This window comes from Phalacrocorax aristotelis, chromosome 24 (assembly GCF_949628215.1).
Source record: "Phalacrocorax aristotelis chromosome 24, bGulAri2.1, whole genome shotgun sequence".
NCBI classification, from domain to species: Eukaryota; Metazoa; Chordata; class Aves; order Suliformes; family Phalacrocoracidae; genus Phalacrocorax; species Phalacrocorax aristotelis.
Genome location: NC_134299.1, coordinates 6,377,359 through 6,486,437, shown reverse-complemented (window position 1 = coordinate 6,486,437; position 109,079 = coordinate 6,377,359). Strand labels below are relative to the sequence as shown.

General features: G+C 44.4%; 1 protein-coding gene across 1 annotated transcript; it reads left to right on the top strand.

The window, feature by feature from the left end:
* The first annotated feature begins 1,595 nt into the window (after window positions 1-1,595).
* On the top strand, window positions 1,596-108,867 carry ANTXR1 (ANTXR cell adhesion molecule 1). The gene is made up of 18 exons (XM_075117554.1): window positions 1,596-2,113; window positions 11,196-11,267; window positions 11,961-12,032; window positions 14,581-14,662; window positions 15,880-15,913; window positions 17,783-17,862; window positions 19,610-19,678; window positions 21,775-21,855; window positions 28,881-28,941; window positions 32,454-32,552; window positions 43,150-43,219; window positions 43,507-43,585; window positions 60,165-60,260; window positions 71,056-71,097; window positions 79,173-79,268; window positions 79,756-79,923; window positions 88,154-88,234; window positions 108,242-108,867. Exons 1-18 carry the CDS (start codon window positions 1,962-1,964, stop codon window positions 108,512-108,514), a joined length of 1,707 nt encoding a protein of 568 aa, XP_074973655.1. The 5' UTR covers window positions 1,596-1,961; the 3' UTR covers window positions 108,515-108,867.
* Window positions 108,868-109,079: the final 212 nt, after the last annotated feature.

Genomic DNA, 109,079 nt, shown 5'->3' with positions numbered 1-109,079 from the left:
GCTCAGCACTGAGAGCTCCCAGCAGCCTCCTCTCACAGGATTTAAGCGCTCAGATATACAGACTAGCAGGTGGCAGCTCTGCCTCTTTTTCACAACTACCAGAATGAAGCAGCTGCTCTCACATTTTGCCTGTCCAGGGCTGGTGCAGGTGCTCACCCGCAGCTTGGGCAGTATCACAGCTGCCTCAGCAAAAGGCTCTCATACACATTCCTCACGCTGTGCCTTGTTTCTGTTTGTTGTAAAAGGCCTGGTACCCTGACACAGGTCTCTTGCCTATGAGTAATGGGCTGTGTTACTAGTTTCCTTGCAGACTAAGAGATAAAAATAAGAGATAACATGAAAGACACACCCACTCTCTCATCTCCCCTTGAGTTTAGGTATGGAAGCTCCAAATATCCATCTACAAAACACCTGGTTCTGCTCCTGTCTAGCTCTAGAGAAGCTTTTGCTTCCAAGGGATCTCCACTTCTTCAGGTCTGGTCAGGATTTGGCAGCAGGACTGAGGAGGCACCATTTGCCCATGTATTATTCACATTGGAGGTGATGGAGCTGGTGTGTTTGCCAGGCATAGCCAGGTGTGGGAGGGAGAATATTCCCAAGGTTTTAATCATCAATGCAGCAAGGTGCCTGGCTAATTTGTAATCCAGATGTTTCCACTTCTGTCAAAATCTGTTATCATGTTGTTGGGTGTTTTCCCTTGGAACCTATCCTGCTGCATTTCCCAGTGTTCCCTCAGATTGTTTGCTTTTGCTAAGAAGTTTTTAAAGATAAATTTAACTCTTTAAGCAACAAAGAATAGCTTGAAAGCCTGACTCAGGTACACTTGCATCCCCTGTCAGAAACCTGACCTGGTTCTCCCATGCTTGATGCGAGGCCTGAAGCTGCCCAGCTAACCAGCAGTTAGTACTCTGAGAGCAGGTGTGTTGCTACAGCCTGAGAGGTTGGAGAGGGAAGGCTATGAGCCCCTGCTCTGGGAGCTCTAGTTTAGCTTTTGGTGCCACAGGGGGCTGTTCTGACTGGGGAATGCTCTTGCTTTTAAGCTGTCCTGCTTAGGTTTTAGAACTTCTGGTGTTCTTGGTGGAAGGAGGCAGAAAGCACAAGTGTAGCTGAAGTTATGTTTTCCAGCAAGTTTTCTTGGAAAAGGGAGGGTTTAGGCTTTAGTGGCTGAAATGAGTTTGCTATGGATGGTAAGAGGAGAGAGCCTGTTTCATAGGCACCGATGTTGCTTGATATTTCTCTGAGGAAATACAAGGGATGAAACAGAGTGTGGCTTGTCACTTTAAGTTTTGTGAAGCTGCTCCAGGTTTTTAAAGGTCTTTAAACTTAGATGTTGCCTACGTGGGGAAATAAAGGTGTTTCTGCACAGTGCTGCCTGACTGCTGTAGGCAAACTGCTTCTGTGCTCATATCTAAAGCTGCTGTGGTACAGGTTTAGTATGTTCAGTGCACAAACGACAGGCTTAAAATCAGAGGCTCCAGTCAGCTTGAGGTTTCACCACAAGGTGGCATTCTCTGAGCTTTTTTTGCCAAGGAAAAATAAAACCATCCTTAATAGTAAGAATAATAATTAAGGGGGGGGGGGGGGGGCTCAAACCCGCCCTGTATTTTCTGAAGTCTGTGACAAAGCAAGATTTGTTAGGAGGCTGCTCCTTCTCTTGTAAAACAATGGTGCTGCTTTCAGAGAGCTGCAAGTGAGACTGAGGGTCAAGTCCCTTTAAAAAAAAAAAGTGAAATACAGTATTGTGCATCTTGAAATCTGAAACCAAGAAACAGAAGTGCAAGGGAAACAAGGGGGAAAGTCTTGCAATTCTCGAGGACAGCTGTTTCAAGTGGAGTTTTAAGGAATAAAAAAAATTATATATATACATATTTAAAGGTCATTGAATGGCTTTTGTGGAGAAACCTGTGAAATAAAGGAGCCTTGGAAGAAGAGATTTCTTTTTCTCCTCCGCTCTGGATATAATGGCCATTGCAAAGGAAAGCATCTTAAGATTTGGCTTCAAATGGCTCTTCCTAGCAACTTTCATGCTAGCCTGTGATGGACAAGGTGGAAAGAGAGAGAACGGTGGTCCTGCCTGTTACGGAGGATTTGATTTGTATTTCATTCTAGACAAGTAAGTCAGTTCTACTCTGTTCTTTTTCAAATAAATCTTTAGGCATGAACTGGAATGGCATATGCTGATACCGAGGAGGTTTTCTTTGGAATTTAGTTTTGTAGAAGTCACTGTGTCCCCAAGGGACCTGCAAAACTCCTTACTACTCTGGCTTTATTTATTTATTGTAACTTCTTTGATAGGTCTAGTATATAATCCCATTGTGCTCTAGAAATCAAATAGTTATAAATTTTGCTGTGGCTGATATAGAAAGTTTATTGTGTACTTGACCCTGTAGTTTCTTAAAACAGTGGCTGGGAGAAGGGCAGCACCCTGGTCACCTCTGATTTCCCTATGAGCCGTGAAGGTTGAGGCACTCATGAAAACAGGGGCTGGAGAGTTATTATTGCAGGCATTAATTCTGTAGCTGAAACGTGGAGGAAAACTCGCCTGCCTGGAGGTCTGCTTCTGCACCGCTTGCTCCTTAGCTCTGAAGATTCTGGAGCAGCAACTTGCAGGTAAAGACCGGGCTCTGAGAGGTGGCTACTCGCTTTGAAAGGGTCTGATTTTGGCCATTGTGATGGAAAACAGCTAGAGTGCCTTATTTAAAGAGAGCTTTATTTTCTCTATGCTGAGTCACATTTTCTTTGTTTCCTGTTAATCAAATGCATATTTTGACTGCTTAACTGTTTATACTGAAGATAACCTTCTACCTCAGTTTTTCACCACCAGTTGTGATAGTGTCACCTTCTTGGCACCGGTAAGTTTGCCTCTTTACAGGCCTTCAGGTTGTAGATGGAGCAATGTGGAGTAGATGTGTGCTGAGCTTTGGAAAGCTTCATGATGAAACAATATAACGATTTACAAAAAAAGCATAAAAAAAAGTACTAGCTAAAGTGATTCTCCTAATTTCCTTGATTAAGAATAGTTATTTTGAACCAAAGGTTTGGAAATACTGGAGAATATGCATGCCAGAGCCATGGTGCTGACATTATTAACCATAAATTTCAGAGACAGGAAAGTATTTGTAAGTTGCCAAAAGTGCTCGCAGATGAAGCTTTCTGACTGACCCTCCTGAGTGTTTTGCAGTAGCTCCCACATTCCAGTAGTATAAATGACTTGGAATTACATAACACCTTATTACAAAACACTGGGTAAAATGTAAGCCTGAGACACTGGGTATTTTAATATGCCAGTTGTCCTAATGCTCCAGGGGAAAGATTTTTATTGTTTTTATTTTATTCAGTGGAAAGATCAACCTGTCTAATACATTTTATTGCTTAGGCTGTTTAGTCATTAGGTGGGATGCTTTTATTGCTACATACAAAAAAAAAAAACCCAAACCCAGAGCGTGATTTGTACTGCAGACAGCTTTTGCGAACTGCATTTCCCTGAAAGTTGAAGCAGAATTCAAGGTTTTCTCAAATGTGATGGATGCGCGGTGTTATACCTTGGAGCTAATGTAATTTTAACAACCACTTATTTCAAGTTCTGTGCTGTCCTCTTACTAAAAGGCACGGCTTTCTAGGCTTGCTCAAGGGATTATGAATTTGGGTGGAAATATGAAGCTCGGCACAAACTTTAAAGTAGGCGGGCTTGCCTCAGTGTATCCAGGTATCCAACAAACAATCCTGCTTTGACAGTTGCAGGATCCCTATTTCTGGGATTTTTCTGGTGTGGAAACGATCAGGGTCTGATGTAAAAATGTCCTTGGTCTCCTGTAGAATTTGGAGGAGAGTTATGGTATTTAAGCTACTAGTGTGTACAACATGCTGCGGGCCCAATTGTTTAGCCTTTGAGGAGGCTGATGGGAGACTTACTGTGGTGGAGTAGGTTCTCTTTAAAACTTTCCTTCATTCCTCAGATGCTAAGCTGAAGTTCTAAAAAACATGAGTCTTATTTAGCCTGGGTTTTCTGCCTTCTAATTCTTTAGAAAATGTTTTCAAAAATGCTGCTGAAGTCCTGAATACGGAGAGAGGTGACTCCTATAGAGGTCTTCAGGCAAACTATGAAATGATAATAATAGACTCATTGTTTTCTTTGAAATAGCTCTAGAAATGTTTAAAAGTTATTGAAATTGAAGACGGACACTGAAACACCAGAGATTTTGAATTCTGAAAGATGAAATGTTAATTTCAGTGGTGGAAGGAAGCCATTAAAATATTAAGCAACCTACTTTCTGGGATCAAAGGAGTAACGTAAAAACAACAAACATAGCCCTGGAAGTCACCAGTGCTAGAGCCCTCTACTGACCCTTTTGCCTCAGTGCCTGGTTGGATTTAGTGACTGCTTAAGTCCGTTTAGCACCCTGTGTGTGTGCTGCCCGTTGGATGTGTTCCAGCTGCTGTGCTGTACGTAGTCCCTGTCACAGCTCTGGCTCTTGAAGCAGGTTTCTAGCCACAAGAAGCCTTTCAAAATGAACACATAAACCCCCTGGGAAAGAGCATGTGTTACAGGCAGTTCTCATGAAGCGACGCTCTAGGTCCCTGCAACGTTCTTCTTAGGAGGCTCCTGCAAACTTGCTGTGTCAGCACTTCAAGGGAAACCAGGTTTCCTCTGGCTGTCTGCAGACAGCCAGAGACATGACTCCCTGAAGATGTCACGCTCAGAGGACCTGAAGCAAACCTCCCATTTCTCATTGTCATGAAGGACAGGAAAATCCCGTATTCAGCCATTCGGAAACAATCATGTCATGCTATGGCTTGATGCGTCTGTCACAAACAGAACAAAAGCTTGAGTGACACCAGGTATTCTTGCTGGGTTACAATAGTATCCTTAATCTTTGTGCGTGCACTTGCATGTGTTTTATCACTTCCCAGAGTTCTCACACAGCTTAGGTAGCAATGGAGAAGGCCTCTCATGCCGTGACCGTTGGACCTCAGGCAGCAGAGTTATATTCCCAAAGTGATGCAAAGACACCCCAGAGGTCTGCAGTTTGAGCTGGGCAAATTCTTTGCCAAGTAAAACTGAAGTTGTCGCACTGTTGGTGCAGTGGTCCAACTTTGGAGGAAACCAGGGTTTGCCAGATCTCTTGAGAATCCTTGCTTGACATGCAGCAAACCTAAAGGGAGAAAAATAGCTTTACACATGCAAACACCTAACTTGGAATTCTGAGCTGCTGAAGGAATTGTAAGGTAGTTGAAAGGTGGAAAGGGCTACAACTCAAGCTGTGTGCTAGTTAGAGTACAGTTGTATGCTATTTGCTATTTAGGTTATGTGCAGGATCTAGTCATGCAGGGTGCTGAGCAACTCAAAGTGGAGGTTATACCAAGGGAAGACCTCCTTATTTTGGCAGAATTGTTGAGAGAGCTGGTCTTAGATAGCATGTCCTTTTGTGTTACCATGGTGCTGAGGGGTTTCGTGGATTGAGGCTCCCACAGACTGAATGGTAGCAAAACATATGGCAGAAGATGGTGCCAAAGAATTTATTGCCTGAATATGAGATAAGATATAGGGCCTTCATTAAGAAGGAAGAATGAGGAAGCAGTGAGATGTTGATAAACATAAAGCAAACATTTGTTTTTGCTGATGTTGTCCAGTTATTCTAAAAATATCATCCCTGTGACTAATTAATGAAGACTGTGACCCACACTGACTGACACGGTATCTAGTGCTGTAATGTGTAAACACCCACACAGGCACAGTCGGAACGTTAGGTAGAGGAGGCTCCCAAGATTAATTTATTTGCAGGTAGGGAGGAAGGAATAACAATGAGCAGGTCTTCTCAGTACTCTTTTGCTGTATCCTCTGTATGTCAACAGTCTTATTTCCTATGCCCTTGCCTGTTGTGTGCAAACAGTAGGCATTTTATACCCATGTGCAGAAAACATGCAAGGAACTGTACATGTCTGAAAGAAAACTTGGCTCTAAAATGTCCTTGGGAAAATGAAACAAGTAATCCAAGCTGTTTCCTGTGACCCCTTCGCTATTCAGCCAGACAGCTGATCTATTTTTAACCAGTTGCATTGAAGTGAAACTCCTGCTCCAAAGAAGCTAGTAGTTGTTTCTTTGAATCTAGCTTTAGCTGCTGTAGTTACCGTGACTTAAGTGGGACTACGTCCAGATTTACACTCAGGGTGTGGAAGAATGTAGGGGCAGGCAGATACCTGCACCGCCAGGCAGTGAGACTGACCTGTGTGAACTGCTTCCAGTAGTGGTGTCTCTTCCCCTGAGAAACATGAGCCCTTCAACAGAGCAAACCACAGGACCCTTACAGGGCTGAATAATATTCTAGCTGCTCGAATCTGAAGAAATAGAAGCCTTTAGTAGGTCATGGTAAAATTGAAATCTGCAGAAATTGGTCTGCAGAAATTGGTCTGCAGAAATAGGTTCAAAAGAACCTCTGATCTTCATTGACCTGGTCAGTGATTCCTTGATTGTTTTTCTGGAATTACAGGCCTGAATCCAGAGCAGCGTGTGCATTTGGTTTGGGTGGCAGGGGGCTGCAAGTATACAGAGGCATAGTTTTATTTTGGTTGAGCATGAGGGTTGGGGGATGCTAGCATGCAGTGTGGAGGAATTGGCGCATTCTTGTGTCTTTTTCTTGTTGCCCGAAGGAATGCAATTCACTTCTAAGCCTGCTGTAGGCAAGCAATTGCAATGAGCTAAGTTAATATGTGAAATCCTTGCCCATCAAGACCTGTGTACATGTTTGGAGATAGTGGTGATCTAAGGTTAACTGTTCCTTGTTAAAAGGTGGGTGGGAGCTGCCTTACATCCAGGATTAAGTGTGTTCCTGCAGCACTCTGCACTTTATCTACTGCTTGATGTAAATTCAGTCCATGATTTCTTCCTTGTTAGGTGGTTTTTTACATACCCCCTGCCAATCAGGAAGAGAAGAATGTTCTTTTGGGGCTTAGAGGCTTATCCTGGTCTGAACTGGACCTCTATAGACAATCTCAAATGTTTTGACAGTATCTCTGGTGAGCTGTGGAAGTCTCATGGGAAGTGTAGCACAAGATATTAGCGTTTCCTCGAAGAACTGCATCACCTCTCTAACATGTTTGTGTTATGTAGTGTTTTCAGAATTGCTCCTGGAAAGACAAAGGACACTTTTTTACTCATTTGTATTATTTTTAAAGAGCTCAGTAAAAAGATGCTGCAAAACTTCTTGGGTCAATGCCACCTCTGAGAGCTACAAGACTTCTTGAAGTTGTTCCAAAACTGTGGAAGTTTAAGGAGAATTTGGATCAACATCAGTCTCTGCATCAGGTGTCTTTAAGTTCTTCTGTCAGCTGCAGTGCACATGTGAAGTCTGTGTATAAGAATTTGTGGGCTGTAATCTGTTTTCTCATAGTTTGTGAATTAAATAAAGCTATGGCTATTCTGAGAAGGTGCAATGACAGAAATGGAAATAAGGAGTCTGAACAGTACAAGGAAGTCAAATTGTAAGGAGGTTTGACTTGCTGCTGCTTTGGGTTACAGTGCATCTTGCCCCAGTGAGTAGGAGAAAAGCAACTGCTGGAGGGCAGGGTTTCGCCAGAGCGTGGCTCTCTGTGCCTGGAACCACTGGACAACTGATCCTCTCTCACCCTCGGATTTAGTTTAGATGTACAAAATTCCGGCGCAGCTGACCACAGAATGTATCATTCTGTTGTTAAAGGCATAATGGTTTACTTAGTCTTAATTTCCATTTATTGGGCTTTTCTCCAGCAAGAGAATTTGGCATCCTCAGGATGAGCTTTTTCTTAAATTGCAGGTTTATAGCATCAACCATTCAGCTGCAGAGTGTTGGCTCACTGATCATCTTGTTTCTCTTCAGGAATATGAAGAGGTTACGATTTTAAATTTGGCTTTTATTGTCTTACAGTTAGGCTTTAGAAATAGTCATCCTACTAAGAGTTCCTGCCCTGCCTCAGCTTACAAGTGACAAGTGTCTTTTACTGTGGAGCTTCTGACTAACACAGTTGAAAGCTGTAAGCTAATGCTGATTTTATAAACCTTCTGTTGACCTCAAAAGAGTTAGTTTTATTGGTTTTGTCCATTTTATGCCAAGTGAAGACTGTAACAAGTCTGAAGTGTGTTTCAGAAGTATTTATGTATATTTTATGTATTACAGGCGTGCTTTTTTCTAAATGCAGATCTGGGCACTGATAGCCACTGAAACCTGGGCTTGACTAGATGGAGGAATTAACTGCAAGTAGGCTGCAAGCTGTCTAGCTACAGATGGAAAACTTTCTGTGCTAGAGGGACCAACATATGGTCAGCAAAAGTGTGAGCCTTTATTTTGGGACCCTTTTATAGCTTGCTCTGGTAGAGACAAAGAATGAATGGCTTGTAGACTGTTCCAGTTGTCCCACTTCAGTGCCTTTGGAACTGAAAGCAGAAACTGTCTGTCTTTTGTAGGATGAAGTGGGTTTGTTTTTGTGATTGTAGCAATGGTAAGAAGTTTCCTTAAAATAGACATTTAACATTCTGCTGCTCTTGAACTTCAGGTTGTTCCTCTTGTGTGTTAATAGATATGTGGGAAGGTTTCACGGAAAAAGAGCTGTAACTTCAGATGCTTGGAGTTTTGTTCCAGAGGGCATAAAGATGGGACTGTTAGTGGGAGAACAGAGTGAGGATGATGAAGGGGGGGCAGTGCAGCAGATGTGTGTGAAGAAGCACTGCTTACCTGAAAAAAAATCTCAAACAATTTAAAACCAGTGAAACAACAGTTGAAAGGCAAACACTTAAACAGGATGTGCTATTGACCTGCACATCACTGAACTGAGCTATTGGTTTTTAACCTTTATTCTGGTAAATGCTTTCTTCAAAAAATGCATGACTTCTCAGAGCCATGGAAAATGACAGGAGTTTTAGATGACGACCTACATACCTTTTGTGCTCTGTGGCCGGATCTCATTCCCAGCTGCCTGGCTGCAGTAGTCATTTTAAGTGATGATCAGCTTTTGTTCAGAGGCTTATAATGAAGGAGAGGAAGAAACTATACTTTTAAAGGCTAACGCAGCTTCTAGGGCAGTGTCCTGTTGTAAGTGGGGACTAGCTAGAGCTTCTGTGTTGGCGGAGGCTGAGGGCTGTTTTCCCTTAACATGAAGTGTAGTATAGTTGTCTTACCTGATGGCTTGGAGAAGGTTAGTTAGGCTGTACTTGTGAAAGGGTCTTAACTCCACGTGTCTGCTACCAGATGGTTCAGGAGATGGGAAACTTAAACAAGGTGCACTTTTATTGAGAGGTGGATATTTGGTCTAAAGCAGCATACGTTTCACTGAAGGACATAGTATTTGTTTGATGGTTAACAAAGCCTTGGCTTCATCTGTCTTCTGGAGACTGATGTAACCATTGCTATAAAGTCAAGTGTTTCTTTTATGCCTCACCATAAAAAGACAATAAATATTTATTTTCCAGGCCAGTTCTCAGAAATGATTTGGACTATTTGGCATTGACAGGACTGGAGTGCGTCTCACATTCCAGGTCTCAGAGTTATTCCATCCATCTGAGAGGAATTTGCACCTGGGGTTGAGCTTTGTGTGTCTCTGTTCTATCAGTTTGCACTTTGGATGCAGTGTGGGTTAAGTTTCTCATTTGAGATCAAGTCCTGATGTGCCTTGCCCTTCATCTGTTTTAAGACACCAAATTTCCCACTGTCTGTGTGGCTTAATTAGCTTATCAAGACCCTTGTTATTGGTGTTTCTTTGGTCCTCTCTGATACACAGTTGCGTGGAGGACAAGCAATGATTTCAAGTCCTGGTCTGGTGAAAGGGAAGAGAGCCAAGAAGTAGTCTAGCACTGTTAGCATTTGCTTACGATCAAGTCTCCTCTGCAATCTGTCCCTTACAACCATGGACAAACCAGGGGTGCCTGTTAGGTTATCTTTAAAGAGGCACATTTGGCATCAGGTCATTTGTGCAAAGAGAGCCAGAGCATTTGCTGTTTTTCCAGATGGCTCATATGCTCTTGTACCTGTGCAAGGGTCCTCACTGCATGGCATCTGCTGTCGCCTTTGGGCATATTAGGGTCATATAGAGAAAGAATGTCTTAAGGTATCATGGAGCAAGTGGGTAAGGCCAAGGATTTTACTGAATGGCTGTAAATGAAAACCAGGTGCGGGAAGAATAGGGAAGGAAATTTGTATGACCTGCACAATGTGGTTTGAATGCTCGTCATGCTGCTAGGAAGTGAAGTAATGCTATTTGCAGCCAGGCTGGGGCTGGCTGCTCCAGGTGTGCAGTACTTGAGTGGATCTATTCAGAGCTATTCACTTGCGTTCTCGGATCTAAGGTAGAACAGAGTCAGGTCAGACGCCCTTTCTTTCTGTGAAGAGAAAAAACATCTTTTCTTCCTCAGCCTGCAGATCAATGAAGTTTCTATTAAAGCTGGAATGGTTATTTCCCCTATAAATATTTTTAATTGTAGTCAACAAATTAAATAAGGATGACACATCACATTTATTTTCCAACTCTAGGAAGGACTTTTTTTCCCAATATTAGTATTCCACTATTCATAGAATATTCATGCCAGAAGGGGCATTTAGTGCTGAAAGATTCTGATTAGCCTATTTTTTTTGCCTGATCCTTACAACATAAATAAGAATAGCCTGATCCTGTTATAGTCTATGGTTTATTTTCCTGAGGAGCAAAATTAGTTCGTTTTGCTTTTAACTGAGGTGTGAAAGAATTAGCCAGAACAGTTGAGCTGTTGGACCTAGAGTGTTTTACATTTCATAGTCTCTAGCACAGTGGAGATGCTAGAGAAGTTTAATAATCCGCATTTTATTCTCAAAGTACACTTGAGCTAAAAGCTCTGCATAATGGTATGGCAAGTGAGTTGGTGGAATTAATCTAAAATACTTTGCAGACAGGTCTTCACTCACGCAAGGTTTATTTGTTTAAGGCTGTGCTAAAGGTCTAGCGTAACTGCCATATGTTATTGCCAAGCGTAGCCTCAAACACTTGCATGGAGCGTAAATTATTCTTGCTTTTCAAAGTTAAGTAGGAAATGTCACTTATGGTTTAATATCTCTTTAAAGGAAGAATATGAACAGTGAGCGTTAAACAAAATAAAACCAAATGACTAGCTGAGCAATGAGTAACGAAACGTTAGGCTGGGGAAACTACAACAGCAGCAATTAAACTCATATCTCCTGTAATAATTGTTTCCCTAGATCAGGAAGTGTCCTGCACCATTGGAATGAAATATATCATTTTGTGGAACACTTGGCCCGCAAGTTCATAAGGTAAGAAGCGCTGCTTTGCAGGTGGCTGAATGAGGAGGTGGGTGTGTGCTGGCGGCTAGGAGATGTGCTCCCAGCCGCAGTCAAGTAACACCTGATGCTTTCTACCAGGGGACTACTTAATGCTTTTCTCAGATCATCCCATTGACTGCTTTTCCCCAGGCTTCTGTCATGCAGGAAATAGGAGTAGATAAGTTAACCGTTCCCTTTTTCCCTGCCTGACTTCCATGGATCAAATCGTATTTTTGTGGGTATGAAATCCTCTGTTTCTGAGATGGCTGGCTGCTGCCTGCGGTACAGATGTTTGGGTCTGCAGGGAGAGGCCTGAGGCTGTAGCTTTCAGGCACTGAATGCCTTGAGACTGGATGAAAATCCCCCCGGGCCAGTGGGTGGGATGTGGTATGATAAACACAACTAACCTTCCTTCATCTCCATGGTGATACCAGGATGCACTTAAGCCTTTCTTGCTTTAGCAATGTTAAGGTCATGATGCAAGCACTACTTACATCTTTTAGAGGGATTCCTCGTGGTTTGCCTTCACTAGGGAGGCCCAGGGCAAAACACCTTTTGCTGCTTACTCCTGTCTTTCATCCTGTTGAGTTATAATCCAGACAGCAGTCAGTGCATTTGGTGTTACACACACAGTAAGCTCTGGTCTGGACCGCCAGAATAACTTTTTTTTCTCTCCTTCTCCAGCCCTCAGCTGAGGATGTCCTTCATTGTTTTTTCAACTAGAGGGACAATTCTAATGAGGTTAACAGAAGACAGGTAAGAAGAGATTTAAAGGTGCACAGCAGCTTTTGTGTCCTTGTCATAGCTTCCTTCACCTTCCTTGCTCAGTGATTTCCAATCCACTGTGAGCAGTGTTGTGACACCTTTGTGCTTCTCAGTTTAATTGTTTGAATCACCCGCCCATTTTCACATATGACGCTCATTCTGCTAGAATGCATTAAGGCCTCTAAGGCAGAGGTTGCTTTTTCACTTTTAACTTCTAAATGTCTTTTTGTCAACAATTAGGGTTTTAACTCAAACTGCTTTTATCGAAGGAGTCTGCCTTCCACAGATTTTCAGGATTTTGTCAGAGAACAAGAGCCTTATTGCCTTTAAAACATCCGTAGGGAGTTTCTTCTGTGAACAAAGAGTTGAAACTCCATTCCCATAAAAACAAACTTGAAAGCCATAGCTGATACTCATCGTCTTGAGGTAGAGGTGAACATGATTTCTTCAGAGGGCTGAAGGTATGTTATAGGCAAACCGTGTTTAGGATGGATTGCAAGGGTGTATTTTTGGGGGCAATGAAGGTTTGACTGCCATGTTTCTGAAGCATATTATTGTCATCCCCTTGTAGATCCCCAAGTTAGTCCCAGTAAAATCTATGGGACAGACTTTTTTTATTTTAAACTCTCTTCAAGGAGAGCTGGATCTCTTAATCACTCTTGCTTCCTCTGTTAACTTCATTGCCACGTGGAGCAAAAATATATGTAACGCATGTGAAGACTGTATAAGTCAGCATGTGTTTTACATATTGGATGTCTATGAAATTGCATACCAGAGCAGCTGCTATAGAGGAGCGGATAGGAAACTGGCCACTTTCCTAAAGAGCAGTCCACATACATACCAACCTTGAAAAATGTCATTAAACCCGGCCAGCCTAAGCACCTCCTGCCACTTTCTGCAACAATATGTATAAAGAGAATGAACCACATCTAATGTGGCGCCAGAGGACAACCTGTTCCCTGCCCCTTTCTGTCTCCCACCCTGTGAGCACACCCTGTTGCAAAGATCTTTAGTCAGTTAAGGCTCTAAACTATGAGACTTAAGTGTTTCCCATGTGGAAATGTATTTCATATTTATCCAGCTGTCCTAGAAATGTTGACTGGGAACAGGATATTGATTTGGTATTCGACTAAAAGCCAGGTGGCTGGAGAGCTGCTGGTTTTTATTGGAGGAATGGCAAACAAGGTGTGGGCTTCATGCTGGTCCCTTTGTTAACACTGGCCTTTCTTAACAGGGAAGCTGGAGTAGTGGCAAAACCTCTTCTACTGTGCCCATGCTTCCATGTGGGGTATCAGTATCTGAACGTGAAGATTGAGGGTGCTTAGCATCCCTTTTGGAAAAACTGTGTGCATCTGATGGGACTGGATTCACATATTTTAAAGACCTTTGCTGTGTATTTTAAAATTCCAGTGTTCGCTTTTGAAAAATAGTTCTGATCACAAGATTTTGATATTCAGCTTTGGCTTGGTATGCGCATGGGTAGCTGAATGGAGGAAGTATCTGCCCCTAGCCCGCCTGTGATATACAGCTCAGCGTCTAACTAGTCCGGGATATCGCAGGCACAGAATGGGTTCTTGAATGTTTGATAATTCAACCTATTGCGAAAACAGATACTCTTCTCTTCCTGTGGGAGCTACAGCTCTGTAGACTGGCTAATGTTAATGCACTGCTGCAGTCAGCCTCATGAATGTGAGACAGAGTATGCGATGATCACACAAACTGGATTTTCTGAAGTGGTTAAAATGTGCAGGGACACAACTGACTTCTGGCATTCGGTCTTGCAATGTCAGTGTGGTCCCGCATGCAGTGACTGAATCGGTTTCCCATGGAGATCGTATAGTTCGCCACTATAGATACACCACACACATTGTAGGGTTTTATCTTGATATTTAAGACGTCTGGCCTGTACTCGGCTTCCAGAATTTGGTGTCTGCAGCTCAGGGGAACAACAAATGGGTGCCCACCCCATTTAGCTGGCAGCTGATCTGTCACTGTGCCTGGGATTTCTAAAAAAATAGCAGATACCCTGAATCATGAGCTATTGGGAAAGGCTTTAATCTTCAAGTCAGTTTGAACAGGAACTGAAGGCATAATGTCCATATAAAGTGGAGTTGCCAGGATGGTTTGAAATTGTGTCATTTTTTTGTGGATGTTTGATTACAGTGGTATAGTCAAGTCAGCAAGCATAAGTTAGGAAAGTGAGCCAGGTGCAAGTCAGCTGCTCTGCTTCTGCATCAGAAGTTTCACCAGGGTTGCACAGGGAATATTTGTTTAGAAAGAAATGTATGGATAGCGACTTAGGAAATGCTGCTTTTGTGGTGCTTTCCCCAGGCTGTGGGAACACTGGGAACACATCTGCTCTATTTTCCACATCCTTAGAAAGCTATCTCCCCAGACGCTACCTTAGCCTATATAAACATTGCATAATCTCTTTTTTCCCCCCACTCTGTGTCTGGTTCTGCCGTGCATGTCTTCACCTGGATATGAACTCCTGAGAAATCTGATCGTGGATCTAACAATCCATCTGCATTCATTTCAGGGAGCAGATACGCCAGGGACTGGAAGAGCTGCAGAAAGTCCTTCCTGGAGGTGACACATACATGCATGAAGGATTTGAAAGGGTAACTAGATGCATGTTATCGTGCCTCTAAACTGTGTCTGGGTGCTCTTTGGGAAATGTTAAACAAAGGAATCTGGTTAATAATTCTCTGGTAGGGAAGTGGGGCAGTTTCCCTTTTATGCAATAGGTACACTGAAGCACACATGTTTGCTGTTGGAGCTGGTACAAGGGGGCTGCAAACCCTGCTACTTGTCTGTCTTTTTGCCTTCAGCTTTTATGGGGGGAGCTGCCTTTTCAGTTTAGGATTTCAGCTTAGACAGAAGGCTTTAGCATTGCAATCCCACATGAAACCATGTTCACTAAGAGTGGAAAGCTGTCTGGAGTCCTGCATGGGTGCTAGAGTAGGCTTGTTAGAGTTGAGCGGGGGCTGAGGCCATGGCTTTAACTTGTACTCATTGGTAGACAAATAATGCCATGCAGAAGTTATTGCCTTCTCTGATCTTCTTCTGTATATTTTACTCAGGAGTTTCTCTAAACCTGAACTCCTGAGCCCCCTCCAACTTTTCTACTACACATACATTTTGGAGGATTGTGGAACTGCCTGCCTCTTGAAAATGTGTGCGAACACACAACAAAAATTCAGGCGACCTGACAGAGATGCTGGCTCTTAACTAGGAGTCCAAACCCAAATCCCAGCGTTTGGTGACTTCTGAAGCTTTGCAGAAGTCCAAAAAACTGAATTTAAAATCAGAACAGAAATTAAATTCATAAACCAAATATGTTCGGGGCGGCCTGCTTTTTAATTTGGAAGTGATGGGCACTGAAGTGTTTGCCCTTCTACCTCGCTGAGTATGCTTGTTCATAGATGAAGTGGGAGACAGGAGCATAAGAATATCTCTCTGAAGTTGGTTTATTTGCAGAGTAGTTGATCTAGAGGCACTGGGGAATATTTATCAATGGACCTAGGGTGTTTCTCAGGGAGGAAGGTGAATGTGATTTTCAGATAACAGAATAGTGGGAGACTACATTGTTGTTGGCCAATGGCTTTAGGGTTGGTTTGACTGAGTTATGCTTTTGATAAGACCTTGAAGTAGCACAATCGAAACCTTAGGCAAGAAGCTTGTTCCATGAAGCAAGTATCTCTGAAAGCAGAGGTTATGAGCAGACTACACACACATCATCCTCACTGCCATCTTATCTTTCTTTCTGGTGCATGTGTAGATGCCCACAAAGTATTATTATTCATTTATTGCTAATAATCTTCTGATTTAATTTCAGGCAAGTGAACAGATTTACTATGAAAATGTTCATGGTGAGAGACTTTCTTGATCCATTCAATGTTTTTTTTTTTCTCTTTCTTTTTGACTGATAACTTTAATAGATTTGCGATGCAGCTTCACTGTGGGAAAGGTGGGGGGTGGCTCCTAGCCTTACACGAATGCAGTGCTATTCAGGGTGGTTGTTCCTGCAAAGGAAAAAGAAGAGGTGGAGCTTTAAGGGTCCAGAGCTGGAATGAACGTGTTTCAGGCCAAAAGTGAGGAGCCAGGCTGACTGAAGGTGCCTACTCTTAGCAAGACTGTCTGGTACCTTATCTCATTCTTTTTGCTTGAGGACTCGGGTAACCATTTCTTCTTTCTTCTGAAACATGTGGAGATGCTGTTAGGTAAAAGTTTTTTCAATAAGCAGTTATTAAATCCAGTAGTAAGTGCAGACAATTCTAAAAATATTTGTCTTTTCCTGCCTTGTAATTAATGTAACAACTTTCTGCACTGCAAAGCCTGAAGTAGAAATACAGACATTGCTTCTTGGAAACCAACAGATAGGTGAGCAGATGTTTGAGTATAAAGCCAGTCCTAATGGTTTTGCAGGGCCACTCATGAATAAAATGAAGTAGTGACTATGTACGCACAGCTTTGGGACTCATCTGTTAAATATGACTGCAGCAGAATGGAATAGCTAGAACAATTCAATTTGGGATTGATAATGCTTTTATGTGCTGGTGTGTACATGTTACATGTAAACAGGTTGCCACCGTATGCAAGAAGCAGTGGAAAACCAGGTCCTCAAGTCTGAGTGTTGGCCTGTGTTTTTTGTCTTTATTAGTTCTGCGTGTTTGTCCTTGCTCCACTAAAGAAGTGTTTATATCACCTGCAGTAGGTCCTAAGGCTCCTGCACTAGTCAATGGAGGGAGAAATGACCTCTGGAGGTCATTTGGGCTCCTAAGTTTGTACAAGAAGTGCTTGCTTTTCTCCATTTCCTACAGAAAAAGCCTAGGCATTTGGGCGTAGGCACGTCTGCCACATGAATGGCCCTGCCTGTTGCTTATTGTTTGTCAACTACTCAACTTTCTTGTTGCGTCATTACGACATTATTTAATTGAAGATTTCTCAATGGCATCAAGAAATTTAGATAGCGGATGTCTGTTCTGCAGTAATTGAAGTAGATGTTTGTTTGGGTTTTTGCCTCTTCAGCCACAGCTTGTTAAAGGCACAGCTACCAGTAATGGCAGGAAAATACCCAAAACAGTTGAAGACACTTAAAGGTTGATAATTTACACATCTGGGCATATTTAGCCTTTATTTTTCTGTAACAGTGTTTGTACAAGATGTACCTAGAGAGCTCCTTCGCACCTGTTTGTCAGAAATATGAATTAATTCAATTTGGCCACTCCTGAAAACTAGCACAAACTTATAAAACCCAAGCTATAATCAATACACAGGGAAGACTGCAAGGTTTATCTATATTGCTGAAATACATTGTATAGGAAGGTTGAAGATTTTCGGCCATTTTCCTATCATGTCTGTTTAAACCCCAGCTGAACTTTTTATCATAAGCTGAAAAAATCTCTGGATTGCTTGAATTGACAGCATTAATAAAATCAGGAAATACCAGGAACATTTTGGTTTTTTGATGGCTGCAGTCTAATCTACTGGTCTGCAATATTGAAATGGTTATGAGGGGCTGTCAGTTAAAAGTCATTGGCACGTGCCTGAGTGGAAAAAGTGTGGAGAAATTAATGTTTTCTGAAAACTGGCTGGCTGATGGGAGTTAAGGACATGGGCTTGACGTCCACTGTTTCTGGTCCTTTAAGCGTGCTAACAGGTTGCTAGCAGGATGTTTTCTAGGCTAGTTCAACAAGTATAACTCAAAAGCAAGGGACTAAAGAAGTTTCTGTCTTTAGGTTACAGAACTGCGAGTGTCATCATTGCGTTGACAGATGGAGAACTACATGAAGACCTATTTTTCTACTCTGAGAGGGAGGTAAGTGTCTTACACATTTTAGCCAGGGAGACAGTGAAATGTCTGCTTGCTGCTTTGAAGGCAAAAGGCAGGGAAAACCTTTTTCCCTAGTGACAAAACTTCACTTTGGTGCTCTTTAGATGTGAATCTTAAGGATAAACATTAACAGCAGCAATGCTTCTGACTCATCAAAACTGAGACTGCTCTTGGGAAAGGAGGGGGCTTTAAACTTCCAGTTAAAAAAAACCTGGAGGAAGGAATAGTCCACAGCTGAAAAGTTTCACTATTTGCTGGATTGTTCTGGGAAATACCTGAATCTTCTGACTTTGATTCTTCTTTCACAAAAAGTGAAGACCACAGAAAGAAGATGACTGTTGTTGCTATAATCTGTCGCATCAGAAAGTCTTTCAGATGATCAAATCCGAAATTTCCACAAATGTTTCCAAGATTCAAGCATGTATTCTTGATGCCCTTATTAAATTAGCATATTATGCAAAATGTTAGGTAAAGAGTAGGTTGAGCACTTGAAAGCTTTGCTGTATAATGTTCCTACCGATGTCCTTTTGATAGTCGCCTCTAATGAGATGAACCAATTTTCACTTGTCAGTCAAACGAATTAAGATGACCTAAACTTGGAAGATGGTATTGTTACGTGAATTTGCTATGGACAGGATTTTTCCCCTCAATCTCTCCAAAGTGCAGCATTAAGTCCAACAACAACAAAAAGAATGGCTTTGTAGAACAAAACCAATATTGCTACAGCACAAACAAATGTCATGAATCTAGAGTTCCCTCCCTTACCATTCTCCTTTTCTTCCTTCTGAAATCAAAAATCCACAAGAAAAACAACTTTGTTTTTAGAGGTGAATGAACAAGCTGGGAGGTCAGAAGTGCTATATTTGTGTTGGTTTGGGGAGGAACAGTCTGAGCTAGTAGAACAGAGACCCTGACCTCAGCTCTTACACTGCGAGGTGCTTCAGTTCTTCTGCTTTAAGTTTCCTGGTGTAAAACTGGAATGGTGCTTTTCTTGTAAGGCATTTTGCTATCTCACAGTTTGAACTACTACCGTCTTCTGATATAATCTGACTTGCTACCATCTTTTCTAGGAATGAGTTTTCAGTCAGGTGTTCCTGTTCTAATGAAATATGATTAAATTAGTTAATTCATACTTACGCTGACAAAACCATTTAGCACAGTGGCTTTTTGAATAGTAAATGCAACTTCATCTGCATGTCAGTCAGTGAAATAGCCTGGAAAAATCAAAGCTGTGGATGTACTCCCTCTACTTTGAGATGCTGTGGTAACAGCGGGAGTGATACAGTTTTGTAGCAGATGGAATTAAATGTCTCTTTGCCCATGGATATCATGAGTCCAGGCACAGATGTCTGAAATAGAAAATATCAAAACATTTTAGGTTACTATTATACCAGGAAATATCCTAAATGGTGAAAAGAAAAAGGATCTAGTCTGTCTTACATCTGTTGGACAGTCAAATGTTAGGAAGCTGGAGAAGCAAGGAAGGTGAGATAATTAGGTATAAAAAGCCCTACCAAATACCTTGGGGTTTGCTTTACTAAACAAATAGCTACTCTAGTGGCAGATAAAACTTGTTTCTGCAGAATCAAGTAAGAAAGCTTTTAAAGCTCTTTTTTGACAAGCCCCCCATTGCTCATTTTATAAAGAAAGATTAAATTTATCATTAAGACCTTTCGGAAACCTGGATTCCATCACATTTGCATCCATGTCATCCTGCCTTTCCTTGTTTCAGGCTAATCGGTCGCGTGACCTGGGAGCAACAGTATATTGTGTTGGTGTGAAAGACTTCAATGAGACCCAGGTAAATGAAGCACTCGTGTTTACTGTGGTCCTTGGCAAAGGTGCATGGTGAACACAAGCACACACTGCTGAATCGCTTTGTCAAGACTTCTCAAGGTCTTCCTTGGGGTCTCCTCAAGGGAGGTCTTCCTCCCCTTCTGTTGACTGTTTGACAGTCTCAGGTGTCTTGGTCTGAGTGTTGGGTTTAAGCCACTTTCTGTCTTAATCTTCATATGTGGAGAACTGTCCCTCTGCCTGCATGCCACAATGACTCTTGCTAATGGTGGAGAAAAGCAGAGGAAAAGACACAAGAACAGCAGCAAATCAGTCTGGCTTAAGCTGTAGGCAGAAGGAGGCTGTGGGGCTTCCCCCCTGCTAAAACTGAGGTATTGCCATGTAACACTTGAGTTTCACTCCAGCTTTTGTTTCACGGGAAAACTATGCTGTAAAAAACAAACAGCTTCATTAGTGACACTAATATTTTACAGTGTTTTCCCATTTGATAGTCTGACTTCTGAATCTATCATATCAATGTTGGTATGCCCATGAATTACATTTCACGCCAAGTGTAACAGTATTTTTCTAACATGACCGAAACACTTGTACAGCCCCTAAGTGGAGAGCTGAAATACTTATTGACTAGAGCTTTTCCAGGTTTTCAGCTTTCTATCAAAGACACTGATTCAAAATGGAATCAAAACAAACTTGGTTTAAAACAATGTCCTTTGAATCAAAACCAGAGACTAGTGTAACCCAGAGTAAGACATAGAAGAAACAAAAAGGGGATAAAAATGGCAAGAGACTAGATCTTAAGTAGCAGACCACAAAGACAACTGCTACTTGAAGTCATTGAGATGCTGAAGAAATTAACTGGAATTAGATGACTGTGTCCGAAGACCCAGAATGCACTAGGAGGAGGACTATGGGGGATGACTTGAGGAAACTCTAAACAGCCTGGTTTACAGAAGCTGCTGTATCTTGGCTGACAAGCAGCAAGCAGCCTTACTACCCTTCTTGGAGCAGACAGAGGAAAGTTGCCTGGAGTGTTTCTCTGGATGCAGACCAGGAGGTTGGCAGTTGGGTGTTTTGCTTAAGAAGTGGGAATTCTGAGTGACATGAGCTGGAAAGGTGGAGCCAGTGGGGTTTAGGGAGGAATGTGTGGCTAGTCCGCTGCCTCCAATTTGCAATGCTACAGGAAACGCCAAAGAGGCCTGCTGGGTTGATGTTCCCTCTGCCATGGGAGAGAATTACTATAACAAACATTGGCCTTGCAGCAGTAAAACTTGATTCTGTTCCAGCAGATGCATGGAGAGCTCATTACTTCTGAATTGGGCTTATATTTTTGCCTTAACCCTTAGCATCCTATTGACAAGTGAACCTGCATGTAGCTTTTTACAGGTGATGTCCTGGTTCCCCTTATCTTACCACCACCTCATGAATGGCCCTCTTCCTTGTCATGCAGGCTTCCAAATGCTCTTCTGCTCTCTTTTTCCTCCACTCAGAAAACGTCTCCTGTTAGCTCCCTGCTTTCTTCTTCTGGGCTCTCTAATAGTTGAGCGTAGGACAAATAGTCAAATCTCTGTCCTGACAGCAAAGGTGATTCAGGCCTGTATCTCCAGATGATGTACGATTTGCATTGGTCTTCTCTACATGTGAAAATACTGAATAATTTTGCTTTGTTCCCTGGTTTAAATGATGTATGTGCTGAAGTGTCTTGCTGTATTAGTGGCCTGTCATGTTGATGCTGTGGCCTATTTTGGTCGGGGAGTTGCTGTGCTGGCTGACTTACAGTCATGTGGGAGACAGTTTTTTGCAATAAAGATCATTAGGCTCTGGGCATCAGTGAAAGCCAAGTTCTGTCTTGTCTTCAAAGTTAAGAGAAGCCTTTTCTGATGCCTGATATAGAGCTTTCTAAAATCAGTCATGCTAAAAAGATAAACTTTTCAGTGTTTGACAAACTATAATGCGTTAGCAATCCATGCAGAGTACTTGGAGTATTCGTTTTTGTTTTTTTTTTACTTGCAAGTGGATGAGTCTGGAGAAGTCTTAATTTGCTGCCTGTGGCTAATCTATCTCATTCTTTGCATTTCTGTTTTATTTATTTTACCACTCTGTCAGCTGGCTAGAATTGCCGACAGCAAAGATCATGTCTTTCCAGTGAATGACGGTTTTGAAGCCCTTCAGGGGATCATAGACTCTGTAAGTATTTTTAATCATGTGTTTGCATGTGTGCATGTTAGTTTGTGTTAGCTTGCACAGTTGAAGATTTCCTGTGTTCACAAGGGCCTGCTGACTGCTAATAAATCACTTAAATATTTGGTCTAAAGAGACTGATCTTTGTTTGTACTAATATTGCTACTTCAAGTGGAGTTTGTCAACAGGTCACAATTCAGGAAGGTTTGAGCCCAAATATTATCTTTGTATGTCTCCCCCCTTGATGGGAAGTAATCGATTGCATGGACGAGGCACATGGTGACAGTTTATAAAATGGCTGCCACAGACTGGGACAGCAGAGATGAGTTGGAGCATGTTCTGTATGTGGTTTTAGGGCACTCTTTGATCTCCATCTTGCTGCTTGATTGGCATCCTTTGGCATCCTTTCTGTCCTGATGGACATGCTGCACTGCTTACCTGTTTAGAATAGGGGAAGGGATCCTACTATGGGCTATTTCTCACCCCCCAGGCATAGGTTTCCTGGTTCAGATTGATCAGTTCCTGGCATTTCCCCTAGGGTTGGGTGCAGCATCTAAGAGCTGGCCGACTCCTCAGTGGCAGGGGTAAGAGCTAGCAGTTCAGCTGACAAAGGAAGGGGCACAGATTGATTCATTTCCCATGGCTTGTGTACAAATGCAAATGGCTCCATGTTCTTTACTGGCAAATAAGGATGCCTCATGAGGCATCCCGATTTCTAGCTCTAAAACTTGGAGCAGCCTAACACTGTGTCGCCTAGGACCAGTGCTTCCCTTGACTGAGCAGGGAAGGCAATAAATGAGAGGATGCGTGTGCCATTTTCATTATAAGTGTAAAATGTGCCAGGGGTTCACTAGGAAACGGTATGTTTTCAGGTAGCTTTCAGCATTTTTATGTTCCTTTTGCTCAGTTGTATCCCATAACTGTTCTAATTAGATTGCTTCCCATGGCAACAAAGAAGGATGGGAAATCCTTTTAAGGACACATGTTTTGTTCATTTTGGTATAGGCATTTTAGTTGATAAAACACAGATGAAATAGGCAACTTGAAGCTAGGGAGGGTAGGTTCACCAGGGGGGTCTCAGATTTCTGTGTTTATGGTGGTTACGCACCATTCTGACCATGTAGTACCAAGCAAAACTGTTCCCTCCATGCAGGCTCAATTTTCCCTAGTGCTCTCAGATGTAGAGGGAATACAATCTCTTGCTTATTGGTTTTCCTGGCACTGTCCAAGTGTGGGGCTCCTGCCTCAATTCTCTTGGACAATCAGGTGTTGTGTGTCATTTAAAAAGCAACAAAACAACAAAAAAACCCCTAGTTTTCTTCCCAGCCCTACATTCCCTTTGCAGCTGTTTTTAATGAATTCCAGCAGCAGTTCTGACTCCCTTTCCAGTTACACTTAACAGAATGGGAAGACTTCAGCCTCCAGGAACCTAGTCAAGAACTGCTTCAACTGACTGGTGCAAGATTTACCAGCCCTGGAAAGGAGGGTCACAAGGACATGTAATTGTACAGTAATGAATCTGTGAGCTGACCACTTGCGTTTGTGTGGAGTGACTGCAGTAGGGTGGGTAGAAAGGAGGTGTGTAAAAGGAATGACAAGAAGGGCATTAATCGCTCTGTAGCATAACAAAGAATTTGTAGATTCCTGCTCTAGCTGGAAAATCAGCTGCCTCATTCCTTCTTTTCTTGTCCTTGCAAAGCACCTCTGTCTTGGAGCAAACAAACCAAGCATTTGCGTTCACAGGAAAGCACTTTGGTGTTGAAAGAGCCATGAGATTTGGAAGCATCTTTCAATTCCTGTGTAAGGGTTGGCATAGCAAGGATGTTCAGCCATGTGTATGGGCAATGGGTTAGGCTGCTAGCTGCTAGTGGCTATAACAGGGGAAGGAAAAATAGTGATGAGCCTGAGGGAGATTAGTGTTTGAAATCCCTCTAGACATATGAAGACCTGAGTTTGTTCTGGTCTGAAGGGATTTGGTGTGAACTGCCCTGTATTCCTGCTGAGGCATCCTGACTCTTCCCTCCTCCCCTTGTCCTGGGGAGCAGATCTTTTCTGACCCTCTGTGTGTGCAGAGGCAGTGGACTTAGTCCCTCTGGAATGAGGAAGAGGGTGGGACTGGGAGTGGGTGGTGGAGCTTGAGGCTGGCCTCCACTTGGCCTCTACTTCTGCTGAGCAAAGATGTTCGGGGTGGTGGGTCTGCAAAGGTTTCAGTACACCTGCCCTTCCTTTTCTGTGGGAGCCAGCAATTCTGAGTTGGGAGCTGCAGGGAGATCTGCTCGGTGCTTTCAGAGGACTGTCTCCCATTGAGCACCACCAAGCTATTCAAGCTGTGCTTAACTGAGGTGAAAATACAGTCCCATGCTGAATTCATGCTTAAAAACATGATTTTTAGTGGGAGCTGAAGGTATTTGGTGCACTGTAGTTGTGATCCTTTTTTCTCCTGTGAGTTACAATGTGACTTTTTTATTAAGCCGACCAGTTGCTTTTTCTCTCTCATCATTAAAAAGCCACTGCTAAAACTTCAGCTTCCCCTGTGTTTATGGGGATTTAGAATTTGTTAGAAGGGAAGAATCTGGTAGAGAAACAGACACCTGATTGCTATAAGGTGGGGAGTAAATGGAAGGAACTGAAGTAATTTATTAAATTTTTTTTGCTGTGAAAAATTTCTGCAGATCATAACCTCTCAATTTAAAGTAAGTGGAGGAAGCCTTAGAAGGAAAACCTGAAACTCAGCTTCATCTACTGCTCAGTATGTCTTTGGTAGGAGTGCTGGAGGCAATGGAACATGAAGCAACATGAAAGCCAGGATGGGATCCTGTCATTGCTTTGCTCTGAGCCTTCAACAGAAACTGACTGAAAGAGCAGTCACTTGGAATAAGAACACTCCCTGATCCTTGCCGCATATTAAACAGCGGCCCTAGCTCTGAGCTTATCTCAGATAGAGATATAATCGTGGGTCCCTTAGAGAGGATCCTCTGAGTGAGCTGCAGGAAGCCTCCTGAAGCAGTTGTGATGTGTAAGAAATGTAGTAGTATGAACTAGCTTGTGGGACTGTCTCTTACCTGTGTAAATTGTGCAAATGATTCATCCTCTTAAGTTTAATTTCCGGTGTACTCCTTTGGGATCACCTTGCAATGGTGTCTACATACCCTTAGTATTTTTCAGGTCTTGCCTCAGCTCTTAGAATTGATATGGCAGTTCAGTTTACTCCTTCACCTCAAGGAATTTTAGCTTGAAAACGTACTATTTCTGAACACACCTGTTAGACAAACTGCAGTGCTGGGTATGTGTAACGTGGTAACTTTTGTGAGAATTTGATGTGAGTGTCTGATAGACGAAGTATGAGGAATGTGGTGATGCTTTTATGGACTCTCCCTGAGCTAGTTGTTCAAATAGCCAAACTGTATGTTCCCCAGTTCAGGGAGCGGGGCTGAGACTCCATGAATGGGGGAGAGAGATGAAAATTACTTCCTTTGCAAGGCACGCCCTGTATGTGCAAAATCTGTAACGCACACAGAATTTCTAAGCCATCTGTCTGCCTTACTGCTAATGCATGGTCTGAGCTTTACACGTGCACTGCCGCGGGTCAGCAAGCCGGGCTCTTTAAACTTCTGCAGCCAGTAAGGAAGGGTGGGATTTCCGGAGGGCAATTCAGAGCAGGAGCTTCACACAGATATTCTGAATCTGTCTTTTGTCAGAGCCAGGCTTTCTACATAGGCCAAAGAGAAAGTCAACAACTCGAGCCTCTTGGCTGGTGTAGCTAGCTTACCCATCTAAAGTGCGGATGTGAACCCCCAGTCTCAACTGGATAGTGTTTCTCGTTACTTTTAGTGGTATATGATCACGTTTTCTACTTCCTTCTTTCCCCCAAATGCATCTTTAAAAAGGACTTAAATATATTTATTTTACTTAGCTCATGCAGATATTATTGGCCAGGAAACACTTCGTAAGTAAATTACTGTTTTCTAATTGGCAACAGACTTTGTTATTTAATAATTCAGCAGAGCTTGATAATGAGTACCTAGCCTCAGACTGTAGGCCATTCACACCAGCGCTGATCAGCCAGTAATGTTCTATTAAACCTGAGCGTTCTGTTTGCTAATTAGAATTCCCAAATTTGATGAAAAAAATTTATAAGAAATATGTGGCTGCTGTGGTGAAATAATTTGCCTGCACACTTGTGGACCAGAATTACAAACGAAAGCAGCTGCTGAATTTCACTCTTCTTCCCTTTGTCTCTAAAAGGGCCCAGGTGACCCCCAGGGCCTCTGCTGGCTTTAGCGCACGCCTGGTAGAAAGCTAAATTCATCACAGGTAGTTCTACATCCAGTTCTGTCCTGATAGAGATAATTGTGGCAAATAAAGCCAGGCTTCCACAAGGATGTGTTGCCTTTTTTTTTATTTGGCATGTCAACAAATATTAACGAGAGATCCTCCCAGGAGTCTGTGTGAAGCTGGAGCGTAACTGGAGCCCAACGGGAGACTGATTTGGGAATCTGAGCTTGATCATTAAGCGTCTGCTCCTCAAGACAATGGGATGCTTCCTCACCAAGAGGGAGCATGTGCTTCAAATACTTGTCTGCGTGGATGCCAAGGCAAGCTGCCTTGCGGCCTGCAGTTAGTTACCAAGTAAAGCAGAACTGCTGTAGTTGTCCCTATGAAAATGAGGAGTCAGTTCTCCCGGGAATGGTTTACAGGCCCTCAGCTGGGAGATTGCGTCACAACTCTTGCATGTTATTCTGCTTTCCTGGGGAGCCAGCCCGCAGTGAATGAAGTGCACCTACAGCCCACACAAGGCTGTGCAGCCCTCCGGAAATAAAAGAACAGAAGATTTGATGAGATCTTCTATGATGACTGTGTTGAAGTCCATTTTGAATGTATCCTTATAACGAGGAAGGGATATAAAGGAATTCTTTTGCAATAGTTACTGCTTTGGAGCATTGCTTTGGAGCATTGGAAACTTATTATTCTATAGCAAAATAAATATTGCAGTTGGCATTGTAAAAAGCCATTAAGGCCATCTTTTTATAGTCCTATAAATAGATTGGATTGGTCTAGAAGGGAACTCTACATCATCTAAGTGAGACACCTGCTATTCCACCCCCCCATCCGAGCTGGCTTACAGCATGAGTGTTTGCAAATGACTGAACAGAAGTCATGAATTTCAGACTTAATCATGTGAGGTTTTACTGGACTGTTTTTTTTAAAAAATAAAGTATTGATTGTATTTTTCATGTGTGTGTTCTCCCACTTGTTTGTCTACTTCTCATCTTTCACTTCATTGCTGAAAGACAATGAGGAGAAGAAATATATATTAAAACTTTTGAGGATGCTGAGGGAGAGGGAAACAGAATCTAAAGAGGAATTTGGAAAAGTGTGAAAAGATTCTTTTCTTGAAGGAGACATTTTTCAGTGGAGAGGAAAAATACTTGGAAAAATATCAACTCCTAGTTGTGCTCCTTAGCCCTGGCAGTCACTTTGGGAGAAGAATGCTGGATCTTCAGAGAACCAGAACCTGCAATGAGTAAGGGGTGGGTAGTGGAGGACTGACAGGAGATGGATGGATGGGTAGCTACAGATGGGTACTTTGGAAGAGCGTTCTTACAGTCTGCTTTGTTTTTATGTATTTTCCGTATTCTGCCTCTCAAATTCTTCTAGTGCTTTTCAGTTCAGTTCTCAACTGTTGACTTTCTCTTTTTTTCCACTTGACAGTTCCTGTGTAACCTTGTTCCTGCAAATCTTCTTTCTCCTCACTTGCCAGGCTGCCAGCAGCTCAGACGGTCCTGGTTCCTTCAGTCCCTTGGTATTCTTTTGGTCTCTACCAACCTTGCTTCTGAGTAACTCAAACTTTTGTTTAAAAGTTTTTTTAAAATAAGTCATTGCTCTATCTGTACCTTTTGCAATTAGGTATTTGAGGCAGGGAGCCACGATTCTGGAGTAAAAAATAGATTATCTTTTTCATACAGAATTTACTGTATTGCTTGCTGTTCTTTTCTTACAGATGTTTCAATTTAAAGTTGGGAAAATAATTTTCATGTTGGATTTGAGTCATGATGCTTGGCTGACATTTACTTGCCTCTTGGAGCTGACCTAAATTTTGATCAGTATTACCTCGTCTAGGGGCTGCTCAGCCCAGTGCTGAACACCCACGGCTCTTGGTTGTTGCTGCCGTTCTCGCAGGGGCTTGCGGACACTGTCATAAGTTTGCTGACTGTGCAGTAAAGAATATGAGTTGGTCTTCAGAGCAGGGGAAAGGCTGCTGCATGCAAATGACAGCGTGAGCAATTCTAACGCCGTGTGGCCCAGTGTCCAACTCTAGCATGCTCCATGTGCCTTGCAAGCAGTCTGCCAAACCTGATGCCGAAGTGGTTGTGTAAATCACTGTCCAAGCGTAAAGTGGTTAAAGGCAGCGCCAACTCAGGTTAAAGGCAGCGCCAACAGACGTACTGCTGGATTTAAGTTTGGTTTAAGTAAAGAGCAATTGTCTCTACATCTTGATTTGATAGCACAGCGCAACATTGAGGATGCACTCAGGTATGCTCTCATCAGTCTGATTCAGTACAACTTCCTAAGCTTTTAGACTTGAGAAGTGGTTGTGTAGATATTCCTGGGGTGTTTTAATGCAAAGCTAAACAGCTTAGCTTAAACTTGTGATATTTTATTTGAATTTTTTGGGGTCCAGAATAATTCTGCGAGGGAGATGTGACTGCAAAGGGAGGGCAATTGCCTTGCTAACCCTTCGGAGTGCACCTTGGTTGTTACGGATCATAGTCTGGATATTAACTTGTACCATGGACAAAGGCAAGCTTGTGCTGAGATACTAGGAAGCACCAGCATCCGTTGCCTTCCTCCATAGCAATAGCTTGCTTTGGAAGAGCAATGTGGCATAATTGTGACATGAATGTAAAGTGCAATGTTGAGTTAAACGTTTGTGTGAGAACAAGTGCACTCTCTCTCTCTCACGCTTTCGGATTTGTGTTTCTATAGAAACAAGTCTGAGATACTTCCTGACATTTTTTCCTGTCTTTTAGATTTTGAAGAAATCCTGTATAGAAATTCTGGCAGCAGAGCCTTCCAGTATATGCGCAGGGGGTAAGTATAAACTGAGGCCCTCGGTGTTCATGTTGCCTAAAAGACATCTTTTGGTCCATCTCTAATTGCTGGAGAGTGTGAAAGAAACTAATTAAGTGGAGCTAAATATTTTGGTCCTTTGGTGAGTTTCTTTTTCATCTTACAGTATCTTAAACATTTCCCATTTCTGCCAAATGATGTCAAATGGGATTTTCTTACAGAAAAGGCAGTTTTGCCTAAGTGTTTTTCAGTCAAACCAGTCTGTCTTACTCAGGCTGTGCCAAACGTGAAGTAGATACACTGCAAAATTATAAACCAAATCAGAAAATAAGACGTTGTGATCAAGTTTTGCAAATTCATCGTCTCAGAGGAGTGTTGAGGGAAGTGCTTCCTAAGAAACTAGCAAGAAAGTCCAATGAGTAGGCTTTGAACTAAAGGCTTCTAATATTCTTTAAACATTTCTTAGGCATTTAAGGTTGATACAGTGACTGAGAGGAGAAGAACTTAAACATTGTTCAGCTGACTTGTGTGAATCACGCTGCCCCTTCTTTGTGTAATATGATTGTGCTATGTATGCTGTGGCTTTAAAGTCCTGGCAAGCATTTCTGTGTGCAGCAGAACTCAGCCTTTTTCAAAGAAAGCTTTAGAACCACTGCATTCTCTTCTCTCTGCTTTCTGTGAATTCTTCACATTTGATGAAGTGTACCCTGTCTGTTGGGTGTGTAGCAACTCATAAAGTAGAGAGGTTGGGAGCAGAGCTGAGGTTTGTAGAGAAGGTTGAGTCCCTGACAAGTCCTGCATAGTCTTTTTTCTTGAATCAATACACTAAATAAGGAAGCCGACTGTCATTTCTTCTTTGTTTTCACTTCCAAAGCAGCTCCTTTAATCATCCTTCCTGCATCTCCTGTTCCTGGAGCAACTGCCCATGTACCTAAACGTACATAGCAGATGCAAGACACCAGGCTAAATGCCCAATAAGTACCAGGCATCAGGTTTGCATTCCATGTGTGCTGCTACAGCAGTTCTGTTCTTGAAGCCACAATGGCATAATTGACATCACTTGGTCAGCACTTGATAGCACTTGGTCAGCTATTTCTCCTTTTGGCTGGCCATTTAAACAGTTCCTTTGTTAAAAAAAGGCTCCAAAAGAGGGGTCTGCCTACGTGAGCATGGCGGGAGATTGTTGCCATGGCAGTCTCTGATATAGTGCAGTGATGTTCCATAAATGCTTGGGAAGGGAAATGAAATTGTATGAGCATTCAGGCCCATGTAAATATATTCACATGCTTATATAAGTGATGAACAATGATGCCTATGCAATGCCATGAGCCAGAAAACGGCTTATGACCACCATCTATTGCCATCTTTAACACTTTCTAATACGCCTGTCAGTTGCTTATACATCTCGTCACGCCCATTCATCGTGTCTTAATTAGAATGTAGGGCCAATGTGCAGCTGTATCCAGCAGAGCCAGCTGAGAGGAAAGGTAGAGGGGTTTTATATAAACCGCTTATGCTGGAATTTGGCCAGTGCTTCACAAAAGGAGCAATATTAACCTTGAAAAATGCCAACAGTTATTTAGATGCTTAATTCAAGGCCTTATCTCAGAATTTGAGCAAATACTCTACTGCTCTTGAACTGCAGCAAATTTAATCACTTAAGACCTTGAGACTAATGAGAGTGCCACTGAACATCAAAGGTATGTGCATCAGTGTCATTTTCTAAAATAAAATTTTGCAGGTATAGCTCTGATAACTTGTATTTTCTTGTTTCTGTGCTCATCCTTGAAGAGTGGGGGTGGGTTTTGCCTTCCCTGCCCCGGCAGAAGGAAAGAACGTGAGGGCTCTGTGTTACCTGAGGCCACTGTAGCACTGCACACTGTGCCCAGACACTCGAGTTATAAATTTCAGCAGCAACACATCATTCTAAAAAGCCAGTTTCTTGATGATCTGCTGTTGCATCAGTACAGACACGCGGGGGACATACTGTATCTATTCATTTCGGTCTCAAGCAGAGACAGGATCCCCGTGGTTAACCTGTCATTATTGATATGCCATTCTTTGACTGCACTTGAACTCTCATTCCCCAGCAGTTGAGAATTCTGTGATTTCTCTTAAGTTTTCATCAGCCCCCGCACTCCAGAACAGAGCTCTTCTCCCCCGTTCTTCCCAAATGCTCTTGGACAACACATAATGGGCCTGTGAAGCAGCTTCCCTGGCTAGATGTGGTGGGATGATTTGCAACTTGGCTGTAAACGAGTGGGACCTGGAAGAAAGCCCAGATTCCAGAGCAAATCTGCTTTTTTTGACAAGTACAGTGCATGAGTCCTTAAGGGAGGTGAAAGATGATGGGGACTGTAAAGTGCAAGGTGAAAACTTTGAATCTGCAAAAACTAGGTTCCTTGTTGCTCCTGGGAATTTTAAAACCAGGGTGGTGTTTCCTATGCACTGTGATTACTCCTGCGTTGTCTTGGAGGTGGAACATTTTGTGTTCAAACCGCATTCACCGGCGAAACATCAGTGGGGATTGTGAGTGCCTCTCTTAGATAGTGACAGGAATTGTGGGGGCTGTTTCCTTCACCATGGGGAGCTGCAGTGTTTGAGTTCCTACGACTGCTGCCAGAACTTTTCTGGGACAATGGCCCTGTTTCAAAATCTGGAAGTCTGAAAATAGTGCTCTCCTTGCAAGGCAGTCTTAATGCTGGGGGCTGCAGGAAGTTTGTGAACCTTTCCCAGCACTAGGTTCAAGTAGTTGGAATAAGAAGGGATGGTAAAGAGTGGTCTGAAAGATTTGTGAGGATATGATCTCATTGCTTGGGCCTGCTTGTTCCAAAAGGACCGCTCAGCTCAGCGCTCGGGTGCTGGTGACTCTCCTTGACGCTTTCTTCTTGCACCGCAGCTTGCGGTGATCTTGTAGAGTTGATCTGGAAGAACAGCAAAGAGGAGGACTTGGAGAAATGCCCACAGGCTCTGAGATCATAGCCTTTGTCCAGAGACTAGAAAGCTGGTCGGTTGACGAAATCCCCTCTCATCGTATGGAAATGAGTCCAGCCAGGGACTCGTTGTTGTACAGGCTAGTGGGGCACGTTGTGACAACACACATGGCAACTGATACAATTTTGCAGTTACCCAGGAAAGTAGCGCCTGAACTTCTCCAAGTTATCTGTCACTGGAAGAATTTGGGGATTTTTTCTCTCTGGGGAAAGATATTTCTCTTCACCCAAAATTTTCTGCCATTTAAAATGGCAACCTGGGGAGGGGAAAGCTCAGTGTCTCTGAAGCTTGATGTTTTCACTGCAGGTCAGCTAAAACGTTTCTGTTGTGTTTTATTTCCTTTTTCGAAAAACTCAAGTTGAAATTGGGTAGGGAGAGAGTGCAAGTTCAATTTTTAACGTTTTAAAACTTAAAAACTGTTCAGCTGCAAATTTTAGCTCAAGACATCTCAAGTCAAATCTTGTGACATGCATGCCTTGTCTAAATGACCATCCTTCGCCTTGCTATGTACCAACAATCTACTGTCTCTTTTGCTACAGAGTCGTTCCAGGTTGTCGTGAGAGGAAATGGATTTCGACATGCCCGTAACGTTGACAGAGTGCTCTGCAGTTTCAGGATCAATGACACGGTTACTCTCAGTAAGCTGGTTTTACTTTTTTTTTTTTCTTCTTTTTCCTTCTGACTCTGCACTGGCAAGCATTTGCTTGCAAAATATTTTGGATCTTCAAATATATAGATTGTGAAGGTAATAATTAGGGGATGAGGAGCTTTAAATTTGCTGAATGCAGGAGAGATTTTTTGTTTGTTTTTTTTTTTCCAGGAAAGTTTCTGGTGGTATTATATGCTGTGACTGACAGCATGCATGTGAATAGATAAGCTTGAGTAGCGGAGGGGACAAAATATAGAAGACAAACCACTTGCCTGTAAAGAGTATCTATTTGTGTCTCCCTGGATAAGTATGTAGTGAGATCAGGTCTGCGCCTCTCCTTACCTATATTTTGTGGTACTCAGCAGGCCTGGTCACGCAGCTTAAACAAACACTGTTGTTGGAAGCCATGTGGGAGCAAGGGCTAAGGCATTGCTGTGCTTCTGTGGCTGCAGCTTGGAAAGATGTTTCCTCTACAGAGTTGACCAAGCAGAAGAACGGAAGTAAGAGAAGCAAATTAGACCCTGAGTGTCTGGTCTTTTTGTGAAGTGTACTGAGAGCCATTTAGCTGGAAGAATGAATGATCCTATAGTTCTCATCTGTCATGCCTGCAAACCCACACAGGAAACCAGAAAGCGTAACCCATAGCTAATACCACCAGTGACAGTAGAATTCATCTTTTCTAACATGGAATCTATTCAGAAGCTGCCTGGTTGTTGTGGAGGTGGTCCTTACCCTTTTGAGTATAAAATAAATGCGTGAATTAGTCTATTATGAGTTAGACATGTGAAGGTCTGATGGCTCAATGTTGGACTTGCTGGTGCTTTGGCTTTTTGGAGCAGGGGAACAGTTTGCTAAGGCTGTTTGCCCTGTGAGGAAAGCCAGGGAGCATTCAGAGAAGGTGTGTTTATTGGAGAGTGAATGTTCATAATTTGTCCTGAATTACTTTTGTACTGTTATGCTGACCCTCTCTGTAGTGGGCAGGTTCTGGAATTGCCAACTCTTGTGTCACTAAGCAGAAAGCTTGGCTGGCTGTGGTTCATGTTTGCTTAATTCAGATATGGTGAGTGCTGAGGACATGAAAAGCAGAAGGTGAAGGGCTAAGTGTCCAGGGAGGAGTGGGTGGCGCTGAAGGGGGGAATAGGGAAGGAGAGGGATCTGAGTAAAAGCACTGGGGGGGGGACAGGATATGGTGAATTAACTGTTTTGGAAGCATCTCCATGCAGCCCAGAGAAAAGTGCTGGAGATGTGTGAACAAGTGAGAGGTGGCTTTCAGAAAAGAACAGCAGAGGCAGCCTCAGATTCATGCATTTCCTTTTAAGCTCCATAAAATCAGACCCAAACTTGACATGTGGGCAGACCTCCTTAAATCTGGATCATGGCTGCATTTAGGCGTTGAACCATGTTGGGTTTCTCCCCAGACTTCAGATCCAAATTTTTGTTTGGATCATATGTGTTTATAAAGCCTTACTAGAGCTGGGCAAGAAACCTTCCTTCTCTCTCCACCTGGAAGGTTCCAATGGAGATGAAATTAGAAGGGGTTTTTTTTTTCATCAAAAGTCTGAAGCCATGTGGTGCAAACCCAAAAGCCTTTGGCTTTGGTTGTTGGAAGCTGACGGTTTGTAGCATTCTTAGTTTGCATGCCTGCTGTCTTTTTTCAATCAAAAAGTTAATATCCCATATCAAACATAGCATTTGGGTGAAAACTTCCACTTTGTGGAGGAGCTACTTCCAGTTCAGGAGGATTTTTCAAGCAGTTGTTTTTTATGCTAAGAAACACGTGGTCATGTATAATGGAAGTTATGGGAGTTAAAGACCACCACTCGGCATGACAGAAACCCTGAAAATTGAAAGATTTAGGAGTTTCCACATCACCCTGCTGTAGCCTGGCCTGGCCTTGTTTTAAGTCCTGAACATCCCTCAGACCAGATATCCCTTTGAGAGATTTGTGCTGTTGATGATCTCTAAAGCAAGGCTGATTGGGTCAACATGTGCAGCATTTCAGTTTTAGGACTACCAGGGGCCAGGTTTTTTGCAACCCGTGTGGGAGGGGATAAAAGCTAGGTTTGGCCCTTCTGTGGTGGAAGGACATCGTTACTTGTATTTCCCACATTGCTTTCCATTTCTTCTACAAATTGCATTCAAGAGCTGCAGCACAAAGGTCTCTGAGCGTGAGTTCAGAAGGCCTGATGAAAAATTTGGATCTTGGACTTAATTTGAACTTTTTATTAGGAGCTTTAAAACAGATCTACATCTTGAAGAGCAAAAGCATTGGAAGCTGTATATGAAATGAATAAACTCTACTACCCCTGGTTTACCGACTGGGGAACTGAAGTACAGTACTGAAGGTAGCTGCTCCAAGCGAGCTCATCGCAGACAAGCACGCGGATGTCCTGACAGCAGGACTAATACTCTTCCTACTGGTTTCTGGGGCCTCTTCTGAAGCTAGAGATGTGGTGCAGGTGTCCTTTCTCGATCGCCTGTTCTCCCTTCATTTCTGCCTTCATATGCATCCAACAGTTGTCCTTCTTATGGTCCCCTTTGCATTGTGAGTCTGGGACGGGACTCTGAGCCTGAATGGGAGGTAAAAGTAGCTACCGTTCCTGCCAGCTTTGCCAGGTAGGGAAGCGATGTTAATGCTATCCTCCTTCTCTCTCGTATGTAAAGTCTTTTCAGCACTTGGTTTGCTATTCCACTTTTTCCTCCAGAGAAGACTACGTGCTCACTACTTGTCATTGGCTTGAAAGTTGCCTGTTACCTCTGTTACCTAAGGCTGTGCTAGCTGTGACCTGCCATTGCACCCCAACTGCTTCCCAGATCAGCTTCCTCAGAGCTGGATGGCTCTGGAGCAAGGCATTAATTCCTGGAAACACCCTAAAGTCTTCACATTGCTAAGACTGTCACCCCTCAGCTTTCCACTATTCAGTGTGTCCTGTCTATGGAGACACAAAAACATCCAGTGTTGGCAATGGGAGGAACCGTTTGCAAGGGTTGCCTCACTTCCAAACGCTGTGTCCTGGTGTTGGTGGGGGCAAGGAGGAAGACTCCTTCCACTCTTTTTGTGTGCTGACTGCTTGTCTAGCTGAGTAATTTATTATGGTGTCTGTCACCATAATTTCATAGTAGCTTTCAGGAAAGATGAGCTTATCTTAGCGCAACCCATGGGATATTTTTGTTTGAAGCTGTCTTCCTGCGTCTACAAAATGACAGTGGAAAATGAGGATAAGGGCCAAATATGTTCCCCACCTTCTGACCCGATGCATTTGTTGTGTCCTGAATCAATGCACGGGTGAAAAGTGAGCTCATTCTCCTTGGCACTGCCCCAAGACCTCTCAGTCGTTTTGCACAGCACTAGATTGTTTGATGCAGTGACCTGGAAGCAAGAGGCCGCAAACTTATTTCTGAGTTCAAACCACTCCCTGATCGAGGGAAGTCAACAATTGCTCATCAGTGTTCTCAAAACCAAGTCTCTCCTGGTGGGAACTGGCACAGCTCTGTTAAGTTTAAGTTGTTCTGTGTGAGAACGTACCTCAGTGATTCGCTTTAGTGGCGCCTGCAGCTCCAGCCGGCACTCTGTGTGCCTTTGTGGCACTTGGCTGCAAACAGCTTAACATAAGAAGCAACTGAATGAGAATTTTATGGAAACCTTATGGAGACTGGATAGCTCAGCTGTTTTTATTTGCTTGATTGTATCAGGGAGGGAGGTATTTTTAAAGATAACACTAAGCCAACAATTCCTGAAACCTTAAATTATCCCGGATGAGATGTAGACCAGCACAGCTAGGACTTGCTGAGGTTAAGGGCATGAGCTAATAGATTTTTATTGGGATTACTGGCAGAGAAAAGTGGCAGGTGAAGAGAGCATCGTCTCATAATGTTCATAGCTATGGGATAAAGAATGGAACATCTGTAAAAACCATGAAGAATATTTGGCTGAGCAGAACCGTAACCAGATGCATGTTCAACAGCAGGGTGTTTTCTGCCAGCAGCAGGACCTAGGAGAATTGGTTTCAGACTGCACAGAGTTAAAAGTAATTATACAGTGCAATGACTTATGACTGCTTTGTGGTGCTAAAATGTCTTTGTCTGCCCAGATTGGGCAGGATCCAGAAAAGATAGTTCTGGGCATAGAGGCAGCTCTGTCCTAGGCAATTTAAAACTGAACAGAGAGATGAAAGACTGGTGAGGAAACAGCATGCACCAGAGCAGAGGTGGGGCTCGATCATTTGCATTCTAGTGAACGCTCTGGACACTTGGCCAAAACTCATCCTTTGCATAAAATAGCCTGTTTTGGTTTTTTTTTTTTTTCCCCAGCACAGAGTACCAGAAGTGAGGGAAAATGGGACAAACACAGTGGGAGCAGGACTTTGCCAGGTATCAGTGGAGACCGAGCTGTATAGGGAACCATATCCCAAAACTGCCCAACAAATGCCTTCTAAAAATTGTCTCCTGTTTTTAAAGCCTAGCAGGTTGCTCCATTTTTCCCATCCTTTCTCTTTCCTGGCAGCACAGTAACCTTTCTTGTGATGCCTTCTTTACTTTCTCACAACCTGGTCGCTCTTGGCACAGGAACATTTTGCTTTGCTGTTCCTCTCTCTAATCCCTGATTTCCCCACTTGCTCATGTCACTTTAATCCTCCACTGAATCTTTCCTTTTATTTTCTTATAGTAGCTTTTCACTCTTTCTACTGTGGTACTAGAGAATGTCCAACACTCTGTACAAACTCCATCAGGTGTTTTTTGGGAGTGTCACCTTTATGAAGGACACAATGTACGCCTCTAATTTTTCCTAGCTGAAAACATAGACCAAGGGGAGCTTGGCACCCTATTTTGAAGGGTGGCCCAAGTAAGTGCTTGACAAAGAATATGAGAACAGGAAAAATGATTGCACTTCCCACAAATGTCTCTTAGCTTCTGACAAATTGCAGTGTAGGAACTTTTAAAACAGGATTCCTGTGTGTTTACCTCCAGCAGACTTCTCTGCAGCTGTCTGGGCTGAGTGCAGAGGAGCAAGCACAGGGCAGGCAGGAAACTTGGGCTGAGTGAGGAGAATCTCCATGCGATGTGGAGTTGGAGTGCTTTACCAGGCTCACTTATACTGCTTGCTGCTGGGGAGCGAGAGGGTCTCTCACTGTGACACCAGTATATCTGTGCAAATAAGCATGATGGAGTTTACGGTAACAGCTCTGAGATCGGCGTGGAGCTGTTGCAGTGCGGGACCAAGTTTCCTGCCTGGGAGTGACCCTGTTGTGCTGCAGCATGTGCTGCTCTCCTGAGCTGCCAGTTGTGAGCATGAGCAAATTAATAGCGTGGTGCTTTGCCAAGTTCTATTAGTAGTCTTGAAGCTATGTGTGCTTGTTGAACAGAATTGTATGTGCAGCAGATGAACCCGTCAGAGAAAAAGCAATTCCTTCCAGATCCATTCTCTCCATCTAGTGATTGTTATGAATGTGGTATCACTGTTCTGTGCTTATCTGTCTCTTCCCCCCATCCCCTAACTCTGCTCTGAATGGCTTTGGCATTCAAAGCTCATGTGTCCCTACACAAAGCAGAACAATTACAGCGTGATCTCAATGTGGTTTTCATTACAACGTTAACAAAACATTTCTTATTTATGGGTCTTTCTCGTTGGCAGTCTGTAGCTCAGAGAGTGTTCCAGTGTCTTTCTACATTCCTATCTCCCCACAAAATGGGTTTGAAATAAAAACTTTGTTTGCAGAGTTGTCATAAGGAGTGGCATAAGAGGAGGAGTCAGCCGGGATGAACAGAGATTGTGCTTTGGTGGGTGGTACAGAGGATTATGGCGGTATTTTGCCTCATCTGAGGTGACAAAGGGACAAGGGAAGTGCTCAGGCTCATGATGGCTCAGGGCTACCCTTCTCCAGTGGGCTGAGGTGCAGATGAGAACAGCCACCTTAGCGCAGATGTTCCTGGGGGAGTCTTACGAGAGGGCAGCCAGGCTCCCACCCCCAATTGGGCTGTCCTAGTCTAACAGACCAGAGCCTTCTCTCCTATAGTAACAAAGTGTTTTCTGAGATGGGCTTTAGCTGAATGCAAATCCTAAATACAGGGATGACAGAAGGAAATTGTTAGTCTGTGATAGATGGGAAGTTTGACAAACAGCTTTTGCAGCCTTTTCTGGACTAAAATATTGCTGATATTGCGAGCCCAACAATCAGCACTTGCGATATTGTGGTGGCAATTTGAAAATGTTGTGCTTGAACCCTTCTGTAAGAGATCTTTGCAGTCAGTTTTTAGTATGCCAGTTGGTTCTTGGATGAACCATTAATCAAAGGAAAGGCTGCTAATTTTAGCTTGGTTATATGGCTAAAAGAAAGTACTATGGTCTGTATCGGTCACCTTCTTTGGGTTTTTGTACCCCTCTTTTATTGAGGTTTGCTTTTCTGTGTTAAAACATCATGCATATGTTGGGGCTTTTATTATTTATGGTTGGGAAGTACTCCAAGTCTGGGATTGCCAAAAGGTTACACCCTGCTAATGGCAAAAGAAACTATTCACTGATGCTGGGAATAATAGATTTTACAGGCTACAGATAGTTGTTAAAAGGTGTAGGAATGCTGGGTAGTGAATTACAGGAATTCGAGCAGTAGAAAGTACCTTGCTGAAAGGGCATCTACAGAAAACAGACGTGGTTTTGTGAGATGTTTGACCCTCCTCCATTTCTGCATGCTGCTCTGAACAGCTTATGCATCAGGACTGACTAGTTTCAGTTGCCCATGAGTGCAGTGCCCTGTGGGGGTTTTATATACAGTGAGAAGCTTCTTTTGCTTGATGGAGTGATTAGAGGTGCATAGGTAGGGCGCAAATTGCGCCCGTTACTGTGGGTGGATTTTCTCAAAAGCGAGGCATTGCAATATTTCCTGAAGATGTCCAAGCTCTGCCTGTGATTGGTGTCTGAGATGCGATCAAGGCCTAGGCATCCTTCCTCTAAAACTGGCAAAGGAGGCAAAGTGATTTCTTCATGGTTACAGAGCCGGCTAGCGGCCGAGCCCAGAACAGAAATCACTTCCTGGGCAGCAAAGTCAGCGACACCAAGTCAAGCGCTCTGCTCCCCGCTTTCCACAGCTCTTCCACTAGTATTGTCAGCTGAGAGAAGTCCAAACCACAAAATTCAGACTTTTGGCAGAAGATCTAGAGTTCAGGAGCATTCAGGCCCATCTCTTGGTGCACAGGAATACGGCAAATTTCTCTAGCCGACGAGAAAAGTGGCGTTCTTTCAAATGCACTCTGCAGATACAGATGCAATAGCAGATGAGAAGTGTTGTTTTGTTTGGTTTCCCTATGTAAGTTTTCCAGGAAGGAGTCAGATGGCCAGAGTTATGCAAACCAAATGGATCCTCTTTTGTTTAGAGCAAAGGAAAATAGTCACTCATTTTTGTGGTGAAACACAAACATTATCCAAACAAAATAGTCTCTCCCTGTAGCCAGCCTGGCCAGCCATGAGTCCCCTCTTGGGACTCCGAGTCTGATAAACTTTCTAGAGAGGCATAGACTTTAGTGCAAGTTGGGGGTGCAAAGGGAGAGGAAAAGAAACTAAAAGCTAATGAGATCTCAGCAAAAGGCCTTGCAAAATTAAGCCAGCTTTTGTTTTAGTGAATGCTGGCATGGAGAAGTCTGGCCTTTGCTGCCACTGTTAGCAAAGGAGAAAACAAGACATTGCTCTTCATTCTCTTGGCGTGTGTGCACTGAGACAATGTCATAAATTTATGGGAGCTGATATCTTCATAAATGAGGTGAGAACAGAACTGTAGGGCCCAATTCACCACCACTGCGCATCCTCCTTGCTTGTGCAAAGTGGGAAACACCACTGGTTTGATTTAGTAACTCCGTTGCAAAACTGTGTGTGTATATGATGCAAGCCTACCATAAATCCAGCGCCTGTGCTGTAGGAAGTGAGGGGTGTGCGTTGTGTCACTGCATTGCATGCTTTGAATGCCTATTGTCTGTCGGCTGCTCTTTTAATGAGGAAGTAATCCGCTAGATAGTATGGGGCTAGCGAAGGAGTACTCTGTGCTGAAAACATCTGCTCCTCATGTTTAGTGTAGTGGAAATGTTCGTATGTGTTCTTGCACTGAGGCTGTGGGAAAACAGCGATACTATGGCACTTCCCAGGCCAGGGAGGAGGGATCTGGAGAGAGCACAGAAGCTTGAAGACGGCTCTCAGTAGGAGAGCCATAATGCAGAAGCAAAGCCTGTAGGTGAAAACCATACGCTGGCTAAAATGTTTCACTTTCAGCTGTTTGCCTGTGTCAAACAGTCCTTACCAAAACAGCTGCTGTGGGTAACCCAAAAATTCAAGCATGTATATGTAGGCATGGGATTTGCTGGAAGCTGGAAGCATAAGGAAAGCTTCAGGAAAGGCTACAACTTCTCATTACCATTTCATTTTTTTAATGGAGTGTAAAAAATAAACATTTCCTAACCTGCCCAAGGAAATAATCTTTTATATTGCTGCCAAAGCAAAGAAATACACTGGTATGAAATAGGGATTATAGTGTGCAATAGGAATTACTAGAGCAATATTACTGCTTTCTAAAAATTTGTGTTCAGTGGAAACCTCTCTTTTAGGAATGTCTGGGAAAGGATGCTTGACTTGGTGAGTCCTGCTTCTGCACGAGGGGACAAACCTTGAAGTCTGTGTCGCTTATCTTTATGCCTCATCCACTCCAGTAAAATGTGCTGCGTGACCCTGCTTCTGAGGGAACCCTGCTGAGCTAACGGCAGAGAACGGGCCAGGATCAGCAGTGCTCTACTGCTGTTACCCTAAGCATGAGTAGACACCATCCGTGTGAACAAATTTGCTCGGCAGCCAAGTGAAGAATGAGCAGGGCTCACACATGATGCAGAAGTTAATTGAGAGAAGGATGCCACATTCTTTTTGGCTTGTGTTTCTTCATGGCTTTTCCTTTCTCAGCTGGCACCTTAAACGGAATTGTAACTTGCACAAGTTTCCTCAAAATCAAAAGCCCAGACAGTCAGAATAGCTCGGCTCACCATTAGATTGCTAAACAATTTAGTTAAACTTTTATCCTTGCTCCTTTCCATTCCCCGTTGCTGTCAGCGATGCGCTGAGCACCATAACATTGCTTCCACGTTGCCAGTTTTATGTCTCCTCTGGGAGGTTATGTGCTCTAAGCAGTTGTGAATAGACTTCAGGTGGTTGGAGGCCCCAGGTTTGCTGTCTGTATTTCAAATAGCAAAGTGAGGTGGTGATGAATTGTACTCCTGTTTCAACATGGCCCCATAGAACGAGGGTCTCTTTCACCCTGCGGTTTATAGAGATGAGAGTCAAGATTTGGAGTGAAGATGAGATTTGAAACCTACAGGTCTGAGAGGACAAGAGGAAGGAATCTGTCAGGAGAGGAGGGGCTTTCAAACAAAACTAAAATTTTCACTGGAAAATTTTAGGAAGCTTATAATATTTGGTAACAGCTCATTTCAGGTCTATAAGCATCTCTGTGAAGGCCTTAGAGGTGGTTATCATACAGCCGGTAGAAAGCTTTCCGATGTAGTGACGTCCTTCTGGAAAACGCTGATTCAGCAGAATCAGCCCCCTCTGCAGGAATGTGTGGTTTCCAGTCCAAAAAACAAAAACCAGCCAGCCCGTCTGCCTGGTTTTCTGCCAGCCTGCCTGATCTCTAGTCAGCTGGCAAATGGGCTGGGAAGTTCCTTGGGATCCCCGTCCCTCCTGTCACCAGAGAGATGGTATAAAGTTCCGATTTAAGTCTAAAAGAAGAGTATTAGCTGACATTTGTGTTTCCCAGACAATTCCTTATTGATAATTTTTCTCACTCCATTAATAAAACCATAACATACTGTAGGTTGGAAGGTTTAATTTAGGTTCAGATGAGTCTGCCCTAAAGTGCAAAATTTTCTTTACTATACAATTTTCTTAACCCAGCTATTTTCGATTATATGTTCTCTGTTGCAACTCTGTCTGGTCTCCTTTATAGAGTGGCTGTGATAATTTACTCTGACCATTCAAAAAGCTTTGCATCTTCAGTTTTGTTGTGGCTCGGATGTGTGGTGTCACAGATTTCAAAGCAGGGAGCGGCTGTAGGAATGGCGAGGGTGCTGCGGGCAAGATGTGGGTGACAGGCTGTGCAGGACTTCGACTGCCCCAGGTGTTTGGCTCTGTGGGGGCAGGTAGTCCTCAGCCCTTTTTTAGGAGTGGTGGCACAAAGGGCTTTGTGGAATGGTGAGAATGACGGAGAGCTGTGGCAGCCTGAAAACAAGACCATTTTCACGAGGGCTCTGTGAAGAAATGAGGAAGGAGAGTCAGCTGCCACATTTTACTATCTTTCTCAGGGGGTAAATGCAAGGTGTTAATTTTTTTCTTCCCTGAGGTGCAGGGTATCTGCTCTTACCTTGTATTTACTCTGTAACTCCATGGGCTAAAAGCATGCCTACGGTTACCTTGGAGATACTGCTGTGCCGTAGCTCCTCATCCCTCATACGGTGTTTGTTCTTATTTATCTAGAAGAATGAGGAGAAACATTATTGAAGATTGTTCTTTAAGACCTGTGTTACTGACCAGGTAATAAATTCCAGTATTTCTTTCTTTCCAGATGAGAAGCCTTTTGTAGTGGAAGACACCTACTTACTCTGCCCAGCACCTGTGCTACGAGAAGTTGGCATGTATGTTTTTACTATGTACTCAAATATTTACTTTGCCTGTGCAAAGATGAATCTGTGTCACCTCTCTGTATTCTGTTCTTACGTGCATCTAATTCTGCCATTGTCCCCTGTGCTTGTTGGGTGAACTGGGAGTTGTGCATTGGAGCACAGGGGAGAGAGTACCAGCAGGGTGAATTAACGCGTACAAAAAGCTCTTCTGTGCATCAGGAGCCCAGGTACCAGAGGATATTATCTAGTAGAGGATTGTGGCCTAGCTGGCCTGACTTGTCGCTTGTGGTTTTTTTCAGGGAAGCAGCTCTCCAAGTCAGTATGAACGATGGTCTGAGCTTCATCTCTAGCTCCGTCATCATCTCCAGCACACACTGTGTAAGTTTCAATTCACGTGCCTAAAATCATTCAGTCAGTAGGATGGTGGTACTTAACAACAGATGTTTGTTACACCAGTCTCAGGGCTTCCGAGTAAGTTGAGTAAGCCTGGTGTGCGAAGGACCCATTTCCCTCTTGTAAAGGTGAGCTTGTGAGTGTGGTAGGATGACATTTTGTGTCATAATGTGGGAAAGCTCTAGAGTCTTCACTAACATCTCAGGCTCGGTATCTGCTGTGGGATGCTGACCAGAACAGGACTAGCAGCCAGTGGTCTGGAGTGTCTATGCCTCCTTGTCCACTGCACAGTGAACAAGAAGCAGGTCTGCTGGCTTCATTAGCTGGTCTGTTTCCTCTACAGTAATGGTGCTGCTCACTGTGAAAGGCATTATGGCAGTTGTGATCACACCCTTTGTCTGGAAACCAGTATGGTAGCCAAAAAATGTGGGGGTCTCTCAACTGAGGCAGGTGCCTTATAGCTGGCGTCATCCTTTGCCAGTAGTGACTTGCTGCACTAAGTCTTTGGTGGAATCAGGCAAAGGGTGATGAAACCATTTATAATTCATTGTGTTGCTGAAGATACTGCTTCTGCTAAGTGATGGCTGTTGGGAAGAGAGCATGAAATGGCTTGTGCTGAAGGAAGTAGTGGAGGAATTCATTTTCAGTTCAGAGCAGTCCTTCATGCTTCAGTGTATTCAGCTTTATTCATCTGTGGGGAGACCTGCCATCTGTACAGGGAATGGTTGAGGCTCTGCTTTACTTCTCCCGTGTACTGACTTAGGCTATTTTTTGGGAAGCCAGAGTAGTGTCAGAAGAAAGACTTGAAAATCTGTCCACGGCCTGCTTTTCTCCCTACCCAGTAAAGGCACATCATGTTTCTGTACAGAATAAGTGAAAGGCTAAGCTGTATAACATCAGATTACCAGCAGTGTCTTCTATGGTCCGCAAAGGCTGACACACAGGATGAGAAGGGTCTCTTGTGTCACTTCATCTTGATACTTGTTCAACAAGGCCAAGATTGCATGGACAGGCAGTTCTGGGAGCTTACTTGAGGGCTTATATTCCAAAACTTACAAAGACTTCCTTATCCCTTAAAATAAGGGAATTTATTTTATTAGTTAATTTTTTGGTTCAAGTTCTCTTTGCTCACTGGCAAAAATGCATTTGCACGTTGTCAGCAAATTACAGGAATATTTTCCTATGTTTTGCTCATATGAGGCAAGACCTGAGAAAGAATTCTTAGCGAAAAAATATTCCTTCCTGATATCCTTTCTTCTGGGGATAGAATTATTATTTCTAGGTTACAGGAGATGAAATATCTGTTCCTTTCCTATTGTTTTAATAGCCCTAAGGAAACTTTTGAGAATGCTTATGCTTCACGGCACTGCCTACTACTCTGATGCCTCCAGGCTGCGGAACTGGATTTGCAGTGCAGCTAAGCAGCCAGAATTCAAATCCAGATCCTACATCCAAACCTAGATGCAGCGACGTTCAGTGGCTGCTTTGAAAATTATATCACAGGCTTCACTAATCAAGAAAGTTTCTCCTGGGTAAACAGGCATTTTGTCTTTGTAGTAGTGTTTATTTTTTTCAAGTTCTTTTAAAAGATGAAACTGTTTACTGAGGCTACAATCCTCTCTTTAATTAAGGTTACAAGGGCTCCAGTCCTGGAAATACCCGTATACAAAATGTGCACCAAATGACTGGTTTAATTGACTTCAGACCTGAAAGTTAGGTCTGTTTGAAAATCTGCAGCCAAAGTGGGACAGACAGAAAGCTGTGGAATGAAGTGATGGTAACAAGCAGGGAGAAAACTAAAGTTTTCTCCCCAGTGTGCAAACAAGCGATCAGTGCTCTGCGTCTCCTCTCTGTGCTGTATTTCAGAAACTATCAGGTTTGGAAAGAGGTCTGGAGTGTCATCCTCAGAAAGCTTCCCAGATGGCAATCAGCAGTGACTAAACACGGCAGCCCCACGCTCGCTTTGATGCAAAAGCCTTGAACCCCAATCTCATTGCTCTCCAGAAATGGCTCTTCAATGGGAGAAGGAACAAAGCAAGCAGCTTGACGGCCTGATGAGCTTTACCATTTCTTTATTTTCTCATGTAGCTCCACAACGAAACCTTCCTATGTAACATGTAAATAATCTGCAAATGCCCCTTTTTCCCTATAAATAATAGCTGTCCTGTTCTATGAACTACCCATTTTCAAGGAATACTGGAGGTAATCCAGGGAATAAAATCCGATTAGGAGCATAGCTAAAGCAAACAGCGACATTCCCAGCAAGTAAAGACCAAAAATGAACAGTCAGAAAAGTCAGAATTTTACTTTTAAGTTATGAATGTAGGAACTTGAAGATCAGGACAGATAGAGCCTAGACATTGAACTATCTAATAGGCATTTTTATCACCCTAGCTGGCAAAAAATTGTGTAGGTTTTCGTGGTAAGTGAATTGGACCAGTTTCTCATTGGATAATAGGGCCAAGCTATTTTATACCAGCATAGGTCCTGACCTTTATTTAACATCTGAAGACTCCTAGGAATGAGGCAGCTAAATAAATGTCAGTTTTATTGAGCAGTGAAAATTCTAGAAGAAAGAAAACACTTTTCCGCTTATGCAGGGAGGTCACCTTTTGGAAAGAAACAAGGGATCAAAGCCTTTGCGTCTTATAGAAGCACATCATGGCTTTACTGCTGTAACTCAGCAAGGCCCAACTCCTGTGACCACCAGAAGCGAGGAGGGAAGTGCAGGTAGTACTCCTGCGCTCACGTTGTGTTTTCTAACACTGAGTGCTGGCTGCTGAAAATGGGATACTGGGTTTTTTTTGCCTTGCCCAGTGCCGTCATCTTTGTGAGGCTGCCAGTTAAAAAGTGCTTTTTGCAGATTATGCTGTCTTCAATTTCTGCCACTGAACGCCTGGCAGAAAGTGTTCTGCGCACTTGTCCCCTTTTGGAAATGTCACTGTTTTGTGTCTCTGAATGCAATAGTGCCCACACCTCTTTAGTATAAACTGACCCCCTCTGGGAACAGACAGAGCTTTGGCTTGAGCCCATATTGCCTGACTAAAGTAATTAGTTGCACTTTTTCTCCTTGAGGTGTAAAATCTACAACAGCGTTTCAAGGGAGAGAAAATGTGGGGAGGTTGGGAATGAAGATATTTGTATATGTTGGACTTAATCTTCCTCTTAGTCCAAGAGACACTTAAAATACATCTCACTTCCCAGCATTAAATTGTGATACAACTTGTCAAATCTGTCAGCACCAAATCAGACGTCCCTGTTTGCCCACTGGTTGGGGTTTGGGGTTTTTTGGTTTAAAGGAGTCATACATACAGCTAAAACAGCCTTAGAGCCTCTACCTGTGTTATCAGATCTGGGCACTTTGGAACCCACTTGCCTGGACTGCAGGTATCCATTGTGCTTTGAGGGTCTTCTCCTTTCCCCTAAATTTCTTCTTTCCGAAATGTGGCAGGCTTCAAGGTTTTCAGCGCCCCAAAAATAGTGCAAGGGGTGTCTGAAATTAAACTGCATGGATTGTGTTGTATTTTGCCTTTTGCTTAATCGCTCATGCTTTCCAATATCAGAGGCATGACTGTATACGCTTTCATACCTCCTTTTCAGACACAAGGAAGTGCTGGTTTAGGTTCCCAAAATAAAATTGCCAGAAGTACTTAAATTCTGTTTTCTAAAGTGAGTCTCCAGGCTTTCCCAGTACTTCACTGCAATTCTCTCTGTTAAAACGTAATTGATTTTTCATTTAACAAAAGAAAACAGAAGAAGGTGTAGGAGTAACTTGAAAAGGTGCTTTTGTTGCAGAGGATATTTCAGGATTTACATTTTAAGGTACATTTTGGGAAGACTTGAAGTTACATAAAAGTGATCTCAGCTGGATCAGGGGGAGCAAAATCTCCATTTAAAAAGAATCAAAATTCTTCTCAGTTGGCCCAGTTATTTTCAAGCCTGAGGTATGAAAGAGTCCACAGGAGGTCTTCGGGGATATTGTTTTGTTTTTCTTCCTCGGGATTTTCAATATGAATTTTTAGAGGCAAGAGAGTTGATTATACATGGGAGGCCCTTTTAAATCCCTTGTGATAAGTATCAGGCCAGAGTTTGCCCGGGCACGTTAGACAGCATATGAAACTCCAAATGCAAGGTCTGTCTGATGCGTAAAGTATCAGTCAGGGCAAAGCCTGACTCCCCGATCTCATGCAGGGGTGGCCTTTAGTTAGAGGTAGAGTTGTCATTTTCCAGAGATGGTAAAAAGCATTGACTGTGGAATTGCAGGGGGCTGCTCAGGTTTCAGACTGCGGCCTTTACCTCAAAGAAAAGTGAAAAAACAAAAGAGAAAAGATAGAACCAGGTTCGTAGAGAAGATTTTTTTTGTTTTGTTTTGGTTTGTGCTACTCCTTCTCCCACCCTCATGTTAGTTCCTGGGGAATAGTGCTTTTGTTGTGGTTTGTTGCCATCTTGGCTTTTCTGCTGGTTTTGGAGGCTTTAAAGTCTAATGGGAAACCTGGCTGGACACTGCCAGGTGCCCTCAAGATGATGAACTATCAGAGCATATATCTGTCTGTCAGGCGTGGAAACTAAAGGCATGCTGGAAAGACACCAGCGTACTGCACCCACTGCTTTGAGATTATAAAGCAAGCCTCCCCCCGTTAATCACATCCCCACAGGTGGTTAGGGGCTGCAGTGTACATTCTCACAGGTTCCCAAGCGGTGCAGGGCAAGAAGAGGCATGTACTTCAGTGGGGGAAGAAACTGGGAGGGCTGTGTCCTGCTCACCCTCGCAGGGTGCCTGCAGAAGCCCAGGGAGCCAGGGTCAGGAGGCCGTGACCCGTATGTCAGTAAGGAGCTCTGTGGACAAAGAGGGTTTTTGCTTGTTGGAGGAACGCAGTGATTTCCATTTATCTGTCAAAAATGGGCCAGGCACAGGAGCTGTTGTGGTTGGGCAAAGTGTTTGTTTTATGAAATTACGGAATGCAGATGAAACCCTCCAGCTTAGGGCAGAATGATAACGCGTGAAGCTTGCTTGTGCCCTCTCTGTGGATGGCCAGTACTATTCTTCATTCAAAGGTTTTGCTGACTGCACACCCCAGACTGAGGATTACTGGCTGGCTTCTGGTAAAGCTGCTAATAGTGGCTGGGTTTATTTCAGAAGCAAGAGGATAACACTGTGTAAATCAGGGGCTGCAGACAGAAGTTTAATCCTACTCCCCACTAACTTACGTATTACCCAGTTAAACTAAGACAGGGCTGTCCTTGAGTGTAATTTAGGGTGTTATTTGGCCCAGGCTATGTGACCACTGGCAGCTACCCCAACAGAACAGGGGAATGGCTGGAATGAGAGTGTTCTTAAGGTTTGGAGACAGCGTGCTGTTTATATGCTTAGCTGGGGGATAAGATGCCAGCATCTCCATATGACAAAGCTCAGATGGCTGGGAGTAATTGATGAATTTGTCTCTTGGCTTGCTTGTCTTGGAGAGTTACTAATTTATTTCTCTGAAGTTGGTTTTTCAATATCTGTACCTGGTTTTCTTTCATTTGAAAGTTCCCTGTGGGGGAAGGAATCCCACCTTCCATACAGAGCGCGATGAGGCTGCGTTGTTACTGCATTACCTAAGCAAAGGAGAGCAAACCCATGCAGGGACATCCCGGTGGCTTCTGCAGCTGGCAGAAGGTGCAAAGTGGCAGCCCTGAATACTGAAGCCTGCAAAGGCCAGGGCAAGGCATTGCATCTAAGAAATGTCCTTAAGGCTGTGGCATCACGGTGGCCCAGAAAGAAGTTGGGCCTGTTCCTCTGTGTTCTTCTGGACGAGGTAATCTCCTCTCTATAGAATCCAATGTATATTTAAAACCCTTCCTCTCTCCAACCCTTGGAATCAGTTGTGACTACTCAGACTGAGGTTTCTGGAGGAGACTACCCTTCAAAGCATTCTTCAGAAAGCTTGTGGATGTATCCTGGGTATCTGTTTAGCAACTGGGTCCTCCAGTTGAGTGTCAAGGAGCTATTTTCATTATAAATAATGCTTAGTTGTCAGAACTTGCCACTATCTCTCTCTGTTGCTTGACTCAAACTAGACAGAGGCCCCTTCTGGGGGGCAAACACCCCCCCCCCCCCTTCCTTCTGCTGATATTTTTACTTGACCTTTGTACTGCAGTCACAGTTACAGATCTGACTTGCTCCAGGTGCTGTGTAACCACAGAAGACAAAGCAGATCCTGCCCCCAAATTACTACTGTCTAACTCCTTGCAGCAAGGCTATTTACTTCAAATGGCACAGTGCTCTCGCTGACAGCCAGGCGCTCTCAGCTGTCCCTGCCTCAGAGGCATCATCTCCCAGGGTGGGCTGGGCTGTCTGCTTTGCAGGTAAATGAGGTGCCTTTGTCGTCCCTTGCAGAGGTCTCTGTGCAGGGTGCTAGCAGAGGCCAGAAGTACCCTGTAACTGAATAAAGCTGTCAGCGATTACAATAAGGGCTTCAGAAAGAATTGGGCACATTTAGGTGTGACTTTACAGTACACAAACTGTATATTTTGACATACCATGAAAGACTGAATTCTTGTTGCCATGTTACAGTTTCTTCTCTCTTAGCTTTTAATACTGGGATTTTTTAAACATGCCTGCATTTACGTTAAGGCAGAAAATAAGGATTAATGTAAACTCTAGTCCCAGCATGGAAGTTGATGACTTACGTTGCTACAGGTGTTACCCTGTGGTTGCACATGTTGTACCTTTTATCTGACAGACAGGGATATCTTCATTGGGTGGCAGGTAATTAATAATGAGAACTTAAAAATTAGTTTCATTCTATTGCTGACATCAGTGGACTTTTGATAGTTGAAGGCACCAAGAACTATAGTTTAATCTCTGATAAACATGCGGCAGCAATAGCATAAGGCATAGGACCCCAATGCAACAGGAGCTGAGCATCCTCAGCTTCCACTAGTGCTAAGACTTCAAAAAAAAACCAAGCTATTTTTTCTTCCTCCACTATTAGTCTCAGCATCTGCGAAGGTGCCCCACGCCAGGCTTTGGTGGTATGAACACCATGTGCATTGCTTTCATTTGCCCCTCTTAATGCCCGGCGAGCGTGTGCTGCAGTGGTTTTCCCGCTGCTCGAAAAAGAGTTAACAAGTAATGGCTGGTGGAGTTGGGAAGCTCTTGAAATGGGATTCACTCTTGTTTGCGTGTCAGGAGATTGAAGAACTGAAAGAGGGAGAAGCTTTGTGAATGCGTATGTGAATGTGAATGCTGCTTTGTGAATGCGTACGCCTGCAGATGTGCACAGAGCAGGTCGCACACCAAGCATTGTTAGGAAAGGGTACGTACAATAGAAGAAATCATTTACAAAGCAGCATTAGAGGCAGGAAGTCAGTCCTACTCTGCTGACTGGAAGGCTGCTGCCAAGTTCTTCAGTGCAAAAAGAGAGCATCTCGGAGAGAAGCCAGGATGGGAACTGAAATGAGTCTTTGTTCATTTTCTAAAATGCTCCCAGAAGAGGAAAAACCGCTAATGACCTCTTGCACTAGTAACCCTGAGAGTCAAAACTGGAAGGGAGGTGAAAACTGCAGGGCTGCAGTGACAGGGTAAAATGAGTCTTCTGGGGCAGCTCTCCATTGTAAGAGCAGGGAATATGACTAGGTGATATTCCTATACTCCCTGTATCGCCTAGTGAGAAACACATGAGGCTTCTCTGCAAGAGGGTGAGACAATGGAGGTACCCACACGTGGGCTGGGAGAGTGTTCTGTGGCAGGATGCTAGATTTGCCTTAGACTGGCATTGACTGAAGCTCTTTTTGTTCGCCTTGTGTATCCAGTTCACAATGTCTGTCTTCCCACGTCACACCCTGTTCCTTCAGGAGGAGGGCTAGGGGAATTGTGCTTGTGCAAAGGAGCACCCTGCAGCTGAGAAGGGACATGGTGGGTCCGGGCAGTTTGGGGAAGCAACTGCCTTCGGGAGGCATACGTAGTGCCTAAACCGGTCTCGCTCTTGTAAGCTAGGGTCCGATCCAGTGCCAGTAGATACCAGCCCCTTCTTACCTGAGACGCTGGTGCTCCAAAACCTCTCTGGGATAGGAGGATCTCAAGGTGGTTAAGCACACTTCCGGGCAGTTAGCCCTTCCACAGTCCTGGAAAGGATTTCAGATTTTGGAAACCAGGGGAGAGCTGCTGGTGAGCAGTTGGGCCAAGGCCAGTCCTTGGCTGTGGAAAAGGGGATTCCTGAAGCTATACGTGTGGAAGTGAATGGATGCAGTGGCTTACTGCACCTTGACAGCAACTTGGGGAAAGAGAAGGTCTTGCATAGGCAGATCAGAGAACTGGTTATCTTCTACAAATCGGTTACCTTGGTGGCAACTATTAATAAATGGCTTGGGATGATTGTGGAGGTTGACAGGTGGGGAACTGGCCTACCGTTCTGGAAAGAAATAGTCCCTCTGGTCTTGCATTTCCAGTTGCAAGGGTGCAGGAGCCATTGAAGTCAGCTTAAAAAGGGGAACTTGGTCTCTTAACCTCGACAGGTTTTGCATTTGACAAAAGGAGGTGGGTACTGGCACAGGTTTACTGCCTCTAGGTATCCTGGTTTTCTTCCTGTGGCTGTTTGAAAGGCTGAAGGAATTTGCACCTTTGAGTTAAACAATAGTGGCTGGATTTGATCTTTAAATATGGAGAAAGAAAGTTAGAAAATCAAGAAAGCACTGCAGGCTTGTAGTAAAAACTAATGATGCCTTTCACTGAAGGTTTTTTTTTTTATTCAAAAGGCATGTAATTCAGTGCTAAAGTAGGGGTTTTTTCAATTGTGACTTTGTTCTGGGCTGCACAATTAAGGCTCTGCTAGTTATCGGTGTTCCTAAGTCTGCAGGCAATTAAAGTGCATTCACCTTTGTATCAACAGAGGCTTTATGAAACTGCAGAGTAAATTTAATGAGCACTTCCGTAGGGCCTTGACCTGTATATTATTAGTTGAGGTATTGCTCTGTGGGAACTGCAGGGCATACGATTTCAGGTTTATTCCTAAAAGAAATCGCTCTTAAATGCTTTATGCTTCAAATATAATAGGCAGTGAATGTTTTTGCTAACCCAGGTCGCTCTAAGAGTTAAATGCGCAGAGATTATTTCACTTGAATATTGCTGCATGGGCTGTTTTATAACACCCTTAAGTGTGGTAGGGACGTTACAAACCACATGTTCCTATGGTTTGGAAAGTAGGGGTTCACAAAAGAGACCAATAGATTGGGGGTGCAGGGGAATCACAGAATGGAAATTTTGCAGAGTTTGAATTTGGAAACATCAAAATAGTTTGTGGATATGCTGACTGTTTTTCCCCTGTGACAGTGGTGAAATTAACTACAAAACGTGCTGTAATCTCTGCACGCGCGTACGCCTCTAGTAGTGAAATCCCATTTAACATTGAAGTTGAAACAGAGCACTTTGAAACAGGGTGTTTGAAACAAAATGTTTTATTTTATGGAAATGTTTTTCTGTTAAAAATGTGATTTCAATTTAAACTGAGTTTCAGAAGGAAACTTTTCTCAAACGCCTCTGGTTGTGTGGGTTCAGGTCATGCTGGCACACTCTTAACCTTGTCAGCCTCACGGCAAGCCACCTGCCATGGCCTGTGAGGAGCTTCTCCTGTTCAGTTTGTGGGGGGGGTACATGAGTGTTAGCTCAAGGAAGGTGATGCTGAGATTTTTTTTTTAAGGGCTGCTTAAAAGCTACGAATCTCATAGACGTGCACAGAGGCAAGACATTCCAGAGCTGTAGCATGCTGTTTTCCTTCCCTTCCTGCCTCTCAAAGAAGTAAACCCAAATCAAGCCATAAATGGTTGCTGTTTTGACAAAGTCTAATTCCACAGAATTTTGTCTGCTATTATTCCAGTTGCTATTCACCTCCTGAAATGGATTTAACATACTTCTTCTAAAGAGCTGCCTTCAGGCACAAATGGAAACCAAAATAACTGCTTGGGTTTCACCTTGGAGGTCTTGTCCCACAACACTTGTAGCTAAACAAGAGGTAGCTTTTTCAGAATAGGAGCTCCTCAGTACTTTCTCAGTCAAAACAGAAACATCTACAACCAGACGCGTACTGTCATGAGAGGGAGCACTCAAGCTGCTGGCATTATTTCAGTACAAGCGTATGTGCAGATTGAACCCAAAAAGAGCACTCAAGGGACCTCTGCCTTTGCGCTAGCTGACTTCAGGCCTGTGCTGTCCCAGCCACAAAGCCAAGGCTTGTGCACTCACCTCCAAGACAAAAATCTGAGGCCTGACCAGGTGCTCTGACCTCTGCCTGTAGCTGTAGGGTGTGAGTATTAAGATGCTCATCTGTAGTTACAGTGCTGAAAGCTTGCAGCTAAAGAGGCCCTGCTCCCTTTGATCTCTGCTGCTTCCTGCAATGAGGCTGTTAAAGTTGTGACACCTGAATTTTGACGATTAACAGGTAATGGCATGACTAGTAGTGACCTGAGCAGATGTTCAGTGGCATGAAGTCTTGCCACTATTTTTAGCTTTTGCTTCAGTGTTGGTCTCTTGGCAGTGAAATTCAGGGGTCGGGAGCTTTGTGTCAGAAACAGTAACAGAATTTGGAGAGTTTTACCAAAGCAGGTGGGATGTCCCATGGAGCTAGAAAGCCTTCTGAAGAATAACGAATCCCAGTACTGATAGAGACCTCATACAATTAAAGAGGGAAAGCTCATCCATCTGCAGGGTTTGGTCATGTTGTGTTTTTTCCATAAACTGTACCACCAGACTCTGTTGTGTTTGACGCAGGATCCCAGATGCAATGCCTTCCAGGTGAGGCACTAGCCCAGGACTGGACAAACTTGAATTCTACCAGTAGTTCTGCCATATCTGCCTTTCAGAAGTCTTGATAACACTTCTATTTAGCTGGAACCTTAAGTATTTCTTCTGAAGAAAAAGTTCGGCTTGTTTTCATAAGCGTAAACACAGCAATCAGGGATTAGAGAATTGTTTTCCCTGACCAAAGCTCCTTCGCTGTAACAGAGGGAGTAATGATTACTCCTCCTTCCCACCATGTGTTTGCCTGCTCTGTTTGGAGTGTGAACTCTTCAGGACATGGGCTGCCTCTTGCTCTGGGTTTATACAGCTTGTGGTGAAGTGAGGCTTCACCAGTGTTTATACTGGGCTGTAAAGCAAATAGCGTAGGATGCTGGAAAAGCCTCTTGTATGCGGATTCTCATCCCCTTTCAGCTCTGGATGGAGCAGAGGGGAAAGGATTGTTGCCAGAGGGACATCTCATTTCACAGCACAGTAAACTTGGAAGAAAGGAGCTGAGAATACCTATGCTGGGTGACCTAGAACAGGTGTTTCTTGCTCAATCCCCTGCTGAGCTTGGCTCCCACTCAAGCAGCTTCATGTAGACGCCGATCAAAGAGGCTAGCATTGCAGAACAGTGCGTTCAGTGAGTTTTCATTTCCTTTTAGAAATTAGGCCAGATTGTTTCCGTTATATTAAAAAAAGATTCCTGTGTGTGATAGAAACTGATGTCTATCATTCATTTTGTTGCTGTGATGGGAGAGTCCCCCAGAGAGTCAGGCAGAAATGGAGAGCATTCCCTTCACACTAAAAGCTGCCTGAGTCTCTCTGGTGTGAAAAGGCAGGGTCATCCTCTGTCTTCTCCTCCCCTATTGACTAAAGGACATTAAAACTCTCCTCTCTCTCCAGGGAGAAAACCTCTGTCAGATTTTGGATGCTTATTCAAAACTGTAGTCAAAGTTTTCATAAAGCTTCATAAAAGCACTTCACTCTCTTTCCTACTAACACCTCTGAAGGCTTTCAGCACATTATTGCTCTTCCTGCTTGGAAAACGTAAAAAAGGACTGGGACACAGGAGACATTCACATCTTCCCTGTCTCTGGAATGACGTTAACCATATTTCTCCGCTTTGCAAAGCACCTAAGGTTTAGCAGTGCTAAGTGTAATTTAAGTTGTTATTACAGTAGAGTCACCCCAAAGTCAGACTTGGTTATATGACTGTCTTCACTCTGCTGTTCCCAATTTTTGGTAGCAGTGCAGAGGTTTCTGCACTCCTAGCCCTGAAGCAGTAACGACAGCAGCTTTCCCGCCTGTGCTGGAGCTGACACTGCACAACAACCTGAGGCCCTCTGCTGCATGTAGCAGCTGGAAAGGCTCCCCACAAGCCCTTCTGCACAGCACAGGGACTGCCAGACTGCCTGCAGTTCTGAGAGCAGCTAGCTGATGGGCACTTCACTTTTGTTTGCTGGAGTAGAGGGTGCGGAACCAGATTAAACAGAGTATTTAGACTTCCTGCTTTCTGGTGAAATCTGTAGGAGTTAGGACTAAATACTTTTACTGAACCCAGCCTTCAAGGCCTCCTAAGCCAAGCCCTTGATGCATGTATTTAACAGAAGTCCATCCCTCTTAGGCACAGCATGAAGTCAGCACACTTAAACACATGCTTGAAGTTAAATCCATTTACTGCTGTGGTAACAAGTATGCCTGCTACCCACCTCCCTCGCCCTATAAATCAACAGTACATTAATTTGTCAGCCACAGTACATGAGCGCATTTATTAGATGCACCTAGGACTTCATTCATCACTCCGTAATGTCAGTAGTCAAAGCTTTTGAGGGTCCATGCGCTTTGGGGTTGTTATTCCAGGTTACCTTTCTGGAATGGCTAAGGTATGCTGCAAACGCCAGAGCAATAAAGCAAGAAACTAGGAAATAAAATCTTAAACAAAAATAAGAAAATTGGAAAAAACAAACGAAACCATATTGGAAAAACAAACCAAGCACAACAAAAAATGCCCATCTGGTGCATAGTAGCATTTTTGGAAAACCCTCAGAAATAAGCCATAGTTCCACTGAAATATCAATGAACTGATTTATGTTTATGAACCAATTTATGTTTGTTTCTGTGTTAAAAGCATCGAGGATGTCTAAGATGAAATAGGGGGCTTTAAATCACAGCTTCTGTCTTAGCTGTGTCTGTCTGCATGCCTGCATACATGCTTCCTGGGGCAAAATTTTAGGACCTTGGTCTTAGGCAGTAAATTTGGTAGGCAACAGCAAAAGAATGCTGGAAGATGAGCCATTTCCTCTGTGGCATGACCATCGCTGGAGCGGTCATCCCTGTTCCCTGACTGGTAAAGGAATGTGCATGCACCTGGTTTGTACTAACCTCTTTCTTAGATAGGATCTTCCCAGGGATTGCGTGCATGCCTTAAAGGAGCGTGTTCCTTTATAGGACAGCACACACCTGAATGTTTGTGGGTAGGGTTAAGGAAATAGCCCATGCCGTTTACTGGATGGTACTTTGCCATCCCTCACCTCTTCTCTCCAGGAGTACCTACCATCTGAGAGGTGGGCCAGGCTTCTGTCCTGAGCTAAAAGGATTCCCCCAGTCTTTTCACAGTCCATAACAGTTCCACAGTAACTGCTGAGTGAAAGCATGTACATGTGCGCACATCCCCACCTGTGTGTGAGGAAATGCCTCTAATGTGTCCTGCTTCAGATTTATTGGTATCTTTATATTTTAAAATATCTTCCAGAGATTGTTTTCCATTGTACTTCAACTGCCAGTGATACTTGCAGCGTTTTCTTGGCCTTGTTGGACTCTGGCAGGGAAAAGGAGGCTTCAAGGCACAGCTGCCTTGCTTTCTCTACCAGCTTATTTGTTCCGAAGTCTACACAGTTGGCTGTTGACATGTCAAATGTGTAGTAGGTTGATAGGTCATTTAAAAAGCCTGCTCTTTTTCGTATTACTGGTTCTTGATACTATAGCAAGGCACTTCAAAACAGTGGCTTCAGGCATGTCTAGGTCTTCAAGAGTTGTCAAGAAGCAAGTTGCCAATGTTCTGCTCTTGGCATCCTGACCCATACTGTACGTGTCCGGCTTTTCTCAGCCATTCAGGTGTAAAGGAGCTCTAGGCTGTTGATCTCACTGCGAGTACAAGCGCCACAGTTTTATCTGGGTGTAAGTAGTCAAAACGAATCCCTGTAGGAAAGCAGTACTGATTTCAGGTAACCATGTGTATTTTGGAGCTAGCCACTCTTTGTCTCCATAGATACTTTTAATGGAAGACTCACTAGTTCAGTGTTAAAATTCTCTTTTTTGTCTTTAAAATGAAAGTTGTTTTCGTGGTCTGAATTGACAGCCTTTGTTCAGTAAGTGTTAAACACAGCTCATCGAATTATTCCATGGTTCAGCATTTCCATGAGCGTTTGTATTGGTCTTCCAAATTTTGATTAAAAAAGATAGTGGAATAAAAACAGACATTTCAAATGCTTCAGCCCTTTTTAACCAACTATAAGACTGGGAGAAAGATTTCAAAATGTCAGTGGAACTTTTGCAAACTGTTTTAGCAGGCATATTTTCCTTCTTTTTTATTATTTAGCTTGGATAAGTGGCAGTTTCTATCTAAGCATAGTTCTAGATAGTACACAGAATGATGGCTAAATTCTAGCAGAAACTGACGAAATAAAGCTAAAGCAAACCAAAAGCAGAATTCAGGCCACTACAGATGATTGTAGTAGGACTCATTGTGTGTGTATGCTTTGTGCTGCTCTGACTTGCTAGGGCTTCCTCAAAGCCTAGTTTACAGCAGTGAGAACGCAGTCAGAGCAGATGAAGATAGGATTTGCAATTCCGGATTAAGGGTCTCAGTTGGACACTTTGTAGCTGTGGCTGAGCCCAGAAAATTCAGTTCATATTTGTCTGGAATATTTCAATGTTTGTTCAAACATAAGAACAGGAATTCATCCAACCAGAATGTATTTGTTGGGGGTGGGGGGAGGGGGTATTATGTTTTGGATGTCAGAAGGGGGCTTATTCCCGCACACTTGCCAGGCAACACTGGCTTTAGCAAGAGGTGCTACCTCAGTGAGAAATGTAAAATTTGGCAGACCAAAACCCTTTAAGTCCTCCGGACTGTTTTGCTGCTGTGATACACAGAATACCAGCTGGCCACATCAACTGCCTTGCAGAGAAACAGATGTGGTAGGGTAATGTAAATTGGTCTTTACGGATTGTCTTGGGGAAAAAAAAATAAATAAATTCCTTTTTAAAAAAAAATCCCCAGAATAAAAGAGTTAAAAGGCCACTTTAATTAGTTTCATATTTTTGCAAACTGTGTTTACATTATTCATAATGACAAAATACTTGTTTCAATATAGGGGCAAAAGGGTCAGACAATTTCATGGCAGCAAAGAGTTAGGATCACATTTTCTAAAGTGTTGAATATCAGCAGGTTCCATTTTCCAGATGATGGATGTGACCTGATGCTGTCTGTCGAGAGGAACAGCACCAAATGTACAGCTCCATCTTCTCAAATGAGCTCTTATTTTGTGTTGGTGTCCAAGTTCCATTTCCAGAGATGTCTTGGGTTAATTCTTCTCTTGTATGGACTCCCTCTCTTTTGTTTCCAAGAGTCAAAGATCAGGTTGTGCTGATCCAAGTTCTCCAGAAATTCCTTCTACACCAGAAGAGAGTTTGAAAAATGCTCTTCACCTGATTGTTTTTAACTTTACTCTTCCCATTATGGTACGATGGGAGGTCATCTGGCCATTGAATTACAGTGACTTAAGCGGGGACCCAATTTTCCCGTTCTACAGGTCAGTCTGCTCTTGAATGTGTCTGGCACTGTGATCTTAACACTTGGGTGCAGTGTTTTTAGTGTCTGGCTCTTACGTCAAGAATATCTCAAACAGGCTTAAGCCAGGACTGCCTGCTTGCTTATTTCGGAATAGGATGATACTGGGGAGCAGTGGTGTAGGGAAGTTGGCATGCCTCAGGAAGCCAAGAACATCTGGTTTGGGTTAAAGCTATGCAACAAGAAATAATGCATATATGGTTTGGATTGCTATATTGAGCTGGCTTGTGCAGCAGTTTGCATTGTTAATCAATATCGGAGAATTGCAAGTGCCTTTTTAGATAGGCGAATTATCCCAGCTAAAGAGGAGAAGGATTGTCTAGAGTTAATGGCTTCTGATGTGGAAAAACCCTGTATATTGTTGCAATGGTGTGTATGTTCAAATCTCCTTGAAAAGCTCATGGTAGAACTACCCTGACTCAGCACTGCAAAGAAGAGCAGGGTGACCTGAGTCATGGGCCCCTAGAGATCTTGCTTCAAGTTTTCTATTTGGAGTAAACTTTAATTCTGACATTGCTTTCACGTTCATACTGCAAGAGGGGAGAATAGTTGCAAAGAAAAGAGAATGCTTAAACTGCAATGAAACATTGTGTTGTGAGCTCTTTTTTAAATATTTCAGTCTTAACACTCTGAGGAATATTACATTAAATTTGATCTGAAGTGAAATAAGTGTTTTATCTAATTGTGAGGTTCAGAAAATTGAGACAAAACCTGTAACACTGTGGGAAGGGAACTAGAGGTCTCAGCCTCTTTGCGTTGTGGTGGTGGGGCGGGTGCCACATTCGGATGTATGAGGAGAGAGGAAGACCGCATTTTGTCTGAAAAATAATTGGAGCATGGCAACGGCCTCTGGGATGTGTACTTGCCTGGAAGCAGGATGCACAGGCGAGGTACTGTGGAGAAGGAAGTTTTGTGTTAGTGGTGCTCACATGCTCTCTGCGTTTCTCTTCCAGTCAGATGGGACCATCCTGGCTATTGCGTTGTTGATCCTCTTCCTCCTGCTGGCGTTGGTTCTTCTCTGGTGGTTCTGGCCTCTTTGTTGCACGGTGGTAAGTGACAGAAATTGTTAGCACAAAACAGCAATACAGTGTTGCCTGAATGTGAGAAATGAGTGGGAGGAGGCAAAGCTTTCCAGTAAGAAAGAGCACAGGACTGGTCATTGAACAAGATGGTGCTTCTTCCATTGCTGGCACTGCTTTGTGCTTCTGTTTCATCTACCTGACCTTTGGACTATACCCATGAGATAGCAATGTTGCTAACATACAGACCTTGTCAGGAGCCTTTCACTCTTACTTATTGGTCACCAAACAGAAACAGTTTGTGGAATCGTATTGGTTGCCATGCCTTTTTAGGAAGAAATGGCTTTTCTGGATTCTCTAACCCCAGTGTCAGTATCTCGGTGCTGGAGTGCTCCTGTAGAATGCAGGCATGCTGAATCCAGGCTGGAGTCCTTGTTCTGCCTCAGGTACAAGGAAAAGACATTTCTAAGTGTGCAAATTTTTGCAAGATTAACTTTTTTTCCCGGCTCACCGTGTCTGGAAAGCACTTCGAAATATCCAAATGACAGTTTCAGTAGAAGTATGACTACGCTTCACTGAGCATTACCTTTCCTCCATGCTTTTTCACAAAATGTTCTGCAGAGTTAAAAAGCACAGTCGCAGAGTTGTTAATTTAAAAAGGCAGACAGAAATCAGGAGAAAACAGGAGAGAAGGAAGAGGTCAATGGAGGCAAAACGGAAATCACAGGACTTGAGACAAGCTTTTCTCTCGCACACCACCCTGCTGTTTATCTGCAAGGACCTGTTGTACCCCTGTACATCTCTGCTGATCGTCCCCTAGGGCTGCCTTTTCCAATGAAGAACAGGGCAAGGGCTGGTTATTGTGGAACATACAATCCAGTGAAGCTCAGCTCTTGCTTTGGGTCTTGTTTGTGCTGCAAATATAGAACCGGAATTAGGGATGTACAAATGTCAGCAGAACTGGAGTCTGGGTTTGAATGGTTGCATGTAATGTTTCAGATACTACTTTTAAGACTGCCCAAACTGGCCCCAGTTTCTGGGTCACCGTAATTTTTCTTGGTTTTTAAATCACTTACCCAGTGTTGTAAACTTGCACTATGTTGTACCAAACCTATGATCTGGTGCTGAGAGCTTTGGAGCCACAAACTGCAGGAGCAGTCCCATTTGAGGATGAGCCTTTGTGGTGAGATGTATTTCTTCATCCAGAACAAGGATGGAAATCTCCCGGGAAGGTCTTAGTTGTCTATTTCTGTTTCTGGCTGGAAATGCTAGGGGTAAATCCCTTCTGAAAAGAAGTTTGGCCGTAGTTTGGCACCTCTGTCCTGAGGTGAAAACCAGAAGGGGGAAAAGTATTTATTTGGACTTTTCAGAACAATAAAGATTAGTTCTAAAAATGGACAAAGGATTAGCAGTGTGGTAGGGTGCTCAGAGTTACTTCTCTAACTAGATGGCACGTTCCCAGAGCAGTTGGGTCAACTTGTTTGCTGGCGCATCTGCCCAGAAGTCAATGGAGATGTGCCCTGTACAGATGTTTACACTGGGATTTGGTGGAGAATTGAGGTGATACAAGGAAAGGCTCTAAGTGATGCTGCCGTTTTAAGGTTCTGTTACAGGAGAAGGATGAAGCTCGTAGGAAAAAGGCATGAATAAAACCAGCAGGTTATGAAGTGAAGGGAACCCCTTGCGGGTAAGAAGGCCAACAATATTGCCAGCAGATTGAGAGAGGTCATCCTTCACCTCTACTCTGCCCTAGAGAGACCACATCTGGAGTGCTGTGTCCAGTTCTGGGCCCCTCAGTTTAAGAAGGACGTGGAACTGCTTGAGCAAGTCCAGCAGAGAGCTACCAAGATGATCAGGGGACTGGAGCATCTCCCTTGTGAGGAAAGGCTGAGACACCTGGGTTTGTTCAGCCTGGAGAAGAGAAGACTATGGGGGGATTTCATAAATACCTATAAATTCTGAAGGGTGGGTGTCAGGATGATGGGACTGGACTATTTTCAACAGTGCCCAACGCCAGGCCAAGGGGCAACGGGCACAAGCTGGAACACGGGAAGTTCCACCTGAACATGAGGACAAACCCCTTCCCTGTGCGGGTGCCAGAGCAGGGGCACAGGCTGCCCAGAGAGGCTGTGGGGTCCCTTCCCTGGAGACATTCACCCCCCGCCTGGACGCGGCCCTGTGCCCCTGCTCTGGGGGTGCCTGCTCCAGCAGGGGGTGGGACGGGGTGATCTCTAGAGGTCCCTTCCGACCCCTGGCTCATAGGATTCTGTGAATATGGAGCTGTGCACTGAAAGGGTAATATGGGTCTTTTGCAGTGGAATGATACGAGGGTAGTGGTCATATAACAGCGCCTTGAAGTGTGAGAAATACAGTCCAGATAAGCAAGGAGGTGCAGCAGAGGGAAAGTCTCTTGCCCACATAAGACTTTATAAGCTTAATATTTTCCAGATTTAAATTCTATACTTAAAAAAATTTGTTGTAGATAAAAGCATTTCCTCACCCTCTCTCCTCCTTTACCTCCCACATTCCCTCTTAGCAAGATCTCCAAGTGGGGACTATCTCACCGGTATTTCCAAATGTAAGTCAAACACATCCCCCTGCTTGCTGGGAAGATTTTGCTTCAAGACCCTGTATAAAATCTCTTCCAACTCTCTGGGGTGGCAGTCAGTACGTTTGGCAGTAGATCAGCAGCTAAGATACCTCACTCTGTATTGCTTACCCAAAGATTCTGTAAAATGGAAGATAAATCCACAGAGGAGCACCCAGCCTGTTTGGCTCAGGATAGGCAGAAAGAGAGCGGAGTAGTGCTTATTTACTGGTTTGGTAATGGCACATTAAGGAATGCAGCGCTGTCAGAAGCCCAGAGTGAATTAAGGGCAGAGGAACTGGCTTGCACAACAGACAAGAGAGGCAGGCAAGCAATAACCTCTAATAACCAAACCACAGACCCAGAGACACTGCTGTGGATTCAAGCCCAGGGCCATTTCAGAGATAATTGTGTATGTGTCCGGAGAAAAAGAAAAAAAACACAACCACCTTTTTTTTCTTACCAAGTATAAATTTGTTTCTGAGTGACAAGCACATTTCTAAACCCTGAAATTCCTCTTGGCATGCTTTTTAATTAAATGGGAATCATTATTATCCAGCAGTTCTTCAGGAAAGACACCAAGCCAGCTTCATCCCTGGAGTAAATGGACTGAAGTCAATAGACTTGCTCTGGAGATTTATCTGGAACCCAGTATCTCCTTGGCATGCACCCATAAAGAAATGCTCTTTCCAAGTGTATCCAAGTTTATTGGTCTCAGAAGTATTCTGGGATGAAGTCTGGAATTTACCACTCAGTTTACAGTAGATGCGATTGTTGCTTAGTGGATCAGAACAATAATTAGGTCTTTGCTGTGCCTGATACAAGCACAGGCAAAATATCTGTGGGGGGATATTATAAGAGGACAGGAGCCAGGTGCTAATGTTTCAGGAGGTTTCAAGATGTTTATCCAACAACAGAAAACACAGAAAGCTAATCCTGCTAAGCGGACAACCCCAGCACTGTACACATTAAAAGAACGATGGCACATACAAAGACATCTACAGCAGGACGACCCCACGCTTCCTGAGCAGAGCATATCTGCAAAACAGCAGATGCCAGATCCTGGCCTCTTTGATCTTAGTGGGCATTTTGCTGTTGTCTTCCCTTTCTTCCTCTTTCCTGAACACAGCATAACCTGAGGGAGTCTGAGCATTCATAGTAGTAACTGTGTGTGCAAGAGGCTATGTAGGTGCCCAAGGGTGAAATTGTTCCTGGTAGGAGGCCAACATAAGGCTTAGGTTTAATAGTGATGTAAACCAAATAGATTTTAGCATAGATGTAAGCCAAATAGATAATAAGCCTCCAAAACCATCTTAAGGAGGATTTTGCAGGCACATTGTTAGATTGGCTTGGAAATGGAGCTGCTTAAATTGTTTTGATGTATAGCGAAGGCGTAATTAATGCAACAGTTGGAAGGCTTGTCTGCACTGGGGCAGTTTCACTGTGCCGACACGCAGCACCACACTGAGCAAGCGTCTCCCATAGACACTTAAAATTGGCAGGCTGTGTGAGTTTTGTCTGGGCCATCCTTTGCACCTGAACAGGATCTGCATGAAAGATTAGCCCTGGCATAGCTGAAGTGGTGGCTACGGTCAGCCTGCCCCGAGCCTTGGGCTGAATCTTAGCTAGGGCAGTGCAGGGGATAAAATGCAGAGGATATGAGTGGAAATATCTCCCTGGTGCAGCTGAGCTCTGAGACTTGAAGCATTTCCCCACATGCTCGTACATCCCACCTCCTTATGGTTTTATGAGGTAAAGAGGAGCCTTTGCCTCCCTTATGCAGTGTGGCTTGAGGGGTGAGGGAAGGGGAAGCCCACTTAGAATATATACACCATCTTACTCATTTTTATACTGCAGCTCTTTTAAGTACAGGGGTGTGGCTGGCATATGAGGTGTTGGTATTTAAGCAACTAATACCAGTTTTAACTGTAAAGCAGCTTTCTGGAAGGAAGCATGGAAGAACCCAGCAATTTGTTTGGCTCTCAGTCTGTGCTGCAGCTGACCAGAAGTTTTGGAAACAAAAAGCTGGATGGAGAAAATACAGAAAATATATATTAAAACCACATGAAAATCATGGCTAAACTGGAGGAAGAGGAGGGGAGGAAGTGCATAGACTCTACAGCAACCCTAAAGAGTCATAAAATTACATGGTGTGTGTTGGCTTGATGGAGATCACTTACAAAGGTCCACGTATTCTGATTCCCACCCGCTCCCATGTGCACGAGGCACAGTTTTTCTGTAGTTATGATGGTTTTGGGAGAAGAGGGCACGGGGTCATGAATCATCTGAAACATTATTGAGGCAAATCAAGAGAAAGAGAGAAAGAGATGCGAATGTGCAAGCAGAAATTGCTTGTGGACCTCGCAGCCCCTGCCTTTGGTTCAGATCTGAGCTATTGAGGCAGCACTCCCCTCGTATAATGTGGTAGTTTCACTGAATTGATTGGAGCGTGATGTGGTGTGTAACATCCAAGCTCTGAATCCACATGTGCTGCCACGAATGAGTGTCTTCGTTTGTGGCACAGTCAATCCAAAACATTTGGAGGTAGTGCTGTCGTTGTGGGTTTAAAGTAGTGTAAATAACAGAACCTGACTTTGCAATTGCTGTGCACAAAGGGCAGCAGGAGGATAAAGGCAGTCCTCTTAATCATCCACAGTACCCGCAGCACTTCACTGCGGCTCTCAGCCTCCTGTCAGTCAGATCAGGGTCGTTTAGATATGGATATAATGCTCTATAACTGGCCGTCTTTCAAAGGGCTAGCATGGATCCTGAAAACAGCCTAGCAGAGGCATTTTGCCTGGGCTAAAACCATCAGCTCTACAGCAGCCCAGGTAGAGGAATGGGCTAATAGAACCGTGTGTGCACCAGGCTCTGAGCTGGCGTGCTTTGATGTGCTGCTGTGATGTGTCATTACCAAAAGTTAAAGCCAGATTCTCCAAAGTGTCTATCAGTTCTGCGGTGTCCAAATGGAAAGATCTTCATGGAGTTTCCTTTTTGGAAAGCGGAAAGCATTGCCCTCTGAGTGTTCAGAAGGGAGTTACTTGCCTTTAGATGACATGCCTAGACATCAGATTCCCAAACCGTTTTACTTGCTAATGTGTTTCCTTAAGGCCAGATCCAAAGGCCAATTCTATTAATGTTGACGATGTTCAGCACCCTTTGTTCCAGACCACAACAGATATTTAACACAGAGGAGGTACTGTTGTTCTTTGCCCCAGTCCTGCATGGGAAGTAATTAACTCAATAAAAATGACTTCTTCCTTTATTTTTCCCCTGGTCGCCTCTCACTTCTTCCAAAGAAAGTTGGCTCAGCTCAGCTAAGGAGAAATAGGTCTTTAGGACATAGTCTTATTAACCAGGAAATTCACTAGCAATCAGTGAGTGAGAGCAAGGGCTTCTGCTTGTAACTGAAAGTAGCTATGATGTTTTCCTTTAGTCCAGAAAATGAATTTAGTTTATATAGTCTTCCAAAGAAAGTGGGTCAAACACTTGGAGCGAACCCCACTGATCCTGGCCTTGTTTATCTGTGTAAGTGAAATAGCCTAGGAAAAGGAATGACCTCTACAGATGGTACATTTTTTTCATGCATTCCCTGGAGAATTCCATGGCAGCCCCATCCAGTTGCAAACTGTACCAGAGTAATTAAATGGAGGGCTTTTTTCCCCTCTGTAATATCATATTTTTCATCAATGGATGATTTTGACTTGTGTTGTGCGTAAACCACATTCAGTACAGATCACGTCAGCCTGAAGTCTTGCGTGTGAAACAGCCTTGTCTCCTAGTTTTAAAAAGTTAAAATTGAGATTCCTGGATCTGCTTCCAGGCTGACAAGAGAGGTTAACTTAAAAGTGCGAGTTAGCTTTCCTATTGGACTTCATTTACCTCTTACTAGTATGTCTAGGAAGAAGAATGTCTTATGTTGCAGATGAAGAAATAGGGACAGGCTCCTGCTTGTATTAGAAACTTTGAAGTGTAGACCAAATCTCCAAGGATTTAATGGGTACTTAGAAGACATGGCAGATATGAAACAAATAAAAATGAAGCGTTCCTTTACCCTACTCGTAACTAAACTATGAAACCCTGTCACAGGACTTAAAGAAAGTCAAAACTATAAATATGTAAAGGGAAAAAAAAGATGGGTCATAGTTAAGGCTATTAGGATAGCAAAAATACATAATCTATATTTTCCAGAAGAGTGAAGGTAAATAAGGACAAAAAAATCTGCTCAGTTAACTGCATGCTCCCTTCCAAATTTAGTCCTAATTAGAGGCAAAGTCCTTTATTTCTTATTTTGTGCTCTTTTTTCATGTAGCCCTGATTTTAAATGATGATCTCTTTCATCTTAAAGCAGATACGCTTCACTGACAAGAAACATATTGCCCCTATTTATCATGTAAAACTTCAGGGAGAGTTACTGGATATGTGCTTGCTGGACACCAAACTGGTGGAGTTTTCTGGTCTTCCCAAGATGGGAAACATCCTAGACACATTCCTGGAATTTGTGAAATTTGGATTCAATATGTGCTTTCTTATGCCTGAATGGCTACAGAAATTTCAGGGCAACAGAAAACTAGTCCTCTCCAAGGCTTTTAGACTTCTAAAAGGTGGCTAATAGCATTCCTCTGCTTTTACACTGGGTTATTTATCAGAAACAGCTGCTTCTCCATGCGTCTGTGACACCAGGGTGGGTCAGCTAGCAGAGACCTGTGTCAGTCACATGTATGTTGAGATCTGTGATGAAAGGCAAAGAATTACCGTCCTGAATTTTCACGGCTAAGTGTGTGGAAGTGCTGACAACTACTCTTGAAGTTCCTTCCTCTGCCAAGAAAAGCCAATGGCCACCACCTCTCCATCCCGCAGGCCTTTACTGCTTGAAAACAAAAGACCACATTGTAAGGTTTTTATAGCACAGCTATGATGTAGAAACCCTCAGGTATTCCTCACCTAGTGAGCAAATACGGCTGCTGAACAATCATATTTTTCTTCTTTCAAACAGAGGGACAGGAGATACAGTTGCAGCAGCAATCACAGAAATGGCTTGGGGTTATCAAAACAATTGCAGAACACATGAACAAACACTACAGCTGTGCCAAACTAAACTAGCCTAAGCATTTTGCTTGGCCAAGCGTGCTCCCAGCTGATTGCGTTCAGCAGGTCCATGTGTGTCATCTGGCGAGGCAGAGGGAAGGCGAGAGGTGCAGCCCAGAACAAAACGTGGCGGACTTGAGTGTTCTGTGCCAGGGCGGGCTGTATCCTCCGTGAGATCCCTGTAGTGGCATTTTCTTTCTTGTACTTGAGTAATTGTTTCTGTTTGTGCAAAATGAGTGGCCGTAAGGCACTGCCTTTTGGCTCTGGGACCTTGTTATTCCCACTTGGCACTTGCTTTGCTCACTTGTGTGAGATGGCACAAAGATGCCATTTGCTTCACTGCCTCCAGGACCCCAGAGTGAGGGTCTCGTGCACACACAGCTGTAACTATAAGAATCCAAAAAGGCGAAGGAAAAGATTTGTACTTTTTGTAGACCAAAGGCCTTTGTGACAGCAAGAGGGAAAATACATTTTTTGTTAGCCTTGAACTTTGAAAGTTCGTACAGGCTTAAAGACAGAGGAGACTAAACCCTCCTGATCTCTGGACTTGTCTAACCAATCTATGTCGCCAGCTTACGGGGTGTTCAGCTGCTCTTGGAAGTGCATAGCACTTAAAAACAGAAGAAATCTCTTTTTTTTCCTCTTGGACTCTGAGAAAAAAACTTCATCTGTTTACAGAAATCAGTTAGTTTGCGTGTATGTGTGTGCATATGTTATGAAAAGGAATGCAAATATATGAAAAACACAGCCATCTCCTCATTTCCAAGCCTGTAATCTCAAGAGTTTCTAGTGATACTGGCTGAGAAGTTGTGTTTGAATGCTTAGCTGGACCAAATATATTGGACGGGTTATCCTGATGATTCATACCAATGCAAATGAGAGAAACTCCACTGGAACCCATGCTGTTCCACCAGAGTAATGTTAGAGGAAGGGAATAAGGCCACTTCCAATGGGTATATTTTGGATCAGATATCTGACATTTCTCAGCATTGGATTAATGGGTTTGGTTCAAAAGGAGGACTGGTAACAAGCGTCTCCCCTCACACTGACCAAAATATATCTGAAAACGTGGCTACAAACACTATTGACACACTGTGTCAATATTTATTTTGTCAAGAGACATATAAGACATTATGTTGTCTCCATCTCCATAAACCAAGGAGCAGCACTGTGAATAAACCACACTGCTACCCACGATTTCCTTTCCACAGAGCGGTGCTCTGATGCAGACAACTTTTCCTCTGCTTTTCATCATTTGCTTTCCATCAGGGAGAGCTGGTATCCCCAGGGTAGACAGAGAGAGGTGGGTGCTGTATCAGACACTCACCAGCTGTGCTAGTCAGCCCGAGCTCATCCCCCTCTGGGGCATCGCCCCTCCTTTCTCCCCTGCATGGTCCCTGGCTTTACAGCCGCAGCCTCACCAGAGCTCTGCTGGGTCAGAATGAGCGATGCTGTGAGCAGGGCAGCAGGTGCATCTACCATGCTCCTCGCGTGCCCTTCCCTGCTTCCACATCTGCTTTGTGCTTCTGTGCTCATAAACAAAGATTCAGTCTTGATTCCTAAAGCATGACGATTCTTTAGCAGGGGTTCCCCGGGGGCACTGTGGGCCACCAAAAAAGCCCTGCTGCCCAGGAACAGGTAGTGGCAGAGCTCTACAGGCGTCACTGCTCTGGGCTGAGGTGCAAATGAAGGACTGATCCAGCCCTGATCTCCCCCCTAGCCAGAGGCACATGCTCTTCATTAATGGCCACATTGCATGACTCCGGGTTTGCAGAGGAAAATAAAAACAGTGAGCTCATCAGAGAAAGAAAAACACGAGTGAGAGGAATTGTTGTAAATATTTATATCTTCAGGGCCTTTAATGTGATTGTCATTTTCCCTTTCTGCACTAAACAGCCAAGCTGTTATTGTTTGGGACTGTGATTTTTCTTTTTTAAGGGTAATTTTTATTCCTACACATCTGTACCTCATGCCCAGGCAGCCTCTACACCTAATACCCCGTCCTGAGAGGAGCTGAGGACACTCAGTGCTATCTCCACAGGTGCTCAGCACCCCGGTAGCATCCGACTCATGACCTGGTATGTAAAGAAAGAGCTGCCTCATCCAGATGGACTTAAAGCTACTGGAGAAAATCCATCCCCGGGGCAATTGCATTGACGTGACTGGGCGGATTTAATCCGTTGACTGCAATGGCTGTGTATTGGGGTGCGTCTCGTGTAAGGGAGAGATATTTGACATGCCTGTATGCAATTGCTTTCCTTTGGAAGGCTCTCTGTTGCTCTTGGAGTGGAGGGCTGTGATAATAGCCAACTGCCTGCCGAGCCCTAGATGCAAATTTTTTGCATGAAATAATAGCCTCACGCCCACATAAACTTAAATTGTTTCTATGGAGAATATCCTGGACCGGTCTAAAACCTCACCCTGCTTGCTTTATTAGGAACCCTGGGAGAGCCTCAAACACATATACATTTTTATATTTTTTAAAGTTTATGAGAGTGAGCTATATTAGCCTGATAATGTGAAAAGCATTTTTTCAGAGAGCATCAGGCGGCACAGACTTCTGGAATGAAGTATGGGCCTGGGAGACAGAGGCTGGGGCTTTATTACTGCTTTGCAATGTCTCCAGGGCATTTTACTTCATCTTGGTTTTGCTTTCCAGTCTTTGTTCAGCCCTGTAAATTATTTGAGGCAGGATCTGTACACGTGTGCAATGGCCAGTAGAAGGAGACACTGATTTTAGCATGGTTGTTCCAGTGAGACAGTGGTTGCTAGCTGTTACTTAGAACCAGGACAGACTACGGCTCCTACTGGGATTAGGAGGCTGGAGAATCAAAGATAGGTGACTGAATTTGCTGTTACCTCACGTAGGGCAGGGCTCACCTAATGAGCAACGTAAGCCTGGAGCTGCAGTTAGGAAACGTCTCTATGGCAGGGCTTTGGGACACCTCCTGTTTCCCCTCTTGCTCTTGGTGACGGCGACACCAGTAGCACACAGTCACCCTGTAATCACGCAGTATGGTAACTACCTCTGGAGATGGTCACAGTGGCATATCCTGTTGGTTTCTTGTTTTGGTTTGTTTAAGTGACATTTGAATTGTGCTAAAGAACAAAGTATGGATTTACTATTCTGTTTCTTTCTGATCCTTCTAGATCATCAAAGAGCCCCCCCCGCCTCCTGCAGAAGACAGTGAGGTGAGTAATGCTGACAACCTGATTTCCTCAATGTTTAGGACAAGATTTTGTTCAGTCTCCTCATGAAGAGGTTGTGATTCTGCTGCATGGCAGAGCATGGACCATTTCAACCTTTTGTACTCAGCTTTGTAGCCTTAAACTCAGTAGTGGTTTAGCTAAACTAGGGGCTTTTTCACTGATATCTGCCATGTGTGTCTTGCTCTGCTCACTTTGCTTTCTACACAAGTAGAGATGTGTTTTTTATTTATTTAAGAGTGATGTTAGATCTATGTATACAGTAACTCCGCGGAGAAGGGAGGAAGGGAGGACAGAGGCGGACAATACTTCCACTCGATTGGGACAGCACTACAGAGTTAAGCTGTGATTCAAAAAAAGGACAACCCTTAAGCATATGTTTAACCTTGAAGTTAATGGAACCTAAACATATGCTTAACTGCCTTCCTGGAATGGCGTGGTAACGATTTTGATGGTTTAGCATATATAACTGCTCCTGGCAGCCGAGCAGTCACTCACAATGCTGATCCCTTGGACTACAGCTGCTGAGAGCAAAGGCAGCCCACAGACTTTGCAGTGTGTCTGAGGATGGCAGACCAGATTCTGAGCAGATGTAAAACCCCAGTAAATTCGTCTTGACATCAGAAGATCTGCGGTAGCCAGGGAAGTTTTAATGGAGAGAAACAATAAAGCAACATTAAAACCTTCATCTTAATTCTGCTTACCCCTTTCTGGGTAACAAATGGTTTAAAGTTATTTCACCATGAGTAGACTCTGCCCAGAAACATGCCCTATTTTTCATCCGCCTCTCTCCATGTCCTGCTACCAGCATGCAATGAGTCTCTTTGCTTTCACTGTTTTGCACATGGGATTTCACTGAAAAGTCACTGGGCTGCGTTCAGGGCGCATTGTGATGCCAATGGGAGTTTTTCCATTGACTTCACTGGTGTTTGGATCAGTTCCTCTTAACTATGCAAGTAAGAGAAGACTTAGATCTACACTCAGAGTGATTTGGTTGGTTAGTCTGCCTTGCTTTTTGGCATCTGGAGACAAATTCATTGCCTGCTTCATCTTGCAAGTGGAAAAGCTTGCTGAAATGGTCCTCTCTGTGCTCTCCCTAAAGTCTGGCCCAGTGAGTGTGCTCTGAGCTGAGGCAGACAGAGACCTTAAAGCTCAGTCCTTTGCAACGCTACAGGGGTGGAATCCAGCCTAGCTTCTGCCTGCACTGAGCACAGAAAAATAGTTCAGGGCAGCTGGAGCCAAGGCCAGTACTAGAACCTCCATCTTGGTGGCACTTCAAAACAAGCCTGAAGCAAAACTCTGAATCTGAACCTTCCTGGACCCAAGGGAGACTTGCATTTGGATCCAGTGCTCCCCATGCCTCTATATGCAGGCATCTGGCCTGTTTTCCTAAGCAGGCATTTCTGTTTGGGCTGTATGTAAAGCCACTAGCTTTGTTAGTTTCTATCCTCTGAATGAAAAGGAAAATATTAACCTGAAATTGCACATGCTCTGTTCTGCATCACACATGCCTCCAAGACAAGGGATTCAATTGCTAAAATTAATTAAAATACATCATTCTGGAATGCTGGCTCACTGGCCAAGGACTGGAAGGGGAAATGAGATCTCTGTGCTGAGGGGGAAGGCGTGCTTCACATGTAAGGAAGCCTTTTATCAAACCAGTAAGTTCAGCAAAAGCAGACCAGTTGCTGAAAAATAAACTAGTTGCAGCACACCAGTTATGTTTGCCTCAGGATAAGTTTAGTTAAGCTGGTGTAAAGATATTTCTGGACATGTTATATTTTCTCTCGGCCCTGATCCTGACGGAGAGGAACAGTCTGTGCAGCTCTTTGGATGAAACAGTCCTCAATTCATCCATCTGCTTCAGAGCTTTCCTCTAGCAATAGAGTTGCCACTGGCTTTTTATTTAAACTAACCTGCTCTTGTTCCGTGGAGAACGTGGGGCAAATCCTCTTGGTATAGAAGCAGAATGTTGTGGTTGTTCTCAGGCTTGCTCCCTAGAGATGATGGCTTTAAATGCAGACTTGCCCAGGCTTTGGTTGTACCCAGAGTAAGGCACTACATGGTGCCTGACAAATTGCATTAACTCATACCTGTAGTTCACCTGCTCCCTCATTAATACAGGGGGAGATCTGTACAATCTTTTGGCTATTGTTCTTACTGTTTGGGGACCCTGGGATAGGGGGGCTTTGGTTACAACGGTGTGTCAGTGCTGTAGGGACTAGTCTAATGGTATAATTTCACACATACTTTCCATCAGAGCACATCCCTAAGCTCAATACTCAGTCTTCCTATAGCCGTCTCACACAATTAGCAGCCCAAGGTTTCTTGAAAAGGAAAATGCGGTTTGTACCATTTTAGAAACTGTATAGCATCAGAGCAGTGCTCAGAAATTAGTAAGGCTTGAAGCTGCGACTTGTACCATGCGTTGGTTTTTTTTTTCCCCCCAGACAGAAGAGCTTCCTGCTAGTGGAAAAATAGGAGAAGCTCTGCAAAGATGCATTTAGTTGGTCCCATTTACTCTTATGGAGCCGGGCCTACAGAATGGGACTGGCAGCAGTGTGTGCTTTCACAGAAGGTTGGATGCTCCAGATTTTCTACTTTGCTCAAAACAAATAGAAGATGGAGTTAATTTTCTGTAATCCAGTTTTTCTTACATGTTGCAGATATCTTTCTCCCTTGCAGAAAACCTAGCAACTGCTTGTCTCCAGCATGAGAGTGCTAATCCCTTAAGCAGCAGCATTACAGTTACGGTAATATTTTTTTCTTCTCCCAAAAATCTTGGCAAAAAAAAGACAAGAGGAATTCTTGCATCAGCAGATTTGGGAGCTGAGGCCCATATGTCTTTGCACTGCAAGGAGAATGCATTATACTGTAACAATGAGGGGAACGTAGCATTGCTGTCAAACCCGCCAAAGGTTTTATTGAACTCTACTTTAAAGGTCCTTTGAGACGTATTGGAGACACGCTCACTGTTGGTGAAGGAAATCATTACTGGCTAGAAACTTTCAATTAATTCATTCAGAAATTGCTAATGTCGTCAACTCTCCGCTGGGCTCCTCAGACAACGCAGCATACTGGAGGAGGTTAGGCCCAGGTGAAGGACAGATGGTTTTACTTACAGTCAGGAAAGATTGAGTTAATGCCAATCGGAAGAGGCGAATGCCTCGAGGAGCCAGTGAGCACCTTTCTGGCCTGAGATTAGTCATTGATGGTGGATCAAAACCACATTCTTCAACCTCCAGTGGATAGGAAGGCTTTTTTCTAGCCCTGTTGGAGGAAGACACAGCTGCTTTTATTCATGTGTCCCATCACCTTCAGGCTAGGCTTATTGGAGCAACTCTTACTCAGCTCAGACCAGGAGCTTACCACGAGGCCAAAGCTGGTTCTCACTAGAGCAACCCATCTTCTACACCCAAAAAACCCACTTGCAGGGCTCTGCAGCTTCCAACAATTTCCTGTTCTGTACCTGACCCATGCCAGAGGTCTGCTGCTAGTCAGTCCCATGGAAGGACAGACTGTGACTGCAGTAAGAGGGTGCGTAAACTGGACCCCTCCAAAGTATCCCCAAGAGGTGCGTGCTTTTCTCATCGCTCCCCTGCCCTGTAAACAGAGACCAGGCAATGTTAAAATGCACTGCTGTATCTTCATTTTCTGTCAGGAAAGCGCTTTCTCCTGCAGAAGGGATTCAGGGGCACAAAGTTCCCGAAGTCTGGCAATCCAGGCAGGAGATCTCCCAGATGACCAGAGCGTGCCCTTTCCTCATCACTCAGCCCCATTTTTTCCCTGCTGCTCTGTCACCCAAGCTCCACGGTCACCCCTAGCGTGGCACCAGAGCCAAGCCACCAACCAGCCTGTAATAGGATAATTCTTATGTCTGTTGTCATCTTACCCACATAGACCAGAGCAAACTCACACAACAAAGTCCTGGAGAGAACGGACCGCACAGCAACACAGGCATGAGATGCTGAAGGGCAATTATCACTGACATGGGAGGCCAGGATGAAAAGGAGGAATTTAACTCGCTGCGTGACAGCTATTGTTAAGCCAATGAATGAAACCACCTGTTCAGCTTGAACCACTTTGATCTTTGTGAACTAATCTCTTTCGAGCTGAACATTCATGAGGCCAGAGAATGACTAACAGGGATTCATCTGCTTGAGGAGCTTCATCTCACTTATTGGTGTTTATTAATCTTTTCTAAATTGTTTTCCTCCTCCTTCCTGAAAAGCCTTGCTAGGGAGATAGCAAAATAAGCTCCAGAGAAAGGATCTAATAAGAATTTTTTGAAGACACCAAGGCAGGTGTTACTCCTGAACTAAAGCCAAGTCACAGTGGTATGCCAGCTCTCTTCCTTCCCCTTTTACAATGAGTTGCAGAAATATGGGAGGAGAAAAGGAACCTTTCAAGAGACAGGCATTTAAAAGAAAAAGACTTGGGATGTTGTTGGCAACAGATGAGGTGGAGGTATTACACTGTGAAGGTGTGGAGTTTTATAGCCAACTTTTCATGTGAAATATCTGGGCAGGCCCAGCACAGCAAACTCGGTTAGTGAGGAGGCTGTGAAAGTCGGGTTTAATCCCACCACAGTTGCAATGGGAGCACCACTGTTAATTCCCTTGACTTTATAAGTCCTTATTTCATCTTCCTGTAGTTCAGTGTCTGAGCTAGAGAGTGGGAATAACTCAACATCCTTTCTCCTTCATCTTCATCAAAATGGGGGTTCTCTTCTTAACTGTGTGCACAGCGCTTTGCACTTGGAGGATGTAACTTCAGGCAGGATCTTTAAGAATCCGTACCATCGATAAACTAGGAGTTTCTGTGGACAGTAAACAAAGGCTGGTTTTTGTGTCTTCAAGGATAAACTTATATGTGGATATTTTGGTGCCTCATGAGGGTTGAGGTCTTTCTTCAGCCTGCTCCTTAGAGCACCAGTAGAACAGTTTCCCATAGATGCCTTTGTGACCTGTGAGTGCTTTCTGACAATAGTTTGCAGGCTTGGGCCAGTGACAGGGGAAGATATGAGAAAAAACAAAGCGACAAGTTTATGCAGTTACAATTTAGCTGCCTGGCAGAGTATAATGTAATGAGCAAAACCTGCCACAGCAGGGAGGAAATGTTTCTTGAGAACCGAGCAAGGCGTCCTCGACGCGTAATGATTCCTCTGCATCTGAGAGGTGGCCACGCAGTTTGGAAAGACGTTTAGCGTTGGGAGAAGGAGGCAGTAAGGAGCCAGAAGCCTTGAGGGCAGCGTATTCACCTCCATGTTTCCTCAGCTGTAAAATCAGATGATAACATCTCTTACTCAGAGGAATGATTACCCTGCTGTGTCTTACAGCGCTTTGTGCAGTCAGAGCTCTCTGTAAATGCTAAATTGTGACAAGATTCAGGCACAAGATTCAGAGACAACTGTGAAAATAATTATAAGGGTGGGGAGTGGGGTAAGTTGTCCAAACTTTTTTAATATCTGGCCAAATTTAGTTTGAGTTCTTACCCTGAGTGGCTCAGATGTCCCTAGTGGAGCCTGAATTATCCTTGTGTTACCCACAGATGAGGTTCCCTCAGGTCAGGGTCGAAGTATACAGAGCCCGGCATGGACTCTGAGATAAACACAGATCTTTGTTTTCTGAAAACCAGCAGTTATGAATCTGGATCTCTGACCGTGAACTGTAGCTATGTCCTGCTTCTTCTTATTTTTTAAAAGAAACTCTAGCTCCATCTAAAGCAGATTTTGGGGGTGGAAAGATGCCAAGTTCTTTACAGTCAATTTCCAGCATCCTTAAATGCACTTGAATTTTCCGGGGCTGTTTTTCATACTGCTGCTGGGTCAGAGCACTTCCTTACGCAGTTCTTCCTGAGGCAAAACCCCCGTCGTAGCTAAGTGTAGAAAAATACGGGCAAAACTGAGCCATGACGTGAGAATTCAGCCCTGTTTTATTGGCTCAGACCTTGTGAATGGGACAGCGAGCTGGGATGCTGGACGTGGGGATTGTACGCCTCTTTCTTCTTGTTTTCCTGCTGTCTCCCTACCTGGACCCCCAAGTTCCCAGTTGCTTTCCTGTAGCTACTCACGTGTGTTGTGAGCACATCTGCCAAGCGCGTAGGACATCACTGGTGGTTTTTTTTTTTTTTACTTGTATTGCAAAACCTCCCATGCCCTTCAAAACATGTAAACAGACTCATCCTGAAGAAAGCTTGTGACTCCTTTGTTTTTCAAGTGTCCACTGTTGTCTCTTTGTGCGTGTGCTGTTTCTGTTGTTGTTCTGGCAGAAACGCTCCTATCTTAGATTGAAGTGACTTGCAGGGCTTTTAAGGGCTTGCGGGGAAGATTTCCTAAACCTTGGTATTTCCTGTTGTGAGAAGTCCAGTCTGTGCTAAACTGAAGAGAGAGAAAGAGCATTGCTGAAGGAAAATATTTAGATGGCTTTGATTCCAGTTTTTTAAAAAGTCCTCATGGAAAACTTCATGCAGAGATATTAAGTTCTTCGGTTGCAGCAGAGAGCCTCAGCAGCCCTAACCCAGAGCGAGAGAAAGAGGTCAGCTATGAAGGAGGGGAACCTTGTATTTATGACTCAATTGTTCACTCTTCCTTTAGATCAGGACAAATTTTGCAGCCGAATTTATGTGTATTTTGAAAAACAGAAATCCTTTTGTTTGACATGAAAAGCATAGTTTGTCTTGGATTTTTTCCCCCAGTTTTTCAGTTTTCCTACTGGGGAGTTCAATTTCAAAGTATTTTTGGCTTTTCCAGTTTTGGAAAGCTCCTACGTTTTGGAGTTTTGCCAAATCCCTGTGAAAAATTAAAGAAAGAAAAAAAAGAGAGGGACCATTTTTCATTTCTCTCCACATTTTTCACAGGAAATACTTCACGTTTTTGATGAACTCTGCTTTTCTGCTTTGCCAGTTCACAGCCTGAACTGTAGAAATTAAAGGGAAAGGCACTGTACAGGTCAGAGCATATGTGGCATTGTTATATAGTGCAACAAAGAACATAGAATGTATAGAATGCACTTGCTAGAACATTAGCAAGACTCATTTTAAATAAACTTAAGGAGATTTTCTTGATTTGTTAATCTGGCCGTCCCTCAAGGCTGTGGTACTGAGCATATTTAACTTCGTGTTTGGTGATGTACCGTAGGTTTCTGCCTGCAGTATATAAGGGTAGAACACATTGAAATTTGTACAGAATTTAAGTCTCATTTTTCACACGAGGCCTGAATTTCTGCTGGCATAAGCCCATGAAAATCACTGAAGCCACATGGGCTTCCATGGGCAGCCTCCCCGGCAGAGGCAGAAGTTCATTATAGGAGCTAATTCCATTCTTGTAACTTTTCCATTAGACTTTTCCATCCTATTACACTCAGCCAGCTCATCTCAGGAAAACCTCATCTCCGTGTTGGGCATTCACATGGGGGTTGTTTCCAAATGTACTCCTACTTTGCCTTCAGTCAGGAGTAAATCTGACTTGCTTCTTCCTTGCTTTCCCCCCAATTCTGTCAAATCTGAACTAGAATACAGTGATTTATCTGGGCCCTGGGGGGTCCTCCGGCACGGGGAGCCATGAGTCGGGGAACACTCCTCAGAGCAGCAGCTGTTCTCTCCTTAATCACAGGCGTAAGTGAACGGATGGCAGAGGTAAGTCCCTGCTACCAGCACTCGTGCCTGGCATATCAACCAGGCTTGCAGCCAGAAGACCCCAGCTCTTGAGCTATGCTGATTGCTATTTTGGTGGCTGCTTTGGACATTTTGCAACTTGGAAATAGTTTACTTCCCTGAATTTAAAGATGATGAAAGATAGTCTCCTTGAAAAAAAAAACCACCAAAACTAAAAACCATGCAAAAATCACATTCTTGCTGGAGTTGGACCGTACCTTTCAAGTGGCAGTGATGTTTATATCATGAAACATTTTATTTTCATGAGTGTACATCCTCTGGAAAATAACCAGTGAGAGACCAGAACCTTGACTGCACTGGCTCTAGCAGGCTCAGAGGACCCATAGCCTGTGCCTGTTTATTCCATTCTACCTCTAGTCATGCTTCATCTTCCTTCTGTTTTGTAGGAGGAGGATGATGATGGCCTTCCAAAGAAGAAATGGCCAACAGTAGATGCCTCTTATTATGGTGGACGAGGAGTTGGCGGCATCAAACGAATGGAGGTAATTAGATACCAGTTCGTGTATTAGAAGATCTTATTTGCGAACTCAGCTGTGATATCCCCCTGCAATCTACCCAGGAAGAAATTCAGGAGAAGGGCACAAACTTCCTTTTGTACGTCTGAGCACAGATCATTTTTATATAGGACTATTTGAGAGCCAAACATAGATTCCTCAAGCTTGGGACCATCTTTTTCCTCTACATCCTGGTCCATGCCTGGGATACAGGGACAGTGTTGCCATACAGATTACAGAGAAATATTTTTAGTTTTTCAGAAAACTTTCTCCACTCATATTTCTCAAAAATCACAAAGGAGGAGAAGTTCAAGGTTTAGGCTCTAGTCTAGAAACAAGCTTTGCAGACTGTGCCTTGCTCTTCACCTTGGATTTGGACACTGGGAAAATATGGATGAGGGTCTAGTTATTACAGCAGGGATGTAACTCTGTACGGCAGCCACTGTTGTAATACACCGTGATGCCATCTTTCCAGGTGCGCTGGGGAGAAAAGGGCTCCACAGAAGAAGGCGCTAAGTTAGAGAAAGCTAAGAATGCTAGAGTCAAGATGCCAGAACAGGAATACGAGTTCCCTGAACCCAGGAACCTTGCGAACAACATGCGCAGGCCTTCCTCTCCTCGGAAGTGGTACTCTCCAATCAAGGTAGGTCCAGTCCAGCGTTGTACTGTGTAGGATGTTTCCAGGAGATCTGTATTAATTTTTTTCACATCTGAGGCCAAGATGTAGAGCTGTCCACAAACCTGTGATCTCAAGATGCTGCTAGAGTAGCTGTGCGTGAGGGAGTCCCACTGACCGCGTGCCTGGGGAGGTGCTGTATAAAGGAGCCACATGGGGCAATGGGGATTTACCACCACATTGATCAGGGTTTGGGGCTGCATTGCTTTCTTAGACCAGAGTAGGATCCTGGCTGCTTCCGGTGGTGTAGCTGGCTTCTGTAAAGTGCTTACAGACCCAACCGCACTTCCGAGGGCAGGCCCTTTAGTCCTGCGGAGGGTTGGCCCAGGCTGGACACCAGGTGCTCACCAAAGCTGCTCTCTCTCTCCCCTCCTCGGCTGGGCAGGGGAAAGAAAATATAATAAAAGGCTCATGGGTTGAGATAAGGACAGGGTGTGATCACTCACCGATTACTGTCACGGGCAAAATAGACTTGACTTGGGGAAATTAGTTTAATTTATTACCAGCCCAATCAGAGTAGGATAATGAGAAATAAAACCAAATCTTAAAAAAAAAAACCTTCCACCAACCCCTCCCTTCTTCCTAGGTTTAACTTTGCTCCCAATTTTCTCTACCGCATCCCCACCAGCAGCGCAGGGTGATGGGGAATGGGGGTTGCAGTCAGTCCATCACACATTGTCTCTGCTGCTCCTTCCCCCTCAGGGGAGGACTCCTCACGCTCTTCCGCTACTCCAGTGTGGGCTCCTCTATCCACAGGGCCACAGGTCCTTCCAGGAGCCTGCTCCAGTGCAGGATTCCCACGGGTTACAGCCTCCTTTAGGCATCCATCTACTCTGGCGTGGGGTCTTCACGGGCTGCAGGTGGATATCTGCTCCCCTGTTAACCTCCACAGGCTGCAGGGGCACAGCTGGCCTCACCATGGTCTTCACCACGGGATGCAGAGGAATCTCTGCTCTGGCACCTGGAGCACCTCCTCCCCTCCTTCTTCACTGACCTGGGTGTCTGCAGGGTTCTTCCTCTCACATATTCTCCCTCCCATCTTCAGCTGCAGTTGCGCAGGTTTTTTCCCCCTTCTTAAATATGTTACCCCAGAGGTGCTACCACCATCGCTGATGGGCTCGGCCTTGGCCAGCGGCGGGTCCGTCATGGAGCCAGCTGGTATTGGCTCTATCAGACACAGGGGAAGCTTCCCGCAGCTTCTCACAGAAGACACCCCTTTAATCTCCCACTACCAAAACCTTGCCATGCAAACCTAATACAAGTCCACACTGCATATTCCCTGAGACCTAGGGAATAAATAACATCCTCTTTCCTTAGAAAGAGGGGAGAAAACAGGAAGAAAAACGCTGCTAAATGTCACCCGGGAGAGTTGTCCTCAGCAGAGCAAGGATTGCAGTGCAGCAGCTGGATGTCTGCCAGCAGGCATGGGTTACAGGGCCCGGCTTGCTGCAGGGCAGCAGGCTCGCCTCACAGGGACGGGATGCCCTGCAAGCAGTGTTTGGCTGAATTAGAGTGCCTCAGATGTGGAAGGTCAAATTCATGCTGATATCGGGTCACATGCAATGCAAAGCTGCATAACAGTTGCCCACAGGAACTGGGAAGACTCTCCTTCTCTGCCATCTGTCCCAAGGGCAGGCAGCTGTTCTTCAGTTTGTCTTCACTAATACAAATTGTTGGCAGTGTACAAAATGGAAACAAGCAAGCAACTGAATACTTACTTAAGCAAAACTCTTCATTGCACATGTGAATGCTTCTCCTGCATTAAGAGAAACAAACGGCACAAAACAGATATTAGTTGCCTCATCCAGGGAGCGGTATGAGGGCGCTCCAATGTCAGAAAGCTTATCTTTTGTGTTCAGGACAAATTAAGCCATCCTCAGGAAAGGAGGACGGCTTAACTACTGTAGAACTGCTCTGATGAAAAGAAAAAAAAATAATCCTGCACTCCTGTTTCTCAGGTTTAACTCTTGGGAAATGCTAATACCCTTCCTGTCTCTTTTCAGTCTGGGGCTATTTGTAGCAGCACTGTAGTTATTAGTCTCAAAAACGACTGAAAATGCCCGATTCATATCAAGTGCAAACCTTGCACCACAGGAGCTTGGATTTAATTTTGAAGGGTGGAGATGCTGGTTAGGGTCTTAGAAACCTACAGGCAATCTATCTGCAAGCAGTCTGCAAAGAGGGCGTGCGTCACCTATGTAGTAAACCTCTTGGTGTACAGAGCTCACCTTAATCTTTGTGTTGAGGAATGGGGAAGTGCCTCACCGGTGGAAATTAGGTTTATTCTCCTGTTTTCTTCCTCCCCAATAGCAGTCAATCTAGTTGGACATATTCTATTAGCCAAGTTATTGCAATGCAGATATATTACCCTGCAATAAACCCAGGCTTCCCTCCATTGTAACCTGTTTCTGCTCAGCTCCACGCAGTGCCCATAGGAATTTGGGCAAGTCACGTGTTTTGGCTTTCCTCAGTCGTTGACCTTGCAGCTGGTTCGAATCCAGTGATGGGAATGGCAAGGATGCACAAGGGAGTAAGAGTGGTTTCCGGAGGATACGGAAATGTGAACCTCTCTGAAAATCTGGTCTAATGCCCTCTCTCTTTTCCCCCTTAAAGATTATCATCTAATAAACATAGCCTACCAGCAAGTCATTTGCAATTGTGTTATAATGACTTCAGCATGTGTTCACGAAGGTTATTCATTCCCACAGTGGGACAGGTAAGAGAGTCAACTGTTTTCAGTTCAGAGTGGGGAATGCAGTAAGCACCATCCCCTATAGCTGTTCCTTTGTTCCTAAATGCATTGCATTGTCGTTTTGTATCTAGTGGAAAGCGTTTGTAAAACACACTTGTCCCATCTCGGAGATTTTTCACTCCTTCTGTGGGCTCATGGAAATGACCTCACCCCGCTGAGAGATGCAGCTCAGTTGCTTTTTGCATGCTGCAGTCAGAGGGTTCATAGCACACAAAGCTATGCTCTAACCGCTGCGGGGCTGCCAGAAACACTGGTTGTAGCACAAAGAGCCCTGAATACGTGCTCAGGCAGCTGGAACCCCTGTGGGTACAACTACCTGAGATCATTAGTTGGGAGCTGGGTCCTTTCCCATAGAAGACACTGCTGAGTTTCTCCCCTCTTCCTTCACCAGTTCACGTTATCGGATTGCAGCCTCAGGAGACTTTTAGTTAGTTTTCAGAGTTTATTTGACGTGGTAGGAAATCAGTTCTGAACAGAGGAGTCAGGTTTGCAGATCTCTGCCCCAGCTGGAAATTCTCCAAAGTTCAAGAGAGGCTTGGAGAAAAGATTCAATGTATGTAATGGGTTCAAGTTCAGTTCTGACTCTGACTAGGAAGAGCTTTTGCTTTGTAACAGCAAGAATTCAGTTTTAAGGAGGCCTACAAATATTAGGAGTATCTCATGGGTGATAAATAATCTTAATTCCTTTAGATATATCTCGCTTGTACCATTCAAATTGTATACAGGATAAGGACAGTTCAAATCCAAGACTCCATATCCAAATAGTCCCCTAACTTTGGGGTGTTCCATGTCTGGGTAGTATTTAGCACCTGGAGTCTGTCTGTGGACAAGAATTCACCTAACTATTAATTGCCACCACAGGCCTTATTGAACTGCACTCAAAAAGACAGTGTATGCAGATGGGATGATTGTATCCAGCACGTTCCCCATGCACAATCATGAACACTCATCACAAACAGAGGGGACCACTGCTATGAAGCAGGGGTCCTGCTATTATTCTCCCTGTGCAATAAGGAATTAGCAAAATTGGCAAAATTCATCAGCACTCTTGGCAGAAGCTCTCGCCCTGAAGATGTGAGCATATGAAGATGAATTTGCATTGTGTTACACAGGGAAGCTATCACCGAGCCATAACAGGCAGGGGGAGGCGAGGAGGGATAGCCTATTAGGTCATTGGGTCTGTACTCTCAGCCAAAGGCTGCTAACTTGAATCTATCCTTCACTGCTTTTTCCAGTCTGGTTTTTAAAATAACATAGAGGCTTCCACCACTTCTCAGGGGGGGAATATTTCACAGACTACCAGACCTCACCCATAGGAAATGTCTCCTGATACTCAGCTTAAGTTTTCCCTCATGCCCATGCTCCAAGTACACTCGGCTCCTTTGGTTAAAGCAGATGTTAAATTTCCACTCGCTCCACTGGACTGGTTGAAACACCTCTTCAGAAGGTAGATAAACATGCATGTAACAAGCTACTTTAAAAAAATCGTTGGTAAAGGAGGAGGGCAAGGAATTACACCTCAACAACAGCAAACCAAGGCAGCTTGAATCTAACAGAGAGCCAGGAAATTAACATTTCAGGGCCAGTCATCTTGCTGGCCAACAGGCCTCCTTTTCTTCATGCAGCACAACTGCCAGCCTTTTCTTAGAGGGTTCTGCCTCTAAGTAAATTCTGATGGAGTTTTTCCTCCCTCTCTTTGTTACTCTTCACAGAGTAACGTCTATAAGGCAGGTAGACAGCTGAGAGTGGATAGAGTGCTTTTTTAAATGCTCCAGGGGTTTATTCACTACCAATTGTGGCTACTGACTTTTAACAGACTGTGGTTACTATTGTTGTTGTTATTATTTGCTGCTGTTACTTCTTAGCACAATACCAACTGGATTATCCTGCTTCTAAAATATCATTTCAACAGTTTGGAAAGTCAGTGCAAATAATCCAAGGAGGATGAAAACCCTGAAAACTTCTTAAGAAACTTGCTAAATCCACAGTGCATCTGACAGAGGGAGGGGCAGCACAGAACGTAGGTGCAAGCGAAGGATCGCAAAAGACCATGCCTTTAGTTTTAGTTTGGTTCAGGATGTGCTCCCTGCTAGAGCCAGCCACGCAGCTGTGTGTGCTTTGGTTTGATTAGCAGCTTTCCTCCTACCGCTATTTCTGCCTCTGCTTTTATCTACCTGTCTGCCTAGTTACCTCTCCCTTCTTCCTCCTCCTCAGAGCATTTATAGTATCTGTTTGACTTCAAAAGGACCACTATCAGTTTCTAAAAAACTGTGCAGGAAGAACCACAGACAAGGCTAAACTCATTGTTCATCCACAAAAACTCACATGCAGGACCTGCCTTAAGGCTGAGGTTGAAGCAACAACTGGTGCTCTCAGAAAGAAACCTCAGGTGACTCTTAAGTGGAGGCTACTTCAGCATTTACTAAGCCATGTGTCCCTGGTGCATTTTCTAGCCTTTGTCCCTCCTGTCTCTATTTACAAAGCTGACACGGCACAGCTTCCTCGCCCCACGGCAGCTTGGATTTATAGGCAGCTTACAGAACTGCCTCTAACTGACACCACCAGATACCATGTCTCAGGAGTGCTCTAGGTATCACTAGACCAGGGTCAATATAGTGCTGAAAAGACCGTTAATTCAGGAACAGAATGCATTCATGTTAAAGCAATGGCTGAAACTATGCCCTCCTTCAATTGTCATCTGCCCTGATTGCTGCTTCTTTCTGGACTTTGTATCTAGTAGGACTCAAAGCTTTATTTGTCTCCAAAGCTTTTTTAGCTCCAAGCAACCTTGTGCTTCAATTGCAAAGGAGTTCCCAGACACAGAGACACAGCCCACCCACTAGAGAGCACAGAAATGTTTATGTTTCCAAGTGAATGCATTGCCATTTTAATTTCTTCAACCAACATCATCCTTTCCATGAGCCACTCTCCCTCTCTTCCACCCAGATGTCTCAGGCAGACCCTGAAGCTCCATTCAGACTCCCAAAGACGGAGCACTTGGCTTTTCTCAAGAAATCTTGGTAGGCTCTTGGAAATCAGGACTGCAGAGTAAAAAGGACATTTTTGTTCCATGGAAAGTTGTAATTTTCCCTCTAGTTTCCTAAAGGAGAAATGGAAGAAAAAGCTACTTATTTCTTAATTTGTCAGAGGGCACAGGAGATCAAGAGCTTCAACCAGCTCCGATGTAGGGGGGAAGATAGATTGGGATAGACAGGGGTGGCTTCCCTCAGGTCTAAGAGTTGTGCTGTCCAAATGCAGGAGAGTCTGACAGAGGAGTTTCTTGCTTCTTCCTTTGAGAATAACAGACTTTCCTGGCTCTCACCTTAGGAAGTCTTTTCCCCAGTATCCTATGGAAACAAGATCTATGCAGTCATTCTGTGTGTCTGTCTGTCTCCACCCCTGTATCCCTCCAACTCCCAAATAAGCTTTGAACCATTGGCTCAACACACTGGTTGAGGAATACAGGTCTCAAAGAGGATTACGGCCCTAAACGTTTCTAGGAAAGGGAAGAGAAAGACTCTATGTCCCCGTGAAAGGAAGAGTATCCATTGAGTGCATCGAGTCTTCGGTTAGATACAGAAAGCCAGAGCCAAAGAAGGACCCAATAAATGCCCTGGCTGTAAGGAAGGTCTCACCTTCACAGACTCTGAAGTTGACTATCAGCCATGAGACCCAAGCTCTCAGGAAAGCAAGTGCCCTTACTGTTGATGAAGCTACTTGCTCTTTTCCCACATATTGAATTACAATATTCAGCTTACATTTCCATTTGATCAATTTTGTCCCATGATAGTTATACGTGACTATTCTGCTGTCATAAAATTTTTGTAGTCTTTATTTCCAGGAAACAGGTAGCAATCATTCATGAGTTTCTGAGTCCAGTCAGGTCTTTGGGTTTGATCCTCTCGGCTGCAGGAAAGAGTTTTGTACCGAGGAACAACTTTGTACATTCCCAGAGTAGCTTGTCTCCATCTCTGCAGATACAATAAAGCTTATTGACTGTTATTATAAGGGCTTCCCTCATGGTACCTGCTCTGATACGGCATTTGTAGTATTCAGAACAATACTAATGGAAAGCTTAACAAATAGTTTGTTGTTAACCCTTTCAAGAAATTTTTACAAATCTCTGTGTATTGTGCACTTAACAGACCAAGGGGCAAATGAAGTTACTGTGAAGAGAGTTTGATAAATTAATCTTTAGCCTGTAATACGTCTGTAGCCTTCCACCAAGCCAGTCAACATGCTGCACTCGTGTAAACCCTTCTGCAGAGCTCCCATTTGGAAGGTGAAACCCTGGCCTGTTAGAATGGGGGTGTAACAGGGAATCCTTTAGCAGCAGATGATTCGGTGGATATTTCTACATGGCAGAGCCCTGTGGTGCTCCTTCTGGCCTTGTTCAGCTCATTTGGAAAATAACTGCAGGCTTGGCGTCTTGTGTCGCTGCTGAATTTCAATCAGGAACGAATGCTTTGCCTGCATTGCAGAGGAGCGTTGCAGGAACGGCAGGGAGGGTCCGACCCCACATCTCAGCCAAACTTTCTGTCACAAGAGTTTCCAACACTTTGGGTTTTCAGCAAAAGTCCTCTAGGTCTGTGCGTGCACGCACTTGTGTGTTTGGGCAGGAGAGGTGAACAGTTTGACAAATCCAGTGCCATGTGTTGAGGGTGGCATCTGTAGGGCAGCTGATGCTGAGCTCAGAGGAATGGATGACTTTGAAAGATTCTGTGTGTGCTATTGCTTGGAAAGATGCAAATATTACTTGACATACGGGGTGGGACTGGGGAGCTTGTGTGAGACCCAGTAACCTGACGCTCTTTTGCTCACATGTAGCTCACATGAACGATTAAGTGGGTCGTTACATAGAGCCTGGCTGTGACTCGGCTGACTCGGCTGTGTGGAGAGACAGTTTTTCAGTCAGTTCTCCCCAGCAGATTGTTTTGAGATATAAATCAAAATTACTTCTAATGTGTCACAGTGGTCACCTAGAGCTAGAGGCAAGCCACTCAGCCAGCCAGGGGAGGAAGCAGCATAGGTAGGAAGTGCATCTCATAAATTCACCTGATCACTTTCTGCATTGATTTAGCATTTTGCTAGCAATGATGTCAGGAGCTGAGTAGGTGTTAGACTCTCTCAGCCCAGGAGGGGCTGAGTCTAAGTCACTTACTACCTGTGGAGACTTTCAGAATACGAAAAGGCTAGACACATGGGTACCGTTGGCTGTCAGATGTATCTGCTTATTGCTCATCTGAAAGCCTCTTCTTTTGCACTTGCAGCAAGCTCAGTGCAAGCTTCTGTGAGAGAAAACGTGGCCCTCCGGCATCTTGTACAAGCACAGGAAATGATTAAGTAAAAAATGTGTAGGTCTCAGCTGCGTTGGCCCTGCGCTGTACTTTGTACAGCGCACTCGCCCTTGCACAGAAGATAACACTGTGTTTCTTTTGATTGCAGGGGAAACTGGATGCTCTCTGGGTCTTGCTGCGGAAAGGTTACGACCGCGTATCTGTGATGCGCCCACAGCCAGGAGACAAGGTACTGTGCCTCAAAACGTTTTTTTTTACAGCTAGGGAAAAATAAAATCCCTCTAAAGCTTCTGACTGCCTTTACGTGTGGGACTGAAGGCAGATACTCGTGGCATCATAGAAACAAAACTTCAGTCACGTCCGTCAGCTTTGTTTGCAGCTGCAGTTCATGCAGTTTGACTGGTTCAGTTTCAAGTATGAAAACTGTCCAGGTGCAGTGACAGAAATACCCATCGAAGAGCCCAGCACAGTCTTGCTCTTAGATAATATAGCTGGTTTTGATTAATTACGTAAGTAATTCTAATGAATAGTAAGGAATATTTATGCATAATGTCATTCATTAAAATCTTACATTCTGGAATAAAACCTTGAACATACAAAACCATATTTTGCTGCGTAAATTTAAACTTCACCAGCACTTTTACAAAGCAAAATTTCCAGAATGAGGTTTCGACTGTTGTGTGAGAGGGAGGAAGTATTCCCATATATTTCTAGCAAAGGCTGGGTTCGTGCAAATTTCTATACATTCCTGTGTGCTTATGGGTGGAAACAGAAGCTACTGAAGAGAACGGACTAATGTCACTCTACAGGCATGATACAGCCTATGACAGCAGGATATTATGACAGCTACCTTTCATCCCCAAGGTACTAATCTCCTCCTTTTCAGCAGAATTAAATGTCTGGGTGCTTCCTAAATAATTCCAGGACAGTTGTCCCAGGCTACCTCTAGAGGTACCTAGCTGGGCGCTGAAGCGGCCAGCACACACTGACGTGGGGTGTTCAGCTCCCAGCAGACACGCAGGGACACTCAGCTGGGAAGGGAGCACGGGAGCTGCACCTGAGCTTTGCAAATTTAGTGTGTGTTCAAGGTACACAACACAGGTGAATTGAAATCCCTGTGGTAGCCATAAGATACCCCCTAACTCCTTGCAATTTAGGTGGTTACACCCAGTTGCCTAGGGCTGTTCCCAATACAATTTTTAATACCTCCAAGGGTGGAGATTTGGTGTCTCTCTGAGCCCCTGTCCATATTCACCTCACGGTGAAAACTGTCAGTGACATTAATGCCTTATGCACTCAGTTTACACACCTCTGACATAAATCAACAAGAGAGCTTGGAGTTGCTTCAGGAATAGATTTGGCCTAAAGTGTAAGTAACTGTAGCACTGTGAAGGCTTCAAGAAACGCAACTGCACATGAAACAACAATTTAATTTTTCGGTGGAGGGTTACAGTTCTGTAACATTTGGCTCCCTGTAAGGCTTTCCACTGGATACAGGAACAGTGAACTTCTGTGAATAAAAAGGTTTAATTCTTTGTTCCTTCAGGGGGAAGATTTGCTAAAATATCTTCATACTAATTTCTGGGAGAAAAGTTCATAACATACAGATTGCTAATGCCTGGCAATTTTCCCTCAGAAATCAGGGCTTGAGGAATGCCTGTTCTGTGAATAACTTTTTTTGGCTTGGCAAGCTAAGATTATTTACATGAAAAATGCCACTTCCATTTATGCTGGGGAAAATCCAGAGCAGTTTAACTGAAGCTGATACTGTTAACAGCAATTTATATTAGAGCAACTGTCAGCAGGCTCCATCCCTTTCTGCTGAAGTATCTCTTCAACATGCAGTTCTGTGTCCTGCCAGCATAAGCAACAGCAGAATTAGCCCAAAGAGGTGTCATATGATCCAGCCTCAAAGAGTCTTAAGCTCTTTATGATTCCGTGGTGCTATGAAGGATCTCTGACTTGGGTGCAAGTATAATTTAGTGTGAAAGAGAAGCTGGCTGAAAACGCACCCAGGCTTATAGCTGCTAAAATACCTGTTTGTCTCCAGCTGACTCCTGCAAATGTTTGGGCACTTCCCTCTGTAGATACGAAGTTCTTCTTGGACTTTCTGTGAGGCCAGACTGCTCTTAGAACATTTGTTTTCCTTCATGTAAACAAAACTTTGAGCCTGTTTGTCGTCTTTGAATAACCATGTGTGACCCTCTCAGTGTTTTTAATCACTTTCAGACTGAAGTGAGCAGTTTATGTTTATCCCTCTACAGTAGTGACATAACTACCAGGTGATGTCACCCCCAACAGTACAGGCAAAACCAATATGAGAAGTCACTGTAAAACACTAAAAACACTTTCATTAGTTTACACAGCTGAAATGGCAGAATTAGGCAGGATTTTCCCCTCCCCTACTCAGCAAATATGCGGGGGTTTTGTTTCCATACTTCAGATTTAAAGTAGGGAGAAGAATGTAGCTTCCAAGCACTGGCTTCAGCTTTCCAGTTTCTGAGTCATCTCCCATGTTGCTATAGACATTTCCCATAATTTGGATGCTAGTCTGTCGTACCTCACTTCCTCCTTTGTAGATGTGGAAGGTGATTTTACTAGAGCTGGGTGTTAGGAAGGTTGGCTTTACAACATTGCGAGGCTTCGTGCAAGGGATGAGGCAATATTGCTGTTAAGTGAACCTGCCACAATCTACAGCTGTGCCTTGGGAGATAAATCAGTCAAAAAGAAAAGCAAAACATTACAAAAATAGTAGCAAAATTTGCACTGCACAAAATAAGGAGACTCAAAGCCCTATCTGATCCCTGCCAAGTCCTTCTATTCTGCTCTGTGCCACTGTTCTTCTAAGAGAAATTTAAATGCGTGCCCAAACCTTAGGATACAAAGGCAGCATGATTCAGGCTACTTTAAGTCTAGTGGCTTCTCCCAAATCAGCAAACATCAAATATTAGCTCATAAAACACATTACTGTGTTGGTGTAATTGGAAATCCGCTGGGAAGGTCAGTGCTGAATTGATGGGGACGGCAGCGTGGGAACATCTGCCAGTGCTGACTGCAGCTGTCAGTGCCTTCAATGCCAATAGTCCTGAGTCGGCGTGAACAGTTTGCTTTCCTTGCAAGAAAAAATATCAAGGAAAAGGAACAATTCCACAGCAAATCTTGTTTGAAACAAAACCTGTGTCTGTAGGACAGTGTTGCAAAAGAAAAGGATCAGACGTGCTGCACTGAAATGATGGGAAATTTCTACCCGTGCGAACAGCTGTGTGGCCAGAAACCTCCGCCCGGGAAGTCAGGGCTGGTTTTGATGAGCTTGGATACAATCCCTGCCATTAGGTCGGAGACTTTTCACCACTATCACAATGAGAGGGCCTCTGGATTACTTATAAACACAGCCCTTCCTCTGAAATGGATGTTTGATAATATAAATTTAATAATCTGTTCATCATTTCCTTCATCCAAGCTGGGACATAGTTCTTGGCATCCCTCCAGCTTGCAACAACACTCACAGCAACAGCGTTTCAACCCTTTGCTGTCCAAAGACAGGACCACTTTCGTGATGGATACCTGGATGCACCGAGTCACTTAGCAGGCACATTTATACACCTGGTCACACACCAGGAATGCTGCTGATCATACAGTATGGCTGACAGCTAGCGTGAGGAAGATGTCTTTTGACACACTGCTCTGAGCTATGGCGCGTCACCTCCTCGACCTGACATACAGACTGAGGCCAGCTGGCTCTATCCAACAGGTTTAGATGTTCCTAGTGCAGGAGATGCTGAAGGACAGCACTGTGGAGGACATTCACACCCAGGCAGCGCTGCACATCCACACACAGACACCTAGGTGCTCTCCCAGCCATGTGTTTCTGGGGCAGGGTTCGCCAGCACTAAAGATTCGCCATCAGGGTAGAGCTGTAAGAGCCGTTTTGGCAGCGGTGAGCTTGGCTATAAATTCCTGTGGCCTCTCCATGTGATTCTAAATAGCTCCTTCGGACCAGGCAGCGTGCAACAGGGGCACAGCACGGGCAGACTTGGTCCTCACCAGGTTGCAAAATTTTGAGCAGCAAGTCTGTGGGCTTTCACAGCTGTCCACTGGCAAATTCAGATTTGATCCTGTTCTACTGGGAAGCGTAGGTAAAGGAGCGTTCTGGCCAGCTTGTCAGCAAAGGGGGCCCGTCAGAGCTGGTACTGACAACTCCAAGCCAGTCGAGTGGTTTTAAAGTGGAGGCACAGATGATTCGAAACTTCAGCCCTGATGCACTGGTGTAAACACAGCCTTGCCAGTTGCAGAAGAGGGGAAGCTTCAGGCAGTTGGATGCAGGGCTCTGAGGTGTTGCTTTGCAAGGCAGGGCAGCTTCAGCTTTCCAGCTTTTTCCTGACTGCCTAACTTCATCCCGATGCCATCCTTTCACAGGGTGCTGCGGTGCATGCTATCTGCTGTGCCACAGGGGACCCGGCCTCCCATCCCTCCTGGGAGGGTGTCCCCTGGCCCTTTTTCTGGGGTGCGGGGGGATGTTTGTGCCCCTTTTGTCCCAAAATCCTGTCCCTGCATGTTCTACCCCCTGCAAATCCACCTTCAAGAGTCGTCTGGACAGGGTGCTGGGCCATCTTGTCTAGACTGTGCTCTTCCTAGAAAGGTTGGACTAGATGATCCCTGAGGTCCCTTCCAACCTGGGATTCTGGGATTCTGGGATCACTCTTCCCCCAGGGCCTCTGCAGGAATGCTAGGCCATGGAGGCTGGGCTGGACGCTCTGGTTTGTCTACCTGGCCGTCACCCAGAGGGGTTTCAGACTAACTAGCTCAGTTTCAATCACACTGTGCAGCCGCTCAGTGTAGACTTCAGGACACAAGATGAATATATACTTCAGAGTTACCTAGCAGCAAACTAGCATGCCCGTGCTGCCAGCTACGTACAAACTGCCAGCCGTAGCAGTCTTTACAGCATGGGCATGCCCTGGGAATGAGAGAACCAGTGATTAGCAAAGCGTCCTACAGTAACCAGCAGCTTCAAACGGAGCCACCAGGTTAAAACCCCACCACATGGTGCGTTCTCAGACTAGGTGAATATCTGAAAACTTCCAGTCAAAATTTATGTCTAGTAAAGAGGAGCCTAAAATTCACAGATAGGAGCCTTTGACCATATGATAGTCCTAAAAGCTGCAAGGAGGAGCTTTTCTGAAAGAAATTTGTACCTCCTTCCTTCTCTTTCCTGAAGAAAAGAAGGAGGCAGATTTCAGACTCTTGGTGCTGTCAAATGGCAACTTAATTCACCCACTGGTCAACATAAAAAAGTGAAGCCAGAAGAAAAATAACTGAAAGGCATCTCTGTTTGCTTTGGAACCTGAAAAGGAATTGGACTTAATCCCAGGGTTACATCATTTTCATATATAAGCAATCCCTTGCTATAATCAGTTACTTTATCCACCGCCAGCACATTAGCTGAGCTGTTCAAAAAGACTGCTTGCGTAGAATGAAATGTGGATTCAGCTTCAAACACTGCGTTGACTGTTTGTTACTGTTTATCTGCTGGAGCCCACGCAGCTTCCAAGGTACCACACAGATTGTCAAGACAGACGGCCCCTACCCTGAAGTTCACATTAGTCTGTAACAAGACATTGGTTCAAGGCTAGATTTGCAATTTATATACATTGCAGTGGATAACGTGGGGGCTGAAGCTTAGGTTCCAGTCCTCCTCCTCTGTGTGACCTCAGACAATCCCTTCTCTTTGCCTGTTGGCTGTTCATGCCCTGAACCCTTTAATCAAGGTTGAAATGCCTTGTACTGGGACTGTTTCTTCGCTGCAAAAGGTACAGATAGAGAAACAACTGACTAGGAAGTGCTGCATACAGGGTTAGATGTGCCTGGACAACAGAGAGCTGAGAACAATTCAAGGAGAACTGCCAGAAAGGATGCCTGCCCATAGCGTGGCAGCAGCCTGAGCCAGAGGCTTACCTGGCTCTGACCGCTATAGCTCTGAGAAAGCTACGGCTTTCGATATCAGCAACAGGTCCTGCTCATCGTGTCTGCAACTGGCCCTGTGCCTGTCTGCATTTGCAAGGGCAATCACAAAGCAAACTTTGGTCTGGTTTGCAGAAGGCTTTTAAAAATGCATCTTTTATCCCAAAGCAAAAGAAGAGAGGGATGTTCAGGACCTGTTTTGAAGTGCACCCACAGAGGCTGAGATGCACAAAGAGGTTGTGAAATTCTTTTTTTGGAGTCAAACCTGGAAATGGTCTGAGGTTACCAGCAGACACAGATGTTTCCAATAAGGCAAGGAAGTCAGAGTCACATGGGATTCCTGTGGTCTTCTCACATTTTCGAGAGACTAGGTTTGCATTCTTGTCAGCATTAATGAGGTTATTTTTACATTTGAAACATCATCAGATAGGGGTGATGTAAAAAAAAATATATATATATTAGAAAACTTCATTGCTTTTATCATGGAGTAATGGAATGCATATATGTGCAAATTGCTCACTAAGCACAGGATCCAAATAATTAGTGTCTCTTCAAAGTGCTAGTTGCATTTCCTTGATAAACATTGTTCTGTCAGGAATTTATGGGGAGATTATTAAAATGTGTTTCAAGCTCAGACTTGGCCAGGAACATCCCAATCTGGGAGCAAATTATATTTTACATTTTTATTGCATTGCATTTTGTGTTTGTATAGGTAAATATAGATGTAGATGGGTATAAATGTGGAGAAAAACCTCAATTAACTCGGTTTCAGGCTTCGCTGTGAATGTTTTGTGCAGCCTAAGGAGTTCAGATGACCACTCCGGATTAGATCAGCCATTCATCCCAAATGAGTGGTTTTTGTGAAGGGCCCAATCCTGCAAAGCAAGGACGTGTTCCTGCATGTGAAGTCCCACTGCATTTCTGGAGAATCACTGGAGCACGTGCTCCAGTGCTGCTGACTGGGGCCCTACCTCTACCAGCCGTGCAACGGGACAGCAAAGAGCTGTCCCCAGCCAGCAATGGCCTCAAAGTCTTAAGCCTAGACATGGGTAGCTCTTTTAATTTGCATCCTGCTATCACAATTCTAGATCTAAGATGTCCAACTGAGCTCGAGGTTTGTGGGCTAGTCTCATATGGCAGCAGGGGGATCTGAGGTTTGGGCACCGGACTGGGGGGCGAAGCCTAGAGTCGCTCCAGTCTCTGCACTGACACACAGAATGTCCTTGACTAAGCTACTTCCATTTCTCAGAGGCTTTTGCTGTCTTCTAAAAGAAGCTAATCCAACAGATTTTCTCTCCCAAAGCATTTGTGAAAAGAAGGCTGGAACTCAGTAATAAGTTCAAAGGGTTAGCAACAGCCCCGGCTGTGGGCAGGGCCAGCTGTATTTGCAGGTATGTGTAGAGGTTTGCACGGTGGCCTGTGGGTTCATGTGGTTACAACATGATGGTGATAGTACAGAGGTTCATGGTTTGGAGATTCTGGTCTGTACATTTTAGATCTGTGTGATGCTCAGGTATTTTAAAGTAGAAGTCTGGCAGTATTTCTTACAGGATTTGTTTTTCTGTTGCAAGCTGAGGTGTTACAAGACGAAACTTGGCGGGAGCTGGTAGCTGGCTTTGCCAAGTCTGTCCACAGATCATCTTTGGCACCTGTGTCAGGAGCTGACCTGTTTCAGCAAACCAAGATTCTCAGTTCTTGGGACAGCCCTCCTGAGCGCTCCTAGCTGAGTGGGCAACCATCATCGTGTCTAAAAAATGCAGAGGAAGAAAAAAGCAGCCTGAATCATTACCGCGTTACAGAAAATTTCCTTCTTCTCTGCCGTTCTTATGCTCTGAAAGACCTGAAAAGTGTTTAATCTGCTGCACATAATTGGGTGTTTCACAGAAGAGATTAGCACTGGCTGCTGTGTCATTTGAGGAATGTGAGTGTCTCTTTATATCTGGCAAATTCAAACTCTCCAAAAACAAAGTCTCCTTTCCATGACTTTCCCTGTCTTGTGGAGAAAGCTGTGTGCTTGCAAAGACCTACCTGGGAAATAACTGGTGGTCTCTCACTGCCCACACAGAGTTGAAATGGAAGGAAATGAAATCTAAACTGAAGAGAGAGGGACAGTGCTGCCACAGCCTGGGGCCTTGCTCCTTCTTCGTTGCAGTGGTGTATTCATATGCTCCAGGCATCAGCTTAAATCAAACCCATTGTGTCAGGTGCTGCGCAGGTGTAAGATAAAACCAGAATCTCAGCCTTGTTTGAGGCAAGGGGCAAGAGCAAAGATAGAGAGATACAGTGAGAAACACTGAGGCAATGTGGCAGTACTAATTTATCTGAATGCTGAACAGTGCATCTACAACGCCAGCTGGAATAATCTGCTAAAGTAGTTCAAATCTTCCTTTAAACACAAGGAGCAACTTCTGCTAGTTCATTCTCCCTCAGTGCATCTCCCATGCAGCTTCCAAAGAAGGAGCAGTGCAGAGTTCCAGCCGAAACCGAACACGTGTGTGCACGCATGTGTGCACCAGTGTTAGAGCCTGGAGCCACTGCCTCTGGAGGCCGGGCTGTAGGGGGGGAGAGAGTGCAAAGCCCTTGCTGGGTCACAGCAGACCTCTTCTGGATCAGTGGGACGGGGAATTAGACCGTCAGGTGTCTCTGGCTGTGCAAAACTTGCAGAATATATTTGAGTTTGCCAGGTGTCTAGGTGCAAGCACTTAGATGGTGGTGTGGGTTTCTCCATCTAACTCGGCACTACTTCCCCTCTTGATACAAAGGCAGGTGCTTGTGTTTCCACACCAGTTCCTCTTCCCCTCTCATCCTCCCTAACCCCAAGCACGCAACGACATTTTGCTCCTCTGAGAAACCGTACGAAATGGGGTTTGTCCAGATTTTAGTACGGCACTGAAACCATCACAAGTGCTGAGCTCTACTGTAAAGTGTGATTTGAACTGAGGCAAGAAGTTACCCTACTTAAGCATTGACTTGAGATTTCCAGAGCAGTGAGAGACTGGGCGGGCTCTCTGCTCGGAGGATATTCCTACGTGGGGCTCATGGAAAGGGCAGCCTTCAGTAAAATGAGCTGAGAAACAAAAGGGGTTCCTAGTTTGTTTTAAAGAGCAGAAGGCAAAACAAGCCAATGGAACAGCATAGTTCAAACTTTCCTCTGCATGGAGTGAGTAGTTCTGCAGCTGTGGGGTGAATGAAATAACTATTGGAGTAAAACCCTTCCTGGAGCAGTGCAATGATTATAAAGCTGTGCTGTGGTGGTAGAACTGCAGAATCCAGGAGATCAGATGCAGAAAAGTGGCTGGGTATGTAAATTTTCACAGAAAACATTGCAAATTTGTTTAGGTTCTTAGAAATCAGTAGAAACATAGGAAGTGAAACTCCTGTATCAGTAAGAGTAGGATTTTGATGCAGGGAGAATCACCTTGTGACAGATGTCTAGAAAACCCATGTCTCCCATGCATGTTTATGCTGAGTGAATGTTGATGTTGCATTTGTGTTGTGTTTCCCTCATGCAGCTTCCAGCAGTGGGCTGGACTTACTGTCCTTATCCTTATGGGGATGCGAGGTCATTGTTTCCTGTGGGATTGCAATAAATTCCTAAAAATAAGCAGCAGCCCCAGCTGAAAAATTTGGACTGTGTCTGGGACCATCTGCACTGAGAACTTGTGCGGGGAACCCTAGGACTTACATTAGCGATCAGAGGGCCCTCAGGACTTGCAAAGCCACCCAGAAACAAAAACACTGACAGCAGATGCTTCACCTGTAGTCCAGGGCATGGAAAGGGATGACAAACTACAGTTTAATTCAATCCTTGGCTTTCCCTGGTCAGGTCCCCATCCAGGATGTGAAAGCACGTGGTACCTGCAGGACCCTGGGCAAATATCCTGTGCGAAGTGCAAAAAGACCAATTGGTGTCAGATTGAAGATTTAGGGTGGAAGCTGTGAAGACAAAGGCACAGTGGATCTAAGGGTGGGACAGTCGGTAGAGCGGCTCACACCATATCGGTGTGTCGCACAACAGCCAGGTTGAAGCATAACATTGGTGGCATTAGAGCCTCATGTCGTCCTGGCATTACACATGTGTAAGTCCTAATAACTGCAGGGCCCGGCTTCCTGATCCATTTTAGTTAATACACATACAAATTCCAAACACGTAAGTGGTATTTCAGAAGAGCCATAAAGAAAGATGGTAGCACGTGGCAGGGCAGCAACCGCCCTGTGCGGGTGGTAGTGGAACTCCAGCTGGGCTTGTGCTGCTTTGTGTAACACTCCTGCTGCCAGGGCTTCAGCTCTCCCTCTTACCTCTGCTGTAACTCGTGTCCCTCTGAAACCTGCAGGTACTGTGCTGTGTGTGCCACCCCTCACCCGGGGCAAGTGGATGCACAAAGCCCAGGCTCTTTCAGAGAGGAGTGCAGGACTCTACTGGTAATGAAGAACCCGTTTCCATATGTCCCTGCAAGAAGTAGGCACCTATACTTAATAAATCGTGGCCTACGTCCCACCCCATACCACCAGTGACTTACAGACCACAGGGAGCACAAAGGCAACTTATTTCAACGTTATCACCAGTGATTGGTCGTCAGCCATTAGGCACTTGCAATAAACTCAGCCGTTAGCAGGTTCCTGAGGAACTGTAAAGCCCATTACGTATTGCTGGCGCACAGAAATACTGTTTTTAACTTACGGCTGCGTTATTAGAGCTATATAGAAAAATACAGAAGGAATGTGGCAGCCTGGGCCTTTGCTTGGAGTGCACAAATCCGATGAAAACATCCCCAAAACTGTAATTACTTGTTCATAATTGGAAACTGAGGAGCAAATTCTGCCACACAAACCTCCAGTGAGCTCACTAAAAGTCATGAAATCCGTTTCGTTGTAGAGTAGCCAAGAGGAATGGTAATATGGGGAAGGCTGGGTACTACTGCTTAACTGTTAATGTCACAAAGCGCACGAGCAGAATCTATCATCCTGGAAAGCCCCCTGAGTCCTCACTTATTTTGAATCAGGAGTCTATTTTAGAGATGAGGGAATTCAGATTCAAGGTCATTGTCTGATTTCACACCATGCTGTTTCAGTGTCTCATTAATAGAAACCTTCTCCTGAAACAAAGAACAGAAACTAGGAGATATGATTTCAAATTCCCCTGCTATAAACACTAGACCAGGTTCCCGTTTCAGACCTAAGAATAAAACCTGGGAGTGTGGACTCCCAGGTCACACACATATAGGTTGCTGTGTTGCTACTTGCTTGATGATTCTTTCTGCAGATGTGCCTTTCTGCACAGGTGCTAATAAGGAGCTGTTGTTTAACCCGTCATTAAGTCTAAGCTAGCAGGTTTCTGTTGACAGGCTGCAGAGCTTGAGAACAAAATTGTAACCTTTCCGTACATACTATTGCTGTGTGGTTTTCCATTAACAGCCATGGAAAAGTTAACCTAAACATTAGCTCTTTTTCCTGGAACTAAGAGCTCCAAAGCCAAAAGCCTGGTGATCTGCTCATCAGCTTGCAGCTCTACTGCAAAGCAGCCCGATCGTTGCTGTAAAAACAAAGCACAGAGCTGGCTCTCGAACTGCCGGGCCTCTGTTTCTGAAGCAGGGAGTATCCAGCTCATAAAGGGGAGCATCCCAGTCATATCTCGATCCAGGGCAAAATTTCCCCTAGGCAGAGTTACAAGGTTATGCCTTTAACATTGACAGTTGGAGATCTGCCTCAGGAGCCAAGGCAAATCTAGCAAGCAGGGATTGCAGGGATGGGAACTATTTCTCACTAGATACTGGTAGGACGATATTCAGCAGACAGTAATTCCCATTTCCTCAAGCCATTAGCACTGCCCTGCACAGGGTAATTTTTCTGAGTCATGTAGCGTGAAAACAGCCATTGAGTCGTGTTCTTCTCACATTCACATTGTGGAAGATCCTGTCCAGAACCATGCCGTCTTCTTTACCCAAAGCCAAACTGCACCCAGAGAGACCCTCCCCAGATCACTGATTTCCACAGGCTGCAAGATCCTGCAGGCTCTTTCTTCCTCTCCAGGGGGATGTTTACCACTGCCCTTGATTAGTTGTCCCAGTTATCACTGCCAAAAGAGTGTTTCATTTTTCATTTGGATTTTTCTTGCTTTTTCTCATACACAGCAGGCTTTGTTATTCAACCTCCAGACGAAAGATTACAATCCTGTGTGAGACAGTGTCTTTGATATGTCACTCAGCATTACTCCGAGACTAGCTACCTCTTTCCAGAAAGACAATGGGAAGAATGACCAGATCTTCCTGGAAATGACACCCATCCCACAGCGTAAATAAGCCAAAACTAGCTCCTGCAAAAGTAATCAGGCCTGTTTGCTGACATACAAATGCCCACTCATCACTGAAAGAGCCACGTTCCTGAACTCTGGCACGAGCCAAGGATTGAGGCTATTAAGCTCATTCCCACGCTTGAATTTGGCAAGGTAGAAGCCTGTATCATCTTGTTTCACTTTTTGTAGGAGTTTGCTCTGAATGTTTTCTTTGCAGTAGGTTCCCTAGCTGGTTCGGTCCTGCATTATGTAGTTACAGATATCAAGAACCAGAGGCTGACAGAGCAATGGGTGTTATCTGGGTTGCAGAAGGTCTGAAGAGCCAGGCACAGACAAGAAGTCGTGAGTGAGCTTGTGAGTAAGATTTCAACTGGAGGTTGAATGGGCAGGACCACTCCTTGTACGGTGGGGCCCTCAGGTACGTGCTGCTAGATACGTAGGGGACGAGAGCTTGAATCATAAGCCAACACGACTGTGAGCCGATACTCTAAATAAGCTCTTAATTATCTCAAATTCTGTGAAAGATCTGCAAAGGTTGCAGTACTTCATGGTGTTTAGTTTCCTCTGTTCTTCAGTGTATGCTACTTTTGGGTTGCTTGAACAGAACCACTGCTTTAACATCTGAATACACTAAACCATATCAAGGCATCGAAGAAAGTTAGGTAGTTTTTCTGCTTCCTTTTTCCTTCTGCATTTAGACAGGGTGTTTGTCGGCAGTGTAGGAAGCTGCCTCTGATATAGAGCTCAGTGGCCATGTGTAAGATCACTTGTCGCTATTTTTGATAATCATTCTCATTTGGGGTAAATCCTTACTGGCTTCAGAAGGAAACACTATTTTGTACCACTCTGTTGCTGGGAGTCAGTCAAATCTAGCATGGTATGAGACCTGCCAGAAAACTCTGGATCTTGCTCCAAACTTTATCACTCTGCAGTACTTTTCATAACGTCTTTTAAGGTAAACCATAATGGTCCATAGTTTTCAGTGCTTCCTCTGCAATAAGAGACCAGGTTACTAAAACCCTGTTGGAGTGAAGATCTTATCAATGGAAGTCTTCCTCTTAATTTTGGGAGAAAATAGGTCAAGCTTCCAAATTAATATTTATTGAGTGGCCAAGGTGGCAGGAATGCCTTGGGAATGGTAGGTTTTATGAGCAACGCTGAGTTCAAGGCTCTGTATTTAGTAATGAGGCACAGATGGGAATGGTTTTGTTGCGGTGATGTTTTATCACGGAATGAGACCGTTTTAATAGTTGTTTGGTGACTAAGAGATACAGAGGTAGCTGTAAATTAGCGTGCTTGCTGCAGGAGGCAGTGTTTCCTGGCATGACCAAGCATAGTCAACACAGACTGATCTCCCTGAGAGAGGCTGACTAACAAAGCCCAGAAGCTAGTTAACACTTTCCTAAAACTGTCTCCAGACACCCTTATGTGATTTAAAAGGCAGCACGCTGCCAGCTCAGGTCGTGCAAGCAGGGATATTTCAAGCTTGTAGAATCCTACCACGTAGCAGAAGCCACCTGGTATTTGGGGTTATCTTGATGGTGGTTCAGAGCATCAAAACCCCCTGGGAGCGCAAGAGCCCCCTGACCAATGCCGTTCCCAAATGATAAATGTTGGTGCAAAGCAGGTATCAATTATTCTCGCCCTTGTCCAGGCACAAAGGGATGCATTTTTGCAGAGAGGCTTCCTGAAGTACCCTATGTGAAGCACCCTTTCACAAGAGGGGACCCACACCACAGTGGCTATAGGCAGTTTTTCTCCGTAGCCACAGGAGGGGCAGCATGAGCTGTCCGTGCCGTTTGGCTCTTGCAGGCTGCGGACAGGCAAACTGCCAGTTACCGCCTTCCTCTCCCGTGGGGCTCAGAGCTGCTATGGGATCCACTGTGACTCTCCACTCCGTATTCCTCCTTCTCTCCCCACTCATCACCCTCACAGATGTTTGTGGAAGTTTCATGCCTGGACTGAGTTCAAATCGAGCACCCGGGATCCCTGGGACGGAGGCTTTGGCTTGGACAATTTAGCATTCGTTTCTCTCATCCTTGTATGTGCTTTGCTTTTAAAGTAGCTACAGTTTAGTAAATCATCTCTTTGCAGACACTAGTGGTAACTCTGACATTTATTTAATATATTTAATGTTTGCCTGTTACTCATTTCACCAGTATCTCCTACAAGTTTTTGTCCGTGCTGGATTCAGAATCAGGTACTAAATCACAGGTTAATTTTTACATTTTTTTCTCTCTCTCCTGCTATTCCTTTTTCTCTTCCTTTCTCTTTCTCATTTCTATATTTCTTTTTATCTCTCTCTCCCCTTTCTCATAACAAAAGGGTAGACCAGGATATTGTTTATGGAAAGTTTGAATTACTAACGATCCATACAAAACAACATTAAGGATCATATCTTTTCCAGTGCCTCTTTTTAAATCCAGGAGCTCAGAAGCCAGTCCCAGTGTTTTATGATCTTAAAATGTTGATTTTTTTCCAGGTATTAATTCCAGCTTGATAGGAAACCAAGAGAAACAGAAACATTTTTCATCTTCACTTCAGAAAAATGTGCTCCATCTTCCTCTGTTAAAGAGATATCTTTTCAGTACTGTGGATGGTATGCCCCTGCTCTGGGACCAGCTTCCCTTTCCTAAATTACCTTTCCGCTGTGCTGTGTGTGAGCCTCACCCTGGACAGCTGGAACCGCTGAAAGCAGGGCTGAAATGCAACAAAGAAAAAAGCTTCCTCCCAGTTTGGGTCCTGCTGTGAGGGGGCCGGAGAGCTAGCTGGTTAGAGAAAAAAGAAATACTGCGGTGTCCCAAGAGAAAGGTCCATCCTCCCTGCAGCTGGATTCAACATGCCGAATCCCAGTCGCTGTCTCTGTGCAGGCCATTGCACACTGTGCTCTAAGTGACAGTCCCTCTCCCAGTCAGTTTCCAGACTCAGAGGAAAGCAGAATGAGAGGCAGGAGGAGGTGGGAAATGGCTTGGACAAGGCTGCGGCGTTCCTAGGAAATGCCACAGCTTGACCGAGGCATCGGCTGCTCTTTGCGCCTCTGATTGCCAGATCCCCGTCCAAGACACAAGTGTTCCAGCTCCCTCTCTTGAGTGCTCAGCAACCACCACCCTGTGCTACGACCTCAGCAGCCCAACGTCCCCCTCACCCCACATCCCACCCTTCTCTTTCAACCCTGGCAGCACTCCTCAGTCAACCAGATGTGAAGAACAAAAGGAAAAGCTTGGATCAAGGGTGCAACCCTACAGCACTCTGCATGCAAAGCACTCGCAGGGTGAGGCCCGTGGTCAGAGGAGACCAGCCTCCCGCAGCTGAGCGCTTTTTTGTCCTAAAGGCAATGCTGCCTGCCTTCATCCCTAAGATAATTAGCTGTGAAGGTGAAAGAGCAAGGCCACTCCAAGCAGAATTCATTATGCATATGCCTGCAAGCAGTACTCTCTAGAAAAACAACATAAAATGCGGGAGTGAATTGCCCTCACTGATTTTGCTGATTCCACTAGATTTCAGATCTAATAATGTCTCCATATTGCTTCAATTGTCTCTTCTGAGGCACAGCTGTGACTCTCCCCCCTGAAGCGCTGTGGCTGCAGGAAGGGAAATAAAACCTAGCCAAGGCGTTCAACACAGCAGCCTTTTAATATACAGCCTGTTCCCTACATTCATACATTCTGTGTCTCCAACTACTGTGTCCCTGCTAGAAAGACTAATCGAATTGGCTCCTTATTCTCAAATCTGTGGTATAATCTGGGTAAGGAGTTTTTTCTCCTGGGATGAAAGGTGACTTCTGTTTAAGGATGCAAAGCAGCATTTAGTGGAAATGGGTTCCTTTCTTGCCTCCTGGGTGTTCTGCCACCATCTTCCACAATTACCCCATCTAAACTTGGACACCTAAATGAGGTGATAAACCTTGGTGGATAACCAAGAGGGGCTGCTGACTTGTGGCCATTGAGACTCTCCTAAAATCACAGTCGTGAAGGTCCTTATGTTTCCACTGATTGTAGAGAGATCCTGCATTGCTCTTACCTCTAGTACCTCAGACGCCCACTCTGGTTTTGCCTCCAGATCCCAAGGCTGAAGTAGGTGTTTGGGCCCATTTATTTAGAGGGTTTGTTAACGTTCACACCAACTTCTGTTATCTGTGGGATGAACTGAACTGTGCTGGCAATGGAGAGCCCTGTAAAAGCCTGAATGGATGGGTGAATAGCCAGCCAACTTGATCTTCATCCAGACAGTTTTCCAGATAAAACAGCACTGAACTATGGAGTAGGTCGATGATGCTGGTGTTTTATTTTTCTATTGCAATTGCATGGTACAAAGCCCAGCTGTGAATCAGGGACCCCTTCTGGTAAGTGCAGGTGGGAAAACACATCTCTTGCCACGCATTTCAGAGAAAGCTGTGTCTTCCGGAGCTCTAGGATTACTTCTTTGCGGTCACACTCTGGCTAGCACAACCTCAGCACTTTTGTCTCTGTTATCGTATTGCTAGATACAAGATGAGAACCCAGTTTAACATCCAGCTTTTGGGTTAAAGTAGCTCTCTCCCTCCTGGGTCTGCTTTGCATTTGTACCCAGGACACTAGTAAAACATTTTCTGCCTCTCATGTGCAATGTCACAGTAATCCGTTTCCAGGATATCTCCTTGTCATTCAATCTGACAATTCTCTTCCCCTAGGAGATGTTGGCTTCTCCATCTCCTCTGAGGCAGTGTAGCTGCCAAAGTCCGTCTCAGTCCATCTGGACTGAAAACTCCTACCTGGCATTCTCCCCCCCATCTGCATGGGTGAGAGGAATGTCAAGCAATGAAACGCAAGAACTCCCTTCATTTGTCAGTTCACATGAAAGGAGGAGAAAGCCTGAACTGCGGATCTGCCCTTCACGCATGTTGGATGCCCTGCAGAATTATCCGCTGCACAGTAGTAGAAAGTGTTGCCAAACAGGTCACTGCCAGTTCGCTGCAGAGCAGCTGACCCCGGCAGCAAAGGAAACAGGAGGAGATAGGGAATGGCATGCTTAAGCAGAGAAAAGGCACACTCTGTCCTGTTTTAAGGGGAAGAAGGTTTGAACTCTGAAGTCAGAGCAGCGTAATGCACACAGGAATGGGGAAGAGGTGTCTGATGAGTCCAGCTACATGCTGTGCTAGCCCTGGGTCAAGTCTGGCTCTGCTGTCTGTACTCCCGTGCTGGCTGTTCTCTGGCCTGCGTCTGAACGGCTTATGCTCAGACTCCAGTCCAACTACTTGTTCAAACTGGAGGGCATGTCCTGTGTTAAAGCATGTTTTTCAAGGATAGTGGAAACTTAATCACGTTTGAAAAAAAGAGCTCTCTAATTCCAAAGCAACCCTATTACTGGAGAAAGAGGTATCATTAGTCATGGGTATAAGCAGTATATCATGAACACAGGCTCACTAGGTCGTAACTGACTACAAAAACTGGTGTAAACGTAGCGCAGCTGTACATTGGTATGAATCACTGGCACCTTTGTTATGATAGTGGCACTGCTGGTCTATCCAAGCCAGTTTTCATCAATAAGGGGTCAAACCTTTGGCAGTGCCCAGGATGCACCCTTTTGGACCGTGCCTTGGGCATTGCCGTGAGTACTAGATGGCTTTTAGTCCTCAAGCCCCAAACCCAAAGATTTCTGAGCCTCACTGCGTCCTCTTGAATGCTCTTAGGGTGGTGCTCAGTTCCATTTGGATCAGCAGCACCATAACCTCACCCCTGGAGCATCCAGACAGGCTATCTCTCCACAGGAAAGCAATTGCAACTTTTTGTTCTCTGGCTGGGATTCCTGGATTGCTGCTTTTTGTTCGGGTTTATTTTATTCTCAACATAAATAAAGAAAACAAATCTAGGGCAAGTAATAGCCTGAAACTACTAAAGCTGCAGTGCAGGAGATGTGGAACTAGAAGGAGGAAAACATTCTCATGTTGGATTTTTTTTCCGAGTAGAATTGGTTAATCTCAGGCTCAGACTTCCATTAACTCAGCAGGCCTGCCCCACAATATTTACTTAAAATCACAGAAAAGTGCATTAAAACAATGTTAAAGCAGATACACCAGCCCACAAAGAGCAAACAGGAGGGATGCTCTGAGATGAGATAGCCGTGTGCTTATTTCAGGCTTTCTTCTGCCTCTCAGGTGGTGCCCTTTTTTGGTCAGCACAGAGATGCTGGGATGCTGCGGAGTGAGCAGGTCAGGGCCGTTGCCCGCTCTGGCCTTCATTTTGTATTGGCATTTTGTCCTGTGCAAGGGCTGGAGGACATCTCCCCAGCGCACAGATGCCAGCGGTGGCGCAGAGTACGCAGCAGTGGCCAACCCTCTCCTCCCCTTTCCCCTCTATGTTGTCGTGCTGTAAGGACAAGCCTTAACTGAGAGACCATTAATCCTCAAGGAGGGGCATTACCATGGGCATATTCATGACCATTAAGTGGGTCTCTGCTCTGCCCCGGAGCCTGACTCCTTCGAGGAGAGCCTGAGTTGAAGCCAGGGGTTCTTCCTGCCGACAGAAGGCCGGGGCTGAGCCATACAGAGGGGCTTCAGCTGCCACCCCGCTCAGAGCAGCCCTGAGATGATGCTCTTAACTTGAACTTGATGCAGCTCAAGGCACTGTGAAATCTTTGTTTTCCTTAAACGACCTTTGCTTGCACAAGACAGCCTGCATTCAGCTGTGGGCTGCTCTGCATACTTCATCGCTTCAGCAAGGAATCCACTTTCCTCTGCTGAACGGCTAAGGCTCAGGCAGATGTTTCTTCATATCCACAGAGCATGATGATATAACTGGCAGAGCACTTGGAGACGAGCTGTCTGTATCGTTTTATGTGTCAGCCCCTTCCACGCCAGCTCCTCTCATCCCTGTCAAATCCTTCTCCAGCACCCTTCTGCCTTTCTACCAGCATCTCCCTTACTTCACTGTGGGTCCCTCTTCTGCAGGGCATTTGCCCGTAGGCTGGGTATGGCAGGGAGAAGATACAGAGATGTGCAGAGGATTCCAAATGGCTGATGTTGTTACCCCAACAGACCTCCTCCAGCCTGCATGGGCTCAATGCTCCGTTTGGCATTTTTTCACCAGGAAAAACATTTACTTTGGGAGAGAAAAGAGGGAAACAGAAAATAAGCTCACGCTCACAAATCCAAAAACAAAGTATGGACTCAGAAATCCTCTAGTGCCTTTTTGGATGATTTCATATCTGAAAGAATGAATCCATAATACAATAGTGCTGATTATGACATTTGAGTATTTACAGTGGGATCTTGCGCAGGTGGAACTTAGGAGAAAAAAAAAAAAAAGAACAGCTCGGAGGGCAAAGGTTTTGTTTAAAAATGTAAAACAAACTGTAACTTAGCACCAAAGAGTGAGAAAAGCAGTTTGTTGGCTTCTCAAGAGCACTAGAATATCAAGACATCGTAATGAAGAATGGCTGTATTTCAGGAAAAATTCTGAGCAAGAAAGTGTCTAAGTTAAACAAATCTTCCCTTTTGCCTGGTCAGTAAATGATTAGAAATAGGACACAAATGCCAGGTATTTGAAGGAGAGAGAGGCTCCGAAGTTGCCAAGTCAAGATTTCGTGCTGTTGGGAGTTTAAGACTGAGGTCCAGGAAGAGGCATCTGTGGAGGCAGGGACCATGGGTCGTGCACTGACTCAGACACCAGCTCTGGAGAACAGGAAAGGCTCTTGCCAGCTCTTGCAGCTTCACTATGACTTGAAGTACTCAATGGTCTCTTTAAAGATCCTGGGGTCAGAAAACAGTATGAGCGGATATCATCCTCCTTCACTACAAAAGCTGTTGTTAGGGTTTAACCCCTTGGTTGCTCAGTACAGGACTTGCTTTCACAACATCCGTCTCTGAGGAAGCAAGGGAACAGAGTGGCATGCCCAGGAATCCTTAAACCGACGTCAGATTTGCGCACAGCCAGGAAGGTGTCTCCGCTGCGATGCCATTATTCGATCAGTAACTGTGCTTTTCCGTTTTGTTCTCTTTCGTTTTAGGGCCGTTGCATCAATTTCACCAGAGTGAAGAACACAGAGGCCCCACCCAAATACCCGCTCAACAACGCATACCCTCCATCCTCTCCACCTCCAGCACCCATCTACAACCCCCCGCCCCCGGCTCCGATCTATACCCCCCCTCCACCCAGCTCACCCACACCCCACACCCCATCCCCGTCCTCCACACTCCCCCCACTCCCCCCACCGCCCCAAGCCCCACCACCCAACCGGGCCCCCCCTCCATCTCGGCCCCCACCTCGCCCAACAGTCTAGGGGGTCGGCCTTGCTCCCGTCTCTTCCACAAGCGTTCGAGAGGCTTTTTCAGCAGTACTGTATCACATCCATCTTCCGGGGGGGTGGGGGGGTAGAGGAAGCCGGACCGTTTTTGAAATGGGTGACAACAGAACAAACGACTCAGTAGTCATCTTTCTCCTTTAGTTTTCTTTTATTTTTAAAATCCCTTGTGCGTCAGTGCCACCAAACTATCGAAGCAAGAAAAGCCAAGAGACTGCAAGAACAAGGCAAATAACTTGAGTTCCATTTCAGCCAGGGTCTCCCCCCTCTTTGTCCCCGACACTTCTCTGTGCCTTACCACGGTGATTCCAGGATACATTGAAAAAAAAGAATTAGTAACTAGAGTAAGCTCTTCGGAAAGGCAATTCTCCCCAGGGAAGGACTGCAAAAGACTCTTCCAAGTGCAGACATCCCAGCTAGCTACCTGGAGACAACTGCACAAACTTCATGGTACAAGACTCAAGGTATGACAGAAAGCTGATCCCATCTCACTCACGTGCCAGCTGCCAAGCAAATAATGACAACAGCAGGTCTGCAAGTACAG

Coding starts and splice junctions, on each gene's coding strand:
- ANTXR1 (XM_075117554.1), top strand. CDS start 1,962: ATGGCCATTGCAAAGGAAAGCATCTTAAGATTTGGCTTCAAATGGCTC. Junction 11,268..11,960: donor TTGGCCCGCAAGTTCATAAG/GTAAGAAGCGCT, acceptor CTCCTTCTCCAG/CCCTCAGCTGAGGATGTCCT. Junction 14,663..15,879: donor TGCATGAAGGATTTGAAAGG/GTAACTAGATGC, acceptor ATTTAATTTCAG/GCAAGTGAACAGATTTACTA.